The sequence below is a fragment of the Amblyomma americanum genome, chromosome 3 (assembly GCF_052857255.1).
Source record: "Amblyomma americanum isolate KBUSLIRL-KWMA chromosome 3, ASM5285725v1, whole genome shotgun sequence".
In the NCBI taxonomy this organism is placed as follows: Eukaryota; Metazoa; Arthropoda; class Arachnida; order Ixodida; family Ixodidae; genus Amblyomma; species Amblyomma americanum.
In genome coordinates, this window is record NC_135499.1 from 220,210,961 (window position 1) to 220,350,832 (window position 139,872).

Sequence of the window (139,872 nt, forward strand, 5' to 3'; positions counted from 1 at the left end):
TTTAATTCACCTTTTCCACATGTATGCTGGAAAGGCAATAAAAATTTACAAATGATTACGGTAGTTGATAGTGCAAAATTTGAGAGCAGCTTTTCAGCCATGGCAGCCCCATCTGGCGGGCGGCGTGTTGCGCTGCTACTACCTGCCAACATGCCACCTTGCATGTGCCTACACACGCCACCTGTTGGACAGCATGTTACACAGACTGCGGCACACAATGCAAGAATGGGCATCTAAGAGCTGCACTGTAAAGTTCAACATGTTTCTGTCGCTTTAAATCTCCCTACTGGTGTATGTCAAAGCGATTGCTGTTTCTACTTATATTTTCTGCACTTTTGCTTGGTAGCAAAAGTGTAGTGTCATGTGCACATGTGTGAGTGGGTGGGTGCAATGCATTAGAACTAATTGATTACTTGTTATATGTTACATTTTCTTGTAATCTTGTAATTAATCTATTACTTTCTTCAAATGGTTACGTTCAGGGTAAATCAGTTGCATTTTTCTGTCATTTATTACTGGTAATCAGTTACTTTTAGAGTGTAGCTATTAAGAGCCCATTCGTGATCACCGCTGTCGGTGTAACTGAGCCTAACAGTCACGATTTTTTTCCCTCTCTCTCTCTTGTTGTGCGATGTTGTTGCATCCAGATGTTGACGTGGAGTGGTAGAGGGCAGGTCTCGTGAGTGACTTGGGGGAGGTACTTCGCGACTGGTGAGTTTGAGACAAGCGTGCAGGTCTTCTGAGGGCACTTGGAAAGGCTTTCCTCAAAAAGTTATTTATTACAATATTTGCAAAACTGATTTACATCTGCCGAAAGATTTCGGCCTCTCCGCTTTAACAAAAAAAAATATGAAACTCCAAACTGTCGCGACTCCGTACCACCGTCGGCCACCACACGGCCAACCCGCCCGACCGCTGCTCAAGGAACTCGATTCTCCAACTCCGCGGCCCCGGGACCACCACCGGCCGCACACGACCGATCTGTCCGGCTGCCACCAACCATCCTCCCCCGCTCTCCTTAGCGCGCACTCATCTCCTTGTCCTCCCGCCAAAACTTCACCCTCAGCCAATAGGTGACTTTCCCGCCACATTTCAGACGCAACATATCACAACGCAAAAGAAAAGCACACAATATAAAACGCGCCTTGCAACGCAAAAGAAAAGCACAAAATATCGAACACACGGCTCGCTGCAAGCTGCGGTGGCTAACCAGAAACATGCCACAACGAGCGGAGAGAAACCCTTCACGACACATGCGTCTGATCAGGCCATTCCTCCTCGCTTTCGCTTAGGTCGAGGCTCCCGTAACTTGCGCGACGCCGCCTTGATAGCCTCTCCCTTTTGTCGGCACGTTCCCCTGCTCCCCCCTCCGCGACCCTCCTCACTCCTTACCACGACGTACGCCAGCTGCGTCGTGACACAAACCATAAATAAACAAATAAGCATTGCCGCAACTGGGATTCAAACACATGATGCTGCGAACAGGTCAGTTTCACCGGCCACTGCACTAGGCTATCGCCGCAGCCGATCACGCCTCGTCCTGTTGGATGGCGCTGCAACATGCCCCTCAAACCCCCAACTACCACCAACTCGGCGGATTCCACATGGAGGCGCGGGTATAACTCGAGAAGGGGCATAAAGCGCAGACTTGAAACCAGCAGTACTGCTAGAGTGTTTTCTGTTAAAAGAAGAAAAAGTATACGGACCATGTAGGCTTCTATTGTGGATAAAGTAGCACCCCAGCAAAGACGAGGATGAAAAGACAGAGAAACATGGCACTATGTATGTTTATTTTCGTTCTTGCCTTGCACTTTTTTTTCCAGTATTACAGCTAACTACATTGAAGTTCAACTCTCGGTGCCTTTATGTTTCTGTTGTACAAGCGCATAACAATGCAACCAAGAAATCAGGAGCACGGAAATGGCTCTCCGCCAGACAAGCATTAGTTTACCAACAGAGTGAACTTTCCCTGCGATATCACGTTGAAAGCAAGAAAAATTTTAATCTGCTTCTGCGGTGCATCTACTTTTATTTTCGCTAGTACCCATTGATGTGCGGAACAAACAACAATGGCAGTAATTTGAGAATAACTTTTACAACTAATAAGGCACGGGGTACTCGTGGCCGTGCCGTCGTTCTGTGGAGAGAGGTAACATTATTAGGTTTTAGGTCCCTTTTCCCAAGCATTTCACCTTAGAAGAGCCGAGCACCAGGCCAGGGGCAGCCTCGCACCCATTAGAAAACCGGTGGGTACCCGGTGGCACTGGTGATTGAACACAGCACCTCCCGAATGTGAAGCGGGTGCTCTGGTCGCTGCGCCACCGCTTGGGCATTACAGTGACCCAGGTATCCACCGGGTTCTTCAAATGGCTACAAGCCATGGCCCATCCTGGTGCTCGTCTTTCCTGGGTGCATGGCTTGGGAAATCAGCTGGCGCCTTCAAATCCCGCCACTGTGAGTGACCCTCATGTGATCCCTGTGCCTCATGGATGTTTCATTTACATATTCACTGTCTACCTCTCAAAGTATCCTATTAACCCTTTGAAACGCCATTTTTTGTTTTGTTGAAAAGAAACATTTTCCTGCCTTAATAGTATATTTAGGCATTAAAAAAGACCATTTGTTAGTTTTGCAGCGCTAAATACTAGTAGTTATTTTACATCAGGGATGTGCAAAATGTCATACAAACTGTCATAATCGATGAAAATAGTGACATCGAAATGCTGTGACCTATCAGGTAAACACTTGAGGGATTGTGGCAATAATTTCTATTTCAAATGTGCACATTATGCTTGAAATCGTGAAAAAAAAAAATGATGTTACTATTGGCGGCAAAATATGTCTTCACAAAAATGGCAGATGACATGCTACCGTGCTCACTGTTTCACGAATTTTATTTACTGCATTCCCTATTATAGCATAAACAACCACCCTATTTACCACATGAAAGATGCAAAATTCATCTGAAATAAAGAAATCACTGCTAGGTGTAATCGCTCTCAAGAAAAGCTGCGGGTTTGCTTTGTACACAGTTATGTACATAGCGTGTCAAAGGGTTAAGCTGTTGGTTGGACACAGCAGTCATATGAAACTCGTGAAAAAAGTTCGCATTACTCTACAGGTGTTTCGCTTGCAGAGAAGTACTCATCAGCAAGAAATGCTGTCCCATGCAACCATTTTGAGAATATTGCAGTCTTCTTCACAAGTGAAGATTAGAGACAACGTCGAAAAACAGCTCTGCTTGAAAATTAACATGTAACAAAATATCAAGCCATTAAGCTGCAGTAGGTCATTGTAGTCCGAGTAGATTTATTTTATGACAATAAAAGTTGGAAGGCAAACAACGCAATGTAATTCCTTACTTTTCGGTAACTGTTTTGGTAATTATTCAGTTACTTTTCTGGGGCTGTAATTGACCACTGCAACCAGTTTATTTCAGATGGAGTAATTGTAATCGGTTACTTATTTTCTGTAACATGTACAGTTGGGCAAATCTTTAGCTAGCGTGCGCGACAGCCATTTTTTCTTCGCTCCTGCGCTTTGCGACGAAGCAAACTTGTGGAAAGCTCAATAATAAGCATAGGCTTAGTGAGCGTGTGCATAGATTTAATATTTTAGCAAGTTTACTCCGTCATAAGCTGCAGGAGCAGGGGAAAAACAGCCATAATGCATGCCAGCTAAAGATTTGGTTGGCTGTACAAGACTGTTCTTAATGCACCCAGAAGCAGTGATTGTTTCGCATTCCCATACGTAAGCAGTCCTAAGTGTCTCTGCCAAATTTTTTTTGATCCATAATTTGTTTTTCGCATAAAACCACATAAAGAGGTGTAAATTGTGTTATTTTATTTATTTATTTTTTCATACTTCAGCCTGTCACCAGGCAATGGCAGGAAGAGATCGAAATGCTCAAAGAAACGATAACACAGCAATATGCAAGATCCTATCAGAGCACAGAGAAATGCACAGTGAAAACATATCTGGTAGAAATCACAATCTAAATTTTTCTTTTTTCAAAGGCGGAGTGGGAGTAGGGCCAGGAAGGGAGTTCGAAATTTCTATAGTGTGCAGAAAAAATATTTTAACACGTCACTACACGGACTGAAAGGTGAAGTGTTTAGAAGGTGAACTGTCTTGGCAGAATCTTGAGGCTTTAGCTAATTTTAAACATTTACCAATTATCTCAAATCGCGGAGAGCTAACGTGCTCAAGGACTTCAGAAATTCAATGTGAGGAGAGTATAGTGAGCCCCAGATGGGAAAGCGAAAATTCTGTTATCGTGATAGCTCGCAGTGCAGCTTGAAGTCTCGCCTGCAAAAGCACAGCAATTAATTGGGTATCTTGTCGGTCGTGCAGAAGTGACTTGGGATGCCTCGTCTCCGGATCTAGCTCAGTGCAGCTCATAGAAATGCTCCCAGACTTGGGCGGCCAGTCATCCCAATCCTGGGAGGAAGGCGTCCGCGGGGGCTGCGCGGAAGCAGCGCGGCTGCGGCGGTCGCGCTGAACACCACCGCTCACGCCCGTGTCATCATCCGAGGTATGCAGAGCGCGTCTCCGGTTCGTTAGCTCGCGCTCGCCCCGGCGGGAGAGGGGGAGCAGCGGACTCGCCGTGAGGACATACGGTCGTGCAGGGCGGACAGGCAAACAGCGGAGTGCGCGCCAAGAAGGCAGGTCCGCCGTCGGGGAAGTGGCCGCCGCGTGTCGTGGGGGCGGTTCGTGACCCTGGTCACGTGACACCTTCCTCTTCCTCCCCTTTGTGCGGTAACGCCGTCCGCGTGCTAGCCACCATCGCCACCCGTCCTTTCCTCGTGGCCCTCGCGTCGTCGTTCGCGAGGACAATGTCACGACGGCGGCTGCCGCTGAGTGCGCGACACACGCCAGTGCGTCATCCCGGTCCATCGGTCGCACAGCGCAACTTCTTCGGTCCTCTGCCTTGGAGCGTGGCGCCAGGCCGCTCGAGAGCCGCAGTGAAATGCATTCGTCATAATGCGCCTGCTAATCTGATTGCCGCGTTCGTCCCGATGGCTTGCGGACAGGGCCTGCTTCACCACTGGAGGCACACGGATAAGCAGCGTTGGATATAAATAGTCGTCCATTAAAATTGCGATACCAATACTGCTCGCATCAAAGCAGGAAAGAAAAAAACCCGGAAAGAAGGAAAAACAGAGTCTAGACAATCAAGCACCGGAATTTGAGTTAGCAGTATACATACAGTGCGATGACAAGGACAGTAGTAGTAGCAGTAGAAAACATTTATTTCAAAAAGGTAGAATAGAGAGGCGAAAATACAGATTTTGGGTGAAGTCCTTATTTCAGGTCCCCAATGTCCACCGCAGTTGCTCTTGCTTGGGATATCAGCTTTCGCTGCGTCGCCAAGTCAGAGCTGAGCAGGGCAGACTCCCACTGTTCCTCGGAGTGATGTTTGTCTAGTTCGGGGGGCTTGGGACCGGAGCAGCCCCATGTTACATGATATGTTGTTGGAATTCCGCCACACCAGGGGCAGATGCTGTCATATCTGTCGGGGAAGATAATGTGGTACTTGTGTAGGTTAGGAAAGGTGTTCGTCTGTAGTTGTCGCCATTCCCTCGCCTCTGCCGCCGTTAGCTTACGGTGTGGTGGGGGATAGACTTGTCTTTGTGTTCGGAGAAGGAGGAGGCGCTCGCCGTACGTAGGACAGGTATCGCAGACTTCATCGCACGTGTTCTAGCACCAGCATGTTTGGACTACCACTATACTAAGCGGCCCAACAAATCTGGCCGACATTCCAGGTTTTAAACGTCTTGTATTGCCTGCAAGGGCCTAGGCTCTCTACGAGGACTGAGACTTGCCACGAGAATGGCGACAATTAGAATGGTATGCGTCTACTGAGCGGGCTATGACTGCTGCACGGCGGGTTCTTCCTCGCCGCTCGTTACCCTTCTGACCCCTCACCGTTATGGCCGGAATCGAAATGCAAGAGGAACTTGGCCATATAACCTGCGGATTAGCGCTACCACTTGTCCTCGACCCCGCACCGCTGTCATTTTTACAGGGCCAGTAGAATTCTGGTCGCATTTGCTCAACATTGTTAGTTCAATGGCCTTGATTAGGAATTTTCCTGCCATTTCGAAGAAAGTTGTACGGCGCCCCTTTGTATCCTTATAAGGTAAGGGATATCAGCTAGGTTAGTGGTTTAGTCTGTGCACCCTTTTATGCGGAACCTCTGAAGCTCACGTGCTATCGCTAGAGCCGCAGCGGCGTGAAGCGTGTTTGAACATGCAGTCCGTCATCGAGGGCAGTAACGCCACACGATGTCCCTTCATAGCAATTGCCCATCTCTCCTTTCGAAGTTGGCGTGCGCAGAGCTGGTGTGCCGGCTGCAGGCCGTCTTACCTAAACACTGAATTTGTTTTTCACCCATTCAGAAAAAGCAAAGCGTCCTCACCTTGGAGGCTACGTTCCATTGCCTCACATGCCATGGTCTGTAGAATCGCGCAATGTTAGCCTAGTACGTACTACGGCGCTGCAGCCTAAGCACGAATCGAAGTGTTCATGGCTGCTGCACACGCAACACGTACTATCGGCGTCAAATGAAGCGCTTTTCCAAAGGGCCAGTTTACACCGTCTGCCTGTCATCAGAGATATACGCGCTCATCCGGTTTGCGATAGTTTTACGTGTTTTCTTTGACGTGCGTTTTCGCGCTTTGCGACTGGAGCGCCACATTTATACTTATACCACCGATCGGAACTCGCGCAGCGTGGCTTCGCTGGCGGCAGCTGTTCAGCTCCCTGGCCTGCAGCGCTTTAATTTTGCTGCATCATCGCCCTGTTATTAGCGTCCGGTTGCGACGCGAACTCAGTGAAAAGGACCGATCGGGTTGCGGCCGGTGTCCAACGTGGCCGTCGCTGATTTGCTTGTTGGTAGCAGTAAGGAGAACTTTATCGCCATACCACCATGCGCCGCATCGATGGCAAAGTGCGAGAGCGACTGCCGCAGGAAACAGGACCAAAACAATCGCAACTCGGAATAGCGAGCCGATCTCCGATGGCGACACGCAGACGGCGTATTAAATGAACCTTTGACCACATGCTCCGCTTTTCGCATTTCATTTGACGCCGATAGCACAACCCTGAAAAGCACGCAGAATGTCAAAGAACGGATTCCTGGTGATTTCTGAATTCTCTGTGCTAAGCGCATTTCGCTGGCAGGCCCGCTCTTCGAAGAGGTCAGACGTCTCTCATGGTTGCCTCGTCATTCAACCCGCACTTCTTTAGTAACAGTAAATTCGCGTGACTGATGGTGACATAATCCAGTAGAAAGTCGCGAACCAGAGATGAATTTCAGAACAATGCCTCAGCGAAAATGCGACTAGTTCGCTCTCACAAAGGTATACATATTTGACGGCGAGCGCGTCCCAGAGACCTATGCTGGCCCACACGATCTCCTAGCGCCGCTCTCGGCGACGGCAACCGTGACCGGGCGGCTTGAACGCATGACTACGCAATGTCGGTTATCACGGGAGTGTTCTAGAACCTATCGGGGGCCTTGCATAGCTGCGCCACTGTCGTGACACATTACAAGGCGCCTGTCCCGCTTCTGTCACGTTGAGGTGCGCTCTGGAACAGAGCTCGAGGTGACGGGGCCGCAAACTGGGCAAATGCGCCTACGGACGACAAGGCGCAGGCAGGCACTTCACGGTTCCAGCGTCTGCCAAAGCAGCGGAGCACAACCGCAGAGGTGCCAGATCGGGCAGCCGTGAAAGCCTTTGCGCCTGCTGTCTTGGTGCGAGCCCGTTCGCTTTGCCGAGAGATGAGGTGTAATAGAAACGGTCTGTCGTTCCACAACAGCACCCATCGACAGGCGTGAACGTGGCCCCGACACCTTTCAATTCCGTCGATCGGACACATGGCAAAAAATGTTGACTCGGTCCAGAGTCAGCCATCGTGCCCTGTTGTCTTTAGTGACGCGTGAATGTGCCGATTTTCTTTTTATTCGTTGGACTACGTACAGGTAGCTCCAATATGAAAAGTAACAAACACATTAACATTCAGTACTCTACAAGTATGAATAACAAGCACGCTTTTCCTGTTTCCTAACTGCTTTCCTTTCGACGTATAAAATCCAGAAATGATTTTCCTACCTTGATGTAGAAGCAACAACAAAATGCGTGCGAATTGATCGTTCTCTTTCATATTGGAGCTATTACGTTCCCCATCGAAAATTACGCCCCTTGGAAGCGCGCGTATTCCGTAAATTTTGTTGCTTGAGCGCCAGACAGCCGCGCCCGCGGACAAACGAAGTGGCCAGAAAATGGCCAAGCAGTCGTGACAAACAAACAGCCCCGGAAAAGTAGCACCGCGCGCGGCGTTTCTTTATTTAGCGCGGACCAGCGCGGTCAGGAGAACAAAGATTCCCGTGCTCCTTGCGCAGGCCCGTCTTTTCCACTCCACGTGGTGCGTGCGCTGGCGCACAACTCTCGCCGCCACTCGCTCTCGATTCCTGCGCGTCGTCCGCGCTGACACGGTGCCTCCGCCGCCGCACTCGTCGGGGGCGTGTATCGGCGATCGTCTTAGCGCGCAGCACTACGTGCACGCACTGCGCAAGCACCTGCCGGCCGGCCCGAACCGGTCCCGAAGAAGACGGCCGCGGCGAGTGTCGGCGCGGGCAGCCGTCTTCACCTCGATCGACGGGGCGATGATCCTCCCGTGTAACGGCGGGAAGTGATGCTTACAACGGTCTACGCGATGTCGATGACGAGCTGTTTTCGCTGGGGAGTTTTGCCGTTCCTTTGTCTTGCTCTTAGTGCTGCTGCCCCTGTCTTTCGCGGCCCGGGGACTGCGAGGTTGCAACGGGAATATTCGGCGCTGTTTCTTCCTCCGCCTAACTGACCGATGAGTGATCTGGTCCGTGTCAACGTCGTGTCTGCGTCCTTCCTTGTGTGAAACGGAGAAAGGATCCAAGAAGGGAACGTGGGGGAAATGAGGCGCAAACCAAGGAGGCTCGTAATAGTCGCGGAAGTACGAAAAGAAAAGGGGCGGGGCAGCAGTGGTTTTCAAGGCGATCGAAAGTGACCCTGTGCGCGCATCAACACTTTCAAGGCCCCAATTGCTTCGCACAGTTGTATCGCGATAGGCACTGCCAGCGTTGCTCGCCACTGAGAAGTGCACCCTTGACAGCGTCGCTCGGACAGCTCGAACACGCGCAATAATTTTCTAGGGTAACTACCCGTAGCGAACCTTGCTCGTTGACCGTGAGCTCTAATGGGATTACTGAGTATTATTTGTCATGACAAGCATCTGATACTGCATGTGAGCGCCATGGAAGCAGTTGTGCCACGGTGTTTAATATATATGGCCTGGACCATATATATGACCGATGCTCTTGTTTGGGGTGAAATGGTGAATTCCTGCAATTCATAGGTGCCCTTCGCCTCGACGTCGCGTGAGCCTGTGCCGCCGTTTATGAGATGATCTAATCACCCCGGATGGGCCCCAGTGCGCGCACAGCACGGAGCCGAGTACCGCCGCCGTGTTTCTTACTCAGACCGGATGCGGCGCAGACCTGTGTTTATTCCCGTTTATATGAATGACTCAAAGAGCAGTAATTTTCGAGGCAGCATGCTTTCGCGCATCGGGGTGATTTTGTGTGCATTGATTCTCGGTATACTATGGCTCATTCTAAGCCAGACGAGGCTAAAAACGTTATACAGAGGAAGTCCTTTGGGCACTAACTGCACTGCCCCAGCCACCGGTCCCTTGAAAAGCAAGCGTGACTCCCTTAGAGACACCCTGAAGAGAGGAGGGGCACCGGTCATAATCAGTCTCCTCGTGCGATAGACCGCAAACTGGGCTAGTTGACGGTTCGGGTTCCTGGGTGAGAAACCAGCGCAGAAGGCGAAGAACAAGAAAACCTGAGAGGACATTCAAGCTCCGCCTTAAGAATATTTGACGTGGCAATAGCGCAAACAGGACAAGGGACCAAGACGAGTAGACACACACAGCGCTGACTTCCAACAACTTTATTGGGAAAAAACACATCAATTTATACATGCACATATTGCCGTGTCATCACAATGCATGCGCAAAACTCAGTGTGAACGTAGGTAGGCCAGTTATTTTTTCGATTTTTTGACTGAAGGAGTGCTAGCACAAGAACTTCCTAATCTAGCTATCTTTTCTGCTTCTATAATCTCACGAGTGCGCTTGTCCTTACTTTTTGCTACTAAAAAACACTTGTCTAGTAACGGACAGGCGTTGCAATGTTTGACTAGCTCTCCGTCATTTTCGTTTTTGTTGCGTACATTGCGATTATGCTCACGGAGACGGTCGTTGAGGCAGCGACCAGTTTGACCTACATATTGGCGCCCACAAGAGAGTGGAATCTGGTACACTACCCCAACCTTGCATTCAACAAATGGAATTTGATGCTTCTTCGCGCATAGATTGGACACAGGACGAGCACATTTGTTAACCTTGCATAGGCTGTTTAGCTTTTCAGGGGCAGAAAAAACAACTCACACATCGATACGATTAGCAATGCGCTTAAGATTGTGAGAGATGGTATGCAAGTATGGAATAACGGACATTGTTTTTCTCTGTCTCTCCAAGGGCACATGCGCACCAGGTTGCAGCTCAGTGTTCAGCTTTCTGAGCAAACTTTCCGCTACTGAAATCTGAAGAAGACCATGCTGGCTATTCTGGTCTTCTTCAGATAACTTTCCTTATAACTTTATATGAACCAACAAGCTGAAATATGAACCAACAAGCCCGAATTTCCACGTTGCTCAAGAATATTTGACGCGATAGCTTTAATGGGTCCCTTAATGGGGGTCCTATCTGCGTATATATCACTGCGCCGACACGGGCGCTGTTATTTCTTTCACCGCCATAATATTACGAGGTTAGTTCAGCAGCAGAAACGGTATACGCCGTACACAGAAGACACACCACGAAACGGGTCACACAAGCACTTCTTCTTAGTAAGCACACAAGCACTAGCGGCAGCGTCTTCGTCGACTACTCAGCGACACAACAACGTCGTCTTCGCTTGGCGACTGCGTACCGTAACAATATAACGCTTAACCTACCCTTAAGAGTACAATGAGATATCATTAGAGATCCCTCCCGCACAAGTATTCCTGTCACCTAGGTTTCGATTACATGCTCATATTTGCCTAATTGGTCATTGAGTAATAATCAAACTTCCCGCAATGAACTGCAAATTTTCAACATGCTGCATGTTGGTTTTCAAGAATCAGGATTTCCACATAATGGATGGTCAATCGATCAACAAAGGCGCTTGTCTGTGAACGCCACGGACCGTGCCATAAATGCACAGATGTGCAGTAAAAGTTAACATATGACGTTGCGGCTACCTTTCACCGTATACACATAGCGCTATGTCTTCTGGTTGCTGTATTTATTGATAATCTTCTGTTCGAAATTTTATCACGACAGACTGCTCTCCTCTGTCGGACTCGCAGCCCCTTGCGCCGGCTTCCTGTCACGTGGCTCGCAGAGCTTGGATCGCACCGTGGCGCAAGGAATGGAGGAGGGAACGGGAAAGAGTGTCGTCCTAGTGAACGGCTGCGAACTGTTTTTGTCAGATGGGGGTTCTTCAACGCGCTATGACATCACACAGCGCACGAACATTTTTTTTTTCATTTCGGCTGGAACCAAATGCAGCAGCCGAGCGCCATAACCACCGGGAAAACATCTTAGCTGTTCTCCTGTGGATACGTGATGGGAAACGACATGAGAGGGGCCTTTGCCCTGCAGTGCGCGCAGTCAGGCTGATGATGATGACAGCTAAAGGTTTCAGCTATAGTTACGATTTTAGCCTCACCTCATGTTTGCAACTCGCTTTGTCAATCACTTTGCTCGCGACTGCCATATTGAACTTTACTATTGTTTTTCGGAAAACGTGTGAATAGCCCTGGGCGGTAATCTGCTCTAAGCGTTCGCTTTTTATCCTCAGTCCAAAGTTCTGGGTAGGGGCGTGAATTTCTCTGCTATGATATCTGGTCTTCTGCAACTACTCGCCTAGTGAGGATTTCTCTTCCCTGCTTTGTTTTCATCTGACGTTGGAACATGGAGGCCTCAAAGGGATGGAATTAGATACTTTATAGGCGTACAGTGTGGCGCCGACCCGTTTTCCTGAGCAGATCGCCCACTGCTGTAACGGGTGCCCAGGACGACTTGTGTTGCTTCCATCCTGCATGGGTGTCGCGAGTATAGCGCTGTGATACTTTGGTATCAACAATATGGAATCTGTGAATCCGATGGCATCAGCTTCTTTTGTCCTTTGAGGTCGTATACCTTTTTATTGTGCAGGTGTCATGTTCAATGCGTTTCAGAAGGCGGTTTACCGCCACCGGATGGCATCAGCTTCCTTTAGCCCTATGTCTTTTGGGGGTTGTATGCTTTTTTTTTTGTGCAGTTTACGAGTACAACGTGTTTGGGAATGCGGTTTACCGCCTTGTCTGATTTGACTTTGTTTTAAAGTTTCACTGTCACTATTTTTGAGGCACATCGCAACCCCGTTTACCTCGAATTTAATTCGTTCTTGTTTGTGTTTGACTACGTTTTGTGAATACGAGCAATCCCTGCTTGTGTTTTCGGTTACGAGATTTAATCTATAGGCAACCCGTCCGACCGAGAAGGCCTGACGCTTTTCCTATTGCTTTTATTTATTGCTGCGAAGACGGAAAGTCGGGGTGGGGGGGGGGGGGGGGGGGGGGCTTTCTTTTTTTTTGGCGATGGCTTGCGGGCCACTGCGGGGCGTGAATAGCCCTGCGTACGGTATTATCGTTGATTCGCTTAGGCACCCCCGCCGTATACAGCGATTCAAAGTTGAGGGCTTCGCCAGATCTGGCGCGGAGAGCCCACAGGCAGTTGCCGACGCTCACGGTGCTATGCGGGCCCGGATTTTGTAATTGCCCGGCCCGCAGTTTCGATCCACGCAACCAGGAAGCGAGTAGTCGGCCACAAAGCCCCGGGGATCTTGCGCCGTGCAGTTTTTCTTTTTTTTTTTCCCCTTTTGTAGCCGAAACCGCCAATCCTCTCTCACGATTGCGCGGAATGTTTCTCCGTTCTGCGACTGCTTCCCCAAGCTTTCCTTTCAAATCTCCGACCTTTCTTTTTCTTCTGAGACCTTTCAGCCAGAATAGGAAGTTCCTTTGGGAGTTTACAGATAAGTGTCCGTTCCCGCTGTGCTGCTCAGAGCTTTTGAGCCTTCAGGCAGCACGTACGTCTGTGGAGTTCCCTCTATGTAAACGAAAGAAACATTCAGTTCATAACGTCGAAACATATGTGCACTTCTTTCGATCCTAAGCGTAACAAGCATGCACTATTATGACGCTAACTATAATCGAAGAGCAGCGTTGTGTAGTTGAAATAAGGAGGTTTGAGAGGCCAGAGTGCCTTAAGAGGTGCCTTTAGAAGAAACGAAGCCGTGGAGTACACGCTAAGCGTATATGGCCCGGGATTTGTTGTTGCTGAAAACATCATTATTATCCACAAGAGCAACGTGTGGGTCCCTAGTACTACGGGACACCACTGGACGAGGCTGCGTCAAGGGCCTTGGCGATCTGCCATTTTCGACGGCCCGGGCCCGAGTTGAGCAGGCCGGGAAACGACGTGCACGTCAGCGAAGTTTCTCCCATTCGGCCGCATCTTTAGTGTATCGCATGCCCGCGTACTCGGCGACCAACCGGGCGCGTTCAGAGAGCGTCCAAGTCTCTGACACATTCTAAACATGAAAGTAGCAAGCCTTGGGATAGATTTCCATCACTAAAAATGTGGAATACTTGCGGTTGGCAATGGAAACTATACTCCTCTGTTCAAAACATCCGAAGTTCCATTGCAGTTACAAAGATTTTAACTGAGGTTTCAATCTCCTCTGTTTGCTAACCTCATGACCTCCGGTGGCCAAAACTGCGTCTTTGAGGGCAGTCACCGTCGCGATCTGCACTGGACGGTCTGCCGCAATTTATCAGGCAGAAGCCAGGAGAGAACCACAGAGTGGAGGTGGTGCTAACACTCTGCGGCGCCTATAGGGTGCCTTAGTATAGCGTTCTTTTAGTAGTTTTCTTTTTTCAGAAAAAAAAAATGATCGTTTTTGCGAGATTAGTATACGCCTGTATTTGGTCCACAAAGTAACAGCTGGTAATCAAGAAGCGTTATTACCACATGGGTGCCGCTACGGTTATCAAAAACGGGGCGAGGGTGTGCGTAGGAGCGCGCGGAGGAGCATTGAGAAGCACGAGTCATGCGTGAGCCTTGTATATAAACAATGCGAATGGCGGCCTCTATACCCCCCCCCCCCCCACCCCCCCGCTTGTTACCTGTTGTAGGCGCCACCTCCGGCGTTTATCGGCTTAGCCCGCCCTCGTTCGTGAGAAAGCGTTGAAACACGAACGGCCCCAGGAAAATATATCCGCATCGATTTCGACTTCAGCCAGAGAGGGGGTATCGATAAAAGGAGCGAAATACGGAACGAGACGGTCCGCAGCCAAGGAGGGCGTTACGATGAGATCTCCCAGAAAGATATCGCTGCCCACGGAGCCGCCTTTCTCTGCTTCCGACTATCTGCGTATTTCCTTCAGACAAGGGTTTCGTAAGCGAGCCAGATCAGTACTCTGTAAGTGAAAGCGTGTATGCAGGTTAGAGAGTGAACGATGTAGCACGAAGAACAAAGGGGACGGCGGATAGGACGCAAAAAAAGCCGCGGACGGCGGCAGATCAGCGAGACACACGGCTGAGCAAACGCTCGCCTCAGCAGGAAAACGTGGCCGCAGCGGCGGCGGCAGACGGGAAGGGAATAAAGAAACGAAAGCGAAATAAAGCAAGGCAAAGACGCGCGTTGGCCGCGCACGCGAGGAGTAGACATTCACGCTCAGGCAGTGCTGCTGTGTGCGAGGTGGGTCTTTTCTTTCCTTCGCGACCCGCTTCGCGCTGCAATTACGCGGGCATAGCGCTGCGGACGCGTCACTTGTCCCCCTTCCTAAGTGGAAGAAGAGAAGACAAAATATGAGTCCCGCGGCGCTGCTGCCAGCAATGGGAATTGGAGCAAGAGACTTCGCGGCCCACCCCAAAGAGCCCGCACGCAGCTCGGATTGGGCGTTGCTGTCTGTCGGGTATACATGTTGCGTACTTTTTAATTTCCCGCCAAGCTGTCTTGTCTCCTGCCGGTTCGAGCGATAAATATAATCTTGCAAACAATCGTTAATGTCGAAGTCGCTTTTCTGAGTTTTTTGTGGTCCCGATTAGAGAGTATGCTTTAGACTGGATTATTCGGAGTGTAATGATTGCGAACTGCGCGTAATACGTTATAAGGAGAAACTATATCTCTCCTACACTTTTTATAATCGCGCGAGGCTGAAGGCCCCGCCAGGGCTGCGCTGTCGATTCATGCCAGCTATAGTTTAGACGAAGGTCCCCGAGCACACGGTGATAACAGGGGAGATGACCATCACATTCAAACTCCCGATATCTATGGACTTAAACACGGTTCCGTCATGATCAGCTCAAGTACCCAGTGTTCTGATCTGAGAGGAAAGGGACGCTCTCGTAATAAGAAACGATAAAGTAGGAATTGTAGGGATGAGCGACTGAAGACAAACATTATTCAATGTGTGCTATACTAGGCGCCCGAAAAAACGACACATTTGGGCAGTAAAGCAGTGCGCCATGAAGGGACGGGGAATGCTCTTCCCTCTTAGGCCTCTGTATGCAATCGCATGCCAAACTCCCGTAGCCTCACGTGAGTCAGTCCCCGCTAATTCAATATAGTGGGCGTAGCACAGTTACGGCAAATAACAGTGCGTCGTTGAAAGCCGCGCGTATGCACGAGGACTTTCCTGAATTGTTCAGTAGACCTTGCTTGTATTTATTTTTTTCTGTACTAGGACAAAATTGATGTCACACTGTCGCTGGCGAACATCCATTCGCTTGAACGTTGGTTTTAAGCTCTTTCGCGGAGCTGGAGTGCAGATGTTCAAGTATTTTGCGCTTTCATCCAAATGCCGCTGTAACAATGTCTCTCTGCTGCACGATGAGTTCGATATAACGAAAAGATCACTGTGTTCCCCCTCTCCACAATGCGCCTACAGTATGAACGTTAGCAGCGCGGCTACAATTGCACTTGTTTCAGAATTAAAAACAAGCTCTAATTTCGAGTTTTGCAAAGTTACATAAACAGGAAGGTGGATCGCTTGCCACCGAATTGGGAGCCACGTGGATACATTTTACGCTGTAAATAACAACTGTAACGGGAGCTGTTTTAGGTTTCTTTACGCGTGCGCGCCGAGTCCGTTTTCCAGAACTCGTTCAGCGGCACTACTGTGCAGCCAAAATGCTGCCGAAGAGGGTTCTTCAACCATTATCGGTCGTCCTCAGCCCGCAACAGGAGCCCTCTGAGAGCCCATATCACCACGACCTCATTCTCCGATTAAAATGCCATCTATGCCGACGCTTTGTCTCTCCACGCCATTGTCAGAGAAGCACTCGAACAAAGGAAAGAACTAAAGGTCGCAAGGGGGACAAGGGACAGAAAGGGGCGGGGCGGGGCGCGGCAGATGACCGCGCAGGCCGGTCCGAAACGAAACCAGGCGCACATGCTGCTGACCATGTATCGCATGCGAAAGAAGAGGAGAACAAAGTTGTGGAGCCGCTAGAACGGTTCGAAAACTGAAAACGGCGGCAACGTAAATGGAAGAGCGAAAATAGAGTGGGTGGCCTATGATTGCTCTTGTGCACTGAAATTAGGGTGAGAAGCGCATTGTGTGCGCTGACGGGCCGGACCGGCGGTGGGAAGGGGGAGAGCGCGCCACACAAAAGCAGCAACGCCGCAACGCGCACAACAGGTTTCTGTTTCGAGACGGCGGAGGAATACAACGACACTTCTTTCTCTTCGTTTGTGGCACTGCAAGATTATTATTAACTAAAGAAAACAACACGAAAACACAGCCATGTTGCCATTAAAACACGGTTTCTCTCATATTACTGGTTACAGTATCGTGACAACGCGTCGTAGTTGAGGGTGTTGGCAGCGCACTACTTTACGTTGCGCAGTCACTTCGAACGAGGGATGTTCTGTGGCGAAATGGAAACCAGCGGCGGGCTGTGATACGGTCGCGTTCGTTGTTTCTGCAGAGACTTTTGCTTTTTCGTCTGTTTATCTGGAGTTAATCTTCGTAAGCAAGACCAGAAAAGGTGAGTAATTTTTCTCTTCTGTCACCACTCAGCCGCACAAGTCGAATCAGTCGTGCGATTTGGCATTAAGCCGGCGGATCTTCGCCGCGTTCTGGAACGGCGCCTCGCCTCCTCAGGCCTAGCGGCCGCCGTGCGCCCGCTCCACTGTCGTCTGCTGCCGAAAGCGCGGCAGGTGTTGCCGGCTGGAGGGGCGCTTTTTGTATGTTTGTATCGCATCCGTCTCTTGAGCATCTCGCGGAAAGGTAGTTCGCTGGCATAGCACCTGTGTAGTCTACCGTAGCCGACAATTGCCGCGGTAGCGTTGAAATGTGTTTGTTTTGACTGCGTCGCTGGCTGCGCTCTTCGCAAGAGGGGAACTATAATGACCGAAGTAATGCTGACACGTTGCGGTCAGTTTCGGTTCCGTAAGTGGACGGCGCTTGCGCGCTGTTGCAGTTTGATGTTTTTGAAGAGGGAAGCAAAGAAAAATAATGAGTAATTTAGGCCGGGCAGCCGCGTTCGAGCTGTTTAACTGATTAGCATCTGAATTCTTTAGAGCGTTTCCTCCCAGTCCCAACAACCGTGTATTTGTGACATAATGGAACGTGACGCCCACTCCGTCGAATCGGCGACAGAGAAAGAGAGGAACATAACCAAAAGACCGTCGTGTTACACGGTGTTCTGCTCTTGGTCCACAGCTTCGAGCTCTTGCATGTACAACTGTTCCCGCGCGGCGTCAGCCATGCGTGTCATCGCTGCCGGTGGCATCGCGCGGTTCTCGCATCCGGTTTTTTCCCATTCTTCTTTCCCGTCCGGCTCGTCCCAGTGTTCTTTCTCGTCCCTTTCTTTCTTTCCAAACGCACAGCTTTTCGCGTCGGGCTGGCTAGCCTCGGACACGCCTCGGGAGCGGTCAGCTGCGCCCCGTGCAGGCATCGAGCGGGGCGGCACGCGATTTCCTTCCGAAGGCATACATACATACATGTTAGCGCCGTAGAGTTTGCACCGCGAGGAGGAGAAGCGCACGCTAATTAAATTACCGTTAATTTAATTCTGCTGTGCGAGCACACGCTCGCGCGTAGATCCGAAAGTCTTTTGCACAGTGGTACTCATGTGCAGAACGAGTGTGGCGTGGGTACAGCACGTGCGCCTGTTTCCGTTTAACGTTTTCAATTTAAATAAACCAAGTGGGACTGAAACCGTACTTCCACGGCGGAACGGCTCCGTATGGAGATTGGTTCAGGTCTCGCATTCAATTTTTTCGCCGCACATATTGTCCGGGACCGCCGGACAACCGCCCCGACAGAAAAAAAGCGGACATTGGGAAATTGTTACCTTTTTTTCTTTCTCTCTCCCCCTTTGTCCGGAAATGACAAAGTGTAACCTCTCCGGACGCTTTCTCTTTTGGACGCGGGCGAGACATTGTATCCGACCGAGTTTACCGAGCGGGAAATGCGCGATTGCGTGGATTATCGCCGCGACGATCGCGAACGCATTCGTTTCTTTGCTTTCGAGCGGTTACCGATCCTTCATCTCTTCCGCGCAGCAGAAGCCGCCTCGCCCTCATTTAAATTTCAACTCTCGCCCCGCTGGCCGCGGTTCGCCGATTCAATCAGTTTTCGGTCTGTTAATGACAGCTATGACTGTTATTCATCCTGACAGAAAGAATGCACTAAAGAGTTTGCATTTACAGCTCTGCTAGTTTGTCTTGTCCATATGCACCTTAAAAATAAGAATAGCAGCACACCTAACAGTAAGGGTCCGTCTAGTGCATTTTCACATTTCTCAAGAGCAGCTGCATGCAGGTGCGCACAGGTCTCTCTGTAAGGGGGCCAAAGTTTGTGGTAGCACCTGTTGATATTTTCTGGGTATAGCAGGGAACAATATTGTACAAAATTTGCCCCCCCCTTCCCCGCGTCTATTAGGTGGGCCACTGCCCTCACCCCTCCCCCTAGCTCTATGCATGTCTATGCTCAAGAGTAAAAAAATGCATTCAAAAGATAGCTAAGGTCATTGCCAATTTGAAAATGAGTAGCACTTCCTAATAAAAACCTCCATGTTGTGCACATAATAGAGTTTAATTATGCTTGTGCTTGTCTTTTTTTGCTGCAGCATCATGTCGTCTGTAGATCCAATGTTCAAGTCACTACCAAAAAACAGCACATTCTTTACAATCTGGAGAATTGAGGCAAGTGTTACTGTATCACTCACTTTTTATCTTTGGGTGACATTTTCTTGATGATTAAGCCTGCCAAATTACTGTTTTATAACTTTCAGAAAATGCAACTTGTTCAGCTTCCAAAGGACAGTTATGGATATTTCTTCAATGGAGATTCGTACATCGTGGCAGTGGTAAGACAATGTTTCATGATTCTAAAAGAAGCACGCAACTTTGACTAAAAGCTGCCCTGGGCAGTGTGGCGCCAATACATACCACGAATCCCTTGAGAAAGCTGTGTTCAGAACTGAAACATTAGTGAACATTTTGCTTGAGTAGTAGCACTTTCACAAAAAAGAGAATCTGTATTTCCTTGCTCTACTGTCATTAATATCATAGAAAATGCTGTATAAGAATTGCTTTATTGCCTCACCTAACTTGTTATGGCATGTTATGAAGCTAGATGCATGAATTTTTACTTTTATATTGACTTCAGGCATCTGACAGCACTGAAAAACCAAACTGCTACATGAAGGTAAGCAAAATCTCATTTATTCTTGCCTTATTTTTTACTGTGCCTCATGGTCAAAGTCTCCAGTGTGGAGCTCACAAATGTACAATTAAGAAAATTAATGGAATTACTGTATTTTACCGTAATTTCAGAGCAAGAAAGCAATTGGGAACCCTGATATTCACATCCACTTTTGGCTTGGATCACAGACATCACAGGTGAGCTTACCACGGACAGAAAAAAAATATACCCCAGGAGGACATAGCATAGCACAGTGCAGTGTAGCAAGGGCACATAGCCCATATTTCCTGTGTCCTTATCTTTTAGCACTGCTTGTGTCAAGCTTTGGTCCCACACATCACTTGATCTACACCATGCAAATTGTTTAGATTTGTAAAAGGAACCCTCTTTATATTGTTAGCAATGTTAATTAGTTCATTCTGCACCTTTCTGTGATGAATGTGCTTAAATGTTTACCTGGTCATTTCTAACCAAGGATAAAAATAAGGCTGCAGATTTCCAGCAGGAATATTGAAGGCAATGATGACAGTGGTTCCCCAAGGAGAAACTGGTGGAACTAGGCAGACCATCACATACTTCTACATGAAAATGCCTTAGCTGTGTGAGATTGCACTGAACTCACCATTTCTTTATGCCTCACTACTACACTGTCTATAACTTGTTCATAAGCTAACCTCTGCAGGCTTCACTTCTACGCTTATTAATGTCATATACTTCATTGTGCATTGCCCTGATTACAGCTCTTACTCAGGGAGTTCAGTCGATTTTCTAAGTGCCTGGTTTGATCTCCTCATAAGTCATATATTCAAACAAGTGCTGGCATAGAATTTTGAATTTGAAACACAGGGCACTCCACTCAAAGGTATAGCTACAAAGGGTCCCAGTTCAAAGGAAGAAGACAGGCAGAAGTTAAAACGTTGCCTTTTTTTGACAAATGGGAGATGATCCCTTATGCATATTGGCCTCCTTAGAAATTCGAACAAAAATGAACTGAGGGCTGCATATTTTTCATAAAGGTAGCAAAGATGCCAAAAGAGCTGCTTGTGTGATACTCCGGATGCGTTTTGTGAATTCTTCAGCATATTGCACCAGATAGCCTCATGCTATGGCTTTTAAAGCATGTGTGAACCTGAACGAACTGCTCGATATGGAGGACCTAAAAGGCAGCCTGTGGAAGATAAAGGTACCGCCTTTTCTATTTTGCCATGTGGTGATCAGAGATGCAAAACCCTAGGCTGATTACCATTTCAAACAAAAGAGGCCAACCACAGGACACATTGTGATGATATACCATTCCTCACAAATGAAGAAAGAACATATCCATGTTTATATCCATGCATATCCATGCCTTAGTGTGGGAAATCCTGTGGTTTAACTTCTGTGCATGCGTAAAAGTACCTTTAATGAGTATTAATGTACAGAGCTTTGAACATAACCTAGTTCTATGCAGTCTTTACCTAATAAAACAGCCTTTTTTTTGTACGGAATGTAACATTTGGGATGCATTTGAAATGTGCTGCTAATTAACCAACCACTTGCAGTTAAAATACATTAAGATGGCATTCTCTACTGACAATTGGATTGGACAACCCCGCAAAAAAAGTTGCATTATTACAGCGAAAGCTGCTATAGCACTGGTTTAACCATACAGCTGTGCAATCTACCATGTAATATACAGTGTCAACCGTAAGACCTTAATTACTTAGTAAAATAATGTAACTTAACTGAATTTAAGTTCATTTAATTTGATTCAGTTCGATGACTGCCACCTGCCGACCGAGGCAGGTGGCAAAGTGGATAGAGGGGAATCCCCCTCTCCATATTTGGGGAAGAGGGAATGTGCGAGTGGGAAGAGAAAGAGAGGGTGGAAGGCGATGGCCAGATTAAATTTCGTATCATAAGCAGGACTAGGCTTTCTCTTATGACTGCTGTAGATTCTATGGCCAAATACAGAGCTAAATTGCTAAACTAAAGCTATAACAGCTTGCACTGATTAATGTGCTTAGCCAGTAAGCTTAGCCCTACATGTGTTTGATGTCTGCTGAATGGAAATATCATCAAGCAGCGTGAGAAACCATGACTATAGGAGCTATAAAAAGGGATTAAGTCCTATTTTGTGAAAAAAGTGTGCAAAAGGGGGGGGGGGGGGGGGGCAAGGCCCCCCCCCCCCCCCTCCAACATTTTTCCAAAGGGGGCAGCGCCCCCCCACCCAGTCTCCAATTTCTTGCACTTGGATCAGATTTCTGACAATTGAAACAATTCAGTTCTAGGATCTACTCTTTTAATGCAAAGCACAGTGGAGCTGAGCTACTTGGCTTCGTAGCCGGTTGTAAAGCATTTCGTACAGGAGTAACCTAAACCAGTCATGTCCCAACAGAAGTCGACTGACCTGTTTACATAATCATGGTTACCAGAATTTAAACAGACTATGCACAAACGTTTTTTAACCAATTGATCACTCGACCCTCCTGCGCACATCTATAAAGCTGCCCATTTCAGTTAGTTTCATATTGCCATGAATCTTTGCACCGTTTGATTGTTAGCATTCAAAACCACCTGCACACAGCTTTATCATTTTGTTTTGAAATGCTAGATGCAACCAGACTTATCTCCATTGATGGTGGCCACGTGCAAATGCTTCCACATTTTTCCAGATTGTTGTAGTTGCTGTTGGTTCTTTATCTCAAAGGTTCTTTGCCAGCTTTAAATTGAGCGCGGCCAAGAACTGCATGCATTCAGTTCGATGACCGCCCAGTGCGCTTGTGGCTATTGCCGCCGCTGAGTCATTCAGTTCATAGTGGGTCGGAGTCAGCCCCTTAAACAGTTTCTTTTGGAAGCCTTTTCGTTATCTTCCTGACTGCTGGAGTGTTGTTACCACAAAGCGAGTTTGCATCAACCTTTGAACATTGAAAAATAAAAAAAAAATAATGTAAATGAGCATTAAATAAATAAATAAACTCAAATTCTTGCCCCCCCCCCCCCCTTCCCCCCCTCTCCACCACCACCACCACCACCACCACCACTCAAAAAAAAGTTCTGGAGTCCCTGGCTATTTTGGAAAGTTCCTGTTATTTAACCTTTGGCAGCGTGGTACAAAATAACAAGTTCCTTCCTGTGTAAAACTTGTGATATGATAGAGTTTATATGACAAATCAACCCAAATTGAATTAACTCAATTTGACGATACAATTATCTGTCATATGTTAAGGAAATCAATCTTCCATAGGAAGGGCAAATACCTACATATTAAATTAAAAAAAGAAAGATTTTGCAACAGCACCCTTTCAGAAAGCAGCAGCCTTAGTGTTCATGTTACCACCATACATGTGCATACGAGACGGTGAATAAAACATTGAGGCAATAGCAATGATGTGCGTCAATGCTGGTGTTGTACTCCAACACATGTTCTCTGTACACTGGGGTGCGTTATTCCTAATAATGTGCTAGCAGTTGGTCACTGATAAAGTGCTCTACCATGGTGGCCATCCAGTCATTCTCCTTGTAATACCTGCCATGCATTGTGCCTTACATGCATAGTGGGCAGGGAGAAACAGCGAAGACATAAGCTGAGGCTGTACTGTGAGCATGAACCAAGTGGTGCTTTCTGTTAGAGAATGTGGGAGTGACGGTGCCATATTGCAGTGCACAGCTAGCAACACTGCAGGGGTGCCACTTCGACTAGCATCGGTGCCACTTCGACTAGCATCAGTGCCGCGCTCCAAAGCGCTTTCACTAGTTCATTTTTCGGTCTCATAAATACCAAGCGCATATGTTACTGGTTCAACTTCTTGTTGGGGAAGCCTCACTCGGCAACTAACCAAAGAAAAATATGCTTGGTATTTTTTGTGGCAGTGTACAACAGTATTGGAAAGGTCTCGGAGAGGGATAAACACAGGAGATGGCATGAAAATGGGTTTCTGGTAAACGAGAAGTGTTCCGAGCAGTTTCAGAAATCCTACGGCTTGCTGTACTTATCTAATGAATTAAATGATCTGAGCTAGTCATATCTACTATCTGATCTGAGCAGTCTGAGCTGAGATAGTCATATGCGCAAGGTCTGCACAGTGATTGAAGGCTGCGTTCATAAATGGATGCCCAGGATGAAGCAGGTGTGGCTGCTTTCAAAACAGTGGAACTGGACGACTTCCTTGGCGGCTCCCCTGTGCAGCATCGAGAGGTGCAAGGCTTTGAGTCCCAGAGATTCTTGTCCTACTTCCCTCGTGGAATGAGGTAACTGCCTTTCACTGCAAATCTGCTTGGCACCGGCACTCATTTTGCTACAGTCAGTCTTTTGCTGCGTACGCAGAAGAGGGGATGTGCGCCTCGCTCCCACCCCGGTTTACTGAAAGGCATTCGGAGCTTGTACAAAGGTTGAGGTACATTTTTACATGTTACAGACCTGCCTTATTAATTTCTGTTGACAATGCAAGTGCACAATGTTCAGTTAAATATAACGAAGCACACCATTCCTGAGCACATGCTCATAATATCACATGTTATTGTTTGCTGACATTAACTACAGAGATGACAAAGCATATGTACGTGAAAGCCTCTTCATAAATGCAGCTCATCGTAAGGATTATCCAATGCTATCACCTCCAAACTTTTATTTTGTGCACTGTTTGTTATTCTACAAAGTTTAAAATGTCATCTTGAAGTTTCCATTCCAGGAAGTGGTCTGAATTCCAGCACTTATATACCGGGAAGGCTGACCTGTCGCCCTCCAGACATGCTTCCCCAGTAATCGTTTTGTCTAGTGAATAATGTATGATAACAGTACACTTGCAATCTGAATAATATGTGCAAATAAAGGAGTGAATAAAAATGATTTTAATTTTCATAACCCTTCCAGAGATAATCCTTCAATTAAACAGCTAATCTCAGTGCCTAGTTCATTTTGCAGTTAGTAATGCAGCATTTTGAGCAATGAACAAGTTTTTTTTTTTCTGAAAAAAATTTTAAGAAGTTTGGGCGTGTGCATTCATAGCACAGAGTACCGTATCAGCATGACAAATACAAGAGTTGCGCTGATATCAATAAAACAACATTATGGCAAGGTGAACAAAGTTCAAAACTAGGGAGGATGTTTCAGCAGAAATAGATAATAATTGAAAACATAAAATACATTTATATAACAATCGCACTGCTAAACCTTTTCAGGCAACAACATTGTTAAGTTAGTTTCCAGAACAAGCTGGAGAGTCTTTGTTTGTAGAGCATAATAGCTGCTGTAATATGGCCTCTATGTAGCTTGAACTTTTCCTTCACCTTGCTATCTGGATTAAAATCACACATGGTTATTTCCCATATGTGACTTCTACTGCTTCCTAGATGCAGCCTGAACTTTTGTTGTTACTTGTACCGCATGCCACCATGATGGACTGTCAAAAAGTGGTGCAATTGGTGCACTGAGCTTATGGCTTGTACCAAGGGCAGATTGTAGAATTAACAAATGCTTGAGTGTTATTGAGGAAAGAAGCCTGTAATCCTTTTTTTCAGAGGGATGCAATCTGTAATGCAATCTGCAATGCATTCTGGCAACTCACACTTTCCGACAGCTTTCCAATCGGGTTTATTCTGTGCCCATAAAGAAGAGACTGACAGTTTAATCTGACTACACCCACCCAACAAAGAATTCCTTCTGCTTGGAATGACTTACAGGATTCAAAATGGAGGTGTTGCGAGTGGCTTCACACATGTTGAGGACCAAACCATTGCACGCATGTACCATGTGAAAGGGAAACGACGGCCCATAGTGAAAGAGGTGAGTAGATGTAACTGAAGGCTGTGTACATAAACAGCAATCATTTCTTAGTGAAGTGCATTTCTGAGGACATGCAAAAAGGTTGTGAATTCTGTGTCAAGAATATTAAAGTGTGTGACATACACAGCAGTGACAAGCATTGAGAAAAGCTGGGTCACTAGGTCAAAGTAACACCATATTACAAGGTATTGAGCATAAGTTATGGCTTCATTTGCTTCAGCCAGGAGTCCCGACTACACTAGCAGCTTAATGTGCATCTGCAGAATGGCTCAAACCTGAGCCGGTTGGAACATCTCTTGTTGTGAGGTACCAGCCAAATGATGCTGACTGTGAACAGATTTACTGACCAGATGAACAACCTGGCAACTGCCTAAGGGATTGTTTGCTGCATTTTGTCATTTTATTCTAGCTGCCGGGTGTCAGCTGGAGCCACATGAATGATGGAGATGTCTTCATCATCGATGCCCGAACCATCATCTTTGTGTGGACTGGCCGCTATGCGAACCACGTTGAGAAAATTCAGGTAATTTTTTTTTCAATTTCCAAATGAGTGGGTGCCAAGTTGCAAACATTGCACTCTCATGTGCAGTCAGGGGCAAAAGTCTCTGGGAACAAACGAAGCCAATAGCTCTAGCCGCCAGACCGAGACCACACTTGTAAAAGTGAAAGTCACTCACCTTCTTTCATCTGTGATAGAGAAATGATGCCATCACTGAAAACATGACATCTATGGGCCTGAATCACTTTCTGAGCACACTAGAGACTTTCGTCCCTGACAGTGCTTCATGGGAACCTGCCTGGCTTTGAGCTGAAATGCATTTTTTTCTGTTCAGTCCTTTAGCCTTCATAAGCACTATAAAAATTTCAAGAGTGCTCACCAACTAGCCCTTTCAGTACATTAACTGTTTGATTTTAGTTCTTGCAGGCATAGCTCACCTGTAAATTTAACGTTAGTATAGTAAGGTAAGCCGAAAAAAATATTCTGGGCAAGTTAATAGCCATTCAACTTCTCGACAAAGCAGAGTTCACAAATGGAGTTCACATACAAGGAGGTAAAATAAATGATCCCAAAGAAGGTGATAGGGTGGATGTTGCATTGTGGTGTGTGTGTGTTTTGTTCAACACCAAAATATCAGCTATGAGCTGTTGCTCATGTTTCACTGAAATAAAAGCAACCAAAATTTTCTCCTTAGCTATGGCATGTAAAAACCCACCACTCATCAGTAATCAAAATTTACTCCATTATGCAGGTAATAATATATACTGTAAGTTTGAGTTCTGCCAAAAATGTCACTGCCAAGCATTTAACTACCTGATGCAAACATCTCAACAGGGTGCAGTCACAGCACAGCAACTCAAGGCTGAGCATGGCGAGGGCACTATTGTCATCGTTGAAGATTCACAGGAGAAGCTTCTGGGCTCGCCGGAGAAGGAGGTAGGCATTCACAGACACTTGCTGCCAAATGTGTCGAGGCTATGTGGCACAGGCAGGGCACATCCCATGCAGTGATATCAACTGTACTTCTCTATACCTGCACAGACATTACTGAACTGTTTGAAGAATGCTGTGCTACAGTGTAGGTATCATTCAACAAGAATGCAAACACAACTTTCTGATCGAGCTTCCCCTGCCTTTGTTTATTGTGGATGCACAGAATAATTATCCGTGAATTCTGATTGAAACGTGGTACAAGGAGCAGGCAGTTGCTCAGTGTTCAAACTGTGAGGAGTGTTTTCTGGGAAGTTATTCTATTTTAGTGCCGAGCATTCTGTTGCCGCAGAGTCCCAGACGATCAAAATGTTGCACACTGTTGTGTGTTCGCATTCAGTACTTCAACCATTTGCTGCCTCTGGAGGACAAGCTGGTCAGGAGCCACCGAGAGGTGCTCAAAGACGATGCTGCTGAGAGCCACCACCGTGGGGACGTCAAGCTTTACAGGCAAGTTTTGACCTCTAACTGTCATGAATAGCGTGAGTCTACTCAATGGAAATCACAAACATCAAGAAGCTTTGCATATTGCAGTGAAATTGTGTTTTTCCTGTAGTATATTCACTGCATGAAATTACTGATGGCAGGCACCCAACATTTACAATGTCTGTATTAGCAATTTCTGCAGTCAGTGCAATTACTGACGTAGACATTGTAGTAACTAGAACGCTGGCTGTTAAATATAAAAACATCAGAAAAAATGAATGAGGTGTAACTGCAGTATCCTTTCTTGCTTCTCTATAATACAATACAATGCAATTCAATGATACATATTTTTTTAAATATTTAAATTTTTATTCTTCCACAGGTGCTCGGATGAGGGTGGCACACTGAGGGTCACTGAGGTGAAGGCAGGGCCACTTGATCAGAAAGATCTGAATACTCAGGTAAGAAGGAATGGCATAAATGGCACACAATACTGGACCATTTGCTGTTAATTGGAAGTGCCATTATTTGTGAGTCAACGTCTTGCAAAAACTGAGGTCAGAAAGTCAAGCGTACAACATGCAGCTACTAGAAGAGATATATCACAATGCTGTTTATTTAGTGCGGTAATACATGCCGACCATTAGATTCACAGATACAGCATGCTGTACCCAGTGCACATCCAGCTAAGAGTGGATGTGCACTTTTCTTTTGCTCTAGACTCATTGACATGGGCACTGATGCTGCAGAAACTTGAGAAAAAGTCTGCAATTACTATACAAAAGAAATATCCATGTTGTGAGAAGACAACCTGGCTAAATCATCATTGCAGTAATGCACCTGTAACAATCATAGCTTGTACTGAATAAGCTTCCATTCTGTGCTGATGTTGATCCTCGAAAAGACAAATCTATAATATATGTAAAAATAGTGAGTACACAAGCAGTAATGTAAACAGAGCATGCAGATTTTGAGGCTGGTGCTTTGAGTGATGCTGAGATGTCTGTCCTCTGCTCTGCCCCTGCAGGACTCTTACATCATAGACAATGCAGAAGCCGGCATCTGGGTCTGGGTTGGCAAGAAGGCCAGCCACAAGGAGCGCACAGAGGCCATGCGCAATGCCCAGGTGCTTTTTACATACTTATAAAAGGGAGAAAAATAGAAGTCCATGCTTTAAACTAGCCTGGAAGCCCAATTTCTTGTTAGTGAAACATCTTGTGAAGAGTTTCATTAAAGCAACCATATTTAAAAATTGATGTACTGACTTGTGCACATTGACTACGCACCATAATAATACTGTATTTTCACAGTTGGAACAGAGGTCATATAAGCTAATTTCTGTCCTGTGGAAAATTGGGTAGAACCCACCTCCTTTGTTCGACTGCTGTGAAGTCTTTTTTCTTGCTGCGGGTACTGTATACTGTCTTCTGGCTAGGAATGACAGCCATAATTTTTAAATCGTAGTACTGTAAGCTGGTACTGAAATGAAAGCAAGGTTTAAGCTGTAAAACCAAGTAAATGTAATAGCAGAATGGAACATGATGCAAGTGTGTTGATATGAATTAATCCCGTTTTACTTACTTGTTTTTTGCATGATTTCGCACACACAGGGCTTCATCAAGAAGAAGGGATACCCACACTGCACACAAGTGGCCAGGGTTGTTGAGAATGGGGAGCCGACAGAATTCAAGTGCCTATTCAGATCATGGAATGAAACAGATCATCCAGTGGGTGCCGGAAAAACGCACTCTGCAACCAAAATTGGTAAGTGCTACTAATCTTGGGATCGGCATATATTTCTCATGTGCTCAGCTGAGTATCTTAGCAATGAATTGTGCTCTATCTCCTTCATTTTCAATTGAGATAAGTTTGTTCCTATTTAACATGAAGACAGTGTTAGGATGAGGCACAAGAAAATGAACATGTGCAAGGCCCTGTCAAAAGATGCCTGTCAAACATTTCCTAACTGTTCTTGCATGTGTATCTTCTTCCTGTTTCCCGTTCTACTGCAGCTTTCATATATATAAAAAATAATTAAATTCACAGTTCAAAAGAAATTTTTATGGTTAAACAGTGTACAAATTTGGCTTACCAAACACGAACAGGCACACCTCATGCAGCAAAAATCACTGTGAGATAGCAAAGACTCTGCTGTAATATACAATACCTCTAGAAATAGCGAGTACATATAATTGCTGAGTTAGTGCATGCATTTGTTTCAAGAAAATTAGTATTAAATACATGCAATGGATGCAATGCTATAGTATAAGGCAGGTATGTTATGCAGGAAATTTTTTCTACACCTTCAAATGGTACATGCAGTGAACTGCTATGGAATTCATGACACTTTTATCATTTCTTTGCGATCAGCCAAGACGGTGCAGACAAAATTTGATGCCTGCACGCTGCAAGCCAACCCAAACTTGGCAGCACAGATGCAGGTTGTGGATGATGGGACTGGCAAGAAAGAGGTAAGATTCATGATATCTGCTGGGCAGTATTTCAGTATACTTTTTTGTGATGGCAACAGAAGCCCAACTGGTGGTTTAAAAAGAAATATATTTTTCCCAGACTGCTCCTTAAAAATCATAAATGGCAAACAAAAAGTATTACTTGCATTATTAAAGACAATGAACTTCTTGCCTATATATGTTTAACAACATCCACAACTAGTTTCTCTTGCATGTGTCGATGCACTAACTGGAGATCAATTCTTTTTATTCTCTTTTTTGTTATTTTTTTTGTGCTTCTGCCATCACTTTTCTATAGGAAGTGCAAGGTCATTTGCACAAAATGTGCTGCATGTTTTTTACTATGAACTTTTTTGACACAAAGATCATTCAAAAAAGATTTTTTGCTATAGTTGTTCCTGATATGTCTCTCTTTTCACCTTTTTATGTGGCTAATGTGATGAAATCATGCAGATCAGTAAGCAAATGCCCATTCTTTAAGGTCTTCCGGGTGAAGAATCTGGAGCTGGTTCCTGTCGATGTGCGAGATCATGGCAGGTTCTTCTCAAGCTCCTGCTACGTCATTGTTTATGTCTACGAGTCTGGAGCAAAAGAAGAGTACATCATATACTCCTGGCTGGTGAGAATACAACATGCATGCCTCATTGTCACCATGCCACATCTGTGAATTTTAATGATCAGCACGATTTGCTGCACTTAGCATAACCGGAGGCTAGTAATGCTTGTCTTGCATTCAGGGCAAAAATTCCACAAATGATGAACATGTGACAGCTGAGGCGAAGGCTCTTGAACTGGATGACCGCTTCAGCGGACAAGCTGTCCTGGTAAGTCTTGGCACTGGCTGCATTAGCAGAGCAGTGAAGTTTTAAGACGAAATGAATCTAATGCTTGTTCTTTTGTAAATTTTGTCACCTGCTGGGAACAGAGGGTTAGCATTAAACTTGCCTGCTGATGTTATTGAGATTTAAAGAGCATTAAGATGTAGTGAAAGTAACAAAAGTGTGACATATTATGTCACAAGATCTTGCAATTTATTTACACCTTTTGCTTGTACCTGCCTAGGTGAAACTTGCCCAGGGGCATGAAACGCCGCACTTCATGATGATATTTGCTGGGCAAATGATTGTCTTTGAGGTATGTATGATCGTGCCTACTTACATGCATTAACATATCAGTGTATTTAACCAGAGCTACATTTCTGATAACTTTATTAGCCTCATGTGCAACCTGCGATATTAATTGTACGAGAGTAATAGAACACAGCTAGCCCGTCAGCTCCCTTGTTTTTTCAGCATTGCAGTGCAGAACCTTCAATATGCCTGCCATGTACATTTCGGGTCCTCCAGTATGTACACATCAATCAAATCAAGCAGGTACATCAGTGGCTGCATAACAGTGATTAATGCTAGCACCCAGTGTGCACGTCATTCAAAAACAAGTAACATGACGGTTGTATTTTTTAAAAAACGTTGAAAAACAAGCATGAGTGAATACTTGATGTAGGGTGTGCAAAAAAGCAGATGAAACGATCAACTGTGCTCAGCTTTTGCAAAGTGAATGCACAGATTGATAAAACAAAAACAGCTACAGCACAGTGGCTGAGATGATCCAGTGGGACCTGTGCAAGGATTGCAATCTCTTAGCAGCACAAAAATGGTGGGACCATAACCCTGGAAAAGTTACGGAAAACAACCATCATAGAAAAAAAGCAGGTGTGTATTACTGACATCACCATACCTGGTAGAGCAAGGTTGAGGACAAGCAGCTTGAAAGAAAATCTAGAAGTACAAGGAAGGAGCTACAGATTTAAGCACGGAGGCTCTGGCACAAGTCAGTTCTAGTGCCGGTGGTAATCTGTGCTCTGGTACCAATCTCAAGACCCGCAGAAGCACTTGAAGCAAATCAATTTTGACCAAAATACTATATGCTACTAGGGAAAGCCACACTACTGGGATCTGTGCACATTGTTTGCCGATACATTACAGTATGTTAAGTTCTTGGAAAGAACCAGATACATTGTACCAAATCTAACACGAGGTTCGATTGTAGTATTCTTAAAGGGAAGGTGAAATGGTCCTTTTAAGAATTCGAGGTTCTTCAAGAAATCGAATCCATGAATCTTCTAGGCAAAGCTTGCCAAGTAGTTTTACGCTAGCATTTAAAATAGTGACGTAATCGCCGATTAAAACTGCAATGATAGTGAGGCTTCTCCTCACTGCATGGAGAAACTCGATGACGTCATTGTTGCCGAAACTTAAGATGTCTGCTGCCTTCGCCCACGAGCTGCCGTGCGTTTTTCAACACCGCCAAACCATGCTACGTGGGCTTCACCTTCGGCGGCATTAGTTTACTTTCTTGAAACAACAGTTTCTTAGCTAGAAACGCAGCACCGCCCTATGTGATGCCATCAATGCGACCTCTACCCGGGGCTGCGTACTGTAGAGAATGCCGATACGGCTTTATTCTGGGATTACATCACGATTTCAAATCCTAGCACAAAAATACCTCGTATGTTTCACCTGCAAGTTTAACACATTCCACCCCTTTAAACTCATCAAATTCTAAAACCTCTTCACCTGCCCTTTAATGTATAAAAATAATTTATAATCATGACAACAATAGAAAACATAATAAAACATCAAATATAACAGTGCTATATCATCTGCTACCTCATCAAGATTATATCACCTTAACAGATCACCGTGCAGTCAGTGCACAAATAATGACAATAGTTGAGTGTCGTGTGAGGTTTTCCTCATTGCCTTGTCTGGTTGCTACTTTCTTGTTATGCTTCATCACAGCACCCAGCTCATCTTGCTATTTCATGCCGTCCCAGGACAGTGAGAGCACCATCTGCAATGGTGGCGGCATGCACAATGGCAACAGCACAGTGGACTGGGCTCGCCATGCTACCAATGCTTACCTGCTGCAAGTGCATGGAACCACGGAGCACAACACCAAGGCAGTGCAGGTGCCCTTCTCTGCTGCCTCACTCAACTCAGGCGATGTGTTTCTGCTCTTTTGTGCGTCCCACGTCTACCTCTGGGCGGGACGCAGGAGCACTGGTGACGAACGCGAAATGGCCAAGAAGATCGCCACGGGATCTGGAAGGCAAGATGTCCTCTCCCTTGGTTTCCTGCCCTTAAAGCAATAGAATTGAAAAATGGCTGGGCTGACCCTTTCTTCACGCTCATGCATTACCGCAGCTGACAGCGTTATGATCACCTAGTGTCAAACTGAAATGAGTGATGACAACCAAAAAGCACCAATAAGAATTTGCAGTGAATGGTGTTCAGTTAGCGTTTCTTCACGGGCTGTAATATTTTTACAAAGGATAGAACTAAAAGATGTAACATTCAAATTAAAGTATGTAACATAATTTTTCCCAAGAGCACAATACTTTTCAGAATACTGTAGTCTGATGCAAGTGGAAAAAAAGACGGCTTTTCCCTGTCAAAAGACCCTCTTCCAGCCAATGGTGTCAGCTGATTCTCATGAGCCCGCTAGCGTGAAAATGCAGGGAGTGGCATTTTCAAGGATAGCCCCTCCCTGCATTGCCGCACTAGCAGGTTTGTGAGAATCTGCTGACGCCATTGACTGGAAGGGGGTCCTTTGAAAGAAAAAAGCCACTTTTTTTAAAACTTGTATCTGGCTATAGTACACACCAGCAGTGATGCATTTCTTTCACCAGTGTCTGCATGAGTGTCCTATAGGAATTCATTCTTGTTTGCATGCTTCAATCTCTGCATGAATCGCTACAGGCAGCATTACACCTGCTAGAAAGGAGCTGAGAGATAGGGGGCCCAGCTCCAGTAAATGTGTTCAGCACAACAGGTGCTTTCAAATGCCTTAGTACCAGTCCTGAACGTAAACATCAGTTGCAACTTTTGTACTTGTTTACCAATTGTTTTACATTCATGTTGGGTTAACTGAAGGCTATGAAAACTGCAGGGAGATGATCCTGGTGTCTGAGGGACAAGAGAAGCAAGAGTTCTGGGATGCCATTGGAGGGAAGCTGCCATACAACAATGAGAAGAACGTTCAGGTGAATTGGATCATTTTGCTCACAGTGCAACAAGAACGGGACGCGAGACTAAAGACTAACACGAACAAGTGCTGTTCATGTTGGTCTTTTGTCTCGCGTTCCGTTCTTGTTGCGCTGTGAGCAAAATGATGAATACTTGCCAACTCGCCCAAATTTCCGCCTTGCAGGTGAATTGCCCTTGCTGTGTTTGCAATTAATCAGAGATGGAACCTAATCAACATACTTTTGTTTTATTGGAGCTGAAGCCAATGCCCATCCTCAGTATATCACCACTAGCATGCAAACATGTCACTGTACGCTCGGTGCCAAAAGCTTACAAAACACAAGAGGAGAAAAAATATAACCTCACAAAACCTGGACATGTAGCAATGAAACCGATAGCGCAGTTTGCACTGAGTGACTGGCCAATGCAGTGTACCACTCTCATCTATGCTGTGGAAAAATTTAAGCTTTTTATACCTCTTGTGTCCCACAATATATTGGCGCCAGAGATAAACCCTGCATCACACATTTACAAACTACGAGAGTCACAAGAAAGTCCAGCATCCTTGGTAACGGAATTTCCTTGTAGCATCTGCATGTAATCTGAAATGGGCCATGCAAATATGCACTTCAGCATGCCTATTTTATATCTTGATGTCAAGGTTTCAAGAAAATTAAATTTTTTATGGTTCCTGCAATGCATGAACTTCAACTTATTGTTGTGCTGTGTTTTATGGCACATAGGCAACTAAGGCCATCATGCACCAAGCACAAGGTATAGGAAAAGTTTTTTGTTGAATTTTATAGAAATTTAAAAGAATCATCCTTGGTGTAGAGGCCCTCAAATGTTAATACTACACAGTACTAGAACACATACAAATATTTTAGAAATGGCTACTAGTAAAAGCTTTAAAGAGGGCTGGGTAACCTCAGTAACTATCCTTGGCTGGGCAATGATATAGAGGCTCCCAACCAATAAAAATAAAAACCTCAGCCTTCTTCTCAGGCGTGAGAAAGTGGCTGAGGTGTATTAAAATTCAAACAGACCAGTGGGTAAAAAATTTAGTTTCTTGAGAAATCCCATTTCTTTAAGAAAGCTAAAAACACATGATACATCAACAGTTGAGTTATCTCTTAAAAGCAGTGTAAGATGAACAAGAATGTATTCGTTATAAAATTGAGTAAAGTACTTTTTTCTTAGCTTTTCCAGTTTCACACAAAAGAATAAAATGTGGTTAATCGTAACTTCATCTCTGCATTCTTCGCAAACAGGCTTATCTTGTTTTTTCAGTAGGAAGTTGTGTGTGAGGTGCGTGTGTCCTATATGAAGATGGCAGATAATCACTTCCTTGAAACGTTCCTGGTGGGTGCAGGACTTCCACGCACTTATAACTGGTTTTACATTGTGTAGTTTATTTACTTCGTTGTTCTATGCGGACTGCCATTTCTGTCTTATGTTACGATGCATTAAGTTAATGCAATCTTTAAACAGAATATTTACTTTCATTATTTGCTTGTCATGAGCTTGAGCAGTGCATAAGTCTGCTCTCTCATCGCCTTTAATTCCGATATGACTTGGTACCCAGTAGAGTTTTATGTTTTGTCCTTAAACTGTGGCTATTACTATGTTGTGTATGATATCACCAAGTATAGGAGTGGCTGCATTTGTAGAGTGGATAGCGGTAAGTGAACTTAGAGAGTCAGTGCAAATAATACTGTTTGTAAGGTTCACCTTTACTTGGTGTGACATTTACTGCTCACATGTCCTGGGAAACTCATGTGAACTTACTAGTGACAAATTTAGCTCGGATAACTGGAGTAATTGGTCGTCTCAGATACATTCTTTCTACAAAACTTAAACTATTGGTTTATAATTCACTCTTTTATTCACATGTTAACTATTGCCAACTTGTCTGGGGTACAACTACATTCTCTAACCTACAAAAAATTTATGTCATGCAGAAGCGATACCTACGTCATGTGTACAACGCCGGTTATAATGCAACAACTGCAGGTTTTTTTCATAGAGCGCATGTCATTACGGCTCAAACTATATCTCTACCGTCTGAGTACTAGATTTAAATATGAAGTAAGATATAACATACATAACCTTGGTACTCTGGCATATTTAGAAAAGAATGAACAATATTATGCTACAAGACATGGAGAATGTTGGAAAATCGTTGCACCCCGTTTGAACTCTGGCATGGAACGCCTATGTTATTCTTTACCATCACTGTTAAACCATTATCTGTCTACTAACTTTGATTTATTTACTTGCTCCGCTGCTAAGCTTCGCTCTATGTTTACTGAGGATGAATAACTGATTTTACTTATCCTGGGATTTCATTTTTCGGACCGCTCTGTTTTGCTTCTGTTCTGCACTGATCAAGTGTTTTCATTTTCTTTTGTTTGACTGTATGAATTGATTGCTGTTGACCAAACGCTGCTCATTAAGTGGGGCGACGGACTCGTCAAGCCGCCTATTGACGGCTTTTTTTTTCCGTCGTCCTCCATCTGTGTACTGCACATGGTGGAAATAAAGTCTTCTTCTTCTTCTTCTTCTATTTATTCAATGGTTACACAGACCGCGTAACATTCGGCAGTAACTTCAACTTAGTGTACATGTACTAGCATCTGTGGCAATCACAAACAGCTGAAAAAAATAGCACCACCTTAAAATCACTGTTTAAAATAATAAAGTGTAATAATGCATAAGCTTAAAGGGGGTTGCAGCTTCGAAATTTCAAAAATGACCAAAAAAAAATTGGTTTTTGAAGATTGTTTTATCTACCTGTATGCCTAGTTTTTATGCTGTCTTAAAGTTTCACTGCTGAAATCGACAGGGAGGTACTCAAAAAAAAGTTTCATGAACCACGGTGGCTCTGCAATGTGGGGAAATGCTCAAGCAATGGGCGTTTTTCTTAGTTACGGTTTTCTGCCTAAATACTTGCCTTGCAGAGCAGATTTCTTCCCGACTGTTTTATCTGTTTTGACCACAATTGTTTTGTTGCACTCCAGGGACCATAGTGCAGGTAAAGATACTCTGTTAGCGAAAATTTTGAATTTTATATTTCTTGTATGAAATTTTCTTCACACTCTTGATATGTCAACAGACACTGCATCGCAAAAATTCAGAATCAAAAGTTGTGCTTAGTGAAAAAGGAATTGCAAGAGTGTCTTGGCCTATAGCACGCCAGCAGGCACGCATTGAATTTCGAACCAGCCTTCTACCACATTATCTGAACTCTGCAGCCTTTTCACAAGATTCAGAGGACAGAGTCTCTGAAACATTTATTCTTAAAATTACTCAGCACTTGTATCGCCTTCAAAATACTCCCCACTGAGCTAAATGTACTTGTCAAAATGCTTTTGCTATGGCCAGAAAACAAGGACGAAACCATTTTTCGCCATCTGGTTGAAAACCGCCTCCAAAGCCTAGACTACACTTGGCTTCTTATCAAATTGACATCCCTTTAGTTCCTTTTCTGCCATGCAGTACAAAAAGAAGTCGCAGGGTGCCAGGTCAGGACTGTAGAGTGGGTGAAGCATTGTTGCATTGTTTTTCGAAGTGAGAAATTGGGTCACTGTGCTCGCAACGTGAGCCCACGAGTCATCAAGGAGCAGTTTCGAATGTCCCTGAAGTTCAGGCCTTTTTGCTGAGATGCGTTCCTTCATCAGAGTCTCCAAAACACTTCTGTAGTACTTGGCATTTACTGTCTGGCCTACAGGAACTGCATGGGTGTAGGCCATTTCCGTGTGATTGAAAAATGCGACTACCATTGCCCTGTTTGCCGATCTTTGCACCTTAGCCTTCATTGTTCAAGTCTGCCCCTTTTCAACCCACTAAATGCTTTCGCACTTCATTTCTGGATCAATTTTGTATGTGCTTCTTACTAAAATCCTCAGGTATTGGACAAGTTGCCTGACAGTGAGGTGTCCATCGGGCTTGATCATCGCAGCTTCTGTACTGATGGTTTCCTCAGAAAGGGCTGTACGAGGTGCACCATCCCCTCCCTGCAATTCAGGGTCACCCCTGCTCTCTTCCTTGAACCGCAGAAAACAAGTTGCATGAGACATAACATTCCCAGCAAATGCACGAATTAGATCAGCATAAGTTTCTGCGGCCATTTTGGTAAGCCGCACACAAAACTTGATTGTGCAGAGTTGTTTATGCAAGGTCACCATGGGTCACACAACCAGCACACTTGGAGGCAATGAAATGCTCTCATGTTTGAATGAATATTGCTGTCGCCGCATTAGAGCGAGAGTGATGTGGCGTCTGGTAGAAATTAGTGGAGTCACAACATTTACAGAAAAGCGCCAAGAGACATCGCAGTGAGATGACAGAGCACAGCATCAGACCCAGTCTCAGTCTTAAATGAATAACCCTTGTAATACATCAAGAAATAAAAGCTTTTGCTCAAAGCCGCGTCCCCCCTGAACAACACAACACTACAGTTCTCTATTTATTTATTTTTTCAGCTAAAAATGATTCCCCAAATGTTCGCTAGTCAATCTTTCAGCTAATTTTCTTGTCAGGTTGCATGAAGTCCAACCCAAGAAGTTTGCCATGGGTGATTCTTGTTCATCCCAGATGACATTTCTTCAAGAACAAATTCAGTAGCATTCTTGCATCATTGCACCTTCAAGATGTTGCTGTGGAAACAGACCGCAAGCTAACATAAATCACAACATAAGGAATGGCGGTGTAGGTGAAATTTCTGAAGTTATGAACTTGTCACATTATAGTGTAATCTAGGTTACTGTCTACAGGTAACAGTTGCAGTATTAAAGGTGAGGTCCTGGCAGTCACTGTTGTATGCCTGCTGCTGGCACTGTGCAGGAAGAGCCAGGCACCAGGGCGCCCCGACTGTTCCAGTTGTGGGACATCAAAGGCAACTTTGCACCACGTGAAGTGGTGGACTTCGACCAGAGTGACCTGCTCGAGGATGAAGTGATGCTACTGGATGCTTGGCACACGCTCTTCCTCTGGATAGGCTACGAAGCCAAGAAAGAACACCGCAAGCTGGCTTACCACAGTGCTGAGGTATGACTGCATGTAGCCATACATTGTGTCTTGGCATGTGCAGCTGGCAACAATGGTAATTAAAAAGAAAAAAAAAAATCTTTGATCTCAGTCATTTGCTTAGCCAAAACTTCTAATGTGAAAAAATACTTGTCTGTTAAAGTGAGCTTGCAACACTTGTCAAAGTGATTCTGGTTACGCACCTGACGCGAATTCTTGTGTTGTGCAAATTCAGCTGCAGAAACAGCTGCAGAAGTCAGTGCATGTGAACAAAAGTTATTTAGTAAAAGAAAGGCTCGAACTACTGGCAAACAACTGTCCTAATGCAGCGATGGTCCACAGAGTTTCTTTAACTACAAAGATTTGAGGCAGCAGCTGATAAGCTTTCTTTGTGGACCTGTGGTGGCACTCGGGTGGATATGAATTATAACCGTGAATATGACAATAAAATTGAAAGCGATGAATGAAGAATCCAAGCAGAGATTCAAGAGTTGTACAGGATAGTATCAGGACACAGGAGGTTATGTCGGAAGCAAGGTTATGTGCAGCTTGCATTAGCTCTGCACAAACTGGTAAAAAGAACTAAGTGGCATTACGTGTTTCATTGTGCAAGAGGGACTCTGTGTGAAAGGGTGGCTATGGGAAGTTAGGAAAGGGCATGGTGATGGCAAGGGTAGTGGCAAGGCCTGTTAGACTGAAAGGCAGGTGATTAAGTGGAGAAGTGATGAGGCCGCCGTGCTGAACATAATTTAGTTTTGTAATGTTAACGAACAGTGACCAATCAGAGAAGCCGAAGCAAACTGCCTAGTTTCCAGACTTCATTGCCTTGGTTTAAGCAGCTGTGGCATCAATCCCAAATGCCTGAAGCGTACACAATTTTAGAGCAGTTAAGAGTTGTGTGTTTATGTTTAGACTGTACTTAAAAGTCAGAGAAGTGGTTGGCTGAAGCAAGTGAAGGTTAATGTGATGGTGCCATGATAGGTCGGGGTGTAAATAGATCCCACGGGACTTCTACTCAATGGCATATAAGAAGTGGAGTGAGAAATATCAACGAAGTTTTTGAAAGATTAGCCTCGTTCAACAATTGTTGCTTATAGCTATGCCGTGAACTTTCTGGCGTTTATTTGTGAGAAAAATTGGCGGATGTTTTTCGGCGTGTTTCTTTTTGGGAAATCAGTGTTTTTTGGCCAGTAATTGTACAGTGCAAACTCTGGAGCAGTGATAAGTGGTGAAAAAAAGAATTCAGTTTAGAAAAGGGGGGAATGGATGCAAAGAGCATTTTTTTTTACATCAATCTTATACACCGAAATTATCTTGCAGCTCAGTTTTCCACAATGATCAATAATTTCGACTTAGACTTTTAGTGAACTGTAAGTCATAGTGGTTGGTCCGATGGATGTTCTTAAGCAACTTGTCTGAACATCTTGAGAAATAATGTACAGAGACTGTGACCTGCAACCCTAGGCTCTCATACAGCACATTTATTTGACTGTCTACGCCTTAGTGGCTTTCCGCAGGAGCCCGATTCCATTTCTTTAGCAGCGCGACAAGCTTCACACCAAGGAGAGGACACCTCTCTTATCTTGTTCGACTGAAGGGCCTTCATAACTTTTAGTAATGAGTTAGATGTCTCATATAGAAAGCCCAATCTCGGAAGTTTCCCAAATATTCTAATCTAGACAAGGGCTTTGAGCTCTTGGCTCCTCTCTGACGGTGCTGGTGCTCTTGAGAAACAGCGAAATTTGGCACTAATGATTCACAGCTTTGGCAACAGGCTGATAGAAAATCATGAGGGGCTCACTGTAGAGATGCCTTTTTTGTTCCTTAAGACCTAATAAACCACAGAAAGAGATTAACTTAACACCACAGTTTTTGGCACCCCTTCGTGAAAGCCGTGATCAGGTGTTCTCCGTAGCCCTTGCCTGTGAGCTCGGCCAAATTCGAGGTTTTTTTCGCCTTAGTTTTTAAAAAAATGGTGACATGGATCGACTAGTAAAGTTTGTACTAGTGAAAAAGACTCCCCTTGAATCGAGTGCACTGCCTGTGCTTAGGCACTGTACTCTTCAAAAGAGGAAACCAAGCATTGTGGCAATATTCTAGTCTACAAAGGTTTAACATATCGGTGGTGCTGTACCGAGTGTCTCCTCAGCATTGCTGCTCTTTGAAAGACAAAAGAGGAGGATTGTTTTTCAGAGAAAAACGGCTGTTATCCATCCTCAGCATGGCCAGAAACTGGTGCTTTTCAGTTTTAACAGTGTTAATATTTTTTTTATTTCGGTTTTGAAAGTACACTGCCTACATATAGCATTATAATCACTATATAGGACATTATGTGTGCAATATATACCTACATATCATTTTAAACTTCTTGTAAGGCTTTTTATTTATGACGGTGCCTGGTTTTAGGCCAAGTTCGAATAGTATGTTTCAAAAGGGAGAAGCAAAACTGCGGGTATTGACCAGAAGCCTCATTGCCAGAAGTACACTAACGGCGTACTTCTATGCTTTTCTGCGTTTGGAACCACCGTGGTGGCCGAGTGCTTATGTCGCTCGGCTGCTGGTTCGAAAGACGTGGGTTCGATCCCGGCCGTGGTGGTCGAATTTTGATGGAGGCGAAATTCTAGAGGCCTGTGTACTGTGCAATGTCAGTGCACATTAATGAACCCCAAGTGGTCGAAATTTCCGGAGCTCTTTACTACGCCATCCCTCATAGCCTGGGTCGCTTTGGGACGTTAAGCACTCATAAACCAAACCAGACAGGAAATTCTTTTAGTGCTGTTTTGAAGCACAAGGAATGCCTAATTGAGAGTGAGCTTAAGCAGTGGAAACTGCTTTGAAATTCTTCATTGCACCATAGGTTATGTGCAATGTGTAGAAGATTATTTGCATGTTGGACTTCAAGGGACATAACAATCATTTTATCAAAATATGGCTAAGAATGTTACAAGGACATCTGGTGTCATAGTGTGACAAAAAAAAAGTAAAAATAGGTGGTTTAACAAAATTGGTTTTTACGAAAAACAGATTATGTAATATGTTCAACGAATAGTATGCATTTTTTTTGCTGAAAAAACATACTAATAAAACCACTCCAGGACTTGAAGTCAACAGCCCAGATGAACAACCTAAATTCTTTTGCCATTTCAGTGACAAGTTTTTTTGCGAAGGTCATTTGCAGTTGTGTGTTATTATGAAAGACAAAGTAAAACTGTGTCAAATAACTACAGCCTGGGCTCTGTAAAAAACCAGAATCCTAAGCGGAAACATGTACCTTTGCTGCCATAGAGCATCCAAATATCCAAAATATACTGATTGTGTAATGTCATGGGAGTTTCTAGTGCTTGACAAACCGCTGCCACACATCCTGTAGCAAATTATGAAATTTGCGGTGCATATTTAGCCTACCGAGAAAGGATAGAGCGTATATCCAGTATGGTTGACTGGGTTGTCAAAAAGAGGCAATAAATGAGGGAACATGACTTTCAAGAATTGCATTTTCTTATTTACATTACATTCAGCTGCACTAATCAGTGCAGCACTCACAAGCTGACTAACCAAATGTCTAATTGTGTGGTGCATGCTTTTGTAAACCTTGTCCTAAATTCAACCCAGTAATACAGCAATTCAATCTCTTGCTACTTAGGAGTACCTGCGAACTGATCCAAGTGGCCGTGCAATGACCATCCCAATAGTCAGCGTCAAGCAAAATGTGGAACCGCCAAACTTTATTGGCCTGTTCAGTGCTTGGAATGAAGACTTCTGGAAGGTGACTGCCTTTGCTTATGAAGCTGAATTTGTCGCCTGCACTCATTGAAAGGATTGGGGCTACAATTTGCATGACATAAGCACTGCTTCAGGGAGACAGGTTATGACTTGTGTATTGTTTTTCCTTGCAAGCCTTTATTCTCTTTGGCGGCATTGATGGCGATCAGTTCAACCTTTCACGAACGTGGTTCTTTTACCTTTTCTCCTCAGACACTTCCTACATATCAGAGCATCAAGAATGAAATCGAAGAAAGCAACCAGACAGCGCTAGCTATGCAGGTGAAAAAGCTCTTCTCTTATTCCGCTGAAGTTTTGTGGCTATGCTAAGCTAAATGTGACCTTCATAAAATGCTTTACAGCAACAAGCAGCAATGTACCGAAACTCAAGGGCTGAGGTGGAGAAGTTTCCATTTGATAAGCTGCACGTTAAAAATCCTGAGCAGCTGCCATCTTGTGTTGACCCAGCCAACAAAGAGGTAACCTATAATCTTAACAAGTGGAATACTTAGTCATGTAAAGCAAAATAAGCAAAAGCACACATGCACCACTGTGGGGTAAATGTGCGTGAGATTCTGCAGATGATGAGCTTCAACAAGTAAAAAAACTTTTACTGAACTGGTTATACAGTGAATATGAAGCTCTGTGGCTATTTTGAAGAGCAAGGGTGCATAAATGGTCTGTTTAATGGCACGTTTCAACAGTGTTAGTCAAACCTATGATCACAAATCATCAAATACATCGTGAATATCTTGCCTTCTGTCTTCACAGCTATTTCTAATAATTCTTTTTTGCTTCGTCCTTTCAGCTATACCTGAATGACGAAGACTTTGAGCGCATTTTTGCCATGACCTATGAACAGTTTGATGTTCTCCCTCGGTGGAAGAAACTTGACCTCAAAAAGAAAGTTGGGCTCTTTTGAGCAAAAAATGTGGAAGCCTGAAGAAAAATTGACGGCAGTGTCTTGAATGCCTTCCCAAGCCAACGACCAAAGATTGATGCTGTGAAGCATTGTTTCTCACAAGATTGTCCTTTGCAGCCTGCCACAGAGAATATTTTATACCAGACATTTCGCTTCTGGGACCAAGCCTCAATAAAAGGCCAGACTCCAACATAGTTTCCAATGTCTTGAAGCTACAGTGTAGCTGCTATGAAATGTATGCTACTGTGACATGTTCCTTTTAAGCAGGGAAAGCAAAATTAGCATTGTGCTTGCCCAGTGGCCATCTTGAAACTACAGTTGAACCTGATTATAACGAAACTGTTTATAATGAAATAATGGATATAATGAAGGGATGGTGATTCCCCTTGGAAGCTCAGTCATCACAGGCTATAACGAAGTAATTTCCAGACCCCTTAAACTTTGCTATGAGGTTCAACTGTATTTTAATGGTCTAAATGCAGCTGGTAGTCTTCTATAATCTAGCAAAACTTTTAACTGGGCTCTTGCTAATTCGTGCCGAAGTTGAGTGACCACTGTGAGGGATCTTGAACAAATTTCTAATGCATGTAACATTCCTCTGCATAGCCTCCCTATTCATTCTCTTACATTTTATGTGCCTGTAGAACCATTAAACATTGCAGAATGACTCATGCAGTGTATTCAGCATCTCTGATGCTTGATGAAAACATTCACTGCACACCACATTTTACAACTTCACCTTGGGGCACGGCGTAAGAATAAGCTACACCGTCCTATGGGGCCACATGTCATTGCTGAATCGCCCGAACCTTTAGGTATAGGTGCAAAGTAATTAAGGTAACTTTGCCTCATTCGTGGTGCACTGCAGTTATGTCAGCACAATCAAGAGGGAACTTTCATTTGCTCCCAAGGTGAACAAAGCAACCCACTCCAATCAGTGCGTCTGGTGGCATGCTCACCTGGAACTACCACAAATGGTGCGTACTTGAAAGGGCAGATCCAGGGCTCTATTGGCTCAGGGCCACCCGGCAGTTTCCTTTGGCAGACAGACAGTGGGAGTTTTCAGTTACGTATTCTTAGATATGCCATCTACCCTGAAGAAAAATCGTGCAGTTACCACTGCAAAATTAATAGGTTAACGCAATTACAGAGTCGATCACACTTGTCTAGAGTGCTTGAGCAGTGTGCTGTGGAGGAAATTAAGTTAAATCTTATTGATGCTGCTTTCCTGGGGGTAAAGTGCTAATGCCTGTGCGGTTCACATCTATTAAGCTGCTCTCCAGCGCAAGTATTATCAGTAAATGTCAACACCTGCTTCAGAATTTCACTTTCCACCGGACGACACTGCCCGAGCGAGCGCTCTAGACAAGTGTGACCGACTATGTACGTGTGGTCTGGAGCATGTTCCAGAGCAGAAAAGTTGCACTTTCAAGTGTCTTTAAGATATAAGCATTACCCATTTATGCAAAATATCAAACCCTTTTTCCAAGCATATAAGGCATTCTTCAAACTTCTTCCTTTGATCTTAAAAAAATGGCCAGGTACTCTATTGAGAGCATTCAGATTCCACATTTTTCGTTTTGATTGCCCTCCTTGCAAGGGAAATTGAATATTCCTCTACCACTAGGTATTGGAATATTTTGTGGCATATTTTCAGGCAGGCAGACTTCTTGGAAAATTTCTATATTTAGTGGACCTATGGTTCCATCCATTCCTACCCTTATTCTAGCAGCAATGGCCTATTTTTAATCTCTGCAACTTTATACCCAAAGCTACAGGCTCCTCCTCCATACCACCAGCGTTTGATCTTCCACAGAATGTGCATTCAGGGAATTTCAACCTGCTGGGGTTCTTTAATGTGCATGACATCGCACAACACAAGGGCCTCTAGCATTTCGCCTCCATCGAAATGCGACCGCCGCAGCCAGGATCGAACCCGCGTCTTTTGGACCAGCAGTCAAGCACCATATCCACTAAGTCACTGCAGCGGCTGTTCGGGATCGACATGTGTGGAGATAATGCATCATCATATGTGGCTATCAGATGGTGAGCCACTGCGTCAAGGAATGGAAAGGGTCTTTTCAAGGTAACCCTAGGCCAATTACACTGTTGAAATCAGCAAAGAGGAAATTTGCTGTGCAGTGAAACATATATACTAAAATGACCTGCAATGGTTCTTCAGGTTGCCACAGAAGTGAGCATTAATACTGGCCCATGGCAACGACCTTGCAAAAATTTGCATATGGCCAAGGTTTGTTGGTACTGGGAGCCAAACTGTTGATAGATGAAATGAAAAATTGAGTGGCAATAAAATACAGCTGTCATGACTGTTGATGAGAACAGCTTTCATGGATGGTCGGGTACTGGGAATGATTCGTTGATCTTACACTGAAACCTTGAAAGCTAATGAAAAAGTATTACCTGAAAACAATTTTCCTGTCTGCAGAATTCTAGACCAACTTAGCAGAAGAGATGACAATTTAAATGGCTAATGGGAAAAGCCTTAAAGAATATCAGGTAGCCTCGGCGGCTATCCTTCGCTGAGCAAGGACCTCGAGGCTCCCATGTATAATATGAAAGCAAACCAGTGGATCAAAAGTTAGTTTTTCAAGAATGCCTGCTTCTTTTAAAAAGCTAAAAACAAGATATGTTAACAATTGCATTATCACCCAAGAGCACAGTTGGGTGAAAAGGGATGCATGCATTATAAAATTGAGTAAAGTAATTTTTTCTTAGTTTTTCCGGTTTCACACAAGAGAATAAAATATGGTTAACAGTGAGTTCACCTTTGCATTCTTCCCAAACAGCTTCGTCTTGTTTTGTTCGCAGGAAGTTATGCGTAAGGTGCATGTAGCCTATTTGGAGACTGTAGAGAATCTCCTTGAAACGTCTGAACACGACTTCCATTCACCCAAAACCAACCCTACCAAGTGTAGTTTATTATTTACTTTGCTGTTCCGAGCAGACTGCCATTTTTTCTTTAAGTTCATGCGATCCTTAAAAGGTATATTTACCTTTCCTTAATGGTATCCTTAAAGGTATTTTTTTATTTCCTTGCCACAAATTTCAGCACCGCACAAATGTGCTGTCTCGTTGCTGCTGATGATGGATTTTTATGGTGCAAGGGCATCTGTGGCCAAAGAGCACCATAGCACAAGGTTTTTTTCTTATACTCATGATGGGGTCAAAGACCCCATTTCCCAAGCATTTCACCCTAAAGAAGCTGAGCACCAGGCAGGGGAAAGCTTGTACCCATTGTATCACCAGTGGGTACCCGGCGGCACTGGGGACCGAACCCCGCACCTCCTGCATGAGACGGATGCTCAAACGACTAGGCCACCGCTGCGGTCTGCTCTCTTGTTGCTTTTTATTCCGACATGCCTCAGGACCCAGCAGAGTTTTGTTTTGTCCTCGACCTATGGCTGTGACTGTGCTGTGTATGATGTCACCAAGTATAGGAGTGATTGCATTTCTTTTGTGGAGAGCTGCAAGTACACTTAAGGAGTCTGTAAGTAATACTGTTTGTGAGGCTCTCGTTTACTATTTTTTCTATGGCCACACAGACTGCATAACATTCTGCAGTGAGGATGGATGCGCACTGTGGAAGTCTTACTGTTTCATCCGAATTCCCTTGCATCACTGCGCTTCCTATGTAAAAATCCATTTTTTAACCATAAGTGTAGAGGTACATAAAACCACTGTATTTTTCTTCAAGGGATTCTTGTATGCTATGCTGCTGTGGAGTTTGTTTCTTACAAAACTGCGTAAGAGTGAAAATGCAGATTGCAGGAAAACTTTACCATAGAGGTAGTGGGTCTCTTCTTTGTGCTATGCTAGGTAACATGTCAATTGTGCCGAGGTTCTGGAACATCTTTTCAAATCGTAAGACCGGTGGTCTGGTAGTCCGAGGTTTGTAAACAGGTGTACTATGGTAAACAGTATTCTAGATGGGCACTTTGTAACTCTAGGGTAACAAATATGCTTCGGTAGGGAACGGATTTTTAGAATGTACGAGCATGTGAGCATGCTTCTTCTGTCTGCAAGAAGTGGTTCTTTGGTTTCTACATGCAGAATGGCTATGGGCAACATCCTGTATGCACCAGTTGAAAGACTCAAACCCAAATTGTGTACTGGGTCTAGTCGTTTGTAGTAAGACGGCTTTGCAGAACCATATACTATGCAACCCTAGTGTAAGGATTGTACCACAGAGCGATAAATTTGTAGAAGGCTGGCCCTGTCAGAACCAGTGTTTCTGTGAAAGGACTTTTGAGATGTTCAGTGATCGCAGTTTTTTTTTTTTTTCAACGCGTTTATGTGCGGCAGAAAAGCGAGTTTTTATCATAAGTTATGCCTAGAAATCCGGGCTAATTTTTTACAGGTAATTCAGTTTCTCTCAGGTGCAGCGTGGGATCTGTCTGTAAGCCTTTTTTCACTGAAATATGGTTGGCCACTGCTTTCTGTGGAGGAACACTGAAACCATTTGTCTGCCCCATGTTGCCAGTTTATTTACTGTTAATTGTATTTGTCTTTCACATGTCGATATGTTGGAAGATGTCCAAGCTATTTGAGGATTGTCTACATAGAATACATAACGGACCTTGATATCATTTTCCTAATAGAACATTTAGAATAAAGAGTGTTGTGCTTAAAATACATCCCTGAGGTACTCCAATTTCCTGAATAAAGCTCCTCGAAAAGGTTGAGCCTAGGCGGACATTAAATGAACGGTTAGACAAAAATTCTTTAAGGCAGTTCAGCATCCTGCCTTGAATGCCCAGCTCAGCCAGGTCCTGAAGAATTCCAAACCTCCAGGTTGTGTCATATGCCTTCTCTAAATCGAAAAAGACAGCAAGACAGTGTTGTCTGTGTATGAAGGCTTCTCTGAAAATATTTTCAAAACGAACTAGGTGGTCGGTAGTGGAGAGAGAGAGAGAGAATCCCTTTAATGAAAAGGTAGAGAATTTACCCCACGTTTGAAAAATCCCTGGCATGCTACTCTGCATGGGGAGGGGAACTTGGGTGGTGAAGACAGAAGGAGAGGAGTGCGAGAAAGGTTAAATTAGAGAAAGAAAAAAAAGGGGGGAGAACATAAAATTCAGCCATTAAATGCCTACTAAGGGGCATTGGCGAGAAATGATGTAACATATGAAATGATGAGGCGCAAAGTCTGATAAATGACCTAACAATGTTCTGCAAGAAAAATGCATGAGAGCAACATGCTGGATGAAATTAGAGCTTCTCTAGATGGCCAATTTTCTTTAAATACGCAAACAAAAAATTCATTGCATGTCTCTGTTGCCTAGGGCAGGCTAAGGGACCTAAACACTGTCCACTGTTAGAGGCACTGGGGAGAGCTTTTCCATGCACTGCTCATAGTACACACGCTCGTCAGCATACGCAGGGCACTCAAGCAAGATATGTTCCACAGATTCGATCGAGCCACAGTTGTCACAAAGCGGACTGTTCGTTTGACTGAAACAGTATGGCAACGCGCTTGTAAATGTAGCGTTCAGGCAAAGTCAGTGATAAAGTGTTTCCAAGTAGCAAGGAATTCAAGGCGGGAGTCTTGATCTCAGATGTGGGTCAATTGAGTAAAGAAACTGGCGCCCGTCCTGTTGTGTTCGTGCCTCTTTGTCTTTGTCGTTTTAGCGCCGTCCTAACTTCTTTCAAGATATGAACCAACTAGCCCAAATCAAAGTACTTCTTGGCAGTGATGTGTCGGCAAGCTCCAGAGCCGACGCATTTCTTCTGAAGCAAATCTTTTAGCCATTTGGGACGCATCAGATTTTGTGAAGAAGGTTCAAATGTATCGCCGATGTTGATGGTCTTTATGGGCAGCTTCATCGGCTTTTTCATTGGCCAGAATGCCACAGTGTGCTGGTATCCACTGAAATGTCATGCAGTGGCCTGCGACAATGGCCAAATGATGTAGATACCCGATGTCAAGGGAAATGGACCGATTATTGGTAGTGGAGCACGCCTTTTTAAAACCATATTGGTAGACATAGAGAAGCTCACAGGTTTCCAACACGAAGGTTAATCTGATATTCAATAAACTTTCAAAGGATTTCGCTAGACAGCTGCTGAGGGCCATGGGCCTATAGCTGCTAGAGAGGGTAGGTGGTTTTCCAGGTTTTAAAAATTGAACAATGGCGGCCTTCTCCCAGGCTTTATCTGCTTTTTCACTGGCCAAAATGCCACAGTGTGCTGGTATCGACTGAAATGTTATGCAGTGGCCTACTACAATAGACAAACAATGTAGATAGCCGATGTCAAGGAAAATGGGCTGACGATTGGTAGCGTACCATGCCTTTTTAAAACCACATTGGTAGACATAGAGAAGCTCATGCGTTTCTAACACGAAGGTTAATCTAATATTCAATATACTTTCAAAGGATTTCGTTAGACAGCTGGTGAGGGCTATGGGCTTAGAGCTGCTAGGGAGGGTAAGTGGTTTTCCGGGTTTTAAAAATGAAACAAAGGCGGCCTTCTTCCAGGGTTTGGGTATTTTCCCCGATACCCAAACTTTGTTAAAAAGTCTTAAAAGTGCCTCTACAGCTGGTTCAGAGAGATGGGCTAGCATTTGATAATGTACTTCATCAGGGCCGGGTGGAGTCGGCGTAACGGCAGGAATGATCGTGTGTAGCGAGATGAACTGGAGACTGCAGAAAAATATTCACCCAAAATGGCTGCCTGTTCTTCTAAATTAGTCTGTATACCAGGGGCTGACAGAAAAGGAACTGTGATTGGAGATTAGCTGCCATTTACCTTTCTAACCATCTCCCCCATTTGTTTTGATGTGGTTGAGCTGTTGTAGACAAGTAACCTTGCCATGAAGTTTTTTCGGCATTACGGTGGATATATCGGGTATCTGCGGAAAATTCCTCAGGATTTGTTTTGTTTCTTTTTGCGTCTCGGCATTCTTGTGTATACTAAGTTTAGTGATCTTGTTTTACTACGACAGAGGACTCAGGGATTTCTGCATTTTGTCCATTGCCTCCCTAGAGGCTCTGGACATCCGCGGAGAACCCGCGGGTGTACTGTTTGTAGTAGGCCTCTCCCGACTGGCGGAAGCCTTGCGGATGGCCAACTGAGGGGCCGGCGGACCCTTTTTTAGAGGTGGCAGGGCAACCTTCGCTGCGTCTGCCAGGGGCAGGGGTGGCCCTGCCTCAGGCTTTGTCTAGGCGGTGGCCGAAGCCCGGTGTGGTGTGCCGCTCCTGTGAGCATCGGCGAAATTTGTTTTTGCTGTGAACTCGAAAGTTGATGGGAGTCGTTTTTGTGCCTCTTAATGTGTCGTTTTCCTTTGTCTTTATTATTGGAAGCCGTGGCAGAATCCTTGACACTTGAAGCACAGTCTGGGATTTAGGATATATGGTCTCAGTTATTTTAAGACACTCTATGTCTAGATTTGGGGAGTTGGATGGAGGCAAAGGTCAGGAATGTGTGTTCTATCGGTGTTTCTTTGTCGCCTTTCTGGATTTTGATACTATGGACATTGGCGACATTCTGGTTTTTCAGACCCTCCAACATTTCTTCTACCAAGAGGTTGAGAAAACCATTTTCGGATATTACGCCTTTCACTGTGTTTAATGATTGGTCAGTAGTGACAGATACTGGTATATCTTCAAAGGAAACTATGGTGGGAGTTTGGAATATTGTATTTTGTCGTGGATTTGGAGAAGCAGGTCGCCACTGGCTAGCTTTGTCACCTTGTAGCCAAGGCCCAAAGCATAAGTCAGAGATTTAGAAAAAATGAAAGATATTTTTCTAGCTGGCTGGTTTGCATCATCGCTATGTCCCACATGGTAGCTAGGGAAATTTTTTTTTTTTGCAGGAATTCTGCTGTAACGTCAGTCCACACCCTTTTTTGAGGGCGATCGTTTTGTGGGAGAGGGGGAGCCATGAAATGTATGCTTTTTTCGGCTATGGTGCCCGCCACCCACCAAAAAGTCCAACGAGGGGATGGGGCAGGAACTTGCAAGCAAGTCCTACCCACGCCAGCTGTACGCCCCGACTATAACCAATCTGCAATTTGCTGATGACACTGCCTTGCCGAGTCACTGAGGAGACGAACTGCAAATCACGATCAATGAGTTAGACAAAGCAGAATGGTGGGCCTAAAAATTAACGAGCAGAAAATCAAAGTAATGTTCAACAGTCTTAACAAGGAAACAGCACAGCAGTTCACAATTGGCAGTGAGGTGCTGGAAGTGGTAAAGGAATACTTAGGGCAAGTAGTGACAGCTGATCTGGATCCTGAGAGGGAAATAACTAGAAGGATAAGAATGGGGTGGAGCGTATATGGCAGGTTCTCTCAGATCATGAATAGCAGGTTGCCAATGTCCCTCAAGAGAAAAGTGTACAACAGCTGTCTTACCGGTACTCACCTATGGGGCAGAGACGTGGAGGCTAAGGAAAGGGTTCAGCTTAAGTTAAGGACAATGCAGCGAGTCATGGAAAGAAAAATGGTAAGTGTAACGTTAAGAGACTGGAAGTGGGCAGAGTGGGTGAGGGAACAAACGCGTGTTAATGACATCCTAGTCGAAAATCAAGAGGAAGAAATGGGCTTGAGCAGGGCATGTAATGTGAAGGCAAAATCTAACCACTTTTCCTTAAGGGTAACGGGGTGGATTCTAAGAGAAGGCAAGCGTAGCAGGGGGCGGCAGAAAGTTAAGTGAACGGATTTAATTAAGAAGATTGTGGGGATACGGCGGCCGCAGCTGGCAAAGGACAGGGTTAATTGGAGAGACATGATGATAGGTCTTTGCCCTGCAGTGGGCATAGTCAGGCTGATGCTGGTGATAACGAAACACGACGCAACTCAGTAGTTAGCCGCCTATGAAAAGAGAAAAAAAAAAAAACGAGAAGAGAGGAGACAGGAAAGTTATAAGGAACAGGATAGGCAAATGAAAGGTGGAGGGTAGGATAGGAAAAGGTGACTGCCGATTTCCCCCGGTCGGGGAAGGCCGGAGGTGCCGTCGTCTACAGGAAGCTGGGGCCAAAGTGGTGTGCTGCCTCCGCCGAGGGGCCTTAAAGGTGCCCCTTAAGGAGGTGCCTTTCCTGCCAGAGTCATGCTCGTGATTTTTTGCTCACAACACCATCAATGACGACGCCGGATTTTCTGGGCAATGGGGCCTTTAGCGCTATAGCGTTAAAATGGAAGCAGCATGATAAAAGTACAACTGTCAAAGCACAGGGAGTACTTAATGTGCTGCTTCTACACATCTCAGCACATGAACAATACCAAGAGCAGGGGAAAACTCTCATGCACATATGAATGTCAGCTTCGACAGAATGTACTGAGCACCTTTAATGTAAAAATGCAGTACATCTCAAATGAATACAAAATGAACGCACATCACAATATGTGAACACAAAACAAAGCACACTACTTCACTTTAACTGTGCAGTGAGAATTGGACACAAGGTTTTAAAGGGTCCCTGAAAAGGGTGTTTGAGGTTGGCTATATACGCTCGCATTATGCAGAGTACAGGGCACCGAGTGTTCATATCACCTATCGGACATCAAAAACGAACCGATCATTTAAAATATTTTTTTTTAAAATTAGCGCTACTGCGTACAACGAATTGTGCAGCGCTCGTTACGTCAGCAGCAGAGGGCTGTCATTGGTTCGGCATGGCGTCTCTTCTTGACATCACGCAGCTACAATGGCCACGGCCGGAAGCTCCGCCCCCTCCTACCCTCCCCCCGCGCCTGTGAGCAGCCGGCGGAGGGACCGAGTGGGTGGAACGGGCGAAGAAGCGCTGACATTTCAGCATGCAAAAAGTGACGAGGGGAGAGAGAAAGGGGCGAAAACGCGTAAATTCAAATTTTGACTACAGATAACTCGGCTTCTACAAAACTAAAAAAAATTTCTTGCTGGAGGATATTTATGAAACATCGTCCTTTAACATCCTAGGCATACCGCAACTTTATTCAGAGCCCCTTTTATCAACTTGTCGTTGCTTAACAATCAAGTGTTGAAATTTTTACTCTGCCTTCGAGTTACACTGCCAATGGCATGCTCTACCAACAGCATTTGTCTCACAAAGCCATTATTAACAAAAACACCATGGAATGACAGTCTAGTGATGCACTCATTGCAATTGCTAATAAATTTAATGTGTTGCAATTTTCACTTGGCCTTTGAGCTACACCGTTAATGGCGTGCTCCACAAACAGTGTTAGTCACACTAAGACATTATCGATAACATTGTAATGAAAACAAAATTATGCACTCATTGCCATCAGCTGTAATGTAATACTCCAGATACCCTTTAACTTTCCATTGGTCATTCTATATGTGCATAGCATCAAGAGCATGCACAATCCTGCGAAAGATGCGACAGGGTATGGTAGCCCATTAGGTCTCATGACATGTAAACATGTGAAAGACAGCTGCAAAAACAGCAAGCCCTCCGAGGTAAGGACAGCGAGCATGGGTTCCATTGAAAGGTCACCTAGAAATGAGGCTGAACAGAATGCTGGTTGAGCTGAAGGCGTAATTGGGACAGGCAACTACGAGTAATAGGCCTATCAGCGGTGAGGCAGGGGCAAAGGAATTTTGCAGGCTATCAAATGCACTGAAAGGCGATAGGACAGCAGGGTGCACTCAGACACGAGTGATCTGCTGCCGGCTCTCAACACATACAGTGTGAAAATGATGAAACAGTTTCTGTTGTCTATATTTCAGCATCACTTATGTTTACCAGAACTGATGCACAATCTACCACATAATTTTACTGTACAGCTATATCTGCAAAGGAAAAGAAAAATGAAAAATTTTATTCAGTTAACTCCACTGGTGTACATTTTCGCCAATATTCAGCAAACAGCTACGATGATAGTACTAGTGTTTGTACATGTTAGATGAGCAGACACCGACACAAGAGACACAAGAACAAATATGCAGTGTCAAAATTTTACATCCAGCATTTCAAATGCTATTTACTAAACATAAGCAGTCACTCCTGTCCCACACAGCTATCCTGGACAATACACCAGTTGCTTTGAGGCCAAGAGAACAAGGGAATAGGAAGAGGCATTGGCATTAGGCTCCAGGATCAGAACATCTAATTGTAATGGTCAGATTTGTCTTTTTCACTCATCCATATTTTTGCAAAACACTAATGTCCAGAATGCTTCTCCAACTCACCCAAATCTCATCCTCATGGGTCCACATGCTTCTTTTGGTTCCAATTTACCGCAAGTCTGAGCAAATCAGGTATGCAGACTAGGATGTGTTGTACCATGACAGGTTGTTCACTTCAAAGCTTATGTATATTCTGGAAAATTTCTGCCAAACCACGAACCAATTTCATCATACACTAGAACAAAAATAGAAGTTGAAAAGATTCTTTGTGCAACACAAAAAGTCACAAAATAACAGTGCCCACACCATTACAAGAAAATATTAAAGCCCTGCACCCTTTGCATAAAGGCCAGCAGAAACCAATGCTATGCATATGAAATGGCTATGTAGCCCAGAAATGCAGCCACGTTTAGCGACAAACGTTTTCAAATGTATACGAATGCTACCTCTCCAGTTCATGCATGCAGACTTTTGTGCAACCACACCACTAGCAGAGTTAGGCACACCTAGTAAGTAGACAGATATACTTACCACAGATATGAAACTTAGTGCTTTTAATGGAAGACTATTAACAGGGATTTAGACAATTTAAGCTGGCTGCTTGGCTAATCTGACAAATTTGCCATGCCAGTTTTCATAGAAATGTGTAAGGTGATATGAGTAACCCCTTAGTCAGCCAGTTTTTCTTCACAATCCATGCCTCTATGCAAGAAGAACAAATCATCCAGCGCTTGTTTACATGACACTTCACACACAATGCCAGCCACTATTTCCTGAATGGAACCCACCATGCAACAGCTCATGCAATGAAAGGGCATAAATGCAACAAATACGCTTGCCACTGACCAGGTATCCTGGGCAAATGACAGGCAATGAGGGTTTGCAGTTCTGCATATTAGCTAAAATCTTCGCATTCAAGGCACAAACAGCTCCATCAAAACGCACATCTGTGGCACTGGTACCACTGAAGCACCAGACTCACGTCAAGGTTATAACATTTCAAGCACCGGATCTGCTGATGTGTTAACAGCCTTTTCTGCTTCTCCACAGTTCCACAGAAAGTGTTACCTTCATCGAACAGCACTTTTGATGTAATCAACTGCGTGCACCCGTCCACAGTAGATTTAAACCAGTGTTGCCATCCTGTAAGGTAAGCACGGTACAGTTGTTTGTTCTGCAAACTGGCCCTCAAAAGTGCAACTTTGTGAACACAAGGCTCAAGGGCAGAGCCGGCTGAAGAGCTGCATAAAGCACAGCATAGAAGAGCCAGCAGCTAGTGACCAGAGTACAACGTATGATCCAAGAGAAGCACAAATAACTTAAGCTCTATTTCATAACAAGATAGTGACTAATCCACAATGAGAGGAGAGGTTCAATGTATTGTTTCAATATCTTTAGCCGTTTCATCAAGTAGCGCTTCAATGGTGTTTACGCATGCAGTCCGTTTTGTACATGCTAAGCACACTGTTGCCTTGGGCAGTACGTCCCCACTGTCCACTTCGAAGACAAGGTCCAAGGGGATATCCATATCTGAGTGCTGAGACCAGTAGTGTTTGTCCAAAAGCTTAAGTGTCGAAAACTGCTGATCACACTGGTTGCAGTAAACTGCTGACACAAGCTGCTGCTTCTGATGAGGTGGCAGGGAACTGATGGTATTCAGCTGCTTCCTACCAGATTGAGAGTTTGCCTTGCACAGTTTTTTTGCAGGTGGCTCATTTTTCCTTTTTGTGGACAACTCATGCTGCTTCTTCGCTGGTGAGACACGTTGCATTTTCACTGGTGTTTCATTTCGTTTATTGCCTCGTGGTTCATCAAAATAGATTTCAGAGGGGTCAGCAGCAAGGATTTTGACTCGCCTTCCTGGTTTGAATGGCTTTTTAGGACTGCTATCTTCTGTTTCATTCGCATGTCGCACTTTTAGGTTCAATTGCTTGCAGAAATCCTCCTCATCAGCAGCGCTGTGAGTCACTTCATGGTACAGCCTTGCTGTGGGTGTCAAAAACACAGAGCTGCACTGGGTGCAAGGATACTGTCGACGTGGGACCACTTGAGGAAGGGGTGCCACTTTAGTCCTGTCGGGCACATACTGCTTAGACGGTCCAATGTCGGTAATATGCGCCATCAGGTCACAGAATCTTTCGAATTCTTGGAGGCAGTGGCCACAGATGAACTTCTTTAAAGTACAGGCGGCTTTGTGAGCGTGAGCATCGGTCAGGAACTCGTACATGAAAACAACTGGTTGTTGGCAGACCAAGCATTTTGCTGCGTCTGCAATGTAAAACAAGTGAACCAATCTCACTTGCATTCTCAATACCAATACAACTTGCATTCCCTGCAGCCACTAAACTCGTGCAGAGTTTAACAGCAAGTGATGCTTAAAGGCCTGTGAGGGCCAAATTACAAACCGGACCTATATTCTCATTTCGTTAGCCTTGAGGATGGCAAATCACAGTATGCACTACTCTTTGAGAAACACGACCAACTAGAACGTAGCACTAAGGTTGCATGAGAATCTGAATGCTACACTCTAAATTTGAATATGAGGCACTCATTGTCCTTCCCACGGGCAGCGGAACAGTTTGCTTGCAGAGAACACAACGCACGAATAACTTTTATTCACAGCACAGCGGGAAACTTCTGTTTGTTTTTAAGCAACTGCACGATGAAGCAAAATTCAGGCGTCGGGCCGTGTTTGACTTCTCCCTGTCGCGCACAGCGATGCGCGTGCGTCACGCAAAATCACATGCGGAATAAACAGCTGTCATTTTATGTTATGAGACATCATTGCAGCGTACAGAACACGCGAGCAATGACAGTAGACACCACGGACGCCGGTACCTACTCTCTTTGTCCGTATGTTTCTGTACGCTGCAATGATGTCTCACAATTATACCCAGAACAAACTAGCCCCGCTCTCTATGCTTAGTCATTTTATGTTGATCGCCCACTGACGACGCAGTGATATTTGGGGTTTAACGTCCCGAAAAAAGCTTCGTATCAAAAAGTGTAGGACCCCGTACCAATTTCGACCACCTAGGGTGTTCTCAACGTGCACTGACATTTCTCAGCACACAGGCGTATTCGCCCCCATCGAAATAAGTGTGCAAACGAAACAATGGATCAAAGGTAATTTCGTCGGCCATAAAGAAGCTCCGGTGATAAGCCAGACCTGCTACAACGGTGCTACAGCGCAGTTACGTTCAGGCATACGAAGCTCGCGGTTGTTGTGTGCACGAACGTGCTCAAAACCATCTCTGGCACAGGTACTATGAGCTCAGACCTTGCAAAGTGCGCAGCGTTCTAAAGCGCCTCATGCGAACGGCTTGCAGCTGGGCGGCTGGGCTTGCCTAGGCGCATCACGAGTCACTCCTGCTGACCACCATAACACTGCACTACCACTCGAAGATATGTTTCGTGTTAGACGCGCATTACATGAGCAACGATGATTAAAGTGACTTACTTTTCTTGTCTGCTGTCTTCGGTTGTTTTGCTATATGTCGGAAGAGTTGGGAGAAGGAGGAGCATCATTAAGACCACTCAACTTTGAACAGTAGACACCTTGTAAATAAAATCCACCACATACCTAGCTTCTTTCGGTTCGGTGGCGGTGTTTCGGGCTTTAAGTTCAGCTCCGGCACAGCATTTTTTTTAAGAATAGAGTTACCGCGTATTACCCTTACATGCTCTCCAGAGAAGTGGCGGGAGCACACAAGTGTGGCGTCGTCCGATTTGAAGCCTTTCACATTAATCGCTTTTTCCCAAACTCTTCTGAAGCTACGTGCTTTTGGGAATTTGAAGAAAGAAACTTTTGTGTTATCCTTTTCTGAATTAGCGCTGCAACCCTTAACACAGCATTCCTTTTCCATGCTTAAACGCATACCCGAACAGAAAATCACGGTCAGAATAAAATGGATGCCGATTTTCAAAGCTCTCCTCCAGAGGGCCGAAGAAGCGTCGATGCGCACGTGGTAGCGTTACGCCAATCGTAATATAAATTCCTCGTCGTCGCCATGGTCACAAAACACTCGCACCATAGTCTATGTAGAGTATGCTCGAGCAATCGGTTGGCAGCCATTCTCATTTTTTAAGTGTCGTGGAGTTCAGAAAAAAGCGCTACTTCTTGTGCTAATACACAGGAACTTTCGAATGTTCGCGATGCAGCACGGAATGCGGTCTCCTTTAACCACTTGTGACGGCGGCCATGCATGCAGCCGCCATATTTGTAGTAATATTCTCTATGCAGGCAGATCACGGGGTATTTTACAAACGAAGCCAATGCGGAACTCGGCTGAGTAGGAGGTGGGTGTTAGCGGTGGCACTGCTGAGCAAACGTTCCGCTCGAGGCTGTCGCGATGGCCTAGTGCTGCAGCAAAAGCAAGGTCGACCGCTGCCCCAGAAGCCGCATTTCAGTGGAGGGGAAATGCAAAAACGCCTGTGTGCAGAGATTTCGGTGCACGTTAAAAACGTCGAATTTTTATCTAAAGCCCTCCATTATGTTGTGCAAATTACTGCGTGCAGCCACATCCTTGCGCCGCCGTACGTCACCGTTCGTCCAGTAGACGATCGAGTAACGTGCTGTCGAGCCTAACTTGACCCTCTTGTGTTAAGTGCAGTCGTGGGTCACTATGTCGTTCATGCTACAGGCAAGTTGCAAAATCTACATGTCAGCTTCCCTGCGCGGCAGGAATTACCGCACAATGGCGGCGGGATCCGACTACTGTACAATAATTCGGCGCAATGCTAACATCTTGACCCACACAGATTAGCACGTAGCCCCCGCACGTATCTGCCTGCGTCCCGGGCCGGGCCAATTAAGGGCGACGCTCGCAACGTAGTACTGCGCGTGGAGCGCGTCCACAGAAGGCGCGCACATACCAACCCGGATTAGGTAATAGTAGCGCTGCTCCTAACTATTAGCCCAAAACAAGGCTACCCCACCATGGTACGGGAATTACTGCCGCGTGAAGAGGCTAACTCTTAGGTTTTGTAACTCGCCCACTGTGTAGTGCAGCTCTGTGCTTGGGGCTGTGAAAATAAACGCCGCACTCCTAAACCCTGACTGGGACATCCGATTGCAGAGTGCCTGCAGAGCACGGGAAATTGAGCATATTTACGCAATTTTTGTACCGTTTGGGCAGTGCGGGGTGATTACATCTGGCCAGCGACGCTTCAATGCCAGTTATACTGTCCTAAAAGAAAGGCATTGGTTCTGCAAGAGGACTGATACAAACACAAATGAAAAAATACAGTGGCTAGGTGTTCAACATGGCTCAATTTTATTTGACACCTCAAAAACATGCTTTCTGAGCTTGCGACATTGTGGTTGGCACTGCAACACACTTTCCCTGCTTAGAAACATGTACCAAAAAGCGCTCATCAACAATTTCAGGGAACACAATAACTCTTAACAGTGCACGCGTGAGCTTTGCAAAAAAGAAAAAGAGTGCTGCAAAAATAAACAAATGCTAACATCAACAAGCACATTTCAATCTCAGATTATGTTGATTTCCTGCGGCAGCTGGGATCTTTAAAAATCTGTACAGTATATGACAGTAGTTATTCAGCATGCTCCTATGTAAGTCATTATGGTTGATTGCAATACCACAAAAAATATGGAATTTAAGTCATTTTATGGTGGGTTGCAATACCACAAAAAATATGGGATGGTATGAGGTACCTGTATTCAAATTATGGCTGCAGCACTTCATCTCTTCTAATATGAAAAGTGCAAAAACATGCAATATGAAAGTTCGCTGCATCATCACCCATATTTACATCAGTCACACGAAAGTCGCCACACAACACAACCTGTCAAACACGCACTGGATGAAAAGCTATGAAAAACAGGCACTGTCATTATGTTGCTAGTGTGGGTGTGTAAAAAAGAAAAGAAAGATAGTTAAATAGCTGATAGTAGCACAATAATCTGTGCCTAGCAATAGAAGTGTGTTCATGGTAAAAAAAGATGTGAACAAGTTACTATAAAAGATGTCCATCAACAGCAAAAAAAAGCGCACATATAGAATATATTTTATAAGAAAAAAATAAAAAGCCTCGTCTTTGGGCAAAATGAGAAGTATACCATGAACTTGGCACCCAGTGTGCATGCTGCAGATATGCTGTTTCAGTATATATTAACAGAAATTGTACTTCACAAGATTATACAAACAAGTGCAAAAACGGCACCAGTGTGTCACTCAGTGTGACATGCCTAAGGCTTGACACCCATGAGCGTAAAACATCCCTCTTCCCTTTCCTGCTTGAAGGAACTTCATGTCACACTCTCCATTATGGAGCACCAGTGGCAAACCTGCTACCATCTTCCGACTAATGCAAATTGCAGGCACTCCCCTCAAGTCAGGGAAGGCTCATTCTCGCTTTCTCGGAAGTGGCAAGACAAGAAACTGCCATGGGCAAACAACGGTACGACCTTGCCAATGACACTGGCAGTTTAAGCGAGGCAAACTTTGGGCTCACTGTAAGAGTAGTGTGCGAAGAAACAGGTAGTAAATTGAAATGTAATTGCCATGACATGCGTGGGCTTAGAACAAGGTTGTTTAGGACTTGTTTCTCTTGACACCAGCTGCTGCACAGCGCAAAAAATGTCCATTCCAGTGTATTTAGAATGAGTCCCTGTAAAAGAGCGCAGTGTATTTTGCAATTCAATGGAACCTTTCAGTCAGATGCCATTCAGAAAGTGCATACGAGATAAAGTAAAGTAAAGCAATACACAAAATAAACTATTCACACGTGAGATCTTGTGTCCCTTTTAAGCAGCACACTGTCGATTTCCATGCCAAACATGAATGACATTATGAGAATAACATAAAGTAAAATTAAATATAGTACTGATAAATTATATTCGCAGCAACATATCTAGTAAAAATTATAATTGCAAACAATGTTTTAGTAATTCTTGCTTTCACAGCTAGAGAAACTGTTTAGCTTTTCTAGCCTTAGTTTGTTAACTAAGAATAAAGAGAAAGTGCCATGCGTTTAGAAAGATGAATTTAACCATGTCAGATGAAATAAAGTGTCAGCAACCCCCTTGCTGTGTCCATTACTCCACAGCAGCTGTACACAATTCTGAATATTAAAATTTCGGCCTAGACATTACCTGTTGCAACTTGTTTCAGAAAAATCCTACAGCATGCATTTCAAAAAGGCCAGCAATAAAAGAAATTACGAGAATCAGACCCAGCCCTTGGAGCCAGTTTTGGCGTTACTAGAAACGCGTCCAATATGGCACTGAGAAGCATAACACACAAGGAAAAAGAGACAAAGAAAAAATTCATGGTGCCCAAAGTTTGCCACGCACTTCAAATATGTACACGCATGAGACAATATCAGCCACCACAGAGTCCTCATCGATTATGAGATGATTGTGAATGAACACAGCCTACACATGCACAAGTGATTCCCCAGAGATTCGCACAGGCAACATAAAAATAAAAATGGGAGATGAATTTCCCACAAATGAAGTCAATGAACAAGACACATCGATGAGCCAGACAACAGCTCTGTTGGGTAACAGCCAAACCAAATGAAGTGTCAAATTCAGCCCTTGGTGCCATTGACCACCGAGAGGACTACCTTAGTTTCAGGTTATGTCATCATCTCAAAAGTATAACTGCTCAATTTAAGTGCAATGTTTGCTGCACTGCTCCCATGCATTAAGGTCCAACTAGCACAGATGGCTGAATAATTAGAAAAAAAAGAAATTCATCACATGGTGCAATCAAAAACTTAACAGCAATCTGCTAAGCGATATGTTCAGTCTAGCCACATTCTTGCAGAACAAGAAAAGCGACAAAAAGTGAAATGCTTTGTTCAGTGACACCAGTTGTAGATATCTCCATTTTGCTGCAGTTCCCATAAAGGCCTCTATAAAAAATGTAGTGTCAGTACAGCAAAAAAAAAAAAAAGTGAAAAAAAAGCCTTTCTCAATATCTGGTTTTAACATAGTAAGCAAGCTGACGTCAAATAGGGACTCTGAAGTGATAAAATGGAACAAATATGTTTTCAAGAAGCAGAACAATCTATCTCATTGCTTTACAGTTCAAATCACTCCTCTGTTAAGTAAAAGATCTGTCAGCATTTTGGCTGAACCATGTTCGATCATGCCGAAGTTCAACAGCAAATGGTGCCAGTTATTAGATTGCAGTCAGTCCTACAGTTTCTTCTTTCCATGTATTATCGCTAAATCTCTAGCCAAGCCTCATTTCCATCACTGCTAACCCCAGGGGAGTATCGCAGACCACAAAAGCGTGCAAGCAACACACACACACACCTTATTACCTCAAACACACAGAACTCACAGCACCGGTCCAACCCTAGTGGTCGTTAACTGCTCTGCAGTTAATATGGTCATTAACTACTGTGCAGTTAATGGATGTGGTCATTAATTGCAAAAAGCAGTTAATGACCACATTAACTGCAAAGCAGTTAATGACCACATCCTATTGATGATAATTGGACCAATTTACTACATGTCTTGTAGTAATACACCACCTCCATCTGTTACCTTCTGCTTTACTATAATCATGAGATTGTTGACACCCCCTCCATCATTGAAATCTTCACTGTCACTGAACTTTTGTGAGCTGATTTCATAGATTGTGGGCACTGAAATTTTACATCATGTAAGTTGGTCATGAAGCTTAAGTGGTGCTACCCACGGTCAAGAAAATGAAAAATTGTACAATCGCATACTGGGAGAGCTCTCAAGAGATGGTGCTACAGGTCCAGCAAGAGAACACACCAGCTGAAAATTTGAAGCCTGAGAGTTTTGTGGTTACTGCCCAACATACAATCAAATGGGCACCACTAATGTATTCCGAGGTGAACAGCGCAGCAACGAATATAAAGGAAGGGTAAAACTCTCTACAAGCACAGCGCTAGTTTATGTGTTTCACCTGTCTCTGAACTTGCTGCTTTCCTACTCACCTCAGAATGCAAAATCAGCAAGCCCAAGCTGCCATTTCAGCTAATTTGAACAACTTTTTATCTGCTGCTACAGTCCAGCTCTACAAAACATATTAACCCTTTCAAACGGCACTCACCATTTCTGAGGGGAAACTTTTTTTTTTAAGCACAATGCTTAAGTGCCCAGTACTGGGTTCAGCAATGTCGCCGTCATTACCGGTGAATGAAAGCACAGCGATAGCGAATGGAGCACAAGGAGGAAAAGCTGATGAGGGGGTTATGGCAGGAGTGGTGGAATCTGCCACGCTCTGTATACGATGGCTGCTGCAAAAAGCACTGCCCGAGCAGAAGCTCAGTGGTGGTGGCGGCGGCAGGTTGTAGATTCCTATTGCTTTGGGTGCGGCCAAGGCTGAAACCAAGCGCCACCACTGTTCAGCACAGTGTGTCATCTGCGACTGCCTACTGTTTAAATGCCTCAACAGTTGTGCTCAAATCTAGCATTACCAAGTATCGTAATGGTCCAGTTTTTTTTTTCTCATCAACAGTCTATGGTAACTTCTTGTGCAATGAGAAACACCCACTACTCATTTTCTACCGATAAGTACAAAACTGAGCACAAAGTGCCTTGGTGGTTACAGATTTGTGACAAGGGTGAGTATAAATTAAACAGCTCTATTTACTTGCTTTATTTTATTCTCATCGCCTTTTGCATCATCTGGTTTGCAACAAAGGTATGGCAGACCTTCAGCTACTGACTAACCACGAATGGTTTATGCTTTATGGGGGTTTAACATCCCAAAGCGACTCAGGCTATGAGGGATGCTGTAGTGAAGGGCTCCAGAAATTTCGACCACCTGGGGTTCTTTATGTGCACTGACATCGTACAGTACACGGACCTCTAGAATTTCACCTCCATCGAAATTCGACCGCTGCAGCCGGGATCAAACCCGCGTCTTTCGGCCCAGCAGCCGAGCGCCGTAACCACTCAGCCACCGCGGCGGCTCCCTGTGGTTGTTTGACGTGCACTGGCATCGCACAGTACACGGGCCTCTAGAATTTTGCCTCCATCGAAGTTTGACCACCACGGCCGGGATCGAACCCGCGTCTTTCGGGTCAGCAGCCAAGCGCCATAACCACTGAGCCACCGCAGCAGCGGTATAACCACGAATGGAATCAATAAAATAAAACAAATAATTATTCTGGTCATGCCTTCAATTTCAGAAAAATAAATCAACGGCAGTCTCCCAGCTTCAGCAATGCAATAAAGCTACACTGATGCAAAAGGATCTGTAAAGAGCGGCAAGGTTTACTATGTCTCCGAGGACTATGCCCTTGCGCTACATTTCGCTTCTCACAAGCAGAACGAAAAGGGGGGTACAAGAAGACATGCATTTGTATTTCTGGGCGAGGTGAAGTGTGTCGACATCGCAGACTGCATATTACAGAGTCCTAGCCATTTTTTTTTAACTACCAAAAGATCTGCTTCAAGGACATCAAGAACTTGAGTCAACTCAGCATTGCTGCCTTGCAGACATCACTCCTACATTTGAAACGACCTTAATGATATACAGCACTGTGAAACGAAGGCCTTATGGGAAATGCAGCAAAGAGGAGTCATGTGAGGGAAATAAGAAAAGATGTGCGACAACATGAGCTGGACTGGTTGGATATGTGGTTTCATGAGGAGAGGACATGTGTGGTGCCGTTGTTCTCAGCGAGCGCTGACTCGTTTATGGAGAGGTCGTGGTCCGACACATCCACGGACATCTCCAAGTCACAAGAGTCCGGGGCAAAGTCGTCGTGTGAGGCGTTGCCCACTGCACTCACGCCGGAGATCGCGCCCTTCTTGCTAAGGTGGGTCTTGAGGTGCTTGGACAGGTGGTCGCTGCGCATAAAGCGCTTCAGGCACTCGGCGCACTGGAAGCGCTTCTCCCCTGCAATAAGCCCCAAGGCAATTATGAGCCACCACCAAGACATGAGTGCAATTGCTGCTGTCCTCAAGGCAGGCTATTTTATGAACACCTCAAACTTGCAGCACAAATCTTTTGGACACAGCAGAACTGATGTAAAACAGGCACTCTTATAACTGGGAGTCCCTGGCCTTTAAAAAAAAGTTTTATGAATGGAGTCACAGCTATGCAATCTTCAGGGAACATGTATTTTTGCATGCGAATTCCAAATTATGTAAATTAATTTTATATAAAACAAGTCCTTGTGCACTTACATAATATGTTACGTAATTTCGCGGAGAGAGCATTTAAAAAAGTTCGCTGCAGGGAACTTCCTGAAATGTATGCCATTGGTTTGTCTTGGCATCAAGGAGTGCAATAAGGGTAAAATTAACATCCTGCCTATCATAGAACTGGACCCATAAAGTTTTTAATTTGCCACTCCAGAATCAGGGATACCAACTTTTCTTCCCATTTCAGAAGTGGCAACTTCAAATCCACACAGCTCAACTTCTATAACAAACAGGATGATAATTTTACCCTTCTTGCACTCCTGCATGTCAAGACAAACCAATGGCATGCATTTCGGCAAGTTCCCTGTAGAAAAATTTCTTAAATGGTCTGTCCAGATGACTTGCATAACATATTGCATAAGCGCACAAGGACTTCTTTCACATGAAATTAAATGACACATTCAGAATCAGCACACAAAAATAGATCTTCCCTGAAAATTGCATAATTTTGACTTCATTAATCAAAAATTTTTTCAAAGACTAGGATCCCCCTTTAAGTCAGTTGAACACCACCTGGCTAGCCTAAACAATGTTTTTAACCCACACAAGCTACGTTCCACACACACACACACACTAATGCTGCACTCTAGATGGTGGTGCATTTCCTGCTTTAGGTCCGTCGACTTTCACCTCAACAGACTAGCAAACAAATTACACCTCTCGAATTAGTTAGACCAGAGCTGGGCTCAGCACTTTTGTGCTTCACAAATTTCTGTTCTGGGTTCACCTCACTCATTCTTGAGCACTGAACTATAACCTGCACATGACAATACATACAGTTTTCATGTTGTGTCTAGAATTATATGTGAGAGTCTTTAGGGACCAAGTAAAGCAAAAGGGTTTCTCTCCACTTAATTTCATTTCATTTCATTTTATTACTCTCAAGGCCGGTCAGGCGTTACAGAGAGGAGTAGGCAAAAAAAAAAATACAAAGAAACAAACAAACAGTTTACAATTCATAAGCATTAACAGTATCCTTGAATTTCTGAGTATCATTGATGACGACGACGGTGGAAAGCAGGTGATTCCAGTCAGAGGCTGTTCCGGGGACGAAGGAATTTAGATATTGAACAGTCCTGCACTGTGGAATGTGCACCTTTAGTTGATGATCTCTGCGGGACGATATGTGCACCGGAGGATTAAGCAAGGACTGCTTTAAGGTTTCACTGCCGTAATATATTTTATGAAATGTGCAGAGGCGCGAAATGCGGCGCCGTATGGCAAGATCCGGAAGATTAAGCGTTCTTTTCATTTCTGAAACACTTTCATGGCGGGAGTAATTTGACATTATGAACCTTGCAGAGCGATTTTGGATGGATTCAAGCAGCCCAATGAGAGAGTTAGTGTATGGGTCCCACACTGGAGCAGCGTATTCAATTTTTGAACGAACGAGTGTTTTGTAGAGCAGTAGTTTCAACATCAAAAGTTAAGCTTGCCACTTTCAAAACGCAAGACCACAACTATAATCTATAGTAGGATACAACTGAAGGAAAAGCAGTTGGTAACACTAGCCACGGTCCACGGCATCCTGTATTACTCCGCTGACCAATTACAAAAGTAAATAGAATCAGCTTTTTGATGTTTGACTCTATCAAACAAGCTTGAGGCATCAAAGTCTTGAGCTTATAATTTAATCTTGCGATTAGCTCCTTGTTTAGATTAAAAGAAAAGCTTTAACAACGGTTTACTTTTTGTCATGAAGGAATTCTGATAAGCGGTCTTGATTTTGGGCGAAGCTTCACTGCAAATTTGAGTTGCATCAGACTATGGATGTCTCATTTCAATCCTTGATCATAAATCCTCAAATAAATTTATTAAACCAGCATAGCAGTCAAGCATTCATTTTACATTGCATAACTACACACAATGGCATAGTCATTTTCTCACAAAAATGGGAGTGCAGTTTACTACTATGTTTCTAGAAATTATGCTGTAGTGAGTCTTATATTCTTTTACACACCCAGCCTGCACTATACATCTCCTGGCACACTCATCACCCATTAAAATTACTTCTTTAATTTGCTTGCATCAACTAACAAGTTCTCTCCTTTTCCTTACCTACCACGTTACACAGCACAAATTATTTTACTTATTAGTGCAGTTTATTTGCCATCCATGAATAGTTATCAAGATGAAAATTATTCAACAGTTGAATCCTTCAACAACGAAATTCACGAGACCTGCGAAAAATTTCGCTGAATCGGAAACTTTGTTGCCATGAAATCAGGCTATAACATTGACAAAGAGAACTGGATAACTCATGAACAATGTTCATTCCAAAAATCTGTTAGCCTCAACCTTTTGCCTTTTCGAAATCAGAACTTTGGCGAGATTTTCATCGTACTTTTAAAATCTCGAATACACGTGTTCGTGCAATAAATGCACCAGCTACATTGGCTACCAAAATGCATACTGAAGCGTTATAAAAGCGGCCATTTCCCACCAGTGAGTGTCAGTACTGAGATCGTGCTACCTGCAGGAATTTCGATGTTATCACAGCAAGCATGCGCTCATGTGACCGAGCAAGAGGCGCAAAACCACCACTTGGAACGGCAGCACTTCTGGGGAGTGTCGGTGGCTAATGGAAGAGCCAACACCGCTCATGCATAGTTTCTCTGTTTGATGCATTTGACTTGACCGCTGGCCATGTTTTACCACTTTTTAATGTAGTGCTTCGTCAATCGTCATTTGTGCTCTGGGGCCTGTAAACGCTCAGAGCTCGTTCATGACTACATTCAAGATGGCTGTCTTTCTTTACACTGAAGAAATGAACAACTCTGCGCCGGGCCTTAAGTTCGACATTTCAGACTGGGCGATGCAGGTGCGACAGCCGCAGAAAGGCAAAATTTTCAGATGTTCCACGCAATGTCGTGCCGCGATGGGTTGTGCAGTGCAGGATTTCACGGGTCGACGACGTAGGAACGACGCGCTGTGGGACCACAGCAGCGATGATGACGGCAGCACTAGATGGTGCAAATGTGGACGAGTCCAGTGAAAAATAAATTTTAACTTTGGAATGTGTCCATGGGCACGCCCTTCTTATTCTTTTTTTTTTTTATGACAAAAATGCGATGTGGGGCGGGGCAGGGTCAACTTAAACTCATGTTAATACAGTAACTTGCACCAGCCCTTACTCATGTGGGCGCGCAGAAGAAAAATAAAATAAATTGTGGTCTGCTTCAAATTCTTCAGTTGCTTTTTTACAAAGCAAGTGTGCATGTTTAAGAGGCATGCAAGAAATTCTGCACATCCTTCGTGCTCAAAGTAGTGCTGAAAAAATACAACTGGATATGTGGTGCAAAGGCGCCCCTGTGATGTCAGTGCACGAGATCCCCAGGTGGGAGCCCTCCACTACGGCACCTCTTTCTTCCTTTCTTCTCTCAGTCCCTCTTCTATCCTTTCCCTTACCACACAGTGCAAGTGTCCGCCGATATGCGAGACAGATACTGCGCCATTTTAACAGCCAATTTAATTCAATTCTATCTCTAGCTGCATTGTACGGTGCTGCACTGGGCACAGGGTCCTCGCACTCATCACTGGAGGAGGATTGGACATCAGCTTGCACTCCAGCAATCATTTCCTCGAGGCTTCCCTTGCGACAGGATGTCACATCTGCATCCAGTGCTTCATAGTCCTATTGCGAGAAGGGGGCAGAGGGCACTAATTGGATGAATATGGTGCCGGCTTCAGCATCGGCAGTAGTACTACTTTCCTCTTCATGTGGCAGTGGTTCGTGTGCTTCGACGCCTGCATGGTGGAAGCAGCTTTTCACTGTCGTTGCCTGCACTTGTTCCCAGGCATGGGCCAAAATGTGTATAGCCGACAGCAAGTCAATGCTGCATTTCTTCCTGCTGTCAGCACACTGCAGCATTCGGTGAAGCAGCTGGCGGCGGTAGTGGACTTTTATGTTCTGGATTACTCCTTGATTTATTGGCTGGAAGACGGCTGTGGCATTGGCTTGCAGGTGGAAGGACTTCAGTCCTTCCATCTGGCCATGGGCAGGGCAATTGTCCATGATGAAGACAACTTCCCTGCCCTGCCTAGTAAACCATGCGTCTTCCTCCCGCAGCCAATTTTCAAAAACTGCCACCATTATCCACACTCTTACATTAGCATGGTATGTCACTAGAAGGTCTCGAATGCCCTTGAAACAACGTCGGTGCTTCAACTTCCCTACCACCAGCAGCCTCAATTCATCGCCTGCCATGTGTGTGCCCACCTGTACAGGTTTCGCCTTTGTAGACGAGTCTTTGATGGAAGCGCCTTATAAGAAAGGACAATCTTGTTGATGCTGAAGATGTCTGGTGGCTCATAGCTGCTTAAATCACCTGCCCAACTGGCCCCTATTGCCAGTTGGCGCAAACGTCTCTCTTGACAGCACAGCAGCACTTTCACCTGAGATGGTCTTGAAGACAAGGCCATAGTGCTTTTTAAATTGCACAGCCATCCATCGCCGACACTGAAATTTTCAACTCCCATTTGCAGGGCTCCCTCTCGCGCCTTCTGCTCCAAAACGGGATCACCAAAAAAAAAAGAAGCTTTTCTAGTTCTTCACATGGCATTGTCTTCATCCGCATCCGATTTGAAGCAAAGGTCCCATTCTTGACAGCCTCTTGAATGGTGGCTTTGCTTTTCAGGATGCATAACAGTGCTGACTTTAGGATGTCGAATTTCTTCACAACTTTTGTTTTAGACAGGCCACTTCGCTCAAGCTCCTGCTGCAGAACTTGCAACCTTTTTTCAAGTGAAAGCGCATTGTGCGGCCGTTTCTTGACGCTCTCCAGCACACCGAAACAAAGATTGCACGTAGGCCTAACGCAGAGCAACAGCTGCAACAAAAACGATTGTGAGGCCTACGGATGACTATTCGATTGGCTTGTCCAGACTCTAGTGTTGGCTTATGAAGAATTTGTTCATGGTTGTGAGACTATTTCTGGCATGTGCGAGCACAAATACGCCCAGGCGGATTCCAAGTGCTCAGCTTTTGTGCTACTGAGGGCAACAAGTAGGTAGTGTTTCAATTAACTGAAGAATTAAGTAGGGTTTTTTGGTTGGTTGCCTAATTCCATTTGTCCATAATTTTTATTTAACAGGGTTTCGTTTATTAGGCGACCACTGTATCACATTTTATAAACTTCCGACTGCAAGCGTACTCCGAAAAGGCACAATTGAATTTGTACTCAGGACTAATTACAAGGCACCTAAAAGAATGCACAGGTTTTTAAGCCGCATGCTTCATTAAGGACCAAGAGCCTTGAGAACTTTTGAGCTGAGAAGAGATGGGTGTGAGGAAGAAGAAGACAGACCTGTGTGGGTGCGCTTGTGTCGCTGCAGTTCGTCAGAGCGCGTGAAGCGCTTGCCACAAAAGAGCCACTCGCAAACGAAGGGCCGCTCGCCGGTGTGCCAGCGCAGGTGGGCCCGCAGGTGGGACGTCTTCCCATAGACTTTGTGGCAGCCCGCAATGTGACACACATGCTGCCGCCGCTTGTTCTCACTACTCCTGCACACCACAATGAAACAGGGGGTGGTGAGGAGGAAGAAGGGCATTCACACTTCTCCTCGCATTTACACATCTGCAAAAGGGCCCGACAGCAACGAAGGCAAATCACTCCCGTGTCTGTGAGAAAAGAAAAAAATTGAAACCTGCTTTCTGCAACCATGCTTTACAAAGACAATATTCTACAAATCAATCTGCTAATTCCACCAACAATTTTCCCTCAGGCAAGAGACGAGTTGCTGCTACCTATACTTGTATGAGGTGAGCGACAGTTTTCATATTGAAACCAATTTTTACTGTAGTAGGATACAACCTAAGAAAACAGCAGTTGGTAACAATGGGCCATGGTCAATCAGATTCTGCATTACTCAGATCAGCTACCACAATAGTATCAGTTTTTTAATGTTTGACTATACTAAACAAGCCAGAGCCATAACAATTTTTGAGCTTATAATTTCTTTTTGTAATATGCTTCTTGTTTAGGTCACGAGAGAAACTTGAGCAATGAACTGTTTCCGTTACAAGGAGGAATTCTGTGTGGTGGTCATGAATGTGGGTGGTCCTTCACAGCAGAGAGCAGTGTGGCAATTTGGGTTAGTTGGTTCACTGATCAGCGCATGTCTTGTCTTTCTTTCTGTCATCCCTGTTCATTGCGCTGTTGTATCACACTATGTTTATATCGTGACAAATTAGAGAGCCTTTTCTTCTTCTCCAAGTGGATTCTCATGCATTTTCTCATGCACAGATAACATACAGTTAGGCATGAAAGCAAGAACGCATTACAGAAGCTGTATGAATGAATCATCCTACAAGTAATTTACAAGGAATAGAAAAGTCAACTAGCCCCAGTTAAACAACATGAACATCAATATGCAGTGCCCAGAGCATTGCAGCACGGGCTTCCTTTTGATGAATAACCCCCTCACCTGCCTTCCCCCTCTCGGCAGTTTGGGCAAGTGCACGCCACCCGCCGTAGTCTCCTGAGGCCAGCGTTGCCACTGCTGCCTGCCCCTGTTGGGGTGCTGCTCCCATCGGCCGCCCCCTGGGAGGCGCCCCCGTCCGTCAGGTCGGGGGATTCCAGGCCCCCGCTGCCATCCGTCACAGGGGTCGAGGCACCCCCTGCGGCCGAAGTCAGTGTTTGGGCTTGTGCCTGCACCAGGTGAACCTACAACAGTACGTCACCGTCTCAGTCACTGGGAACAAAGGCTGGCGTATTCTGTTAAAAATTTTTCCTTTGTTTCTTTTCCTGGGGTCTGTCTCACACACACCCAAGCTTTTGATTTGTGCCCTCTCAGAGACTCTGCCACTGACGCCTCCTGCATCCAGCAGATCAGTGACGAGCCAATCAATCTGATTTAGGTAAAGATAAGGTCAGCAAAGCCCCATCTGTATACTCCAGTGAACAACCTTCATTTGGTGAATGAAGGTTGGTGGCATCTGAACAATGCGTAAAAATTAATAAATGCAATGCCTCCACAAAGCAACTCGCCAAACCACTGAAACTGTCTTTTCAACATTTTTGAATGGATACTCTAATGACACGTATTCCTCATACTGAAGCACCCAGCATCGTTCCTGTGTCACCCAATACTGAAATTTGCCTACAGTGAAAGCTCATTAATTCGAACCTCGATAATTCGAATTTTCGGATAATTCGAGCTACACTACTTGGTCCGGTAAAGTTCCATAGAGATCTGTGCATAAAAAAAAGCTCGTTAATTTGAAAGCAAGTCGGTTCCGCTACGGATAATTCGAACTACGCGCCGCCGCGTCTGGGCGGCTTGGCACGTAAAAAGCATCTCTGCATAGTTAGAGGCTGTGCACGTCCTAAACGGGGACAGAAGATGGAACCAGATAAAACCGTGGAAGAGTGGGTAAAGCCTAAATGGCGCCATCACCGGCGTGGCGGCTGCCTACCCTCATTTCCATGCAGCCTCCGACACTCGCAACTAAATACTCGTTAATTCGAGCCCTGTTAATTCCGAAATACGGATAAGTACTTTCGGCGCGGTCCCAGCCAACACCCATGAAAGGCTATGACTTCGGACGGGCGCTACAAATTACGTGCGAAAAACTTTTTTTTTTCTTTGCGAGTGTCGTCGTGTGTGTGCCTCGTCTCTTCGCTGTGTCCCATTTTTTGACTGGTTTTACTCCTGAACATGTACCAACTGACCCAGATTTCAACACTACTGTCGTCCATCCTTCCACCCATTCCACGCCAACGGAACCACGCGGTCAGCCGCGATCATAGCCCAGCGGTCAGCTGCTGGCCGCAAGCAGCCAACGTGGGCTATCAGCGCAGATCAATCAGGGCGCGACCGCGTCTGAGTTCCGTCCGCTTCTACAACACGGCCGCGCCTGCCGAAGTGGCTTCTCGTTTCACCACGAACTCGTCGTTGTCGCTACACTGTGCCTCATGTTCAAGGCAAACAATAGTCGCACGAGGCTTTCGCTTTGTATGAAGATGCCTGCAGCACAAAATTTTAGCGATGAAATGCGCCAGATTTTCAGAATGCTTCTGGATTTTCAAAGCTGCTAAGCATAGCCACTACGCGTCAGTTGATGTCAGGAAGCGCGGGAGGTTCGAACAGGCTAACTATTTTGGTTCAGAAAGGGGTCACAAAGAATAATTCGTCCGCTCTGTCGTCATTGAATAAACAATATCTTAATTGCAAATGTACAGCTGCTCTTTTCAGTATTTTACTAAGCATATGGAATCACGCCGTTTCTAAACCCTGGCGGCAGTGGTCTGGCGGCAGCTGCCCGTTTTCCGCCGCTTGTGGTGCTGCATGGCAGCAGTGCGTCGGCGTCCCGCCGCACCGCTCAAAATCCGCAGCGCAAGTTCGCTCCATGTGGGTCGCCCTTAAGGCGAACGTATTGAAATCGAGGCTTGCACAACCGGACAAGAGCTGGCACTCTGCAAAGTTTGCTTCTCCCCCAAAAAAGGTAAACACACCATGATGTTATCGCTGCGCAGCATCTTGGCGCAGTGCCAAGAAATGCGTTGTGGACTGTGCAGGTGCGAAACGCAGGGAAGAGTTAACGACTGATGCTTTTTATTTTTCAAATTCTTAGGCTAAAATCTGGGGTGGGTGGGTTCATTATGTGAGTGGGTTCTTACGCGAGTAAATACAGTACTTATACCATAATGCAAATGGTTCTTTTTTCGAGGCCATTCGATAATTCGAACATCGGATAATTCAAACTTTTTTCCCGGTCCCGTGAAGTTCGGAATAACGAGCTTTTACTGTATTGGATTGGAAACTGTACTTGCAGCTATCGGCAACTGGCTAGCTTGTCTTACTGCCTGAACAGCAGTTCCCCCCATACACGCGAGGCTGATCACCTTACAAGTTTACCAGCACTTGTTAGGTGGCCTTCCTTGTGTTTCCACCAGCAATGACTTGTGCCTTTTGATCTCATGCAGTGGAGACCATGACTTCATCATGGCTGACCTGCTGTCCAGCAGCCTGGAGGTGGGTCTGGGTAGCGCTGGCTGCGGGAGCTGCTACGGGTTGTGCCGTCACCACTTGCCACTTGGTTGGGTCATTAGGGTCCTGCTGGAACTGCTGGGCTGCAAGAAATGGTCAGAATTCACTACAACAAGAGCCCAATGCAAGTCCCATAAGTAACATTAGAATTCAGACTGCCTTATTCGGCAGCTCTAGCTCTGTATATTTTGTGATCTGCAGAACAACACACCTGGCACCTATCAGGGCTGCCGAATGTAGATCAGTGAATAAGCGGTTAGCCATTTCACAAGCCCAAATAAGTGGTGTGACAGCTGTTAAGACAGGTGCAAAATAAAGCAGGAACGTTACATGAAATAACTTATACAAAGCCCAATACTTTTTGCTAAAATGTTTCCAAATTTGAAAAAAATATGTAAGCTTTAAAAGATATGTTAACTCTTTCCTTACTGCAAAACAATGACCGATTTTGGGTGTTATCAATCAAAAATTATTTCTTTAAAAAGTGCCAAATGCACTGCGCATTGTAACGCATCGAACTGTGGCTTATTTGTTATACTTCCGCCAGAGTTATCTGTGCAAACCTTAGAAAAATTATTCATTTAATATGCTAGTAACACACACAAAAAACAATACAATCAAAACAAAAATAAGCCACTGCGCTGAGTCAGAAGTTGATTAGAAAAAACTGAAATATACAAAATGGTGCACATGTTCTTAGCTACCATTCTTGTCATTTTCAGCCGCATACATAACGCACTGCACTTTCCGTGGCCTTTCTTGGGGAATATGTGTGATGTGCCACTAGAGAAAGCAGTTGCGTGATGACGTGAAGTGGAGACAGATCTGAAATGTGCTAGACAATGCACTTGTTCATTTATACCAGAGCTTGCAGTTCCTTCTTTTCTGCATTTTTTTTTTCAATTAGTAGCAAATGGGTTATGAATGAAAATGGGGCATGACCTTACCTTGACATGATCATAATCAAAATTCTGATGCCGTATTTGGCAAAATATCTTGGTAGTATGTTGCGAAGACTCTAAAGCACCAAATAAAACCACTCTCATCTGTCATGAAATTAAATGACATAATTAGAATCAGCACACAAAAAAACATGTACCCTGAAGACTTCATTAATAAAAAATTTTTTTCAAACACCATGGTCCCCCCCTAACTCAGATGCTGCGGGGCTCACACAAGCTAATTTGGACAGGCTCTTAATGGGGCAGTGTGTCAAGGTATGACCTGCCCAGCAACTGATTGCTCAAATATTTGTAAAAGGGTCAGAACTGCATATTACATTGTTCCCCACGCATCTCTAACATGTAAGCAAGAGCAGGTGTAGCGACAATCGACAGATCCGCATCATTATGTGCCAAAGAATCATAGTATGGACAAGTTTCATTTTTGAAGCTTCGCCACTAGCCCGTGCTTCGCCACCAGCCAAGCTCTGATGCACACTACTTAGACTTCAATTGACTTGCCAGTTTTTCTTTTCTTTTTTCAAAGCTGTCTTGCCACTGCGACACCAATATGCATTTCCTTCGCTTCAATTCATGTGGTCTGTTCTTCCAATGTGCCAAGACTGTATGTACACTCATCATGAGCTGAATGTGCAGTGAAGCCCCCTTAAATGTGATGCCACTTGTGAAGAGGCTCCTCCAATACCATGTCTCACAGTGAAAGAGGTTGTGGAGACCATTACCATTTGAAGCAGTTCAGCTTTGAACATCCTCAATAGTGTGTACACATCAGAGCATTTGACAGAACCGCAAAAAAATTTTCATTGCTACTGTTTTTTCTACTCTCAAAAGCAGATCACTGCCCAGTTTTTCACCTATTAAAAAAATTACATTTGATGGCCGGTCGATATTTCAACCTCTAGAATTCAGACATTTCTCCTAGTGCCTTTAGCTCATCCTTTTCACAAAGGTTATGAAAACTAACCAGTAACTGAATAAAGAAATTGGTTTCAATACACAAGAGTACCTCACTGTGCAAGGCACTTGACCTCAAAGTGCACAAACTTTAATGACCAGAGGACAGATGCATTCTTGGGACACATATTCACCACTGTGCAGCCTTTCTTCAATGCTTATAGCTCCAATATTCCATATCAACCAAACAAAACTATGAGAATACACCCTGTACAAACAATGAAGCACAGAAGGCCGATTCAAGTACAGATTTCTGCAGATGAATAACAATGACTAAGGCCACTCATTCCTCGCGATCCGCAAAAACCATAGAATTTAACATTTTTCGTGTAATTGTGTGCAAACAGTAACACTTTTTTTTATGATAATGTGTTTGTGGATGTCAGTAGGAATACTAGAAACATGGGAATGTGATTAATCTAATTGTATAATTTTTCGTGAAACATAAAATCTGGTAATGAATAAGTTTTGGTGCCCTAATAAGCTTGCTCCCTCATCTGCTCAAGCGAGATAGTGCAACAAGTGCTGCAGTTATGGCAGCAACTTGTCCCCATGTGTCTATGGGATGAGTCAAAGAAATGATGCCTGTCAATATATTACTGTATTTGCAAGAATATAAATAGAGCTTTTTTTCTTTGATCATTTGCTTCAGAAAACACCTCGTGTTATACAGTCGAGCCCACATATAACGGCCCCACTTAAGACGAACTTTCGCTTATTATAACGAACGAGACCTGCGCGACTGTCAAAATATACATTATTTCAATGGTACAAAATCACAAGTATAACGAACGTCATTAAGCCCTGCTGATCAGTTACAGCGAACGGACGGCGTAAACCCGGCGCCACGATGCGAGATAACCTGCCTCCGACCCCTTTGTGCACCCGACGCGCAGTATGTTTTCCAGAGCCTTATCGCAGGCGAACTGCCCGTCCCGTTTCGTGCCGTTCTCAAGCGAGCTACCCTTTCCACGGCGACGCGCCTTCCAAGAGCGCCCTCCCGCCCCTCTTCGCAACTCCACTCCCATTTCCTCTCTCTCTTGCAAATCCGTGCGTGGCCTCTGCGAGCTACTGCTCCACCACTTGAGCTGATCTCGGAGGCCATGCTCCGTGAAGTAAGCCTTCCGTGGGAGCCAAGAGATGGCTGCACTGATGCTCACGGACGCCCCTCATTGCTCTCTCCACTGGCGCTGTGCATCAGTATATCTTTAGCTTGATTGCCACTTGTGCACGTTGCAGGTCTACACTGTTGTGCGCTTTTGTCGCTCTTGTTGCAGTGCAGACGTTTCGTTGGCTTCGTTCAAATCTCGGGCGCTGGTTGCAATTCGGGATGGCGGACTGGAACACTGTGACCATTTCCATTGTATTCACCGGTAGAGATGATGAAAGCGGCCTGAGCAGAGGTGGCAGCCACTTCCATGCAGAACTGCTTCCTTAAGGTCGGCTTAGTCGACACAGTGTCTGATGCCCAGCCTGATGCTTCAGAAGACTATCAGCCTGGCAGCGATTTGTGGCAGTGCGTCATCGACTCCGAAATCGGGGGGTCATGACATTGGTTGGAATTATTTATTTCTGTCAATGACGACGCTGGCACCGCGGAACCGTGCATGGACGAGGGCATCGTTTCTAAAGTGCGAGACGAGAGTGACGCGGAGGAATCAGATGAGGATGAAACTTCGTAGCCAGCCCCCATAAGCGCGCCTGTAGCAATGGTCTACATAGAGAGCCTCAGACAAGTTGTCTATGCCAAGGGCCTCGGTGAAGAGCACGCTCCTGTTTTAAATAAACTGGAAACCTCCCTCATCGGATCTGCACTGCAAAAACAGACGTCCATCACGAACTTTTCTGCAAAGAAAAAATTGCGTTTTGACAAGCCACCGTCTTTAAAGCTGTGGTCCACTTTCTATGAACTTTGGGATATAACGAACGGATGCCGCGTGACGCTCATGTTCATTATAAGCGGGCTCGATTGTATCTGGAACTAAACTACGAGTATAGCGCGAATTTGTATTTTTGCTCCTGCTGCTCTACAAGAATCGGACAGTGAGCACACCCATGACTTGTGAGCTGTGAGGAAAAGCCAACTTCTCAACAACCTTCGGCCATTAAGGCCATGTCCGTGGCCGCTTATGTGCCAAAGGCCGCATGTGTTAGCAGGCAGGAGGCTTGTCACGGAGTATTGCAGACTCTTTGTTCTCGCTCTGCGGAATTTAAAAGTTTCCACCACAGGAAACTGGGGGGCCTTAGCAATGAATATGTCAATTTATGCACTTTCATGAACACCATGCTCAAGTATCAGTCAAAACCGATGCATTTCCCTGTGTTTACTTAAAAAACTTTTTTGTTTGATTTCCATGTCCCAAAGAATTCATGTGCAGTCTTCAAGAAAAAACAAACATAAAACAGATTAACAGTAACTAGTAACTATAAAGGCAGCAGTATACATGTTGTTTAGTGCAGTCATTCACCAATGGATAAAAGCAATGGATATCAATAAGAAAAATGGAAGAAACTCCCAGATTATCCCCGTCCAACAGAGAGAATGAAGTGCACAGAGCGCAGCAGCAAAAGAGACTAACCCAAAAGCTGGCCATTTGCAAGGGCAGCTTGCACAGTCTGCAGGGGGCTGAGGGGAGCCCCTTGAATTGGGGAGGCAATCACGTTGCCCTGCGGAGTGATGCCCAGTGCCTGTAGTGCCCCGCCTCCCAGTATGTGAGGCTGGCCCGCACCCCCCGCTGGCCCCGCCGCTTGCATCTGGATGCCAGGAAGGCTCTGCACCTGCACGCACACAGTCAGAGACACTCACAGCTATACAGACAAGGCTGCATTTATTCTCCTCTTCTCCTGACAGCAAACCAGCAAACATTCTGAACTCTTGTTTGCGAGGCCAGCAGTTAACACACATTTCCATACCTAAACCACACTGAAACCCCACCAAATAAACTGGTTCACTTTTGGATCTAGTAAAATGCAACAGATGCAGCTAAATGCATACTTGCAATAACCAGCACAGCTGGCTGACCGCAACATCACCTGAAACCAGCACTGCACAGCACAAAGAAACTCAACAAACAGAAACAGCTGGCTTTGCAGTTTGCATTCCAGTGATCCGTGCTCCAACTCCCACTTTCCACGTTTAGATCTGGTGCACACTCTGCTGTTCAATTTTTAGCCACCCACAACCCTCTGTAAAGCCTTTGGGTGACAGGGGTTCCAGATAAATCCATCTGAAAACACAGACAATGCAGCTCTGATCGTCTGAAGCAGGCTTCCCCTAGCAAAAAATGGTCATGAGAGCCCAATCCAGGATGCTTGAGTAAAGCAGCAAACTGGTTCATTTGACACACTGAGAGTGCATGTGGGTTCAATATATGCATAATATGCTCCTTACCTTTTATACAAGGATTTCTGAAGGACTACCTTTACTGCTTATTACAGACGAGGACCCATTATGGCCATGTTCAGCATAAAGCGAGTTCAACACAACAATAGTTGGACACAATAAGGATGGGTGCAGGTTCTTTGGTCAAAATGCACCAACACAAAACTTGACTCCTGTTTGCTAGGCCTTGATGAGTAGTGAATTGATTTATTACAAGTCCGTACAGCACCCACGAGGCAGTATCATATGGCCATTACAAAAACGAGATATTTGGAACAAGGCAGCAACATAACACCAGACACAAAAAGAAAAGAAGAAAAATTTACAACCAGGCCGTGCTCATGATAACATATTCTGGCACAGCACAGTTAAATATACAATCACCGACAAGGAAACCGAACTTCAAACTTCAAATTCCAGCCTCAATAACAGTCTGGAAATCGGGGACAAAGCAGCAGTAGCAATACCCTATGTCACCAGCCCTCAGCACCGCGTCATGACAGCCCACACGCTACGACATCCTGCACATCAAGCAGCCTCGTTTCGTCACATTGATGTCAATGTTCCAAACAGTTGCACCTGGTTGTTCACACAATCTTTAAGGTCAGATTAAACTCCATGTAGTATCTAGCATAGATTCACAGGTAGAAAGTATTGGTATAAAAAGCAACAAATATGCATCACACACATACCTCCACACCAAAATTTTGTATTGGTGCTCCTGCAGGCAAGTACTGAACCAAAGATCAGCTTCTGCTCTTTTCAGGGGAAACCTCAAACAAATAGGTGCATACACTGTACCTGGATGATGTTTGGTGATCTAAGACCAGCCAACCCCGAGACGTTGATGGCAGCAGCCCCCATAGGCCACCAGGTTGCACCTCCAGCCAGCAGCTGCCCAACTGGGCCCTGAACCACTTGGCCAGAGGGCAGTTGGACGGCCAACGCCTGTGCCTGCACCCCAAGGTCAAAGGTCACGCACCAATAAACTTCAGATACTTCAAGGAGCCAAGGCAACTTGCGAAGGGGGCTCTCAATGTACAAAAAAAAGGCAAAGTTCAGTATCCCATAATGTCTTCCATGTCACCAGAAAACACTGTTTACGCCGAGGTGTGTGAAGTAACACTGCTGCATTCAGCAGTTTTGCTTCCAGTTAATACACACGCCATAAACCTGAACATGAAACAAGTCTAGGTTGATTACGTTCGAAGGACATTAAATGTGAAGATAGAAAACAGTGTAAATAGTGAACACCTGTGGCAACTCACCAGCTACCTGGAACTTGTGCTCCCATCTAATGGAAGAGTGTCAAACAGCTTTTTAACAGTCCATCACAGCACGTCATTGTGGGACAGCTACAATAACTCCTAAAAGTAACAGGCCGCCAATTTGATGGCTTTGGTATTTTGGTCCTTCTTTCCGTGGGAGTCAATCCAATGGCTTTGGAAGACAATCTATTAATGTCAATGAAAAAACACAGAACCAGCTGCAAGGGGCCCAACTACTTGGCCACATTAAAAAGAAAAAAAAATGAAATCTTCAGTTGAAGAGTTCGGTTCCTTTATGCATCCAGCACATATTTTCTTTTCTAAATCCAGACAGTCAGCATTCATCAGAAGCCGATCGAAAAAATGATCCAGCCAGAAGCCTTAATTTTTTTTTGTTTCACATCTGGCTGTGCGCCAAGAATGACAATAGACATCCCACTCCAAAGAAAAAGCCTTTCTATTCCCATCACCCTTGCTAGCACACTTCTAGCTGCACTTGTGCCAGTCATGAGTGCAGCGTGACAATCAAAATTATGTGTGGGAGCATCAATGGCCATGGCAGCACATTCCTTATGTGTGGCATGATCTTCGCTTTCTATTCTATGGATAATGAAGGAGAGAGGGGTAGCTGCATGGCAGAAATTTTTTTTTTACATCTGCACACTTGGTTACGCTTAAGCACTGGCAAAAAAAATAAAATAAAGAGACTCCAGATGCAGGAGTTTTATGGTGTATTCGGCTGAGCCGCACTGCCTGCGTGCCGGTGCTTAGGAAGTGACGTCAAATACTACACGAGTGGCACGTCCACTTGCACCTCAGCCGAACGTGCGAAACATTCACAGAGCGCCGTTGCTCTTTCTGCCCTCTGTTCACCGTGGCCTCTGAGACTCTCACAGATCTCAGAGTAACCAGAACAGCGCGCACTAAGACACGGACACGAAGGGAGACACGACACACACGAGCGCTGACCGAGTACATCGGGCACTATTCATTGTCTGTCCATCCATCCATGTACTCTCGTCGCCTACATTGCTGTCGCTGTATGCAACGCACGATCATTGGCTTTTCTCGTCAAAGAAAAACGTGTTCCAACGTTTGGAGGATTCCTGCCTTCGCAAGGCCATTGCTCAAGAATTTGCCACATCCTGAAGGCTGAATGGAATAGACAAGCCCGGTTTTACAGGCGCAGTCTTTTTCTTCTGCTGCAAAGAACCGAAGCCCCACCACATAGAAAGAAGAAATGGAAAGAGCTTTCGGATTTAGCGAACGCAACGGCTGACTTCCAGTGGCACCAAACCCTTTTCCAGCTACGCGCATCACCGGCCAGAAAGAAGCACACGACAGAGAATGTCATCCACACCGCAGGGAACGTGTCACTGCCTACGGAAGTGCGTCGTGTTCTCTCCCAGGGGCCGAAGTACGCCACGGAACCCAAAAGGTCGCCCGCAGAACTTCTGAGCCTGGTGAGGCAGGTGTCCAGGTTGGCACCGGCGGCAGAATCAGATAGGTGCGTGTCTGAAGGAGTTGATGCGCTACTGCGTTGCAAGGCCCCAGTGAACACCGTCTCGGTCAGCGCTCGCGTGTGTCGTGTCTCCCTTCGTGTCTGTGTCTTAGTGCGCGCTGTTCTGGTTATAATGAGTTACCAACTCGCCCAAGCATCTGTTTTAACAGATCTCAGAGGCCATTTTTACGAGCGGCCGACGCCGACTGCAGTCAGCAATTTGTACAGTTAGCAACAACCTCTTCAGTAACGGCGCGCAGGACCGGCGTTCATAGCAACGGTGGGCAATGCGGGAACCACGACCATGCTCATGAAATACTGCGACTGTGCTTGTGCAGGTTTGTCAGACACACCACGGCGTTATGCTTGCTGGTTTTGACGCATACGCTTTAAAGCAGCTATAGTGACTTCCGGAAATATCTGCCGACGATTCTCAATCCAATCTCAGCTCCCCACATTGTCACTGTATTGATATATCTTTTAACCTATGCTCACGCTGACAAAAAGTATGATGTCATAAAGTGCATGCGTGCCAGATGAACCGCATTTGCCGTTCACCGCACTAAAAATATTGACGAACCTTTAATTTTTTCAAACGGTCAAGGCACAGCGCTCACCGGCCAGTGGCTGCATGATTGCAGCGCGAATAAATGCATCGCAGCCGCTACAACATTCAACATTTCTTTAAAATATGCCCACTTGTGACGCTTCGTGTTTTTTCCACTTCGTCGATGCTTCCTATCGGCCACTGTGTAGTGATATTGTCTGCGCCAACAGCATCGTCCGCCCGCGACGTCTGCTAGCGCGAGCTGCACGACGGGATTGCACCGCGCACCACCGTCGGTCTCCACGGTGGCGCGCACTCGTGTCGTGCTCGTCCCAGCCGAACGTAAGGCACTGCAAGAGTGGCATCCAGCCAAACGTGGGGCACTGCACGAGTACGTGGAAAACTCCACGAGTGCCGTCAGCCGAAGACACCATTAGTCAGTTCTGACCGCGGTCACCGCCACTGACCTGACCCCAACCAACAAGAGCAAAGTTAGAAAAGGCAGTGAGCTTTAGACACAAGAAACACCATATAACAGCTTCTCTGCCAAAGGACTATCTACTGCTTTCATAGAGTAACCTTGCCGCTGCCAAGAATGACTGAGGCGCATTATCTCAAAATGCATACGAGCAAGAACAAAGTTCTTCAGCAGGCACTTCTCAACTACATTACTTACGAACCACAGCAGGAAAAAACAGCCCTGCCACATTTAAAATGAAAGTTTTACTGGCCGCGAACTTGCGATTTCGCAGTGGCGGTGCTCCGAGGAGGCACATGATGTCACAACGCGCACCTCGCCGCGGAGCCGAACCGGTCTGGCCGGGCCAGCGGCGGCTGGCGCACTCAGTGCGAAATAGAGATGCTTCATATCTCCGTCAGTGCAGTCAGAGTGAGCCGATGCCGCCGAACGCGTCGGCGGTCAAGCGCAGTTGGAGTATAGAGGGTCTCGCTTTGGCCGACGTGACGTCGTCGTGCAGCGCGCGCATGCACGCTACGCCGGAGTATAAACGCGTCTTAACAGAGCCTGCGCTTAACCTCTAACCAACGCATACCTGCCAACCTGGCGAGCGGAAGATTTTTTATTTGCGCCAAAGAAAGCGGGAGGGGGGGGGATGTTCACCTTTTTTTGATGTCAAATTCAGATGTATAAGATTGCAAAAACTTGTGCAAATACTGTACTCACATAATATGCGCACTTATTTTCTTTAAATTAAGCCTAAATTTTCTGAACACGATCTAAAGAACGCTACAATGGCCATAACGCGCAACATATTATGTAGACCTGGCCCCCACCTAGCATCCCTCGCTGACAAAAAAGAAAGAAAAAAAAAAAGATGGCTCCAAATATAACATGCATAGCTCCCCACATCCCACGCTGCGTAGTTGCCAGCAACAATACAATCGCGAATATAGCAGTGGGAGGCAAAGGAAGTAGCGGGCGCAATAAAACGGCACCCTCGCGAGCAACCCAGCTCACTAGCGGAAAACCGAGCAGAAAACTGCTCTGTAGTATCGGGTTCGGGCGTGCACGCAAACGAACGCCTGGGAAAGCGACCGCCAACGCGAGAGAGCCGGCTAAACGGCACACAATTCGTGCCCTCGTCGGTTGCACCTTTCGCAACCACACTAGGCAACGTGGCCGCACCAATCTTCCCAAACCTGCCTTGCGCGCAACCACATACGTGTTGGTGGTCTGGCGCAACAGTGCGCTAAATATGAGAGTAAAATTTTTTTTCAAATCCGGGTAAAAAGTTGGGGCTGCGAAAATTATGCGAGTAAATACGGTATCTTTTCTTGAGCTTTGATAGTGTCAAACAGCAAACGCAACGCAAAATCATGCATGAAATTTAACTCTGGCTTAAACTAATTAAATTTAACTCTGGCTTTGCTTGATTTAATTTAACTCTGGCTTTGCTTGATTTGGCTTTGATTGGCTGCTTAGCCAATGATGCTAGTGCACCGTAGATGGTGCATGATGCTGGCGATTACGGAGCGGTTGCTGATACTGTGGCGCCAGTTTCCCAAAAACCATTCTTGTGCGGGCAGAGACAGCTTTTCGGGAGATATAAGGACGTGGTCGTACAATCTGAAAGTTCAGTAAAAAATCGGGAGTCTCCAGGGTGAATCGGGAGGGTTGGCACATATGCCAACATATTCGGTGGCAGCATCTATGGAAGCCACTGAAGGCCCCTGGCACAGTCATGGAAAAAAAAAAAAAAAACCTGCGCCAAGGCTTGGAATAGAACCAGGGCCTTTGGCGTTTGAGGCTGAGATGCTACCACTCCGCCACGACGGCTCAAGCCTTAAAGGGGCCCCGAAACACATTTTCAGTGCATTGTTTTGCCTGTTGGTTGCATAGAATGAGTTATAGTGATGCTATCAGCATCGGTTGTACCGCGTATACTGCAGTTTTTAAAATTTTAATTAGCTCGCAAAAACAAATTCGTGGTGCTGACGGTGTCAACATACAGTGGCGGTTTTTAGCAGCGGATGTGACATCACTTAGTGCGAGCTTGATGATTGGACAAAGAGTAAATATATTGCAAATTGTGTTAATAACTAGAGATACGTTTTGTCAAGTTTTTGTGTTTTATATTACATTAACAAAACCAACTTGTTTGCCCTAGATAAAATAACTAAATAAAGTAAACAAAAATACACCACCAGAGGCTCTGGCTACTTTTAGCATCGAAGGACTTTGTGCCTCTCTCTAAAACATCCTACGACCTAGCACTCATCATTTATGGCTACTCTCTATGTATCCGAGAGCGGCTTTGCGGAATCGGTCCGGTCGAGCCATTGCGCTCTATAAGCGTTCGTTTCGGTTCCAAGGAAGGATGCGTTCGTTTCACATTTAGCAGGCAGTGTGCATAGTCAGCTTGTGGAGGATCACCAGGCGGCGGCGCCAGATGCTGCCACGTTCCCGTCAACAGTGCGCGGTCCTTGCTCGCCGTGACCAACCGGCGTGTTAGGAGCGAAGAGAGATGGTTGGCGGTAAGCAGTAGCGGTACACGCTATGCTAAATGTGTCTGATATTTTGTGCAGGCTGTCACACCGTTGCAGTATCTTGCGCTCGAGTTCGGATCCACAAGTAAGAGAACGTCACTGATCAGTGCTCCCTTCTGCGCCGTCGACGTGACGGTGAAGCATCGCTGGGTCAGCTGGGCGTTCACATGGTTGTTGCAACCATGCAAACGGCGCTGCCAGCCTTGGCATGAACGAGTTACATAGAACAGGCAATCATGGAGTGCAAACTTCCGCCACTTGCTCAGATAGGCTGTTCTGATTGGTCGCTCTGAGTGTCGTCATTGGGAGAGTGAAATGGGAGTGGGAAGCTGCACGAAAATCGAGTTGATGGCAGCATTTTGTTTGCTTGTATTTTGAAATTTCTTCATTGAATAACTCCCGTTCCTATGCATCGATTCTCGTAATTCTTTTTGAGTCAACATCTGTGTGACATAAAGAATCCATATGAACTGTAATCGGCATCCGTTCAAGCGGTGTTTCGCAGCCCCTTTAACTATGAATAAAGGTGCATCTAGCGAATGCACTCTTCCGATGCAGAAGTCGCCGCGCTTTCGCTACGTATAGCCTAGCCTAACAGAGCTAGGCCATCAGCGATTTTATTTTTTATTACAGAAACAGCTTCTTTGCCACACCTTTACCACTGCACAGAAAAAAAGTGCCTAAAGGAAAAAAAGAAGGAAGGCTGATTGTGAGAACAATCCCACGAAGGACTCTCACTTTCAAGCCTGTTCATCTAACTTACCTAAATGAACGGGAACCTTCCACAAATCCAAGCCAACAGTATACATACTATGTGTCATTTCACGGAGTGTGATTTCGTCTACTAGTAAGCCCATCTTTACTAGACTGGGCTTGAAGCAACTGGAAATTGGCACTCCAGCAAACATTAGCGTGAAAGAGGATTGCACTCGTGCAAAGTGCCAGATGTGTCTCTTCTCACTGCTCGAGTAAGGCATGCAATATGGTTGCCTGTTATGACCCATAGAAAGAAGTGCAAGTTTGAAGCCGAGATGGGCAACTGGCAGTGTCTACCCTTGAGCGCCACGCTCTTTTCTTGTGTGCTACAAGTCCACTTTTGCATAATGGAAAGCCTCTCTGCAGTGTCTCAAAGCATGAGCATGTTAGGATGGCACATTAAGCACACATGGCCGACTTTCTTTTCATCTTGCAGTTTCGTGTACCTTGTGTCATTTTCATGTCCTCCACACAGAAAGTGAAAGCCGTTGAGGTTACGGTGCTCACGTACCTCCAAAATAAAAGGCTGTGACCAGGCAGTAAGCCAAACACAAGCAAGTTCATCATGCTTGCATGTTTGTCAGCGGAGATTCGTACTGAGGCAGCACCACAGCCTTAACAAGTACCATAATGGTCACACTAACTTCGCTCACACTAAGCGAGCATTCGTTATAAATGAGGCTGTTATAAGTGGGCACAGCTGTATTTTCTTGCATCACTTCCTATGTCACTATGCACTTAACACTAGCACAGCAGCCAATGAAAAACATGTCCCAATGATGACTGAGACTATGGGTCATATACGATAACGCAGCATGTTCAAAGCATGGGCACATCATACCAGGACAATACAGTTGAAACCCGCCATAACGAAAACCGCAAATACAAATTTCTCGACCGAACGAAATATTTTCGTGGCCTCGGCCGACGTTTATAAGATTCAATGCATTTCATTTGTCAACAACGAAACGCTTTCCAACTTCCGTCTCACAACAACGAAGGTATCTGAAGTAGCAGTCCACACGTTTTCTTCAGTCGTAAGCCATAACAGGAAAATAAAGCGCTAGAACGCGTGTTAGTACACCGCTTTTAACATCTTCGGTGCTTCCACGCTGCCAGCAAGCACATTTACGGACGCGGCTATGTTTGTTTACAAGTTGCTGATGATGATGACTGCGCACCTGTCGTTTGAAAAAAAAAAAAAACCATTTTTGGCGGGCTCCGATTTGTTGCAAATCGGTTCAAACGGGCACAGCCGTATCGTCATCGCGGATGTTTGTTGGTTGCGGCCCAGCAGGCCACACATCCATTGTTTTCTTTCTGTCTGGCGTGTCGACGTGCTGAGAAGATGCCTCCTGCGACCAAAAAATGGAAGTTTCTGACGCTTCAGGAAAAGGCGGAACTCATCGCTCAAGATGCTAACGGAAGGAAGAAAATGGATATTGCGCAAGAGTTTGGAATTCCGTGCAGCTCACTGTCGACGATATTGAAGTGCAAAGGCAGCTTCTTAGCTGCTCCGGACAATGGAGCACGTGCGCAGCACAAGACTGTGACAACACCGACTTTTGGAGATGTCGACAAGGCTCTGTATGCCTGGTTCTTGGAACAGAGAGCAAACAAGGTGCCGCTGTCCGGAATCTTAGTGCAGCAAAAAGCCCTCGGCTTGGCGTGCCAACTAGGGCACGACATTTTTAAGGCAAGTGCCGATTGGCTGAGCCGTTTTAAGGCACGGCATAACATTGTTGCCAAAGTACCTACTCTCGGGTGAATCAGCAAGCGTCGACACAGAATCAGCATCAACTTGGATGCGAAAAACGTACGAAGACATCGAAGCTGCTTACAAGCCCTGCGACATTTACAACACCAACGAAACTGGCGTGTTCTACCAGATGCTGCCATCAAAGACACTGGAGCTGTAAGGACAACGATGCCATGGCGAAAAGCACAGCAAGAAACGCGTTACGATTTTGCTGTGCTCCAACATGGACGGCTCTGATAAGAGTCCACTCCTCGTCATCGGCCGAAGCAAAAAGCCTCGTTGCTTTAAGGGCAATCGCAGGCTGCCCATGCATTACACAGCCAACCATAAATCATGGATGACCCGCGCCATCTTTGGGAGTTGGCTGGATGCATTCGATGGTGGCATGCGAAAAGCAGGAAGGTTTGTGTGCCTGCTCTTAGATAACTGCAGTGCGCATCATGTTGACGACACGACTCTGACAAAAGTCCGCCTGATATTTCCCCCCCCCCCCCCCGAACTGTACCTCCGTGATTCAGCCCTTAGACCAACGTGTGATACGTAGTGTGAAGTGTACATACCGAGGGAGACTTCTTCAACGGCTACTATTGAACATTGAGATGAAGCGCCCGTTAGAAGTGCATTTGTTTATGGCCCTGGAAATGATGGCCGCGGCGTGGATAGCAACAAGAGCAACCATTATTCAGAACTCGTTCCAGCATGCGGGGTTCGCTACTGAGCAGCTCGCCGCAGCTGCCAGAAGAAGAGGCCGCACTGGTCAGCGCATGGCAGGAGCTGCGCGGTGTCGACGAGACTGTGCCGGAGGCATTGGACAACTTCCTCTTTGTGGATGAAGATGTAATTGTCCATGAGGAATTGACAGATGACGCCATCATCAAGAATGTGTGTGGCATGACCAAGGAGAGCAATGACCAAGGAGAGCAATGACGAAGGCGGCGACGATCAGCTCGAGAAAAAGGAGGCATGTCCGCGGGATGTGCTCGATGCTCTCGACACCATACGTTCGTTCATCGGCGCTCTAGACGATGTTGTGATGGAAAGCTTGCTAAGTTGCGAGAGCAGGATTTTGATGCTGCTGCAAAGCAAGAAAAGGCAAACGACGATCACAGATTTTTTCAAGTAAAATTTTGCTTCCACTGGCTCAGGTTCGTACTTATTCATCTGTACAGTCCCGTTTTCGCGATAACGAAATTCTCACGAAAACGAAAAATTATCTCGCCCTCGGCAATTTCGTTATTGCGGGGTTCAACTGTATCTTGCCTCTTTTCTACCTTCCCTGACCATGCCATCAAGTAGTACCACCTGACACACATTGGCACTCTTCCAGCCAGCACACGGGAACATGAACGGTGTACTGGCCATGTTTTTGTAAACCTTCTTCCCTTCCAGTTACTACAGGCTACGGCCCCCTAGTTTTCCGCGATACCGCGAAAAAAACGCAGATTTGAGCCTATTACGTGGAATTTTGTGTTGCCAGTCAAGTTCATATGTTTTGATACAACTGTTGTTAACGGACATAGTAGGAACGACAGAAGGATGAAAAAAATGACAGCTTCCTTATTTAACAAATACAACACAAGGGAGAGTTTGAGACCCCAGGAAAATTTTAAAAGAAATATTACTACGATAATTACGAAATCCCAAACTGTTCGGGCCTGTTCGAGGATCCGCTGCATGTCAGGCTTCAGCCAGGAAAATGGCTGGAGTTTGCAAGCAAGCCTGGACTTAGTCAAGAATTGCCAGTCTAGCTGCCGAGTGGCAAGTGTACCTGAAAAATGCTTGAGAGCTGAAATCCAGTGACAGAGACCTCACACAGTTTCTTTCTAAGCAAAATGAACAAGGTGAAGGTATCAATGTCCCACCTATCTCGGCTGAAATGGATGAAGCAACCCCCAACACACTCTTCCATTGCAGTCGTTATGGAGAAGCATCATTCTTCGAGTGAAGACAACCCGAAACATTACTTGATGCTGAGTTACAGCAGCCACCTTCATTTTTAGAAGATGGTCACAGAATGCAAGGCATGTGCTCAAAAAATAATCTAGCATGTTTCTTTCATGCATCTTATGCTTCGCACGGAATTTCGCGGATTCTTTATTCTGCATCCAAGGAATTTGGAATTTTCCGTTGCGTAAAGTCAAGGGCCACACTAGAACCCTTCAATGTGCTCAGTCGAGAAATTTCCTACTCAGGTCAAACAATGCCACAGCAAGTTATTTGTGGACACAAATTTGGCGGTATGCTGATGCGCTATGGCATCCTGTGCATAACAAACATGACCAGCGCACTCTGGTCACTTCACAGTGATTTGTTCCATTGTTGCTATACGTCTTATAAATACTGAAAAAAATCTTATCATTAACACCAACAGTCGACATTAGAGGAGTGTTCGTCAGTACTTTCAAATAATTCACGGCCACTTTACAACACCTAGTTTTCCTGCCACCTCACTACTGCAAAGTCTGTCCCAAGTCTAATTTTATCAAGATGCCGGCTTCATGCAGTTTTATATGTACAAGTACTCGGGCATGGCAATTTTTTCCCAGGGCACGAATGTACAGGTTACAGCCATGCTACAGCAGGTGATTACTGAATGGAGAAAAACAATTACATATGCAACTAACTTCACAAGACTTCACAAGACCATGAACCTGTGAATGAACACCCCATGATCCCGGCCTAACCTGGAAACAATTTATGCCACATAAACGTTACTTATGGCACATGTGATACAGCTAGTATTTGGCATTCAGTCAAACAGCTCGGGAAGCTAAAGCAAACTACATACACATTGTACTACGGTCACCGTTACTGTCATCACCAGCCTGACTACGCCCATTTCAGGGCAAAGGGTTCTCCCATATCTCTCCAGTTAACCCTGTCCTATAGTACCCCCCCCCCGTTAACTCGAGGCTGCAAAAACGGAGAAAAGTTTCTAGACAAACAGTTTTGAGTCAAGTGCCATAATTCTAAGTGTACTGATCACATATTACGAGAGCTTAATCCTTCTATCTAGCTTTATTCTGCAATGCAAAGTCTGCTACACGAACCAAACACTAATGTATGACTGGGAGGCTCTTGTAGTGGCACAGTAGCACAAGAAACACAGCCAAAAAAGAAGCCTGTGCAAATGAATTGACAATGCAATTGAAATGGCAGTAGGGGCTACTACCACCTCCGCGGGCCAAAAGCCATGGTTACCTGTGGGGTAGGCAGTGGGATGGAAAGGAAGTGAGGAGTCACAGGTACCCACTAGTTCCCACATTCTGAAACACTACTTATTTGTGTCACAACTTTCAGCAGCTTCCACTGTTTTTTGAACAGCTAAATTGAAAGTGATTCTATCACGCAGTGCATTTACAGGTACAAAAACTTCTGCATCCCTGAGAGAATCCCTGAGAGAGCTTCAGTGCTCAAGAGGTACAATGAAAAGGAAGTGAAAGGAGCACGACAGTATTAGTGCTAGTTCCATCACTTCCCTGATCTTGATTCTGCTTTGGTGCAACAAGAGTTGCTTTAAAATAAGAGAAAAAAAATTATCTTGAGCGAATATGCATCACCGGACCAGCATTATGTGGGGCTAGCATCACATCTTACAAAATTTAAATTATGCAGATCATTAGAAGACCCTGCCAAAAAAATTGTGTTAAAATAAACTAAACTAGGTCTTACTTAATATGAGCATCTTCATTCTGCCATAATGCAAGAAACAATATGCTAGGCAATATTTTACATGTTTACCTTACATAAAGCACAGTATGTATTTGCGCTAGCTGACGCAGACAACTGCAGACAATGGTGTTAATAAACAATGATTTCAACGTGCAAGGATTGTCTCAGCAGGCCTTTTAAACCTCAGTCTACAGACAATGGTCCAGGATGAGTAAAGATGTAGCTGGCAGCTTGCACATTACACAGCACGAGCCAAATGACAACTTTACCAGAAGATGGTAGCCACATGTACCATGTTTGACAGAATTGCGTTGGTGCTATACCACAAGAGCTGTACCAGGCGCAACAAAATTGATGCAGTTCTTACTTCAGCTTTCCCAGTGAACTATGGCCTTCCTAAGCCCACAGTGACCTCATGCATGACGAAAGACTGCCTCTCAGCAGCCCCTCCGATGCAAATTACGCGGGCACATCGTGGATGACGAGAGGGGAGCAATGCAGCAGTAGCAGCCACCACTGCTCTCCACACAAGTGCCAATACAAGGCACGCAAAAATCCCACCATTTTGGGATGTGGAGAAAAGCAATGCACCAAGCTTGCAATGGCGGCAGCCCAGAAGGGAAGCACACAACAAACAGCGCACACAGCTTGTCCGTGTGAACAGTTTCTGCCATGAGTTAGGCTTTGCCGTGGCAAGTGAAGCCATGGAAAGGGGTGCAGCCACCAGGGAAGAGACAGCGAGAGCAGTGGGTGCAAAAGGGTGAGGAAGGAAGGTGTCAAGGCGTGTGGCGCACCTGCACCTGCGCAGCCATGGCTGCATTCTGCTGGGCCTGTTGCTGCTGCTGCTGTGCCTGAGTGCTGGCAGCACTCTGGACGGTGGCCTGTGGCTGTGCAGCTGTGGTGATGGTAGCTGCCTCCCCCGAGGAAGTCATCACCACCTGGGTGGTCCCTGACCACGATGTTGGGGTGGCAGCTGCCGTTGGCTGCTGGGGACGGCCTGCCTGCTGCTGCTGCTGGGGGGCTGTGACTTGGATCTGCTGCAGTTGGCCCTGCGCGGTCAGCTGTGCACCACCACCAAGCCAGAAATGGGGGGCCAGCAGAGAGGAGGAAAGCAAGACCCCGAGAGAGGGCGCCAGTCAGTGCAGTGGGGCAGGCAGGCAGAGTGGCTGGGTGGGTGGCACCTTGAGGCTCAGGCATGCAACCCACTGGTGGCAGCACAGGCGTGCGCAACTTCTGCCGAACGCATGTCTTGGCACGGTGTGCAACTTCGCCGCCACACAAGTAGAAATTTGTCACACTGTGCTCTTATGAAATCAGCCGCAATGTTTGTACATTCAGCGAGGATAGTTCGTTCAACTTAAAATGCTTCATGTACTACTGACAAGAGTGCACTACAGGGCCTCCTCAATGAGATGCAATAATGGTCCGGAAAACACTGACTGCCCAAAGGTGCCACACACCAAGCCAAGGTTAGTCCACCATTTGCACCAAGCAAGTGCTCGTTCACTTCTACGAGAAGTAAGCTAGTGCCTTGATTCAACAAGCAACATACAAACAGCTTGCTCCAGCCACTAAACCAAAGCCAGTTAAAAGCACACACTCATTATGGAATGCACTAGTCCTTGCAAGATACAAGCTAGAACTTGTGAAGAGAGGCATAATTAAAAAAAAAAGGACTGCCACTGGGCGCTTGCTGTAGGACATCATGTATATAAATCTCAAGGAGCCAGTTGCGCAATTTCAAGAAAATGCATGGAAACTGTAGCATACTCTAGAAAGTCTTGCTCACTGAAAAACGAAAAATTTGGGTTTGGTGAAAAACGAAGCCCTCTAAAGCAAGTCTATTCAAATAGGAGCTTTATTATTTAAAAAATTGAGAATTTTAAGCGCAGCCACGATGATGGCGCACAGCGAGACTGTGTACATATCTAGGAGCTCTTTTTTGGCAGCGCCATGGAATGACACAAGCAGGTACTCTCTATCCACAGCAGCAGAGTCTACCCCCCTTTGCACGCATACTTTTTAAGAGCACTAGTGTCTCACGGAACCGGTCTTTGTTCTTCATTGCAGTTGCTCATAGCAAAAGCTAACTCGAACAAATTTTTTCATAAATTTCTTTTACTTACAGGCTAGAAAAATTTTCTGCACATCACAACACAGTGATGCTCAAAACCAACAGCAGCAAAGCAATTGTACGATACCCCTTAGATATACCAAGGATAATTCACTTTACACACATGTGCCATCAAACTCCACAACAAACAAGCAAAAAGGCCAAGAAAAGGTGTGACTATTGTGAAAAATGCCAAGATAGAGAAGAAGCATGTCAGTTCAGCAAATTGCTGAAACGCATGTTTGAAAGGCCGTTCTCGTTTGTGGAGATGAACCTATTGTACTTACTTGCATTAATAAACCCACACCCCACTTTTGTCGTCGAGGATTTTTTTTTCTTTACGTGTTAGCATTTCTTAGCACATTCCTCAGTTTCACGCCGTCTGCAGCGGAAGTGCAATAAGATGCTGTGATAAAATCGTGACGTGTTGATCCTTTGATGAGAGCTCCTGCGGTTGAGGAGGGGGGAGACAGCATGCTGGGCAAGCTTGGCAGAGCGCCAATATGCTGTGTGCCCTTGACAGGAGTACCAGCAGAGGTGGGTTGCTCAGTACACTGCTGTGCGCCTGGCTGCACCAATGTATGCTTAGAAAGCCAGTGAGCACTTCAGCACCAGCACCACAAAAGAGCACAGCAGTTTAAACCAGAACGCTATAAATAGGAGTTGGAACTTTTCGGTTTAAACTAAGGGAGAAAAAAACAATGAAAGTATGCCAAATTCATTTTTGAAATTCAGTCTTAACCAAAAGGGATCAGTATATTTCAATATATACGCCACAACTAGCTGGCTATCAAGAAGAGTTACTCAACAGAAAAGAAAATTAACAGATCAAGTAGTGCGGTTGTGCGTTCCGAGGTATTACTTCGCTACTCCACATGCCTCTGCAGTGAAATTGGGGGGCTGTTGGGCAGAGGGCCACATGGCAGCCAACACCCAGACATCATTAACTCAGTGCTTAAAAGAACGTCTTGCTGGGCAAGTTGGTAACTGCACATCTTTGGTTACAGGCGTGAAAACAGGCACAACACATTCCGGTGCACGAATTCTATCAAAAAGCAAAGATACAAAAGCCAGAGAATTAATCAAAGCTTTTTTTATTGCAAAGAAAGGAAGCATGTGCATCAGCGACACGTCCATATCTTTGTATAAGGCTGAGAACAAATTTTTCACTCGTTCGCTATCATATCAACATTGAAGATGATAGCATTCCTTGCGTGTAAGATGGTATATATATGTCCATGTTGCCTTCAAATAAATCAGTTGTGAGTGGCACTCCGTCCTGTCTTTCTGCCTTGTGTTGTGTCTGTTTTCGCGCCTGTAACCAAAGATGTAACTCAGTGCTGCAATTTTGTTAGGGCTAATCATGCAGCAAACCACCCCCCCCCCCTTCCCCCCCCCCCCCCCCTTCCTTTTTCCTACCCAGCGCCATTCGAATAGGTTTCTTTGAAAATAAGTGCTGTGTACTGCAGTAATGGTGGTTAGCCGACAGCAAAGGGTCAAGACCTAGCAAGGTTCCTTCCTTCCCGCAAGGCACAGCCGACACGCAGACTCCTCAGGCTTGGAGAGAGGCGTTATGTGCGACACTTCAGGAGTTTCCCACGTACAAGGACCAGATGAAGCGAGCCAGTGCACGGCAACCAAAATGCAAGTGTGAATCAGTGTGACTCATAATTACGATTCCAAGGTTTTCAAGGTTTCGAAGAAAGTGCATTAAACTATTGCCACACTGTCCCTAGTACTGCCAAACTTTCACTATGCTTTGGAGAATCAATAAGTCTTGCTGGCAGTTTTACCTCCAGACTCATTTCGTGCCTGCTGTGTAAAGTGTCGCACCTGTCACACAATGCCATGGTAAGTATGGAGCAACTGTATTTCAAACAGTATCACATTGCATCGACTTCCCCGGAAAGTACCATATTTACTCGTGTAATGGACCCACTCACGTAATGAACCCGGCCCCCAATTTTATCGATCAGAATTTACTTTTTTTTCTTCAGCCTTTAGCTTTTTGTAGCTGGTTCCTCAGTTTCTGCAACGCAGACCTTGGCAGCGCGCCAAGATGCTCCCGGCCTCCGATAACATCACTTGTTTATCTTTTCAGGAGAGCTCCTGCCAGAAGGAAGGGGGCGTGGGGAGGTGCGGAGCGCGCTGTGCCAAGACACTTCCTGCTGCCTTGTTTATTTTTTGAGGAGAGGTCCTGCAAGAGGGGTGGCAGGAGGGAAAGGGGTGGGGCGCCGCTGGGCGAGCTTGGCAGAGCGCCAAGACGGTGTATGCTGCAAGCTAAGGCATAGTCATTTGCATTAGGCACTCGTCACCGTCCTGTGTTTTTTTAACCTCGGGTATAAAACGCGCGCCTCACCTTCAGGGCCGCTGTTCTGCATGTTCGCGTTATCTCGATGCGAATGGCTGGTGCTGCCGGCTAACTCAAAATTGCCGGGATCACATCAAAGTGAAAGATGCTTAACAGCAGCCACACGAACACAAACCGTCTGACCGCGACTGTTTGTTGATGACGGAAGGACGGACGGACGAAGGTATGATATGAAATATCGACCCTTCCAAAAAAATCTTAAAACTTTTTTACTGCGTAATGAACTCTCCCCCCAAACTGACGTAGACTTTTCTGGAAGAAAAGTGGGTTTATTACGCGAATAAATACGGTACATAGGTACGGCTTATACACGAGTATATAGGGTAAGGCATCCAAGTGCCTGAAATGAACCAGAAATTTCTCCACGAATGCAGTACGTAAAAAAAGCGCTACACGGCTAAAGCAGCTATGAGTGAAAACTGCCATGCAGGTCAGGAATTTGGACCAGGGTTCAGGTAAGAGCTGGGAACAAAAAAGCTTTACAGAAGTGCACCTCCCTTGTGTTCTATAGACATACAGTAGAGCAGTGGTTATTCAAAGTTGTCAGATCACAGAAGTTATTGGAATTATTTGAAATTACTTGCAAATGACAAGAAAGCGAAAACAGCAAGTGCAAAGCTTAGATGTGATAAGCACATCATTTATACACCGCAAGTTCAGCCGTAGTAGTCATTGGCATAGGAATTTGCGACTCTGTAGCTTCTAGCAGCCAAGGTTGTTTGTGAACAAGTTCTCATTTGCACTCCACAGATGAGTGGTCAGTTTTTAACTCTTTCGCTACTGCGCCACTGGCAGTATATAACCGACATTTTGAACCTGCAGCCAAAAATCCAAGTCGGCACTCCTGGTCATGCTGCACCATCTAATTTGCTCTTATGACACCATATCTTTGGTTTCAGTTTTTTTTTTTCGAATGCAAGGAGGCAACATAGAAAATGAAACTTTGACCGGACATAGTCCACCAGTCAGCAATCATGGTGTCCGGTCTGCTGCATGCTCCTCAAAGGCACTGAGCACTTTCGTTGGTTCTTATGCTGTCATTTTAAATCAGCAATGGTGAGTTAGACAAGCATGTGGAATGGTCGAATTTCAGTTCTGATTGCGAAACTCAAGTCTCGGAGGCCCGTAGTGAGCTTGATTTGTAAAGATGACAATGATTTTAGTCTTTGCCACATACTACGAAGGTATTTTACCAAATGCAGCAGCAGAATTTTGGTTATGATGATGTCAAGGGAGGTCATGCCTCCTTTTCACCTATGAAACCCAATCGCTACCCACTGAAAAAAAAAAAAAAGATGAAAAGGAGGAATTACAAGCTTTGCTATAAAAAAACAAACAAGAACAGCACATCTTGTATCTGCCTCCACTTCATCTCCTCATACGACTTCTTTCTATAGTGGCACCCTGCCTTGAAAGGCCAGGGGTGTGCGAATATTCGAAATTTCGAATACGAATCGAATATGTTGCATATTCGGCTCATATTCGTATTCGAGAAATGATATTCGTGAATTTCCGAATATTCAAAAATTCCCGAATGCTAGGCAGCTATCGTATACCTCGCCGGCTTTCGTAAATTTGTTTGTGGCAAAAGCGCAATGTCTGGGCAAATTATCTGAATATAGAGTTTAAAGTTCCAGGAAAACAATATAAAGGCCCTGTTCTCTCTCTTCTCCGGCGTTTATCGCGTGGACCGATCGCATTCTGATGCCGCTAGGCTTGACCTTGTGCACAATTCCGCAAGTGGGCTTTCCCACATATCACACGTGCTGCGAACAAGATGGGGGACGACCCGCTTCTAACAATTGCAACGTGAAAGCGTATTTAATTTTTATCCTTCTGTAATATATTATTTAATTAATGCCCACACCCATGACATTCGTTCTGTCACCTTAACTCTCTGAGCGTGACCACCGCCATCTTATTTTGGTCAACTACGCTAAGCGGGAAAGCCTACTTGCGGAATTTAGCGTGAGGCTCCCGATGGGGCGAGTCGAGGTCACAACAGGGCAAGCGATAATGTAAAAATCTCGCCTATTGCATGGTGCACTGTAACCCATGCACGTCTTAAGTGGGCGTAACGGCAGGCGTGACAACGTTCGGAGGGCCCCTGTCACTAGGTAAAAAAAATAACCTGGCCGCGTAGTTTTGGTTTCTGAGCTTCGCCATTCGCCCGTGGCAATGATAACTGTCGGCCCGTGCATTCGCCAGTAGTCCAATCTCAGCACCATGCCGCTTTCAGACCCTGACTGACGCGTCGCTGGTCATTTTTTTTTCCTTTTTAGAGGCAGTCTCGCCATTCCGACGCCAGTATGTGTTCCCCGGCCCTTTGCTTGCATTTGTGTTGTTCTTCCAGTACACTAAAACGGGCGACTCGTCACGGGCTTACAGGTGTTTGCACGATAGAGCCGCCTCATAAGACTACCGCATTGTCGGTAGTTTTTTTTTTTCGGGGCCGTGGGGCATTTCATAAATCGACCTTCGAATAACCCGGGCATTTCTGTCTGTTCTTTAACTCCTAATTAACGAGGTTTTACTAGCCATCATGTTATTTTTGTTTCCAGTCTTGTCATGTTATGGATTTCATTTTGCCTGACCACATTACAGGTTGGATACTGTTATGCTGTTCAATTAAGTAAGTATACATTTCTGCGCACATCATGTTTGTTTTTATATGGTGCTCAGGCAGTCTAGTTTTGTTTATTTCAGTTGCAAAGGCCCTACACTATTTTGAAAAAAATATGAGCAACAATGTTTGCTTGTTTATCTTTTCTGAATTTATTTTTTGTGCTGACGAGATATTCGATATTCGAAGATATTTTTTCTTCATATTCGTATTCGAAAATTTCAATATTCGCACACCCCTAATTACTGTATATTGCTGATAAATCGACCCTGTGTATAAGATTTCTTTGACACCTTTAACTAAGTGCACATATGCGCATCTCCTTCAATGCTGCTGTAGCAAACACTAAGCCTCCTACTTCTTTGGTCGTAAACCCAATTTTGGACCGCCTCCTCAACAGCAGGGTATCGTCCAGAGTTCGGCCCGCGAAAAGAATGGTGTGTAGCAGCAGCGCACACAAAGATCTTGCTTCTTTGTTTTCTCCAAACTTCAAACTTCCACCCTGTGGAGACGTTTTCAGCTTCGGCGTACATACAGGACTGTTTGTCGCTTCAAAAGCCGCGCTGTATTGTTGCCGAGGTTGCAGAGACATCCTGGCGTCCATCGGGCAGAGACACAAACTACACAAGCCACTGCTAGTGAATGTCACCTCGGCGAAGTGAAATGCAGAAATGGCAAAAAGGGATGCAAAAACACATGAAAACGCTTCTGCACGTGACTGGTCACATGGTTTACAGTTTTTACTTGTGTAACTTGTGCCCCTGCATAATTTTTTGCCCAGGTTTAAATAAAAACAAACTTTTAATCGCATATTTAATGCTCCCTGCGGCGCCAAACCACCATCATGCATGTGGGTGCGCACAAGGCAGGATTGGGAATATTGATGTGGCTGTGTCGACGTGTATTTCCAGTAACCTCCAGCGCTGGAATCCGAAACTACCAAACCGTTGGCTGTTCTGTTTGCTGCTAGTCAGCCGGCCCACACACAACGGTGCTGTTTTATCGCCTGTAATTTCTATTTGTCCCCGACTGATCACTTTTCGAGTTTGTTAATTTCAGCTGCAATTTGCAGAAGCATCACTGCCCAAACCGCAAACAACACATGACAAGAGCGAGCACGTAGTTCCAGCACGCTGTAAAAACGAAACACGCAGGTGGAAGCAGAGGAAACAGCTCAGCAGAGCCAAAGTGCAGAGAGAGAGAGAGAAAAAAAAAAGAAAACTTGCAAGATGCCAATCTGCGTCAGAAAAGTGAAACCAAAACTAAATGATCTGACTGCTCGGAGACAGAGCCATATGTCTTTTGCCATGCCTGCTGTCACGCACAAGTCAGAGGCGCATAAGCAGCTCCGCAACTTGGAACTCAAATTTTGAGTAGGTCTATTTTGATGATCTCTTGCCATGGCAGTCATACCAGGCAGCGGGCTCCCTACAGGAGCCTGTTCGAACTAACTGGTGAGAGACCTGTAGCATCCGAAATAGCGAGCATCCGATGCTATAGACTAGCATGGGTACTGGCTGGGACCAAGAAGGCAGCTCGAATTATCCGGACAAGCTTTTACTGCATACAGCCGGCCACTTCTCTTCAACTTGACCATGGTGTCATGGAGAAGCTGAAGTCTCATAGGCGCTGAAATTCATGGGCAGCGTTTTGGCAGCTTTTGATGCAGGCTACAAGAACCCTAAACTTTCAGATGATATTGAAACCAGTAGATGTTACTCGATCTGCAAGGTGAGGATAAGGACACGGACTCCGAGCCTGGTACATTAGACATAACTTGAGCACCGGCTTGGAAAGCCAAACTTCACGAAGAAATATTATTTGCTGAGATGTATTAGGCTGCTTACAACAAAAACAAACAAAAACCAGCTACAGCTGCATCCCAAATATGTTTAGAGGCTTGTCAATGGCACCATTTTGTTTGCTATCTCTGAACGACGCCATAGCAGAAACCATTACACAAATGTATAGTTCGCGCACCCCAGAGTAAAAACAGCGAAAGCTGTCAGAAGTGCAACAAATGGCACTTAGCACTTTACATACCTGACTGCTTCAACACTTTTCACAAACAAGCAAAATTTTATTTGCTCTAGATTTGTAATTGTTTTGAGAGTTGAACGAAATAAAAATTTCTCCCCTGCGACATTTTCAGCACGAGTTATTGCTAGTATTTTCTAGCAACCCAAGTCATGCTGCCCTCGCAGACGGAACAACGGAAACAAATGGGTTCGGCGGCATTCCTTCGAGGTGTACGTACTCTGCTGGTAATAGGCACACTGTGATGTGCAACACTGCAAGTAGCACGGGGTTGATCTCTAATCCTGCAATGGCACTTGGAAAGCAGTTTCCCCATCGTTATCTTCATCAACCATGTCTACTACGGGACAAGTGCCTCCCACAAAGCTCAAACGAAGCACTGTCCTCTACCAGTCACGACCACCTTATCAGCCTTAAGGGGGGAGGTGGGGATCGGAGTCAATTTCCTTATGTTTTGTAGTAGAGCAATGAAATTTGGCATGGTTATTGGAAAGTGTGCACAATGACTAAATACAAAGTTTCATTGATATATCTTGAGTAGTTTTGATATTACAAATTTTTATTTGCACTCAACTTGCAGAAAGCCTGGCATGACAAAAAAACATGGTAGAAGCCCACAGTTGCTTTTATGTTTTAGCAAAATGAATAGTTCATGCAGTGACATTCTCCAAATAATTTTATCACTCTTAATTTTTTTTACATAGGACAACATATCCATGTCTGAAAAATGAGGTCGTTATCAACGCGCTAATTTAGCTAAGCAGTAAAAAAATGAGATAGTTATTAAAAAATATAGGAATGTCACTGCACAGAGAATTTACTAAGAAATACACCGCAATAAACCTCATGCAAATCCGACAAGGCATAGTTGTTCTATGCTTTCTGCAAGCAGGACAGTCGGCTCAAAACTCACTTCTGAGAAAACTGGCTCTAAAGTTGCACAGCCGCCACATGTTCTTCAGAATGCCCCAGGGCTGTAATACTTGGTGTCTTTGCTTGCAGGGGTCTTCTTATGCCTTTGCTTTTTCGTTTTTTCTGCACTGCATGCTTTTCTTTTTCTTTGTTTGTCCTTCTCCTGAGCTCTCTCAAGGGCAAGGCTACCGGGTTTGATGCCCACAGACTTGCATACTTCAGTGTAGGCACGCAAGTTACCAAAGTTGTAGCGTATAACTGCTTCATGGACTGCAGTCTCCACTGCAAACAATGAAGCATGCTGATCTTTGGAAATCATTGACCAGATGACAGAATGTAAGCTTTCTGCAGCATTCTGCGTCTTGTTGCCCTTGCAACGCTCCAGCAGATGCGGGTCAGACAGGCGTTGGTAGACAGGTAGCAATGCCTCTGCTACACGTCTTGGTAGCTTGTACTTATGAGGCGGTGGTGGCTCCATTTTGGCCTGTGCTGACCTATGTCTGCACCAACTGTCAGGGCCAGGTGGGCACAGCTCATGATGAGGCTCGTCATCTGTAGATGTCACATGGTACAATGTGGCCATCACGGCCCTTTGCATGTCACTGACTTCGGTGTTTCTGCGCAAGGCTAAACCATAGTAATTGGTCAGTTTTTTAATTAGGTCCTGCGTAAGTCCACCTTTCCCACCCAATGGCTCCCCTTTCTTTGCTCTTGCAACCAGTGTGCGGAGTGCAGTGCCCATCCTCTTCTGCACATGGTTTATGCAGTCCTCCTTAGTCAGGGGTATGAAGCCGTATACCTCATCTTTGCAGAGTGCAAGATATGTTCGGCTGTCACCATCACATATGACATTCGTGTAGCGAAGGCCATAGCTGCTGAAAGAACGCCTGAAAAGTATTAGTGCAGCTTCCACCTCCATCTGACCTGAGGCAACATCTGTGTTTTTCTGGCACTGATGCTGCTCAATCCAAGTGCCATAGCTAGGGTCACTCTCCGCTGGTTGCTGACAGCACCCTAGGCAGAAATTTGACAGTACGGTGCAATCCAGCACAAGCCCGGTATAAAATTCGATAATACATCCTACACCAATGTGAGAGCTGTGGCCTCGTGTAAGCCAAGTGCCATCATACACAACTGTTATGTTACTTGGGCTGGATGGTTGCATCTTGCTGTAGACGTCTTTGACAGCAAGTACAGCATCTGCAAAAATGTTTTGTGCAGCTTCCTCTGCTCCAGGTTTAAACAATTTTTTTAGGTGGCCCTGATAGGTTTTTTGATGCAGCCCACGATGTGAGACGTTCATTGTGGCCCAGAAGTCGTTCAGGGCAGTGGGCCCTTTTCCAATGGTCTTGATGGCTTGCATAGCTCTTATATTGACCTCAAAAGTCCTTCCTTCAGACTTCCTTTTTGATGACCAATGTGAAGCAATAGGGCCGCAAGCACCACAGGAAAGCACCAATTTTACTGCTAGGCCCAGTTTAGTCTCGTGCTTCAATGACAACCTCTTCTTAGAGCATTTTGGGCACAGTAAAGACCCTATTATCGAATTCATTACACTAGCTTGAATTAATGTGAATTCATCTTCATCTGGGGCCGATTCTTCCTCTGTCTGCCGCGCGAACCCGAACTTGCGCTCCGTTGACGACACCGCGCGAAGTGTAGCACGGACGCTGCACGCTTGCTCCTCAGCTGCCTCCAAGGTCACAAAACGTGGTTCCAGGTGCACCTGAACGGTGCGCTTCTGTTTTGGAAAAAGCTCGCTGTCATCCCGTTGAGCTGGCATCGCATCGTCACTCGCCGCCGCAAAAACGGAACTTTGCCCGGGCCGGTGCTGCACTGCGATGTCACGGCTTGTGGACGGCGCCGGGTCCCCAGATCCACTGCCGGTCATTGATTCCGAGGGCAGGTGCACCGTTCGAACGGTGCGCTTCTGCTTAGGGAAAACTTCACCGTCATCCCGTTGAGCTGGCATCGCATCGTCACTCGCCGCCGCAAAAACGGAACTGAGTCCGGGTTGGTACTGCACTGCGATGTCACGGCTTGAGGACGGCGCCGGGCCCACAGATTCACTGCCGGTCATTGATTCCGAGGGCAGGTGCACCGTTCGAACGGTGCGCTTCTGCTTAGGGAAAACTTCACCGTCATCCCGTTGAGCTGGCATCGCATCGTCACTCGCCGCCGCAAAAAACGGAACTGAGTCCGGGTCGGTACTGCACTGCGATGTCACGGCTTGAGGACGGCGCCGGGCCCACAGATTCACTGCCGGTCATTGATTCCGAGGGCAGGTGCACCGTTCGAACGGTGCGCTTCTGCTTAGGGAAAACTTCACCGTCATCCCGTTGAGCAGGCATCGCATCGTCACTCGCCGCCGCAAAAACGGAACTGAGTCCGGGTCGGTACTGCACTGCGATGTCACGGCTTGAGGACGGCGCCGGGCCCACAGATTCACTGCCGGTCATTGATTCCGAGGGCAGGTGCACCGTTCGAACGGTGCGCTTCTGCTTAGGGAAAACTTCGCCGTCATCCCGTTGAACCGGCACCGCACCGCCACTTGCCGCCGCAAAAACGGAACTGAGTCCGGGTCGGTACTGCACTGCGATGTCATGGCTAGCGGACGGCGCCGGGCTGGTCGCTGATTCCAAGGGCAGGCTTGCTTCCGACGACACATCGGCGTGACTGGATATCGGAGCGGACCTCCGTTCGTGCGGTTCAGTTGCTGCTGGCCGCTTCCGTTTTGGAATAGGAGGCTTGCGCTTACGCTTCCCGTAAGCATACTTCGTCCTGTACTTCTGGCCCGTGCGACGCTCCATCGCGGGCTCACGTACGAAACCACACGCAGCAGATGAGTTGACGAAAATGCAGAACGGACAGCACGAGTTGAATCGCAAACTATCGTTTTCGCGAAGCACGTGCGCAGCAGACAACCGGAGAAGCGGCATGCCTTTCGGCAGCCAATCGCAGGGCGCGCTGAGCACCACGTGACTGGCGCGGCCAATCAGCGCCTAGCTGCGACTTCGCGGGTGCCCTCGTATTTTTCACGTCTGTGCATTTATTTTTTATCGTAGACACGTGGTTCCACTGGGAGAAGAACCGCGGTGAAGCAAGCTTTCCAGTGACACCAAACTTGCCATAGGCGGCGGTGAAGGTGCGGCGGTATCGCGCTCTGAAATCGGCCGTTTTTGCGCGGATTTTGGCCAGTTTTTTGCGACCCGCGGTCAGAAAAATATTTTTTAGGTACGCTTAGAGACTGTTTTCGGCGGAAATTTTTTTAGCTGTGATAGAAAAGGTAATGCAGAATCCGAATCTGCCATTTTCCAAAAATCGATTTTTTCCGCGATTTTCGCGATTTGATCCCCGCGTCCCCCCTTAATGTCAGCTCTCCACCAGACCCCCTGGCACCACTGGCTGACCTTTTTTTTGGCTGAGGTCCACTGAGCAGCATACCCCAAGCAGGGGTAGATTTATCGGTCATTCTTGGAAGGGGAAGTCTCACTTGCACCATGCATTTATTGACCTTATTTTTCATTGAAAAATGGGGCCCAATGTGACTTTCCCAAGAAAAATTTCTCACTTGGTGCGGGGAGAAGGCTTATGTCTTCCCGACTTCAAGCCAACAATTCGAATTTTTATCCTTGTCACAGTGACATCTAGAGCAAGTGTTATAGCAGGCATCACATAATGTTTTTATTTGAACCATAGTGATCTGAACTCTATTTAGTGTTCACTTTTTGCATGATAACGCGAGTCTCAAGGAGAACAGACCGCCAATGGGAAGTCTCTGTGGCAGGTCCTTACCTGGGCCATCTGCGGTTGCATCTGTGTGAGCTGCTGGACGACCTGTGCGGCGGCGAGCTGCTGACCAGAGGCCAGCATGTTCCCCTGTGGGGTGGCGACAGTCTGCATGGTCTGCACGGGCACATGGATGGTCTGGAACACAGTCTGACCATTGCCCGTCGAGATGGGCACCTGCACAGGCAGCGTTTGCTGGACGGGGGCTGCTGCATGCGCCAATGGCAGCTGCAGAGTTTGCACCACATTGCCCTGCCGGATGGCCACGTTCTGCGTGAAGCCCTGTGGCCGCAGGAAGCCCTGCACAGGGGGGTAGGGGACAAACACCTGGTGAACACTACATTCCTCCACATCTGCTGAAGCAGGCTGTCCTTTCTCTCTGCGTTTTGTTTTTTTTTGGTTTGAGGTGCACTATAGTGCAATGTATATTTTAGGAAAAAGCTCCAGCACAAGAGCATAGAATGTCATAGAACGAAGGATGTAAGCCATCAGCAGTACTTTGCAAATCAGTGGCACTTATGGAGAAGTTTTCTATATGTAAAAATGCACAAGAGACAGAGACTTAGCACAGCATGCTCCCTACACCACGGCCCCTTCCCCTTATGATGCATCAGCACGGATCTATGAAGAAACAGCAATCAATAAAGGAAAAACAGACAGAAGTTACATTCATAGATTTCCACAAAACTTTCAATGACACTTCAATGCACTGGCATAAACATAAATGTTGGTGCATTGTTGAGGCTTCACTTTTAGCCTGGAACAAAGTGATGTCTGGCTGCTATTTGCAGTCTTATTTGGTGGGTGAGAAGATAGCTTGTGGACCCGTATTAATGTAAAGGCATAGCCTTCAGCATATGACAAAGCTATGTTCCCATCTGCTATGATCTTGGAACAGCAAGATTACAGTACCTACAACAAGGTTCGTAACGGCTTTGAAGGCACAAATTCAAGGGTTTTTAAGGACTTTCAAGGCCCCCAAAAGTTTTTTCAAGGACTCATTTCAATACTCAATTTAGTACCCTTTATAGTAAAACAACTTTTTTAAAACACGCTGCAACAAATTTATTGAAAACTAAGAAATAGCCGCACTTACACACTAGACTAGTTTAATACTAAACTAAGACAGGTCGTAACAAGCGTTCATGAAAGCTCCTGAAGCTTTGCGATTATTTCTTGCTTGATGATTAGAAGTTCTTCCGGTTTGCTTTTTGCCGTTTTCCTAAGGCAATTTGACTTCCCAATGTGCATGACGTTGCCTGTCCCTTCTGCTTTCTCAGCCAAGTTGTCTGCTGAAGCTGTCAGATCAGCAACGGTTGCTTCAAGTCTTGATTTCTTTCGCTTCAAGGTATCACTTTCTTCCTCAACAAGGCGCCTCTTTGACTCCTTTGCTTCTTCAAGTTGCTCCTTCTTCTGCGCCTCCAGATATTCATGATAACGATGCCTTGCAGCTGAAACGGACGTCCTCAACTCCTTTCTGATAGGAATGTTAATGATGCCACCTGCCTTATTAATGGCGTCGCATATAACGCGTTGTGAGACATACGACAGACTTTTCAGGTTTTCCACACAGACCTGCCGGTTGTCACTAAATCCCCTTTCCACAGTTGCCTGGGCTGAGCACAGTTGGCTGAGCACAAGCAAAAGTTGGACTACTGTCCAGAGCTCAGCGTAGGATGAATCAACTTTCGGAGTTCAAAGAAAAAAAAATGTCTAGCCTGTCAGAGCTCTTTTAAAAAAATCGCAGCTTGTGCTTCTCCATCTGCAGCAGTTCGGCGTACTCAGAGAGAACAGAGTCCCGTTGGCGATCGCTCAACCTTTTTGCAGCGATGAGGGCATTCAAAACATTCTTGAGTCCTGCTAGGCACTGGTCTGGCTTGGTGCACAATTGACGGGGATCCAGTGAGGAAAGGCCTATAACCAAAGGGAATCTTAAAGGACTCTTCTCAAGAACCTTTTTACACACACTAACAAGGAACTGCTTGCATTCCATTTTAAATGCAAATGCATCTTTTGCACTGACCTTGGAATTCTTCAAAATTTGTTCAGCTGCATAACCAATGTACACTTCCTCAAGTGCTGTGTGACTGTTCACGTCTTCATTGTTGATTTTCAACAGGCCTATAGTCCCAACTGATGCAGAGAGAACTGAACACTTCAAGAACTTTGTGAGAAGCTTCCTGACAATTGTTTCGAGGTCCCTTGCCAGAAAAAACACAAGTGGTTGGTCTGCCTGATAGTCCATCAGGAAAACTTTCAGAATTAGTGCAATCCCAAGGGCAAAGTTAAGTTTTGCTGGGACTAGTGGGTTACTGGAGGAACTGAGCAAGTTTTGAAAGGAGGTACATTTCGGCTGGTTCACTTTTCTTTTTTGCAGACTCAATGTAAATTCTCACACCAGGCCAGAGCGAAAGGGCTCGTTCGATTACCGGAACGTTTTCAACCCAGCGATGGGAGACGTACTTAAGGGGAAATGTAGCCTGACCAATCACCGCTACAAGTCTTCTCGCCTCGCCGGGGAATCTTGAAATAATGCACATAGACTAGACAACAGAATGTCCATTCCCCACTTGCTGGCTGTTACACCTGCCCTGTAGGCATTGTGCACAACGTGCAGACTGCAAGTGCCTTAATCTAGGCATTGTACTTGATAGTTTTTTTGCAGGTGCTCCTGAAAGCTTCTGAAAATTTCCAAGTTGACATTCGGTCCGTCCATGGACACTTGTAGGATCTTAACAAGTGGTAATGGCTCCAGTGCCTTCAACAATTTATCCTCAATGTCATCTGCCGTCGTGTGGCCCATAAAAACGGATATGAAGCACCTTGTTATTTTTTGAGATGCATCCCAGTACCTGACGTGTATATCCAACTGCTTCCGATGGAGGTAAACATTTATGGATTCATCAAACAGAACGGCGTAATAGTCGCACTTATCTATCGCCTGATGAATGGATGATAGAAAGAATGATCCAAGACCATGACATGCCAGGTATGCGCACTTTTTCTCTCCACATGTGAAGACTTTCGCCACCTCGCTGTCGGGAAACATTCCCTTGGAACAGATCGACTGTGTGGGCAGATGAGCTGTACGAGTAATGACACGTGACAGCTTTCAAAGCCCACAATATTTCCGCTCCTGTCATTAAATTGTGAGCCTTGCTTGCAGCATTCAAATTTGAGGACTCCGTTTCGACCACACGAACGGATTTGCCACACTCACGCGATGTCACGTAGTTCAACATGGAGCTATCTGCTGCATTCTTCATGCTCGCGCTGTGTTTCGAACTCCTCTTGTGGCTCTTCAACGCAGACTCTCCCATCGAAGAGATGTCAAACACTTTTCCGCATGGTCTGCATCTAGCACGATGCGAACTTGTGGTGTCCGGTGCAATCCAGTCTTTGTACTCGTCATGGCTAAGCCACGATTGCTGAAAATTGCACTTCCCGGGCATTGCGCGCACACACAGTTATGTCCACGTCCAGCGCGTGCCGCAATACACGTGCTCTGAATAAGCCAACAGGAGACGATTAACAAGCGGTATGAGGACGGCAACTATAAAAAGTGCGCGACCGCAGCAAACAAAAAACACAACACGACAATATGACAACATGGAGGACGAACGCCCGAACCGGACTGGATTTTCTTGGCTTGGATCCGGAGGCAACCCTCGCTTTCAATGTGGCCAGTTGATCAATGGGCAATCGCTGAACGGCGCCAATGGCTATCATCACGAAATTCAAGAGTTTTTCAGGCACCACTAAAGATTTCAAGGTTTTCAAGGCCTTGAAGACCACATTTTCAAATTCAAGGGTTTTCAAGGTTTTCAAGGACCCCTGCGAACCCTGCTACAAATAAATAAACAAACAAACACTGAAAAACCCTCTGAGTGTTTTGAACACCACAAATAGGAATTCTATTCGCGACACGACCGCAAACAACTACATTGGGTGTCTCCTTCCTGTTTGATCATTACCGCTACACGGTTAAAGCTTGTGCAGGCACCAATTCAGCACAAAGGTGTGAATGTCCTACAGTGGTCTCTCTCTCTCTATTTATATATATTGTAATGGGACCGATGGGCAGAAATTGATGCAGCGCAGCGAAAAGGTAGACGAAGTGCAGCTGGGATTTCGAGTGACGCCTGTGCCTGTGTCCGTCGTGTTGCCGTTTGACCAATGCCAACCGACCTGCGCTTCCAATAAACACCTTTACACTATAATATATATATATATATGCTTTTTTTCACTTTTGGAAAACCAGGCTGTATAGCCTCACATGCAGTACGAGTACAGAAGTTTCTGCTCCAGATATGTTGCCTCCTTATGCTCTCATGTCCTCAACTGCCCCAAAAATGGTCACAAATGCCAAAGAAAAATTTGTTGTAGGCACCTGGTTAGCAAGCAGGGTGGGTGCTCCGCCAGTCAGCTGGATGGCCTGTTGACCGCCAGTGAAGGAGGCCGGGATGAAGATGGCCTCTTGACCATCAATCTGGATGTTTTGAATCTGTGGGATGGCGTTGTAAGTTATCTGCCCGCTGGGCGTCATCTGCAACAAAAGGAAGGCAAAACACCTGATATCAGCAAGGGCATCAGGGCACCAAACTGAATGACGCTGCGATTGTTCTCCACTGTGTGAATGTCAGGGTTCTTGATGGAGAAAAAAAAAAGCACCTCTCAAGGTGTCAACATTAATCTGTGAACGCTATCAAAGGTTTAGGTTCGCTTTTCATTCAAGGTTTAAATTATACTTGCAACATCTGTAAATAAAAGAGATCATATAAATTCCACAGAGTGCGCTGTGCAGCCCACTTATGCGGGCATCTGCGGCTGGGCAACAACAAGTTGGTTGAACAAGCGCCCACCTCTCACAGCCTCACTGCACAGCCGCAGGAGCATGGTGGTGTTCACGACATTCCGAGATGAGGCCCAGTTCTCTAAGGGCCACAAGCGTAGCAAGTCAAAGCTTTGCAAAAGCAGAAAACATGATCAGATCATGGACCAGATCTTCAGTCAAGCATGTAATCTGGTTTATGGGGGTTTAACGTCCCAAAGCGACTCAAGCTATGAGGTATGCCGTAGTGAAGAGCTCCAGAAATTTCGACCACCTAGAGTTCTTTAATGTGTACTGACATCGCATAGTACAAAGACGCCTAGAATTTCACCTCCATTAAAATGCGACTGCCAAGGTTGGGATCGAACCTGTGTCTTTCAGATCAGCAGCCGCGCGCCATAACCACTGAGCCACCGCGGTGGCTACGCATGTAATCTAACAATATGGATGAGCCAATAACACTTTTTTTGCAGAAACTTTGTGACCTAGCTTGGTGACCACTTTGGTGACCTAGCAGGACTGTCCACATAAAATAGCAATAGAAACACATAAAATAGCAATAGAAAATTGCTAACCCACCTACACATTCAACAGCTACAACAAAAACGCGCACTACCATTTCATCAGTTGTGTCCCGACATTGTTCTCTTAAAAAGATATTAAAGGGATCAATAAGAGAAGTCAAAGGTCAAACAAGACAGGTAACCTGCCCTCTAAGAATTCTGCCAGAACTTTCACTGCATAAATAGTAACCTTGTTGCAGAGAAAATTGGCAATAAAATCCCTAATTCCTTCTGCCACTTGGATCACCATGTAACACAAGGGTTCTAACATTTGCTTTCCCCACGGCATCATTTTTACAATGTAGGATGCCCCCAACTTCTCAGTGAATCCTAGAAAATGTTCGGAAACGAAGTCCCTTGACATACTAATAAGGCTGACCCTCTGCTACAATATATACACAGATGGTACTAGCATACTGTGCACCTCTCCTTATCCTGTCCGTCATCTCCACAAGACATGGTGGACTCACCGTTCAGCAACAGTATGAATGACCCTGAGAGCTCATGCTAAGCAACAACTTCATATAGCCCCAGTGGACAATATGCGAAGCAAAGCATTGCATTCTCGTATCTTGGTAGGCTATCACTACATTGTCGGGAGAGTGGTGAACCAATAGAGGCAAGCAAATATGCCAATTACTTGGTGCAGTCCACAGAATTTACCTGGAAAGTCACTGCATGCCCTTTGCATTCAAGAAATTTTCATGCTTATCCTAGCCTGCCTCTTGGTAAAAATGACACATTAAGTAAGTATACTCATCTCTGAACCCAGCTAGACCTAGTATTCCCATTTCGCATCTCGCAAGCAGGGCAGCCACCTGAAACTGACCTGTGCCACAAGTTGAGTGCCAGGAGAGAAGACGGTTTGCTGTGCCTGAGGTGCCGCCTTGACTGTGGGTGAAGCCATGGGTGTGACAGTGCCATCTGGGTTGAGCACGCCCATTGTGGGTGCTTGCACGTACTGCGCCACCAGCTCGCCCGCTGCTCCTGCGGGCAGCACGGTGGCGCTGTTAGTCTTGGCGGGCGAGGCGTCTCCATTGGCGCCATCGCCGCCACCACTGTCGTCTGCTGGGGAATCCGTCGGGGAGCCGATTTTGCTACACGTAGCGGCCAGCAGGGCCAGCGGGGATGGCTGCACTTCCTGCAAGGGCACGGAAACACACATTTTCAAACTGACACAGAGCGAAAGTGTAGCTTGCTGTTGGATATGAAAAGACATGCACACTCCCAGATTGATGGCAACATGATAAATTTCTCGATTACACCTTTTTTAAGGTCATAAGTCTCTGCCTGGCATGCGGTCTGAGGAATGATCTGATGTGATGCCTTGTAAAAGGTGACCAAGAGTTTTTGAGCAAGGAAAAAACAATTAGCGCATTTACTGTGCTTACAACGGAGCTCACCCACATCCCTGCATGCTTGAAAACCCTTTGTGCATGACAAACAATTTGTACACTCTACCGAGGTGCTTCTCTTCTCTCCTACTGGAAGCAGCACAAGATCAGCGGCGACATAAAAGTAGTGGTCAGCATTGGGTATGCCTTTTGGACTACTTCATGATCATTCCTAGTCAGATGCTGGAAGCATTCAAGTATTCAAGAACAAGTATCTAACTACAAATACTTAGGCATAACTATAACTAGCAAATTAACGTGGAACTTGCATATCAATAACATTTGCTCGTCCGCATTTCACAAATTGTGCTGCTTAAGACATAAACTGAAGAACGTGCCTCCTAACATCAAGCTACTTTGTTATTCTTCTATAATCAGACCAAAACTCGAATACGCATGCGTAGTGTGGGACCCGTATACTAAATCTAACATAGCCAATTTGGAACGAATACAGAGAAAGGCTGTTAGATTCATCTTTAATAAATATGCAAAGACTGACTGCCCCACCACTTTGATGGAAATTAACCAAACTGAACAACTTGAACTCCGAAGAAAAAAGTTCAGGTTAGAGTTTCTTGCGCTTTTATTAGAGAACAAATTTGGTCTGGACCCCTCATTATACTTAAAGCCGTTATCTGCCAGACAAACTCGACATTACCACCCTAGTTTTCTAACCCCTATATTCGCCAAAACAGACACCTACAAGTTTTCATTTTTCCCACGAACTATAATAGATTGGAATCAAATAAACCAACCATTGCCCCATGAGGTCTAACCAATTAGTGCTATTTGTCTATTTTCCAGCGTTATTTCTCTCTTATTTCGCTCACTTGTACGCCCACCCTGCTTGGACTTAGTGTCCGCAGTATTTCATAAATAAAAAAAAAAGTTAGTCACACTTGACTTGTTTGCTGAAAGTCCATATTGTAGTGTGTGTGATGTGACCTGCGCGAGCGGAAGGAAAGCATGTGGTGCACTGACATCGAAGTGTCGTGCCTGCAGGCCCAGCCACGTGGCACTGTGCACGTGCAAATGTGGCCATAAAAAAAAAAAAAAGAGAAGATGAAGTGCAGTATGCATGAGAAGCAGAGGTTTAGGTGTTGGGAATGCGAGGTGTTGAGGAAGGCAGCGCAGCAGGGGCCACAGCATTTAAGCATGATGGTGGCAACTGTCAGACAGCAGGTCCGTGTTGCCGTGCCTTGTTTGTGTTCCCAGAGCATACGACGCCACACCACCAGCCACCGGCCTCCCGTGGCCAATGGTGCACAACCTACAGCATCTTTGCGGCCATCCAGTGCCACCCTGCATTCGACCTCTGCACCATCTGCCGCCCAGGCCCTACACTGCCGGGCCAAGAGGCTTGCAACCCCCCGCGCCTCTCCAACCTGCGTCCTACTCAGCCGCAGCTGCAGCTCCATTTCGCCAGGGACGCTCACTGACTTGAACGCTTTCTTTTTGTTTCGAGTGTAGAGTGAATGCCGTGGTTTACTTCATTGGTTTATTTGGCCTGTATATTATTGCGTTCTTTAACTTAATTATAATTCCACTTCACGGTTTTAATTTCCCTGTCTTGAATTATTCAGTAAGCCCCAAAGGTAAAATGGAGCATGTGAACAGAGAAAAACTTGCATTCCGGTACACTCTACTGGCAAATGCAGATGCATACAGCATCGGTGCATGTGACATATCCAGCTGAGCAGTGATGATATATGATATGTGCTTTTTAAGGGGGTGGATGTAGCACTTAAAGCTATTTTCTTTAATTTTGCATGAAATGTAACAAAACTTGGTACCTATATGTAACTTTTTATGCCCATTTCAGGACTGGTATTGCTGGTGTAGTTGCTGGCTAATTACAATTAAAACATCCATAAAGTCATCCCTGGCATGTTGAATTATTAAGGAGAATGTGCACAAGTATTTTTATGGCAGCATGTTCACAAAGCCTTGTTCTGTGCAATAAAGCTATTAGTTCTTTCTTTAGATGCCCCGTACTAATGGAAATAAAAGTTAACTCCAGCATGGATATTTCCATGAAAACTTTCTTACAAAACAAACATTCAAAAACTGCAGCATGAGTATATAGAAAATCGAGACCTTCACTATGTTCCTCTCGGTCTCAATATTCATTTGCACGAAACAGAATCATTCTATTGCCATTTGTTACGAAATGCCAATGGGACGAGTGATATCAATCACAGAAAAAGTGAAAGCTGATAAAATCAGCCTTAAAGGGACTATGCAATAAATTAATTGAGATTACGTAAAGCAGACAAGAGATAGGCATTTCATCACTCGTCACCTCAACACAAGGATTTTTAAGCTAGCATCAATAAGAACGAAGATATAGACGATTAAAAATTATGCTCCTCTCCCCCCTCAACTCGTACACGCGGGGCACCAGACAAAAATAAAGAAAACAGGTCTGGGACTGGGCCCCGCTTTTGAATACGTCATCAGATGACGTTCGCTTTGCAACTTCCGGTTGTCGCTCCTAGCCCCCCAGCAGCAGCAGCGGCGGCGGCGTGGCGGCATCTCTGCGGTCTCTCTTCGCCTTCCTGGATTGCGGCGCGCGTCGGGTTTCTTTGCTTGTCGTCTGTTGTAGTTAGCAATAATGAACCCGGACCTCGAGGTGCGACAGCTCGCTCTTACGGCCGTGATGGGCATAGAGCCCTATGCGTGCCCACGAAGAGCCGTGCGAGTGGCTCTGGAACTCCCGACAGAAGGAGGCGGCAGAGGAAAATTGAAACCATATGCGCGACGGCAATGCCCTGGCCCGCGCGGCGGCACGAGCAGACGATTTTCACGGCTACCGGAACTATGCTCGTGACGTCGTGGCTGCCGTGGCTCCAGCAAATGACAGCGTGTGGTGGCCTGACGACGTCATGGTACAGTGACGTCTTTCTTCCACGATTTTAGTTCCAAAATCGGTAACTACGAGCACACCAATCGGCCCCCGAATTCTAAAAAACACATTTTTTTTTTTAATTTATAATAAATTGCCGGCTCGAAGACTTATGCTTGGTATGAATATTCATTAGCATCATTTCTAAACATAGAAAACATTTACAAGTGACTCTGAATTCTTTGCATAGTCCCTTTAATGTATATTCCTCTGTTTGCCTCGTTAATCGATTCGTATGCTTTTACCCTCAGTCAGAGAAATGCAACACTATAACCAATAAAAGGTCTGCTCTTCCGAACTCTCATTGGTACCAATATGGTGGTTCTCACGTTGTCGGAAAGCCGCGGAATTTGTGATGCGCTGGGACCATCAGAAACAGGATTCAGTTAAAATTTTCGATGACCACACACAAAATAAAATGTCATTTTCTAAATTTGTGCTGCATAGTTCATAATTTTTTGTCACCAGACAAATGAAGAGACTTGGGTTAGGAAGAAAAAAAAACACTTGACGAGACACTTAAACACTACCTAAGAGTATGACACGACAGCGTTAGTGAGCCCCTTCAGCGGCCGGAGGTCCTCTTTGTATATCACTTCGCAGGCATGGATATACTGTTTTCTTTCTTTCACCATCACATAACGCTTAACACACCCTTAAGAGTACAATGCGATAGCATGACAGGTCCTTCCCATGCAAACACCCCTTCTCTGTCACCTATATTTCGTTTCATACATCAGGTGCAACAATGTGAAAGGTATAGATGTTGTCCGCATGAAAAAATTAAAAGGAGGTGTGTTACTCCACACCTGTTTGTGGCCGAGTGGTCTAAGGCATGGGAAAGCAACAGCGTGTCATCACCAGTAAGAGCATATTTAATCAAACTCATGGCAAATGTATCATGTAATAAGCGTGTAAGCAAAGCATTCATCTATTTTCGCTCACCATGAGGAATGCACTACTTTTAGATCATGGATGTAGGCAGCGCAAACAAGAGCGCTAGCTTTGACAGCATTGCACCTGATATATGAAACTGAGTATAGGCTCTGCCTACATGCCCATTAATGCGAAATTCGTCATTCCCTCATTTACATTTATAGATTGCAGGGAGTTCTCATCTCACTTCTGACGCAGTGGCACAGCAAGTAAGCAATGTGCCACTGCCCCAACAGGTGGCTCTTTCAAACACAGCCACGGTTGGGACTTGTGAGAACCAGGCTGCTCTTCCCGAGCAACCTCTCGCAATCATTCATTCACGGTGATCAGTTTGCTCACAATCTGGTGGGCAGGTTGCAATGACGTCACAAGGCCACGTCACCTAGGTGGTAGGCGAGCCACCTGCTTTTCTAGATACACCGACGTCGTGGTTTCTATTGAATGGGACCCTTAATGCTATTGCGTTAAAAATAAACCGGGAAATGAGAATTTTGACCAAATTGGCCAATTTATTTGCCACATCCCCCCTTTAAATGTGCATTATTACTGCCCCGGAGAACAAAGCGCAATTTTTTTTGCAGCTCAGTTTTACTTGGGGGAACCTGTATACCAATAGTAGCGGTACAAATTTCCAATATTACCGAAATGTTTTAAATAATTCCCGAAATGCTTGCTGTATTACATGCCATACGCTTTGGACATCATTATAATTTACCACAGGACAACACCATACCCCTTAATTTCTTTTAACAATCATGTCTGTTGCCCAGCATAAATTTTAGTTCTTATTTAACTTTCAACGAAAAAGCTGCCGCGGTGGCCCCGTGGTTATGGTGCTCGGCCGCCGACCCAAAATAGGCAGGTTCGATCCCAACTGCGACAGTCTCATTTCCATGGAGGCGAAATGCTAGAGGCCTGTGTACTGTGTGCTGTCAGTGCATGTTAAAGAACCCTGGGCGGCCGAAATTATCCAGAGCCCTCCACTATGGTGATCCTCATAGCCTGAGTCTCTTTGGGACGTTCAAACCCACAAACCAAACCAAACCAACCAATCAACCTTTCAAAGAAAACCATAAAAAACTGCACCACTGCCTCGAGTTGACATTACTGGTTAAAATTTTGCAATGCTGCCACAGACATTATTAACGCCACCACAAAGCAACATAGTATGACTGCTCTACAACTCTGGATGAACACACATTTAGTAGAGTGGTATTACTTTTTGTATGGATCCGTGGCAAAACTCTGGAATAGCATTTTTCTGCACAAGGTGAACCCGTTTACCATGGCAGTCACCATGGTTTTGAAGGCAGCAGTAAGGTGCAGGGCTTGGGACATCAATAGTCAGAATAATGCTGTGCCCCTTTCCTGCCTGCTTCTCCCCTGTGCTGCTGTCGCGATAAAGGGAGTAAGTGCAGCTGTGCCAAGTTGCTGCTCACCAGGTGCATGCAGGGCATGAGGCTTGGAATAGACTATTCGGCACTGCACCCACCTTTTTCTGCAAGGTCAGGGTGCGCCACTGTGGTGAAAGGGTTTTTGCTACACAGGAAAGCTGACTTTCGGAATTTTACAGAGGGTCCATGAAAACAAATTTCACGCGCCTGAGGTCCTAAACGTCAAGCACTACAGTTTGCCTATTTCATAGGTGTTGTATCTGTTCAGATGCAGTTTCTGACATCACATGTAGTTATTTTCATTAAGATACAGAATTAGTAAATTCAAAACTGAAAAAACAAAATGCAGTTTATAAATAATTATCACTTGCAGATGAAGCACGATCAGTGGCTGCATAATACAAAGGGACAAAAAAGATTCCTTGTCAGTTTTGCATCATTACAGTGCATGTGAGTAAAGACAATCGTGCAAATGCAGTCACTGGTCTCGCAACAAAGGACAGCACTTTTCAGCCACGTCAGCAACAGCAATAAACTGTTTCCTGTGGAACGATAGACAATGTGCGTCTCACTTGTGCATTAATTGACTATACGAGATGCACTGGAGAAGAGTGGTATAGGAGAGATACCTGATCATGCTTTAATCTACAAGATACTTTGGAGGGTAGCGTTACTGGACTGTGACAGCAAACCGAGCATGCATGAAATTTACTATTTGGAGACTCACTTTTCACAACCAGCAAGAAACGCTGCTACCAGTACCAGTAGCGTAACAGCACTAGTATCGGAGTCTTCGGCGCACACAACAAAGAAACACGGACAGAAAGTCCACGTAAGGCCTTACATTACAATTCTTTGATGCAAAACACCTCGTTTTTGACATCCAAAACACAAACAATAGTGTCTCGTCACTCGGCTTGTTTCAAAACAACACAATATCTTAAATGCAGGTAACATTTCATCTATGCCAGTTGCATGCACAGGCATAAAATGATAGTGGCCAGGGACAATAGATAGAAGCAGTTGTCAGTGGTGCAGTCGGGAATATTTTTTTCAGGGAAGGCTAAGACGTCTCCAATTCTGCAGAAAAGGCGAAGAGAAACTTTTTTTCCTTGTCGCATACACCTGTCGAAACGCATTACTTTCGGAGCAAGTCAGCCACACGACAAAAGTGCAGCATCTAGCGCAGACTTTCCAGTGGGCATGAATATTGCATTTTGCTTCGACCGGGAGTTACGGAGGCCACAGCTCCTGCCGTACTACGTACTTCGCCTGGGCGCGACACTCAAGGCCACCGATGCGCCTGGCGACAAGTGTTCACGTCATTCCGTCAGCGATTTTTCGACAGCGTGCTTTCTGTCTAACAGGCTGAATGTGTCCAACCATGTTCAACAGGTGGCTCGCAAGACTGCGACGCTCCACACTGAGCCCCTCGTAATCGTCACGCAGAGAAAGTGTGACGTAGACCGTGCCGCGGACGTTGCGCAAGGCCAGTGCCTTCGCGCGGCTGGGTCTGGCTGTGTGCTGTCAGTTATCCCTCGGACTTGCAAACGCCAAATATTTAAGTGCATAACACACGCCTGAAGTCAGTAACAGCATGCGCAATAAAACCCACGACGCCGAACACCTCATATACCGGAAACAAAAAGGTTAAGGCGGCGTCATAACAAATATCTGATGACCTGTCGCCCAAATCGGTCGGATAGGCATGTTTCAAGAACGGTCGTCGGTGGCCCGCTTAAAAGCAGCACTGATCGTGTAATGACCGCGAACCACCGCCTAAATAATAATGGCTGCAGTTTGTTGCGTTAGGTTCCACAACAACTCACAATTTCGTTGCGACAGCGCTTTCAGTGGCGCCCAGCGCCTCGACGCCGTGCAGCCGCACAGCAGCTATGATGGCCACTGAAGCTACACAATGCCTGCATACAACCGAGAGCAACGCAGCTACGGAGAAATAGGACATGTGCTCGCGGCCCGGCTCCCCACCCACTTCGAGACGGTGAGGAGCTGTCCGAAACGTGGGGGCAAGCGACACCACAGTTATAGGCGGGGTCACGGGATGAGGGGCAGGTCATTGAGACGCCATGATGGGTTGGGGTCGGCCCGAAGGCGACTGCACCACTTACTTGCGAGTTAGCACTGGGAACGACGTATTCCGATTCTTGGCTCCTTTCGGTAGTCGTGCTCATTCTGAGCTACGGCGCACTGTCTCCTATGCCGAGTCCCAGGGGGACTCGGACTTTCGGGGACAGCACTTGAGGATGCCATCCATATGGGAAGTAATTTTCATAGGCAAACGCGGCGGCCTCCCTGCTACTTGCCTGCCTCTGAATGCGCGCGGAGGCGTGCGCAGGCTGTGAAAAATGTAGTCCCTAGGCGGCACCGCTCTCTCACATCTCTAGATCACCAGCATCAAATTTAGAGCGTTTTTCAACGTTATCCCGCGTTTAAATGTTCCGAATAATTATTTGCATTACTCATGCGCACACTGAACTTGTTGACGGATAAGAGGGTGGTCGCAGGCGCGCGGGTGGGACGGAGGCAAGCGGGCGGCAAAAGAAGCGTCGGCGGAAGAGCAGCGCGGATGAACACACCTACGATACGTAAAGGCGTGTTCAAGATGGCGGCGCATGTTGCATGGGAGGCGTGCCTTACAGGCGGGACAATGGACAGTTCGTATTTTGAACAACACCCACCCCATGTGAAGCCGGGCGGGTTGGCAGATTTAGGGGGAGCGCGTGGGAAGTTTTGGGCCCGTTAAAAAAAAATATGCACGTACAAAAAGTTATTGGCGAACCGTTGGCTCCTGCTGTACACAGCAACGTTTGGAGCCAGTACGCTGCGCTGCGTGCGCATTGCATGTGCGCTCCTCAGCCAGAGCTTTTTCGGTGAACTAATACCAGTTTGCAGGATTATACACACACACACACACATTATATATATATATATATATATATATATATATATATATATATATATATATATATATATATATATATATATATATATATTCTCTATTACATTGCGTAATGAGAATTGTTCACGCATTTAGTTTAACGTACCCGACTGACTTGGCCGAGGTATAGACTGCAGCGAAGAGGTGAATCCCTCAGCACGAAAACAGAATGGCTAACTAACGTAGTTTTAAATTTATGCGCGATTTGCATGGTCATGAGGGATTATTGGCGCTGCAAGACTCTTTTCTCATGTTAACCTGCGTGCGTGAAGCGCTCTGTGACAATGTTAAACAATCTAATACTTTACACCAGGCCCCAGAATTTTCATTTCGTGCTCGTATTTTTAAAGCAACTGGGCGCTCCTACATGCCGCATAAACCTCCTATCGTGTGACAACGCAGGGCGATAACAAACGATTAATGCCGTGTCAACGACACTCATGTTTTACAACTCGGACCTCCATCGAAATTTCGAGAGCAGTATTGCGAACGTCGCGCCTTTTCCGCCCGCCAGCGCTCTTGAAGGTGGCGGTGGCCGCGGCAGTTCGAGCACGCACGTCGGCTACGCGGCAGCGCGGGGAGGGGGGCACAGTGTGCCACAAAAGGGGACAGCACATCTGCTCGTAGACTGGCGAGGCCCCTAATCGCTGGGCGGGCGCTTCCCCGCAGACCTACTCCGCCCTTGCCCGCAGCGCGGGGCCGGCGAGGCGCGCAACAGCAGCTGGCCGTGCCGGCGACGACCGGCGCGACGCGTCAGTCTCCTCGCCCGTTCGTTTCTCTCTCTCTTCCTCAGCCGTATTTCTCCTTTGTTTGTTTATCGCCCGCAACGTTCCGCCCCTCGCGGCAGCCCGCCACGCGGATTCCGCGTGGTCCGCCGCTGCAGAGTGGCGGCGCCTGTACCGCGCTGCTAGGTTTAAACGGCGCTGCGTTTCCCTTTGATCTGCTTCCTTGCTTTGCACCTGCGCTCGCTGCTAGCACGTGCCGCACAACAGGCGGACAGAGCTAAAAATGTGAAAGGAGCGACATTTACCACGCGTTTAGAAGTCGCAAAAAATCGAGCGTTACCAGCAATTGCATTCGGATTTCCGGTTTTCTAATCAGATACTTTATCGAGCAAAGCGAGTGGTGGTCGCACTTCGCGCAGGTGCCTTATACTGTAACGATTATTTTCCTAAAATATTCTTACTCTGTGCAATCGGTCACTAACTCCTTTGATTCCAAAGCCGACGAATGGCATTACTTGCTAGTTATCAATCCCGACGTCACATGCGGTCGCGTGCAGGGATGGAGGGGTAAAGTGGCACGAATAAATAATCGTTGCAAAGTGGACTACTCCGCTGCGTACGTCCCCTGCACGTCGACTTATGCTTCTTCACTTGTTCTTGCGCACTTTTGCATTCTCACTTATAGAGATAAAAGTGGAATAGTCATTAAGTTTCCTCATCGTATTATACTTCGGTCGACCGAAGTATATTTTTGTAGAAGCGCGTTCGTTCTCCGTGCTAGTTTGAACATGTCCTCATGGGCTGCAACAAGTCCGTTTTCCTTTGAGGGCACAAGAATAAACTTTCCAGATTCCCTCACGGAGCTTCAATTAGTACTTCCATGGTGCACGGTAGGAAGCGGCAAGGCGTGTGGGGGTCGGTGCCACAAAAACACAGCATGCACGCTGGCGCATACAGTACTCCAAAATGTAACATATACTTATGAACTTATGAAGAATACAATACTCTCTTTTTGTGCCTTGAAAATGGGACAGTCAATGCAGAACGGTAGATCTAAACAACTAATGCGAAGAAATCGGAAGTAACGTTCAAGAGTCTCGGAAGCACAGCTTAAGAAGCAGCGAGGCATTGGAAGTGGTAAGGGGATACATCTATACTTAGGGCAGGTAATGGCCGAAATCCTGACCACGATAGTGAAATAACTACAGGAGTGTAAGAATTAGGTGGACTGCATTTGGCAGGCACTCTCAGCTTACCAGTATCCCCCAAAAGTAAACTATATATAACAGGCGTATCTTACTTATACTAACCTATGGGGATGAAATGTGGAGGCTAACCAAAAACGATGTAACTTAAATTGAGGACAGATGCAGCGAGCCATGGAAATGAAGATGATATATATACTGTAATGTTAAAAAACAGCAAGAGAGTAAAATGGGTCAGGGAACAAACGCGAGTTAACGATCCCAGTCAAAATCAAGAAGGAATGGGCATGTATACAGGGCATTTAATGCGAATGCAAGATTATCTATGGTCTCATACGATAACGGACTGGATTCCAAGAGAAGGCAATGCGGCAGAAGGCTATAGGTGGGCGGATGATATTAAAGAATTTGCAGGCGTATATGGTGGGCGCAGCTGGCAAAGGACGCACATTAGAGAGGGCTAGAAAAAGGATGAAAAGTAACGGTGCCTTGCCAACGCCGCCAACTGTCGACGGGCTTTGACACAGGACAGTTTATGGAGGAGGCCTTGTCCTGCAGTGGCGTTTAGATACGTTGATAATGGTGATGAAATATACAAAAATAGCCACTGCTTAATAATAATTATAATAATAATTGGTTTTGGGGGAAAGGAAATGGCGCAGTATCTGTCTCATATATCGTTGAACACCTGAACCGCGCCTTAAGGGAAGGGATAAGGGAGGGAGTGAAAGAAGGGAAGAAAGAGGTGCCGTAGTGTAGGGCTCCGGAATAATTTCGACCACCTGGGGATCTTTAACGTGCGCTGACATCGCACAGCGCACGGGCGCATTAGCGTTTTTCCTCCATAAAAACGCAGCCGCCGCGGTCGGGTTCGAACCCGGGAACTCCGGATCAGTAGTCGAGCGCCCTAACCACTGAGCCACCGCGGCGGGTCCACTGCTTTCTGGCTGTTACAATTCCTTGTTGCCGGCAGGAATCATGCATACTGAAACAGGTATGAATCGGCGATTTATGAGAACAATGAAAAACCGACTGAAAGTAACGTCCAACGCCAATACGGAACTGTGCAACGTGTACATGTACACGTTCATTTTACAGTGACCACGGAAGCAGTGACGATATGTATTTCGCTCGCTGCACGGACCCTTTTCATGTCCTTGGGTTTCCCCGAAAGACCAAGACATTTCGTCATAGACTCGCCTACCGTGATGCATGTGCTCCGGGTGCAGGCATGACAGACCAGACATCGCTGCGCCTGCTGCGGTTCTACGTTTTGTCAAGGAAAGGAACGGGCGCATGTGCCCGCAAGTTCGAAGACTCCTTACCAAGCCGAAGTCCTCCTCCACAGTCCTTAACACCCTGTCTTCGCGAAACCGGGCACAATCTGTCCTGGTTAAATTTAGTTGTTCACTCCTTATGAGGCCCCGAAAGAAACTGCGCGAAATGAGCCGCGCGAACCGTTGACAATGCGCAAAGGAAATCCGTGGTTACGTCAGCATCTAGAAGGCTCTCGTGACGCAAGTGCTCCCTCAAGGCCGAGCACACTCCTTCGTTGGCACGCGTATACTTCTACGCCTTATTAGGATTGGTGCCCCGCAAGGGAAATGACGGGGAGACAGGGAGACACAGGAAAACAACGACAAATCTATTCACATTAATTACATTATTTACACGCAGTGAGAAAGATGATACAGGTTAATAAACGACGACGAGGTGAATATGACGGGCGAGGCCTCCAGTTCCCGCCATTTCCCGCCAATCCGCAGGTCTCTTCGTGGGCGCTTCCCTTGGGCCGTGTCGTCAAAAATTTATCCCAAGGCTGTTGTTAGGGGTCTTCCTTTTCTTCCTTTCACCTTCGCGAACATCCGGCGTTAATCAGACGCGAACACTCGGTTCTTGGATCCCGCCTCGAGTCTCCAGGAACCGCAACAACACGGTGGTTACCATGGAAGGCCATGAGTGGTTCGACGAACCCACAGCTGTAGGAACGTCAGGTGATGGCGGGCTCCCGAACAGGGAGTGGGGATGGTGTCGTCCTCGACACGGACATATTTTTGTGCGTCACGGCGTGCGATTAACTGGCCTGGTCTGAGATGGGCTCCGTGGCTGTTTTGGTGGCATTCCACGGGTGCAGAAATCTCGGACGCTGCTGAAAGCGTTTTTTTGTTTTTTTTAGAAGTGGTCTTCGGTCTCCAAGACCATCGGGATGGGAGCAGGGTCATGTTTCGAGACTGCCTTTTTACTGGCTGCCTCGACGGGGAGCGTCCGGCTTTCTTTTCGACTCTGGCTTTGCGTTCGGGCAAGAGGCCAGGGCGCGCCCTCCGAGGATGCAGCTGGGTATCGCCTCTGCTTTCCATCCAGCAATGCGAGCATCACACATCGCAAGTCCATCGTTGCCCGAGATCTGTGACGGCGTGCCTATGCGCAACAGGCATTTAAAGCTTGCCCACAGTGCTTCTTTAGTACTCCATGCCCACAGTGCCGTGTAAAATTCGCATCTGGATATATCCCGCTGGGTTTTTATAAGAGAGCAAGGGCAATTCTGCGTGGCCTAGCCTTACTTACGTTATTCGGACAGCGCTCCAAATCACCACGCTGGAGTTGGCTGCATTTAAATTTCACGTTCATCTCCTGCTTCTTATCGCCCACCCTAATGCGAAGAGGCGTCAGGTTTTGACGCGCAAGGCTTAGCAAGCGTTTTTGAAGTAGCCTGGTTTTGCTGAGTCCCTGTGAAGATAGTGTCATTAGTATATTAGGCGTGGGCTTCAGTGATGGCTATCAGCCAGTTAGGTTCGGTCGTAAAGAAGTAATTGCCTACTGTGCACACACATCAAGAATGTAACGAAAGATGCTTGCGGACTAAATGCTGTAAGGGATCAATTTGGGGATGACGTCAGTTTTAAGAGCGTTAGCTCTTAGTCATCACGTTTCTTGATTTTTGGGGTCTTCTACCACCTCCCATCGGCGCGAAATTTTCTACAAGATGGCGGCCCTCATATTAAATTGATATCGTAACCGAATTAGTGATTGATTGGTGACGTCACTTATAAATCCAAGATGTCAAATTCGTATTTCTATTGGTGTACCTTACTTTAATCTCATTCATAACAATTCTAATAAACCAAATAGCTAACACTCGTTACTTCAACGCCTTCCAGACGGTGGCAGTATCTTTTTTTTAAAGGTATCAAACCGAAGTGGCGATGATATTCGCCGCTGCTGAGTACACAGGTGTGAACAGGTAAGATACGTAACAAGTTGTTTCCTTCTCCCAGTGCGCGTCTCTACTACTGCGCACTGGGAGAAGGAAACAACTTGTTACCCCCCCCCCCCCCCCCCATCCCTCCCCTCAAAAAAAAAAAAAAAAGGTTGTGGCAATTGGCAGTGTTCACTTGTGCCGGAAGAAAGCGGCAGTCGTAGTCATCTTGTCTACTCCCGCTCACTGGCATCCAACGGTTGTGCGAGAAAAGACCTGCTGCCTAGCGGGCAGGCCGTCGACTCCGTTTTCAAGAGAACCTCGGTCCACCGGCGCAACACGACGGCACTCGCCTTCTTGCCCCCACACCTCCCAGCACTTGCCCCCCAGCCCCCAAGGCGGCGGCGAGGGGCTGGCGTCGAAGGAGGGGGCTCGAGTAGCTCGAGGGAAGAAGGTGAACGCCCCCGGCGGACGTACGCGATACGAGGCCTCCTCCTCCTCGCCACCGCCCTGGCGTCTTCTCGGCTGCTCGCCGCGCTCCGCAAGAGTGAAGAGCGGGCGCTCGGTCGCGAGGCCAGAGAGGCGCCTCCGCGCCAAAACCGCGCGCAAAAAGTAAGCGCGGGGTGCGCGCGCTCCGTTCCCTCGCGGCGACCACGTGCGACGCGCCGGCCGCCCACCCACGTGCGGCGTTGTTGACGTCCGCTTTGGGTGACCCTCCCTCCGGCTAATGCGCAGCGGCAGAGGTGGGCCCGCACCACCGCCAGCCTCGCTCTGCCGCGCGCTACGGCGACGCGTACCCCTCCGGCCCCTCCCGTTCGGAAGCCTTCGGACAGGGGGCCGAGGAGCGCCGCAGGAAGTGCGTCTCGTTCGGTTAGTCCGTCCGAGCGTGCTTGCTAGCCAAAGAGGATCGTTGGGCTTTTTACGCCTGTAGCAGTCACACATCATTTTGCGCCGTGTCCAAACGGGCCCAATACTTGCCGCTGTAAACCTCGGTAGACCGAAGAATGCTCTCAGCGTGCTTAATGGTCCCGTTTTTTGCGTACGAACCAAGTGAGACCAACAGCAAGTTTACATGCATCGGGGGCGGTCGCTGGGAGCCTACATGAACTGTGTAGGCTCCTCGATACAGGCACCTTAGGGGAGGCTGCTGGGGTATCCTCGACGCACTACGTTCTCTGTGCTACGGCGCGCCATTTTCTTATTCCGTCTGAGCTGCCATCTATGCAGGACTTCCTAGGCTGTATATACTCTGTAATGACGGCATTTGCGAGCGCAAATGTAACTCACGCAGAAACATGTCGGACTTCACAAGAAGCTTGTTCGATACGGAAAAACACCTAGCTGAAGGAACGCAAAGACGCTGTGAGGGGTATGTCCAGCATCATGCCACATATATTTTGGCGCTTTAAAAACATATCAGCTTCGAAATGGCGTTCTACAATTGTTCATGCTGTTCCTATAAGCACTTTCCAGCTATTGACGAACGGCTGCCTCGAAAGGCGGTCTGTGAAATTAGAATATTATTTTGGAAAGCTTTGTTTGCTTCTGTTTGTATGGGGTTGCGCTCCGTCCCGCAGTACCTTCATCTCGGGGACATAATTCCGGCAAATGTGCATCAGTTCTGAAATAACGGTTCGCACTTTCACGCTCTGTTCTAGGCTGTATTCGACTTTTTCAATGAAGGCACGACGTCGTATGTGTTATGCGAAATCAGAAAACTACTTTAACCCGCTGCGTTTCGATGCAGGCGAAACGCAAAAGTCGGCCGTGTGATGTGCGATGTCAGTGCATGTTAAAGATCCCCAGGTGGCCGAAATTATTCCGGACACCTCCACTACGGCACCCCTTTCTTCCTTTCTTCTTTCACTCCCTCGTTTATCCCTTCCCTTACGGCGTGGTTCGGGTGTCCACCGAGATATGTGAGACAGTTACTGCGTCATTTCCTTTCACCGCAACAAGTTCAATTCCCACTATATACGAAAAAAACCGGCGGCGTGTGTGTGTGTTAATGTGTGTGTATTTGCAGATGGTACAGAAAATCCCAGCGATGACAAGAAAAAGAAGGTGACGTCATCGAGCGGCCGTATGACGCACACAGCAAACCGAGCACCGCCACTTTAGACAATCTTTCGTACGTATCCTAGCCACTGGCCGACCTCCATGTGGCGCCAGTTTTCTCGACAGCATTCGTGCCAAAATTGTGACGCAACAGTTTGTCGTGCAGAGTTCCTGGTGGTGTCACAAGATTTCTCGCTGCACATATATCTCACATGCTAATCATGATGGAGGCTAGCTTGCGACAGCCCTTAACTTAAGGCTCGTTGAGGTGCCCACCGAAACGTGAGAGTTACTGCGCCATTTCCTTTCCTCAAAAATCAATTTTCATTAAAAAAAAATAGCTTGGGTTTTAACGTAAATGGCGACGCCACAAGCGACACCATAGCAACGAGATCGCGCAAAACTCAAAGCTGTGAACGAATTTTTCGGGGCTGGCCAGGGCCAAAATTTTGGAAATGACCCGGTCCAAATTCAGAGGTCGCCATCTGTCGGGCACGCTCAATTATGATTAGACACCGATTTTGGTACGAACTGACCAAGGTCAAATTTTGGGGTGGCCCAGGCCAATTTTCTGGAAATGACCTGGGCCAAATTTGTAGGTCGCCATTGTGTAGGGCACGCCCAATTTTTGTTGGACATCGATTTTGATCCAAATCGGCCAAGGACAAATTTGGGGGGTGGCCTGGGCCAAATCCTTGCTGCTTGGCGTCACATTTGCTATGACAACGAGCGATGCACAAGCAGGATGCATAAGCAAAATGCAAGATGCACAAGCAAGATTTTTGCTCGGCTCTGAGGAATGTACAAGTGCTTTCGCACTAAAATTGTGATGCAACCGTTCGACGTACTGCGTTCCGGGTGGCGTCATACGCGCGTGTGTGTTGGGGGCGTGGGTGTCAATGCACCCAGGGACAGTAATACTTTCGCATTCTCACACGTAAGCAGTGTTAAGCGTCTCAGCGGAATTTTAAAGGCGAAAGCCTTTCTTGCCTCATTAGTGTGCGCAAGACCTGTCAAGAAGTGTCCGGTCCACCTGTCAATCAAATAAAAGGAAAGAAAAAGAAATTTCGACGAGGATGGGATTCGAAGCCACGTGGGCAGAGCCCAATCAATTAGCAGTCCATCGCCTCAACCACTCGGCCATTTAGTTCTTTTTTTTTCTTTACTGGATGGATATAGTGCCGAAAAGAAAAATCTAGCACGCTTACGCCACAAAACACCAGGCCACCATACCCCTGCACGACCCCACCTTCCAAAACTTAAAAAGTCTGGGAGGCATACACAGTGCGACGGAAAGAGGGTGTTTTAGAAGGCATATGTCGTGACTTGAAAACGGATATAGGGAGCACGTCGGATATAACGAAGGTGTAGTATGTCTTAACTTGAAACCGAAATTCATTCGAGAAGCGTGGGGCGATCGTGTTGAGCTAGAGAGCTCAACAGGACGACACAAAGGCTTTCGCCTTTGACCTAAGTGCTCCCATGTTTTTGTTTTTTTTTTTGGCGAGGAGTGAATTTTGCTCTTGCGTTATTTTAAATAAAAGCAGCAACGGAGATCATTCGCCTCACCAAAAAGGGGTTTATTTTTGAGTCGCCGGAATAAACTTTTCAGTTCCACGCATGCTGATGGGTTCAAGTTTGACAACGCTTCACAGCGAATAGGGAGGCAATAACCGGCATTGCGTCTTGTGCGGAGATGATTTGTACGGTTGCTCTAAGGTGGTCGTTGTTCGTCCTTGAACGCACTTGTTCACTTTCAGAAAAGAGAACAGGCGTTCGCGCAAGTATGTGCTTTCGAACATGGCAAATGATTCTTGCCGCGTGGTGCCGCATAGCTGGAAAAATGGTTTTGTCAAAAAAAAAAAAACTAAACTCCGGGACACCTAGGTCTTCAAAATTCTGCCGTAATGTGGTGCTTGCGTGAAGTTCAATACGCTACATTTTAAACTCGGGGTCAGCATTGTAGACTCACACAGAAAAGGGTGAAGAGAAATTTCGAGCTTTTAGGAGAGGCTGCGGACGTCTTGAAACCGTATTTCAAATTCTTCCTCAAGATTGCGGAGTAAATCTGCGAAAACATCACAAAACTCTTGGGCGGCGTGCTCTATATATTTGAGAGTTGGAAACTTATTAGTTGGAAAGATTATTCGTTCTTATATTTTCAGCTGCTGGAGGTGTGATTTCACCTGAAATGCATGAGCGCATTCGTTCATTTTCTTTATGGGTTTTTGTTTTCTCTTAAATTTTTCAGGTGATCACGTTCAGGAGATCACGTATGGTGAGAAATGCAAGGAAACGAAGCCACTTCTCGTCTGACAGCGCAGAAATTGGCTTATTTTTCTCCTTCAAGAAGCTGTCGCGATGTCCTCTGGGAGGTAAAAAAATCTCTTCACCATTCTTCACCATTCGCGGTTCCACCAGCGATGATTGCTTTCTGCCTCTTGTAACAGAGAGGTGCAGTGACGTGGTTGAGCGCTTTTGAACGAATCAAGCTCTCTGCGCCAAACAAAATCTCCGTGGCAGATTTCATACTCAGTGTCTTGGTGACAGTGTGCTTCCTGGCGCAAGGTGCCGTACGCCACATACAAACTGCTCGATGACTCAGAGCCCCGCAAGCTTTGTTCGCAAACGCCCTACAATACGTTACTTGTTGCCGACCATTGATGGCGCACCGTCGTTCGCCACACACGCCATCAGCTTCCACTGCAAGCCGGTTCGTTAATCAACTGCTTCAAACACTGAAATGTCCGCTCCTGTATGGTGCATGGTTCGATCCTTTCATCGGGACAATCAGGGCCCACCCGTACAAAAATTTCTTTAGACAGTCTATAGACTGTCTATAGACTTTTGTCTATAAAGTCTATAGACTCTCTATAGACAAACCCTAGAGAACAATCTATAGGCAATGCAAATCCTATAGGCAGTATATAGACAATGCATAGATTTATGGCCATACACTTTTACTAGAATTTCGTCTACTGGCAGTCTATAGGCTATGATTAGACAAAAATAAGTATCTATAGGAAGACAATACAGTCTGTAAGAAGTCTATAGACCTTTTTTGTAAGGGCAGTATATGAGTCTGTCACGTTGGTGTTTTCGTCTACGACAGTAATGAAAAGGGCACATTGGCCGTTATCTGTAAAGTCTGTGCTTTCGTCAATGACAAGAGAAAAGGCTTCGAAATCCAGATGCGACGGCTGCTCACGACCGGCCGGGCAGGCTTGCGTCGCGCGGTGCGGCAGTAACGGACCTCTCTGCAATTTAACTAACTCGTTCCTTTTTTATCCGAAAAGCGGATTTTCCCGAAAAGCGGGAAAAGAGGAGCGGGAGACATCGCTAGAGGAGGCCGACCCAGCCTCGCCTCCCGGTACTATCCACGGTGCGAAGATCGGTCGCGAACTCTGCCCGTCAACGTGCGCAACGGGTCCCCATCGGCGCTGCAACAGCGATGACGAAGTCCAGGCATGCACCGGACCACCGCAGTGGCATCCAGACGTCTTCTCAACACCTCCGCGCGAGCAGGGGCATCCAGTTCCGGATTAAATTTGTTTGACCTTATTCCGTGTGCGGTTCCTACTCGCCATCCCGAAAAGACAGACATCTGTTCATCATAGCGTTTTCAATGTCGGTGAAAAGCTTATTTTTCCGAATTCATTTTCCTTGCTGGGACAGATAGCGCCTGCGGTTTCAAGCAAGCAATTTTTCATAAATAACCCATCAGTAAAAGGCTTTGCAGATTTTGCCATTAGATAAGAAATAATAGCTCTTGCTCTTCTGCTTCTCCCGCTGCTTTTGCAGGCTTTTGGAAAAAGTGCTGCTGCTTTCCGAGCGAGGCTATCGCAGAGTGGTATTTGGCATGGTGACGCACCCGAATTTAGCTTCCCAACGAGTGTCACAGGGGGTGAGAAGAAACAGACAACAGTGATTTCAATCGCTCCCCGCCCCCCTCCCCCCCCCCCCAAAAAAAAAAAAAATGCGAGTGTATGCCGTATGTGGAGTTACGAAGCGCAAGTGGGCTGTGAGGCATGAAACCAATTTGTGGAACTGCGAGTCAACCTTCCCCTTGCGGCGTATCTGAATGGTCAAGACCAATTGACTCCCCGACCCAGCTCGGCGGTGTTTATGTTTTCCACTTGACAGCTTGACTTCTCCGCAGAGCTTCTTTGCCAACCAAAATCAACTTGAAGGCCACACTCCCCCGTTCTTCGAGGAAAAGAAAAGCGCCGCGTGTCCCCTTCTGCGTAAACCCCGAACGGTATAGCCACTTCAGGACGGTTCAGAGACAGCCATTGCATTGCATTCTGCCTCTAATTGCAACAGAGAGAGGAAGTGACTGTGGTTGAGCGCTAAGAACGCATGAAGTTCTCTGCGCCAAACAAAATGTCCGTGGTGGTGGTGGGTGGTAGTGGTCTGTTTATTAAAATAATAGTAAAAAGGAAGGAAAAGATTTTTGCTAGCCCCGGCATCTGTCATCGATACTGAAGCACCTGAGCTGGGGCAGCGGGAATAAAGGATAGCAGGCAGAATGGAGAAATGAAATGAAATAGGTGAGGGGGCAGGAAGAGAGGATAGGGGAAGAGGTAATATACACAAACTATTTACACAATAAGAAATGTGTACAGGTTGTGCGCGTGATTAGTTCATGTTGGAGGAATTAAAACACACGCGCACAGCACTGTGTTGGCTACAACTGGAGTGGGGCGTCCAGCTGTTAATCGTCCAAGGCAGAACTCGCGGAGCGTTCGGTCACTGCGTGTAACTACCTGACGGAGAACAGACGGGACGTCAAGAGCGTGTGTTTGAGGAATGCACAGAGGCTCACCAAGGTTCGCTCACGAGTGCGCGCACTGCCCTGCGGCCACAATAGCGTCTTGAGGGAGTCTGGTAGTATGCCCAGCGCCCTATAGGCCGCACGCATATCGCTACGAGCATCGGCGAACGCGGCACAGTGAAGGAGCAGGTGTTCTAGTGTTTCCGCTGCACCGCATCCGTCACACACATCACTCGACGCGATTCCGTGACGCTCCCGTCACTCCCCGGGCCACACGCAGCCAATGCGCGCGCGGAGGATCATTACACGTTGCGACCGCGTAAGTGCGCGACAGCCTGTGATGCTGTCGATGCGCTCACCTCCTGCGATGTGTGGGTCGGGGTGCTGCTTTCGGAGATGGTCGTGGATGGCCGCACGCACGTCCTCCAGCGCAAGGGGCAGATCGCTGGCAGGTAGTGATGTGCAGCGGTCGCGAGGTTGTCAACTTCTTCGTTGCCGGCGATGCCGCAGTGACCGGGCACCCACTGTGCACGCACGGCACATCCTCTCTGCGCGAGGCGCTACATGCGCGAGCGAATTTCCCGCACTAGTGGGGTACCGCGGCCGTTAGATTGCAGGCGGCTGAGGGCGGCGCGGGAGTCGCACAGCAGAGCACTCCTGGGCGGCGAAGTGCCGAGGGTGAGCAGCAGGTTGCCCAGGCTTAGCTCGCGTCTATATAGTGCTCGGTTCCTCTGTCTTTTTGCGATGTGTTTAGTGGAGTTTCCTAAAAGCTTTGTAAATAATGTAGTTAATGTAATTAGAATATATTTTAACGTAATAAATACTGCGTTTTAAATAAAAGCTGCGGTGATGGCGTAGTGGTCTGAAGCAGCGGCCACGTAACTAATTTTTTAACGCCACCGCGGGCTTGAATCCCGCTCCCCCAGCTATAATTTTTTTACATTTCTTTATTGTCTTCCCCCAGGGCGATGCCGGCTTCCCGCTGCAGTGAGGCTCTTATGCTGTCGCTTAAAAAAAATATTCTTCAGGACACTTCCAAATCAAACGGCTCGCTAAAATGCAGCATTTGGACTGAATAATGGTAATCACTAACTCCCGGAATCTGGAGTGGACGATTCCTGTGGTTGCCATTTTAGTGCGCCAGCGCTTCCAATCCGCCGAAAAGTGGCTGTCTGTGTCTGTCTGTCTGTCTGTCTGAAGCCTGCTGCTAGTACGTGGGTCACCTTGGTCACGTGAAGTGATGTCATGACAAGCTGCCCACAAGATTGTGAGCAAACTGCCCACCGTGGCCGTTCAATTAATGATTAGTCGCGAGAGATCCCTCAGAAACAACGTAGGTCTCACAAGCCCCACCGATGGCAGCACTTTCCATCCCAGGGCAGTGGCGCGTAGTTTAACCGGTGCACCTCTGCGCCAGGAACGGAATCAGGGCTCCCAGGTATGTGAATGTGGAGAATTACCAACTATACCACAGTACACGTCTAAACTGATGCAATATCATGCAAACTTACATCATACGATATATCAACCAAGTTACCCAGTTCAAGAAAAGAAAAAGCATTGAAAGTCAAGGTAAACCATGCAAAACCGGGGCTAATGGTGCGAGTGCACGATAATTCGTTGCTAAACCGCCCGTGATTCCTTTTGCTTGCACGTCTACGCATTACCCAAACGTTGAGTGTTATTTCCCTATCATGCCTTCAAGAAATTTGGTTCATAAAATCAGGCGCGCGATTGCGTGGTCACAAGTCCCACCAGGGACAGAAACAAACCGAGAGATTTTCCCGTTATTTGGAGAGCAGTACTTTTTCTTTTTTATCACATCGTACAATGCAAGGCGGAGCGAGACATGATTCAGACCAAGGTAGTTAAGCTGCTTATTTATTTCCGCTCTCCTGTGCTACAATTCCAGCAAAATAGAAAATAGAAAGAAGATACGACTGTACTGAACTACTCAAAGTGTGAATGACAAAATTCCACACCAACGCCGCCAACATGTTTTGATTTGACAGCGGAATTTCGTAGAAGCATTCTTCGCGCTGCAGCCAGTTCTTTGAAACCACATTGAGCTCAAATATCGGACTTCGTTAGATCTTGGGAATTCAGCAGCCTTGCTAGGTATAATTTCTACCTGTTTTACTCTACACTCTGATCATCCGACATGCTCGAGGCTGGTAACGGAAATGTGGCTCCGGTACCACGGTTCCCGTTGGACCGGCGGCCACCCGCACGGCCCGGCCAGTGCCCCCTTGTTAGCGCACTATACACGGTGTTTCACTTAAGAATTTACACAATGTTTGAAAATACGCTTTTTTAGTTAGAAAAGCGCTTTTTTCGGCATACCACTGTCAGTGGCGTAGTACATAGCGGCGAAGGAGAAGGTGTACGGCTCCCTGCGTTTCGTGTTCGTCTTTCCAGGGATCTTCACCCTAAAGTAGCGCTTTAAAACGGGAAATCATAACGGGTTGCACAAACAAAAACGTTAGCCCGGAGTACGGTTCGGGCCGTCAACCTGGCCCTCAGACGGTCCATGTTGCCCTTCCTCGCCCCCACCTCACCATGTCTTTCCTCCTTCATCCTCATCCTCACGAATTTTCGGGCGCCTGTCCTCCCTCACCCTCACCTCACCGAGTGAAATCCTCATGAGGTGAGGGTGAGGACGCACTCATAAGGGCTCGCCCTCGTGACGGTGCCCATCTCTGATCGTTACCGTGTTCACGTTACCGTTTACCGGGCCCGGCTAGCGACACCTGCGCATGCGCCGCCGCTTACCGGTCCGCTAGCACATTACGGAATCTCTTTTAGCGTTGCGGAGAGTTAGCGTTCGCTCGTAAACAAACATGGCGGCGCACTGCACGGCCGCTTCGGACCAAATACAGCACCGCCGCCGCGTTCTTCGGCGCCATTTCTCGCTATACATGAAGGCATTCGCTTTTAATTTGCAGACTCTTACTCATACGTCGAGATTTGAATAACAAATAGGCCATGCTTTTGAGATAATTTGCCGATTTTTGAGCAGTTAAGCCTGACTACAGGTCGTGTATATAGCCAAATAGCAACGATTGCACTGCAGCTCTTCAGTTTTGTGCCCGATTTATTTTTCTATATTTTCATGATTTTTTCCCTGAAAAAAAAAATACTGGTAATTCCCTTACTATATTCATCAATAATTGCAGAAAATAAAAAAGTTTCTCCAGCGCGGAGTTGGCGCGCTTTAACTTACTGTCACTAGATGGTGCCACTGTGTTTACATCCAAACACAGAAAGAACCGGCGATGCGGCACGGCAAACAGGTGTCGTAGTGGCGCTTTTTTACAGCGCTCGCAACGCAACGTGAGCCGCCGATGCAAGCTTACTGAGGTCTACGTAGTGAAATTGTCTACTGACCAGGGTAGGCAAAGGTGTCTAGCTTCACAGGCACATTTGAAAAGCCGCTGAGTCGGCTTTTAGCTGAAGTGTAGTCGGTACGTCTTTATATCCAGAGAAAAAGATTATTAAAGTGCATGTAGCATCTCCCTTCATAGAAATGATTGCAATGAATCCGTATTTTTGATTGCAGTAAAAGCTGGGCATCTGCCATCATCATCACTCGTTTAAGCTTTACGGTAACTTGTTACGGGAGAGACGGTACGCTAAAACGTCTTCTGGCGTGCGCCGCGCTAACCGGAAGGTACGGCGTCCGGTAACACGGTAAACGCTAACGTAAACACGGTAACGATATGCTATAACTCTCTAATCTCCCCCCCCCATACTTCTCTTTCCTGTTTGTAGCCTCTGCTGCATTGCCAAAAAAGTTGTCTTTTCTCGATCTCAGCAGATGCCTGTGGGTCTAAAAGAACCGCGCCCTCATTCATTCCTTTTTTTTTTTTCACTTGGATTGTTTTTACGAGTCAAAACCACCTAAAATTATGGCAGTATACTCACCAAGAGAACAATCCACTGTTTCGCAAATCAATGTGCCGCCCGATGAAAAATGTTGTTGAGCCTAACATCCTAGTCAAAGAATTTAATGCTTTTTTTCTGGCCGGTATTTGCAGAAGACGCGTCACAGACATCATTGCAATCCTATCGTCTTGATTATAAGGTAGGATCTCGAGTGCTGCAGTAGACGCTTAGGTTTTTTTTTCCTGTGCCCGGGAGTGTGCATTGTAGAGCTCTGCTCTGGCCGTATTTTTGTATTGGACCGAATCCACGCGAAGAAGCTAGCCCCTTGAACCTCACGAGCTCGGCTCGAGCCCGAAAACGACATGAAAACCAAGCGCGCTTTTCGGTAAGGCCAGAGGTTCCTGTTTCTATCATGTACTTGAAGGAGCCCTGCGTAGCAAATCAGGCGTGTGGTTTTTATTTCTTGAATGCATAGCATCAGACATGATGATGCCTTGATTCCAATGAGATAGCCGAAGTGGTAATATTGTATGTTTTGCTCAAGAAATGATTGTTTCGTGCCGATGGTGACAAAACGTATGGGCGATTTTCGGCAGTTGATATGAGGTGGCAGCCAAATTAGTCGCAGCTTTTTTGTTTGGTTAGACGTACATCCTGCAGTTCGATCATAATTGACCATTTTCGGAAAAGCGAGCGCCACCTGTCGTGCAAACGGAAAAGCTGCGCCCGCACTTTAGGGTTGGAAAGGCGTTCTCGAGCGAGCATGTTCAAGGCAGAGTTAAGCAGTTTACGTGCGCTTGTTTTGCTGTTTTAGTGTTGTTTCTTTTCCGGAAACGTGCGTTTGATGACGGAAGAGGACGATAGAGGAGAACACCCCATTTCCGCTTTTAGAAACGGGGTGGAGCGAAGAGTTTTCGCGTTGTAGCCTGAAAAACGACCATGTGTGGCAATACCTGCAATCTGCTATACTCAACGGAACGCCGAATGACCAAATGAAAATGTGCATGAATGTGCGCCTATGCGCTGGCGAGTGTACCAGTATAAGGCATGCACTTTCCTGATGCGCACAGACGTTTATGTTTGCACTTTCCAGGGCAGTAGTTTTTGATGACTTCATACAGCACCTTTTGCCGCAGGCCACACTTAACTGATTAGTAAACGGTCCCTTGAACTATCTCAATCCCGGCTCGTGCTGATACCGCAGAGCGTTGCTATGCGTGCTAACGGGCCGCGGGAGCCTTTCATAAACAGGTTGAAGGGGTGCCGGCATGTTTGGCGCTCGACTGTGCTCGTAGAACAGGAAAGAGTTGAGGATTAAGCTTCCCCACGCTCTCCACAGAATTAAAAAAAAAAAACGCTTGTTTTTACGGCCATGAAAAGGCTCCCGTCAGCGTCATGTAAGCGGAACTAGTATGCCACCATCAATTCGGTCTGCCCTGGCAAGTCAACTACTGCATTCAAGCTTCCGCTGCGTGTGTGCAAGGCGTGATTCTGATTTGTGGCGCTCAATTTTCGACACTGGGCGAGTGAAATGGTCTTGTACCAGGACGAGCCTGAACCCAAAAGAACTTTGGAGTTTTTGCCTAAGCAGCACAGCTTTTTCCTTCAGAGGAGAACTTTATAAGCCGACTAGCGGCACTGTCATGGGCGCCGTGATCTCGGTGAGTGCTGCCAACCTGACGATGGAGGCCATCGAAGAGAAAGCACTAATGTCGTTCCAAGAAAACCAAAATTTTTCATTCGTTACATTTACGACTGTTTCAGCATTCTGAATGCATCGCAGGTCGAAAATTTCCTTGCACACCTCAACACAGTCGAGCCTTCTATTCAGTTCACAATGGAACGAGAAGTGAACAACACTTTGCTATTTCTGGACGTCTTCATAAGAATAAAAGGGGCAGATCTAAAGTTCGGTGTCTATAGGAAGCCAAGCCATACCGGCCGCTACATAAATTTTAATTCCAACCATCCTACTAGCCCCCAAGGGATCCGTCGTCTCCCCTCTCCTGAGAAGAGCAAAATCAATCTGCTCCTCCGAAGCGGAGAAAAACCACCGTTCTCGGCGACCTACAGAAGAATGGCTACACACGTGGCTTTACACAACGCGTTGGTCGCATCTCAGTTGTCACATTTACCAACAACTCAGTATTGGCCAGTACTCCACAAAAATGATACATTGTTGACATTTTTCTATTCCATGTTTTATTATTTACGTCAAGAACAGTTCATTTTTTGACGCCGGCGCACGGGATTCAGCTAGGCCGGCCGGCCAGCCGGCTTGGTGTACTTCACGTTCGCACCAGAAAAAACAAAACAGCCATGCTATCGGAAAGTCTGTCTGCAATATTCGAGCAATGACAGCATGCCTGCGCAAGAGCCCACCTTCCGGCAGCGACACCGC

The 139,872-nt window shown here is 46.0% G+C and overlaps 4 protein-coding genes and 1 long non-coding RNA gene across 8 annotated transcripts; 2 read left to right on the forward strand and 3 right to left on the reverse strand.

Annotated features, from left to right (window-relative positions):
• The first annotated feature begins 17,050 nt into the window (after nt 1-17,050).
• On the forward strand, nt 17,051-43,936 carry LOC144126128 (advillin-like). Its single transcript, XM_077660091.1, has 24 exons — nt 17,051-17,190; nt 19,279-19,354; nt 19,444-19,518; nt 19,821-19,859; nt 19,988-20,053; nt 23,956-24,086; nt 25,518-25,620; nt 26,030-26,143; nt 26,954-27,055; nt 27,450-27,559; nt 27,918-27,996; nt 28,563-28,661; nt 29,146-29,299; nt 29,906-30,006; nt 30,488-30,625; nt 30,744-30,830; nt 31,069-31,140; nt 32,843-33,117; nt 33,958-34,051; nt 38,880-39,083; nt 42,706-42,828; nt 43,038-43,106; nt 43,187-43,303; nt 43,633-43,936. The coding sequence occupies exons 2-24, from the start codon at nt 19,283-19,285 to the stop codon at nt 43,744-43,746; spliced, it is 2,538 nt and encodes an 845-aa protein (XP_077516217.1). The 5' UTR covers nt 17,051-17,190; nt 19,279-19,282; the 3' UTR covers nt 43,747-43,936.
• Nucleotides 43,937-53,024: 9,088 nt separating this feature from the next.
• LOC144126131 (uncharacterized) lies at nt 53,025-58,788 on the reverse strand. 2 transcript variants are annotated; one of them, XR_013313455.1, is made up of 4 exons: nt 58,423-58,788; nt 58,300-58,329; nt 54,903-57,107; nt 53,025-54,503 (listed from the first exon to the last, which is right to left on the reverse strand). XR_013313455.1 is itself a non-coding variant. In XM_077660097.1 (3 exons), the coding sequence occupies exons 1-3, from the start codon at nt 58,715-58,717 to the stop codon at nt 56,212-56,214; spliced, it is 1,221 nt and encodes a 406-aa protein (XP_077516223.1). In that variant the 5' UTR covers nt 58,718-58,788; the 3' UTR covers nt 53,025-56,211. The 2 variants fall into 2 exon arrangements, 1 of the variants encoding a protein (XP_077516223.1); XM_077660097.1 differs by having other exon boundaries at nt 53,025-57,107.
• Nucleotides 56,481-75,070, forward strand: LOC144126132 (uncharacterized). Its single transcript, XR_013313456.1, has 3 exons — nt 56,481-56,594; nt 72,451-72,676; nt 74,931-75,070. It is a non-coding gene; the product is annotated as an uncharacterized LOC144126132 (long non-coding RNA).
• On the reverse strand, nt 60,099-121,029 carry LOC144126129 (transcription factor Sp1-like). Of its 3 annotated transcripts, none has more exons than XM_077660092.1 (11): nt 120,799-121,029; nt 112,870-113,181; nt 111,037-111,192; nt 106,653-106,946; nt 93,596-93,862; nt 81,094-81,246; nt 79,490-79,688; nt 74,959-75,077; nt 72,430-72,668; nt 71,313-71,506; nt 60,099-65,698 (listed from the first exon to the last, which is right to left on the reverse strand). In XM_077660092.1, exons 1-11 carry the CDS (start codon nt 120,859-120,861, stop codon nt 65,442-65,444), a joined length of 2,253 nt encoding a protein of 750 aa, XP_077516218.1. In that variant the 5' UTR covers nt 120,862-121,029; the 3' UTR covers nt 60,099-65,441. The 3 variants fall into 3 exon arrangements, with proteins under 3 accessions (XP_077516218.1, XP_077516219.1, XP_077516221.1); XM_077660093.1 differs by lacking the exon at nt 120,799-121,029 and adding an exon at nt 120,499-120,646; XM_077660095.1 differs by lacking the exon at nt 93,596-93,862 and having other exon boundaries at nt 120,799-121,023.
• LOC144126130 (uncharacterized) lies at nt 102,421-104,978 on the reverse strand. The gene has a single exon (XM_077660096.1). The coding sequence runs from the start codon at nt 104,935-104,937 to the stop codon at nt 102,904-102,906; it is 2,034 nt and encodes a 677-aa protein (XP_077516222.1). The 5' UTR covers nt 104,938-104,978; the 3' UTR covers nt 102,421-102,903.
• Nucleotides 121,030-139,872: the final 18,843 nt, after the last annotated feature.

Coding starts and splice junctions, on each gene's coding strand:
- LOC144126128 (XM_077660091.1), top strand. CDS start 19,283: ATGTCGTCTGTAGATCCAATGTTCAAGTCACTACCAAAAAACAGCACA. Junction 25,621..26,029: donor GACGGCCCATAGTGAAAGAG/GTGAGTAGATGT, acceptor ATTTTATTCTAG/CTGCCGGGTGTCAGCTGGAG. Junction 28,662..29,145: donor AGGCCATGCGCAATGCCCAG/GTGCTTTTTACA, acceptor TCGCACACACAG/GGCTTCATCAAGAAGAAGGG.
- LOC144126131 (XM_077660097.1), bottom strand. CDS start 58,717: ATGCGTTTAAGCATGGAAAAGGAATGCTGTGTTAAGGGTTGCAGCGCT. Junction 58,330..58,422: donor ACCGAACCGAAAGAAGCTAG/GTATGTGGTGGA, acceptor TCCGACATATAG/CAAAACAACCGAAGACAGCA. Junction 57,108..58,299: donor GAAGACAGCAGACAAGAAAA/GTAAGTCACTTT, acceptor TTTACATTGCAG/ACGCAGCAAAATGCTTGGTC.
- LOC144126130 (XM_077660096.1), bottom strand. CDS start 104,937: ATGACCGGCAGTGAATCTGTGGGCCCGGCGCCGTCCTCAAGCCGTGAC.
- LOC144126129 (XM_077660092.1), bottom strand. CDS start 120,861: ATGAGCACGACTACCGAAAGGAGCCAAGAATCGGAATACGTCGTTCCC. Junction 93,863..106,652: donor TGCAACCGCAGATGGCCCAG/GTAAGGACCTGC, acceptor GGTGGTGCACAG/CTGACCGCGCAGGGCCAACT. Junction 79,689..81,093: donor GATCACCAAACATCATCCAG/GTACAGTGTATG, acceptor GTGTGCGTGCAG/GTGCAGAGCCTTCCTGGCAT.